The 144179-nt window shown below is 45.3% G+C and overlaps 2 protein-coding genes and 1 pseudogene across 3 annotated transcripts; all 3 read left to right on the top strand.

Annotated features, from left to right (window-relative positions):
• Window positions 1–64500: 64500 nt before the first annotated feature.
• Window positions 64501–111903, top strand: Gm38538 (predicted gene, 38538). Its single transcript, NM_001374072.1, has 4 exons — window positions 64501–64947; window positions 81841–81967; window positions 82168–82228; window positions 111325–111903. The coding sequence occupies exons 1-4, from the start codon at window positions 64822–64824 to the stop codon at window positions 111476–111478; spliced, it is 468 nt and encodes a 155-aa protein (NP_001361001.1). The 5' UTR covers window positions 64501–64821; the 3' UTR covers window positions 111479–111903.
• LOC115488024 lies at window positions 83753–85240 on the top strand (annotated as a pseudogene).
• Window positions 111904–112552: 649 nt separating the features above from the next.
• Gm9295 (predicted gene 9295) lies at window positions 112553–143793 on the top strand. Of its 2 annotated transcripts, none has more exons than XM_011243951.3 (3): window positions 112553–113220; window positions 139075–139473; window positions 142612–143793. In XM_011243951.3, the coding sequence occupies exons 2-3, from the start codon at window positions 139099–139101 to the stop codon at window positions 142735–142737; spliced, it is 501 nt and encodes a 166-aa protein (XP_011242253.1). In that variant the 5' UTR covers window positions 112553–113220; window positions 139075–139098; the 3' UTR covers window positions 142738–143793. The 2 variants fall into 2 exon arrangements, with proteins under 2 accessions (XP_011242253.1, XP_011242254.1); XM_011243952.3 differs by lacking the exon at window positions 112553–113220 and adding an exon at window positions 136183–136481.
• The last annotated feature ends 386 nt before the right edge of the window (window positions 143794–144179 follow it).

Below are 144179 nucleotides of genomic sequence, written 5' to 3'. Positions count from 1 at the left end.
GAGAGGCACCCTCCTCCCCAAGAGTTCCAACCTCAAGCTATAGGCGACTTCTAAGGTCTGGTGATAAAACAGGCCCCTGAGTTGGTCTCTGTAAACTTATTGCCCATTCATTATGAGGAGGGAGGCTACCTGCCAGTGTTAGGATCCCTATATAGAGAGGCCCAGGTAGCAACAGCCCACAAGAAACAGGGCCTGCCAGCTGCCACCTGAAAACACACACAGAGAAAGCTACCTTGGCCACAGCCCAGATTCTGGGCCAGCTGATCTACTACATTCCTGAGCGATAGGAATGTTGGGAAAGCAAACATGAGTTTATGGGTAACCTTGTGAGGAGGTCCACTGTCTGAAGGCACACCTGTGGGGACCTGTGAGGAATGTGACTGCTTCCTGAGAAGTCCTGGGCTGCTGACAGTCACTAAAAGCTCTTCAACAGTCACAGACAACATTTAAAACAAAAAGAAAACAGGCTGGAGAGATGGCTCAGTGATTCAGAGCACTGGCTGCTCTTGCAGACAACCCCATTTGGTTCCCAGCACACACACAGCATCTCACAACTGTCAGTTTCTCCAGTGACTTCCTCTTCTAGTTTTCAGAAGTACTGCACTCATGTGGCACACCTACATACATGGGTACCAATGCTTATACACATAAAATTAAACAACCCTTTAAAAAAAAAGCAGAAGCCAGGCATGGCGGCATATACCTTTAATCCCAGCACACAAAGATACAGCCTGATCGACAGCCTGTATCTACATAGTGAGTTCTAGGACAGCCAAAGTTACACAATAGACAGACCTGGTCTGCTTTGAGAAAGAAAGAGAGAGAGAAGGAGAGAAACAGAGAGGGAGAGGGAGAGGGAGAGGGAGAGGGAGAGGGAGAGGGAGAGGGAGAGGGAGAGGGAGAGGGAGAGGGAGAGGGAGAGGGAGAGGGAGAGGGAGAGAGGCCAGTTTGGAACCTAGGAGAGTCTAACCCACAGTTCACCTGCTTTAAAATGTCTCTGATTTGTATGGGATATCTTTTCTTACAGCAAAATACAGACCTAATACATCAATGTAAGTTAAACCTTCTCTTTAACAAGGGAGGGACTTAGAAGGGCCACGCTGTTCCTGCACTTCTACTCCATCTCAGACCCCATTGCCCCATTTTGGTCCTCAGCACCAGACCTTTAATGAGTCCCATGTAGAAGGGTCTGTAGCAGTGACATTACAGAAGACTATCGTATGGGACAATTGTTTCCTCTTTGTGTTTCCTTATGAGCTTTAAATAGACGGCCAGTCACAGTGAGACTCTCCCTGCCACCAAGACAGTGTTGTCCCCCTGTCTCCAGAAGACAGGCTGGTGAGTCACACAGAACCATGAAGACTGTTCCCTTGTCCAGTGTCTCCATGACTCCTCCTGTCCCCTGTAGCCTAGGGTTTCATCAGTACAAAGAGTGTGTTTTAATGAATAGACTCCCTACAGCAGTTCATCATTTAGTTTAAAATTGCTCCTGACCCTCCACACACACACCTTGTGAGCTTGGGCTGAGGCCACTTCTCCAGAAAGAGCATTGGCTGCCCTCCCATGTCTGTCTCCTCTGCTGGCCAGCGACTTGTCATGTCAAAGGGTAGAGGGAAACAGCATCTAAAGTTAGGAAGAAGAAATGCCTTTCGTGTCACCGAACTGCATTCTTTCTATATATTTGTTTTCAAAGCAACAAACCAAATGTTTTAAAACAGAAAACAGAATTGATGTGAAGCAATTTCATCACCTGTCTTCCACAGCGCAATTGGCGCCTCCATATTAAGTCCTGAGTGTCCTTCCTTCCTCCTTTTGGGGCCTCTGTTGGACACGGTTTTTTCTTTTGAGCTACTCACTTGCAGCTGAGAAAGAACCTTTCTTCCATAGTAACAATACCCAGAAGTGGGAAATCCAAGACAGCAACATGTCCTTATTGCCATTATCAGAAAAGATTCAGGACCCCTTCAACCGCACAAAGTGGCACAGACCTAGGAAATTCCCAGCTCCCGCTTTCCCCACAAAGCTAGCTCAGTGACATTTTCCAAGTGAGGAGGCAGGAGAGGAGGTGCTGTCAGTCTAGACTAAACTGATGAATAGGCTTTCTCAGCACACCCACGGCAGCATGTGTGGACACTGACATTTGGGGCTGCTTCTTGATTTTGCCCCAGAAGACACAAGCCCCACAGAGCCTCACCCAAGAGCCTGAGTACAACTAAGTATTAACTAACTCTCTTCCTTACTCACAGATACAGCTGAGTCATGGGCAGAACAGACATGCTCATGGGAATTCAGAAGGGAAAACTGTTAGCAATGAGATGGGTCCTATCCTTCCTGGGGGAGATGGTTACATTATTCAGGCAAGGCAACCTCTGAAGAACAAAATTGTCATGCTTATGCAGCAAGGAGAGACCTGGCCCTGACAGAATGAAAGAGGATGTTTTAAGTAAGAGAGAGACAGAGAAGATAATAAAGAGACCTGTAGATGGGTATGAACAGGAACACTAGTAGCAGATACATCTTCCAGCAACTGATACATCTTCCAGCAGCAGATAAATCTTCCAGCAACTGATACATCTTCCAGCTCAGATACATCTTCCAGCAACTGATACATCTTCCAGTAGAAGATACATCTTCCAGTAGAATATACATCTTCCAGCAGCAGATACATCTTCCAGCAGCCAGGGATTTCAGAAAGAGGTGAGGGCAAAGAACAAGAACCCGTGCCTATGGTTCCTGAGGTACAGGCATCCTTGGGGCTTTTGAGGCTGACTCTCAGAAACCTTGTGTCACCAACCCAGGTGGAGATGGAAGTTGTTGGGTAGAAATTTAGAAGTCCTCATTTGCAATAGTAGTGTCTGCCTTCCCACCATCCCTCAGAAGCCCAAGAAAGTCCTTCAGGCTCCAGCTTAGCAAGGCTTAAGCAATTGCTACTAATATGAAGAGGTTTATTTTTAAAGCAAAATCTCACTTGTAGCTACAAAACTCAATCATATTTGGGCTGGCATGTAGTGAAGTTGGTCAAGGGCTTGCCTAACTTTCATGACACTCTGGGTCGGGTACTCAGTGCTACATAAAACTAGGCATGGTTGCACAAATCTATAGTCCCAGAACTCAGAGGTGGAGGCAGGAGGATCATAAATTTAAGGTCATCGTCATCCTCTGAACAGCAAGCATGAAGTTTGGGTCCACTTTGGGCTATATACACCCAATCCTGGAAACAAACAAACAAACAAAGAAATGACACTTGTAAAAATTCAAATAAGCCAGGCAGTAGTGGTGCACACCTTGAATCCCAGAACTGGGAGGCAGAGGCAGGTGGATTTCTGAGTTGGAGGCCAGCCTGGTCTTCAGAGTGAGTTCCAGGATAGCCAGAGCTATACAGAGAATCCCTGTCTCAACCCCCCACTCCAAAAAAATTCTCCAGATGGTTCCAACCCCCTCAGGAGCCTCCCATTCCTTTTTAATAATCATACTCTCTCTCTCTCTCTCTCTCTCTCTCTCTCTCTCTCTCTCTCTCTCTCAATCTTCCTCTCTTTAATTTTGGGATATTTTTTTCACTCCATAGAATTCCCTAGGGACTCTTTATGGCTAAGCTGCATTCCACAGCACCAGTGCATGGCAGCAGAATTACCAAGTCACTATTGAAAGATATCTGGACAGAGCTTAAGGCCATTACACACAATCATTGTGAATACTTACAAAAAGGTGTATCTGTGAACATGAGTTTCCAAGTCTCTGTGAGCATGATGGTTGGACCTCACAGCAATTGTATGCTCAGCTCAATTGTTTGTTTTAAAATTTTATTCATTTACTTCTTTCATATGTGGAGTGTGTGAATGTGGAGGTCAGAAGACAAATTGAAGGAGTCAGTTTTGCTACATTGATCCTGGGTTTTAGCCTTAGGTTATCAAGCACCATTACCCACTTAGCCATCTTACCAGCCTGTGTGCTGTTGGACATTGGGCTATACAAAGACAGTCTGGTCTCCAGTCAAGATGAGGTGTAACCCCGGGACCCAGTGGTGATAATTCACCTACATTTAATGGAAGTTCTCTCATGTCTCCTGGAACTCTGGCTCCTTTCAAAGTTACCGCCCCCACAGCCCCCACAAAAGAAGCATGGCTTTAGTCACATAGGCAATGCCCCAAGCTTCTGACCTTCAGGTTAAACTCCTCCCTAGTTACCTAGCAACAGTAAAGATAACAGCATACCATAAGAGGTGCTATTTGGCCCCTCTCCATTCTCTTGCTCTCTTGCTCTTACTCCCCTTATACTTACTCTCCACTCTCCTCTCCTCTCATCTTTTTCTCTCCTCGCCCCTCCTCACCTCTCCTCTCCTCTCCTCTCCTCTCCTCTCCTCTCCTCTCCTCTCTCTCACCTCTTACTCACTCCCTCTTACTCTAAACTTTCTTCTCTCTCTTCTTTTCCCCATTCTTTCCTCTTGGCCATGGCTGGTCTCTCTCTCTTTCTACCTTTTCTAATTCTCTCTGAATTTTGATAATAAAGCTATAAAACCATAGAATGTCTCTGTTCATCTAGGCCTGCTGCGCTTACTCTAGACTGCGTGGGAACCTCTGTTCCTCAGCCCTCACTCCCATTACCCCAGTACTACAGGGTGTAGTCCTGTGGCCCCAGGTCAGGGGCTTTCCCTTTTCCACCACCACCACCACCACCACCCCTTCGAGTGAGGTCAGTGGCTTAGATGCCCACCCGGTTCCGAGTGGAAAGCATCTGGCAGCCCTCCTGCGTCTGTCTGCCCAGAGCATAGGAGGAACTCTGGCCGGACGTGGGCTATCCTCCCTTCCCCCTCCTTGTCCACCTTTAGTACCAGCAGTGTGCTATGTTTTGTTTCTTACAAAACAGCTGAACTGTTTTCTAGGAAGGTGAATTAGGAGACCTGAACAGATAGCGAACCTATACAGAGACATAAAAGGGGGATTTATTAGAGTGTTTTTCCAGGGTGTGGTCTAGTTAGTCCAAAAATGGCTGTCTACTGCTCCAGGAATCCAGTAGTTTTTCAGTTCATGAAGATGAGCATCTCGGCTGGTCTTCAGTAGACACTGGAATCCCGAAGACATAGAAAGCCAGTGAAGGAATGAGCTTGCCAGTGAGAGCAAGGGTAAGCAGGCAAAGAGCAAAAGCTTCCCTTTTCCATGTTCTTTCTATAGGCTGCCATCGGAAGGCATAGCCAGATTAAAGGTGGACCTTCCCATCTCAAAGGATCTAGATTACAGGTTGGTCTTCCCACCTCAGAAAACCTGGATTATAAGTGGGAATTCCCACTTCAAAAGAAAAAAAGTTCTCATAGATGTTCCCAGCAGCTTGGGTTTTACTTCACTCCAGATGAATTTAAGTTGACAACCAAAAGTTGCCAGTATAGGTGGCTGGGACATTTTACATCCCCACCCATAATTTATGTAAAATTCAGTCACTGTGAACCTTTGTCAGTGTTTGGTGTGTCACTGTTTTTATTTTAACCATTTTGACAGATAAGTAATGATAGTTCACTATGGGGTTTATTTGATTAAAAACAAAGAGAAGGGGCTAGAGAGATGGCTCAGTGCTTAACAGCATTTGATGCTCTTCCAGAGGACGGGAGTTCAGTTCCCAACACCCCCATCAGGCAGCTCCCAACCAAGTGTAAGGCCAGCTCCAGGAAACCAATCCCCTCTTTACCTTCCATGGGCACTGCACTCAATTGCGTGCATCTACACACACACACACACACACACACACACACACACACACACACACACACACACACACACACACACAAATCTTTACTTAATTAAATATCGAGGAAAATTTAAATGAAACATTCACTGATGTAAAATGTCCAGGGAATCAGTTTTTATGCATTCATGCTAGAGGTGTACAGTGCATGTGTGTCTGCTGCCTGTGGAGGTCAAAAGAGAGCATAAACCCCATCCCCCTCATCTGGAACTGGAGTTGCCATGGTTGTGAGCATGTGCTGGGAATGAAACCTGGGTTCTCTGCAAGAAAAACAAGGACTTTCATTGATCCATCTCTCTGGTCCTGGAGAGCTTGTTGGTTTTTCTTTTCTCTTCTTTTCTTTTCTTTTCTTTTCTTTTCTTTTCTTTTCTTTTCTTTTCTTTTCTTTTCTTTTCTTTTCTTTTCTTTTCTTTTCTTTTCTTTTTTTTCTTTTCTTTTCTTTTTTGTTTGTTTGTTTGTTTGTTTGAGACAAGGTTTCTCTGTGTAGCCCTCACTATTCTGGAACTCACTTTGTAGACCAGGCTGGCCTTGATCTCAGAAATCTGCCTGCCTCTGCCTCCCAAGTGCTGGGATTAAAGGCGTGTGCCACCACTGCCTGGCAAGCTTGTTGGTTTTTTGTAAGTTTGTCTGGATTTTTTGTTGTAGTTTTTTTGCTTTTTTTTTAAAGCATTATTTATGTATTTATTGTGTATAGTAAGTACACTGTAGCTGTCTTCAGACACACCAGGATAGGGAATTAGATTCCATTACAGATGGTTGTGAGCCACCATGTAGTTGCTGGGAATTGAACTCAGGTTTCTGGAAGATCAGTCAGTGCTCTTAACAGCTGAACCATCTCTCCAGCCATTTTGCTTTTTGTTGTTGTTGTTGTTGTGTGTTTGGTTAGTTGGTTGGGTTTCTGTTTTTCAGACATCGTTTCTCTGTGTAGCCCTGGTTGTCTTGAAACTTACTCTGTAGACCAGGCTGGCCTTGAACTCAGAGATCTGTCTGCCTCTTCCCCATAGTCCAAGTACTGGGATTAAAGGTGAGAGGCAGCCACCACCATCACCACAGCCTGGCTGAAAAAGCTTGTCTTCTATCCACATGCTCAGGTACTTTTGAAAGAAAGATGAAATTTAAAGACCGGTAAGTCATATAAAGTACTCAGAAATTGCTGGTTGCTTGTGAGCCTAGAGGCTGCCTGGGGCTGAGAAAAAAACAAACAAACCCGGGTATGCCCCGCAGTTAAAACTTTCCTGGGAACAGCTTGACCATAAGATAAAGAGGAATGTGAGGACATAACAGGGCTATCTAAACTGAGTCAACAACTCACAGAACTCTGACACCCTGCACGTACATGTAATTTTTCTGTTAATGTTTGAATAAGCCAATAGTGTGTTGCTATGCTGAATTCCACACCCCTAAGCCCCTTACCCCATAAAAACCCCTAGCTTTCGAGCCTCGTGGCCAACATCCGTTATCTCCTGTGTGGGATGCATGTCGGTCCGGAGCTCCGTAATTAAACATCCTCATGTATTTACATCAAGATGGTCCTTCGTGATTTCTTGGGCACATGCCGAATAGGGAATTGGGTGGGGGTTTCCCCACTAGGTGATATCACTTTCTTTAGTTTTCTTAGTTTATTTAGTTTTCTTTAGGTTTTTTTTTTTTTCAGGTTAGACTCAACTTTCTTTCTTTAGGGCCCAGTCCCATGAGGTGACAGTTGTAAAGCCCTGCCACTTCAAGACATTTCTCATTTGATCGTGATAAAACTAAACCATCTCTGTTCATCTGCTCCCTACCTCCTCGAATTATTGCTGATCTCCCTGAAGACAGCTTTAGCTTTAAGATGTGACGGAGGCATCTAGTTGCCTTGAGGTGGCACCCTCAGACATCCACATGGTCATGAGTGGATCTATGGAGGATAACCTTTGCTCTAGTATTAACTGAACACGGTTCTTCATGGTCCCCAAATGTCAATAAAAGCAACATTCAATTCACTGAACTACTTTGCTTCCTATTGCTGCGTTAAACACTATAATCAGAAGCAACTTGGGGAGGAATGATTTCGTTTCACTTGGCAGCTCACAGTCTATTATGAAGGAAAAGAAGGCAGAAACTCAAATAGGGCAGGGACCAAACGGCAGGAACTGAAGCAGAGAGCATGGCGGAGGGATGCTTATGGTCTTGCTTCTCACAATGTGTCCTGCTTTCTTTCTTTTTTTTTTAAAGAGGCATTTCTTTTAAGCATATCGACGTTATTTTTTATTTATCTATTTTTTACTTGTCTGCAAAACATGCACATGCTATGTCCAAAGTGGCCACCAGAGGGCTCCAGATCCCCTGAAACTGGAACAACAAATGTTCGAGAGACACCATGTGAATTCTGGAAGTTGAAACCAGGTCCTCTAGAAGAGCAGCCAGTGTTAACCACTGAGCCATCTCTCCATCTCCTCAGATAGCATTTTTTATACAAGACAGGCCCACTAATCACAGTGGCTGGGCTTTCCCACACATCAACCATTAATCAATACAATGTCTCATAGACTTGCCTAAAGGCCATCTGATAGAGGCATTTTCTCAATTCAAGTTCTTGCTTCTCAGATGACTCTAACTCATGTTAAGCTGACAAAAAACACTAACTAGCACACCCCCATATCAAACAGCTAAGAGAATCCATCTTGTTTTACAGGTGAGCAAGCTGGAACCCCTACAGGGTGTTGCAACTCACCCAGCAACTCACCACAGACTAAATATCGATGGATGTCAGAATCCCAGAATACGTGTCTGTGTTACAGCTGACATATTCTATCTGTCCAGTTATCTGTCCAGTCTATCTGGCCACCCTTTCTAAAGTCCATTATCACAAGTTTCTTCCAGGCTACAAGGACTCTCTCTGATCACTGATTTGAGTATCCAGACTGAATCTGTCTCTGTCAAACAAGGAAAAACCTTTGACTGTTCCCTGTGCCTGAGGGTGCAATAAACTCTGTAAGCTGAGTCAGATCCACCTAGTGGGAAACTAAATAGCTCTCCCTGGCTCCTGTTTGGACCTGGGGCTCGGGCACAGGAATGCAAAGACAGGCCAACCCCCATGTCCCTTCTCAGGTGCCCTACCTGGCTGTTTCCTTCCCTCTAACTCAGGAGCACTGCTCCCCACTCCCTTACTTCTCTAATCCTCCTTCCCTAGCGAACACAGTCAACATAGATTTTCACACTAAGACACATGACTCCCAGTCCTGATATGAGCTAAGATCAGTTAAGTAGAATGTTGAAGAATATTCATGAGACCTGGCAAGATGGCTTTAGTGGGCAAAGGAGCTTATTACCGAGCTTAATTGATCCTGTGGACAAATGTGGTGGAAGGAGAGAACTGACTCTAGCAAGTTGTCCTCTGACCATGCACACCACCCATGTATACAAACACATAAACAAAATGAGAGAGAGAGAGAGAGAGAGAGAGAGAGAGAGAGAGAGAGAGAGAGAGAGAGAGAGAGAGAACACCGTGGGCAGCTTCCAGCTTGCAAGGTTCTGGTCCAATCCACGTCTGCCGTGGGCAGCTTCCAGCTTGCAAGGTTCTGGTCCAATCCACGTCTGCTGGGAATGTTTAAATCATCTGGGTGATTCTAGTTTGGCTTCAAGGATGAAAATCAACTTCACAATCTGAATGAAAAATTAAATAGTAGAGAGGGCATAACTACTCCTAATGCATGGGGAAGGTTTTTATTGTAGCTATAAGGAAGAAAGCAGACAGAGGAAAGGCCAGACTGAACTTGCCAGCAGACTAAACCATGAGAGAAGAGAGGGAGGGAGGGAAAGAGACAGAGAGAGACACAGAGAGAGAGAGAGACAGAGACAGAGACAAAGACAGAGAGACTATCACTGACCAAGAGAGGTGGCCAGGGCCAAGAGAACAGCATAACCCAAATGGCTGAGTTATACAGGGATCAGGCTTGGTGAAGGGAATCTCAAGTCTAACTCCCAGGAAAGAGAAGTTTAGGGTAGGGGATGGGATGAGAAGTGTTAGGAGGAGCCATAGGTACTAAGGAATGCTGGGAGAGCTGGGAGGAGCCATAGGTACTGAGGAATGCTGGGAGAGCTGGGAGGAGCCACAGGTACTGAGAGATGCTGGGAGAGCTGGAAGGAGCCACAGGCACTGAACAACACTCCTCCCGGGTTTCCTAGAGACCCTAAGTCTGTTCTTGCACTCATATGTGCCCCCTGAGCATGGGGGCCTGGACTCTGGAAGGAAGATTCTGCTGTCAAGGGAGGAAGCAGAGCTAGTGACAAGCTTTCTTCTGGCCCTATCAAGCAGAAGTTTCTGTATCTGTAACTGCCTGCCCCTAACTCTTCCTTTAAACAAAAACCCTTCTATTTTTAGAAACTGAAATCCCAAAACTATGGTCCCAGCCACTTTGTACAGAGCCAAGGTCCTGACCCTGGCCATGAACTGGGATTTTACTGTGAAAAGGATGCAAGAATACTCCCTGGGGTGGCAGACATCAGCAGAAAGATCTAACTACCCCTCTCTACCATCAGAGAATGTTCAGAAGCCGGTGCTGGGCAGTAGGGTCCTGAGAGAAAACCACACCTGATGCAAACTGCAAGAGGTTTTATTATCAGCTAGCTGAGAATGAAGTCCCTCTGCCGTGCAGGGCAGGGGAGTTCAACTCTGAGTGGTGACAGTAGGGTGCTTTTAACAGCTAGCTGAGGAATTGGAAGGTTTGGGAGAGTAGGGAGGAGTTGGGAGAAGAGTTCTTCTTTTCCTGGTGCCCTTGATGAAATTTACAAGGCAGGAGTGGGGAGTGAGTTTTTTTCTGAATTTTTATCTCCGTGTCCTCGGCACAGGAAGGCAGGCACCTCTGGTTGTAAAGTATAAAAACAAAAAAGGCTTTTTACTGGCTATAGAGAACAAAGATCTTCTTTATGGCTGTATTTTTAGAGGTCAGGGAAAACAAGTTTGGGGAACTTCCAGGGGCTTTACCTTCCAGGGAGAAATGCTCTAAGTCAGGGTCCCACAAGAGGACAAATGCCACTGTACACAGTTGACACATGGTTCTGGTTGCATAGTGCCTCACCTAGTCTGGGACCCTCTGGAGATCTGGGAGTCACCCAGATCTCACAAATAAACTCCCTTACTACTCCCATTAGTCAAATTAGGATGCTGCTTCCCTGGAAAAAAGAGCTCATTGGCTGTGAAATCAGAGGAAGCAGCAAAAAACAAAGCAAAGCAAAACACTTTTCCTTCATGGGACCAGCCAGTCTGAAGAGCATGCTCAGATCTAGGGAGGGTTCTGGGTGTTCTTCAAGCTATCTCCTGGCCTGTAGGCTTGTCAGTCTTCAGTAGCCAGAGAGGCAGCAATGTCCCTGAGGTTGGGTCTCCTGGAATGCAACTCCTTGGGCCTGGCTCCAGGCCACAGCATCATAGTACTGGAATATAGGATTCCTACACCTCTCCTGAGGCAATTCCTTTGAGACCTGAAGCTTGAGAGCCCTGGTCTTAGCCTTCAGTGCAAGCCTGGAACAGCCCTTGAGATGGCAGGGCTCTCCTAATGGAAAGAGACTGAAGTCTCCCAACATAAAAACCTTCATTTTCCAATGAGAAAACTGAAGCTGGGGAGCCAAGTGGTTTATTCAAGAGCCATTGATTCGTAAGGTTGGGAATGGAGACCATAGGATTCTAGAAGACAGGAGCATTGTTCTGAGAAGAGGGAGCCCACAGTAATCACTCTAGATTGCACCCCACTAGAAAAGCACAGAGTTCATTGTGTAGATAGGGCAGGTTGGAGATGCAAACTCTTTTGTAGCTATTAGACTGGAAAGCAGGAAGAAACTGTGACTGTCATGGCAAGACCAAGGTCGTTCTAAAGACACACTTGTGCCCTCCCTTCAGCTTTCTGAGGACTGTGACATGGACCCCAAGAAACTGGAATTTTCACCAGGAATTTCAAGCTGACATAGGGAAAGTGCTGGGACCCTTACACTAGCCAGAGCAGGAGTCTGTCTCCAGTGCTGACAGCCTGCAGGACAGATATGGGGAAGGGTTGTGTGCTGAGAAGAGACAAGGATGGGTTGACCACGGGCTGAATCTTGACCACAATTGCCAAACCTAAACATGTCTGTAGTCATGAGCAGAGAGAGATGGATCCTGGTGCTCAGCCTGCTTTCTCCATTTTATTCAGCCCAGGATCCCAACCTACAGAGGGGTGCTACCAACACTTAGGTTGAGTCTTTCCTTTTATATGGTGCTACCTAGAAATTCCCCTGCAGATGTGTCCACAGGTTTATCATCTAGATAATTCTAGATTCCATCAAGCTGACAATCATTATCCACTGTCTCAGAGCCATCAGTGAGTATGTGGTGATCCTCATTAGTAGGAGCACTGGATGTGGAGTCAAGGAACCTTGTTCTTGCAATGGCCTTGCTGGTAGTCACACTTGTGGGAAACAGCCAGACTCTGCTGTCCTTCTTGCTTAGCCCTGGGTTCCAGCACCATATGAAATGGGTTTGGAGGTACATGCCTGTGATGATACTACTTGCAGTGCAGTTTGTTATTGTTTGTTTTTCAAGACAAGGTTTCTCTATGTAGCGCTGGCTATCCTGGAACTCACTCTGTAGACCAGGCTGGCCTCCAAATCAGAGATTCAGCTGCCTCTGCCTCCTGAGTGTTGGGATTAAAGTCCTGCACCATCACTGCCCAGCTCAAGATTATCTTTATATCAGGCCAGCCTGGGATGCATAAGACTCTGTCTCAAAAGACAACAAACAAACACAAAAGCCCCAGCGTCTTCCATAACAGTAGTTAGTTTAAGATGACTGTACCATTCATCAGTGTCTTCTTCACATCCTGGGGCTATTGTAAAAAAAAAAAAGAAGAAGAAAAATAATGTTAACAGTTAGGGAGACTCACATGGTAATGTATCATCTTAGCATTCTAGACACTAAGGACCGAGATGAATGTGCTGAAGGGGTTGATTCCATGTGAGGCCAGGTGCAGGCTGGTTTTGTGTTGTCAACTTGGCTAGGGTTATCACAAAGAAAGGAGCTTCATCTGTGAAAGTGCCTTGCCGCATACCCTCTTGGGTCTCTATGTCTGAGTGGAACGGGTCTCTGGGGCAGGTGGGCAAAGCGTCAGAGGGAATGACAGACAGACCAACACAAGAGATTGTGTAGAATCTGAATGTATTGTGTCAGGTCGAGCATCAAACTTTTTATACCAAAGAAATAACAAGAAAATAGGAAAAATACAATCCACCACATTACAGTGACGCAATACAAAAGGAATGTATACATCAAAAGAAGGTGGTGATCAGGCTGATGCCACAAAAGAAGGAAGCCATGTGCAAACTAGTCTATTGTAAAACCCACCACCAGGGGTTCTGCACTAGCAGACCTTATCATGAATATTGCAATACCCCAACATCCTATTTCCTGGGTCTACAGAAGAATATACCAACTTGCTTTTAATATGCAATGTAGCCTGTACTGAAGACTTCTATCTCAGTGAGATACTCAGGCTCTTTCTGCAGACCAGCTGAGCCATTGGCTCTGTCTATTGTAATGCTTAATTAGTATCTGAATAGGTAACTTCCTTTCTGCATTCCTGCAGGGTTTCAAGCTCAGATTTCAAGCTTGCAGGCTTCTGGGACCTTGGAACAATGTGGAGGCTTAATTATAACAGAATTTAATCTTAAAAGACATTTATAATAAAACATTAAAAGAGACCTCATAAATCCATACACCAGACTAACGCGGGAATAGAGTATGAGTATATGGTTGAATGAGAACACAAAAGCTCCAGGAGGTGAGCTTCCTTGAAACTCTATGCCTCGTGAGTGGATTTTAGGCTTCACAGTCTGTCAAGCTGACTCAACCAGAGTGTGTGTCAGTGCCTCAATGAGAATCACCTTTGGCACATTTTCTCAGTTGATGATCAAGTGGGGAGGGTCCATTGTGGGAGGTGCCATCCCTTGTCTGGTGGTCTTGGGTTCTATAATAAAGGAAGCTGAGCAAGCCATGGAAGCAAGCCAGTAAGTACCATCCCTCCATGGCCTCTGCATCAACTCCTGCTTCCTGACGTGCTTGAGTTCTAGTCCTGACTTCCTTGGAGATGAACAGCAATGTGGAAATGTAAGCTGAATAAACCCTTTCCTCCCCAACTTGCTTCTTGGTCATGATGTTTTTGTGCAGGAATAGAAACTTTAACTAATACAAGTCTGGAGGCTGAACTTTGCCCAAGTCTCTCTTTTACTTGTGTTTAGCCATTTTCCTGTGTCTTCCTTCTTCTATCTGTATTTGCTTCTGTGTCCAAATTGCCTTTCCTATGAAACAAATGGAGCAATAATCCTTGTAGGCTGAAATGATGGCAAGGTGGACAGAGTGCTTGCTGTGTGAGCTTGAGGTCTGGGATCCTTTTCCCAGTACCAGCATAAGAAGCCAGAAGTGGCTCTGTGAGCCCAGCACTGTGGTGGGTGGAGACAGGAGGATCACTGGGAGCACTGGCCACCTGTCTATCACCAACTTTAGTGAGATAACCCCCACCTCATACATTAAAAAAGTAATTTTTAGAAGTACTTGATCGTAATGGCTTTTAAACCAAACTGAAAATGAAAAAGAAGTAAGGCAATATTTCATCTCAGAAAGACACAATGCTATTAGGACAGACACACTGTGTTCACTTCAGCCAAGATCTTATTTCTAAATAAGGCCACACACTGAGGCACTGGGGTGTGGGAAGCCACATACGCCATTACAAGGTGGCGCTGGCTACCACCCACAAGTTTGGGTAAACAACCAATGTGCGCATGTGCAGTAGAGTTTTTTGCCGAGTCACTGCCTGGCCTGAGGCATGCAAATGAGGTACTGAAAGCAAAACCAATCGGGTGTAGACACACCTTTCCTAGGCCTATATAAGCAGCGCCAGTTCTAGGGCTCGGGGTCTTTTCGCCTCTGCAATCAAGCTCTCCCAATAAACGTGTGCAGAAGGATCCTGTTGTAGTGTCTTTCTTGCTGGTGAGTTGGGCACTCACAAGTGGTGCCGAAACCTGGGATGAGACATGTTGAGGCATGAGCGAAGACCCCCTGTTACAGGGAGGATTCAGAACTACATAACAGGGAGGAGAAGTGTTCCCTCAATAAAGGCTGTTGAGAAGGAATTGACTTCGTGGATTCAGAACTCTTCAGCTGGGGAAAGGAAGTACCGGTAAGTAAAAAGAAATTAATGTAAGTCTCTGAGAGGTATGCTTTCCTACGGAATAGATCCGGTAATTGTTGCTGGGATTGTGCTGCTTGTTTTCTTTCTTGTCCTGATATTGTGTTATTGTCTTAATTTTCATTGCCCTGGAAACGAGTGTATCTGCTGGGAATAGCTTGGCAGATACATAAGATCATAAAGTGAGTGTAGATAAACTTGTGAGTCGATCTTGGGACTAAGAATTACACGTAGATAAGTGAGTGTCTTAAGGACACTTTAGTCCAGGCTGATCATGGGTACTGGCCAGTCTACGCCTTTAGTAGGGCCGGTGCAAGCCTTACTTAACGAACGAGGTCTAAAGATTTCTGAAAGTACAGTGAGAGGGTTCTTAAAAGAGATAGACAGACTTGCTCCTTGGTTTGCCCCTACTGGGTGGCTGACGATACCTAGTTGGGAAAAGTTAGGGAGAGATATAGCGAGAGAGGAAGCTGAAGGGAAAGTGAAAGCAGAAACAAGACCGCTATGGAAGTTGTTTAAGGCTTGTATCCAGGACAAGAAATGTGAACCAGCTGTTAAGGAAGGGCAGCGACTTTTGCAGGAGCACTAGGAAACCATGTCAGAAACAGAGAGAAATGAAAAGGAAGGAGCGCGCAGAAAAATGAGTAAAGGAAGAGATATAAAAAGAGAAAAGGAAAAGAAACCAAAATATAGAGATTCAAAAGATAATATAAAGAATGAAGATCAAAAAATTAAGTCGATTTACCCTCCTCTCAAGGACTTTGAGTTATTAGAATTATCTAGCTCAGAGGACTCAGAATTATCAGCAGGGGAGGAGGAAGATTTGGAGGAGGCTGCTGCAGAGTATGAGGTGGAAAGTTATGGTCCAATAGGGAAGAGTCTCAGTGCTCCCCGACCACCTCTGCCTTATACAGAAAAGAAAACAAGTGGCAATGGCCATTCTCTTTGCACTCCTAGAGGGTTGCTTAAAATATGTCAGGCTTTTCCTGTTTTTCAGGATCAAGCTCAACAGCAATATTATGAGCCAATATCGCAGAAACAAGTGAAAGATTTAGCAGAGTCAGTAAGGACCTACGGAGTCAATGCCTCTTTTACTCAGTCCCAAATTGATAGACTGGCTCACCATGTCATGACTCCTTCTGATTGGATAGTGTGGTAAAGGCATGTCTTATGATGGGACAGTATCTAGACTGGAAGTCTATATGGCATGATCTGTGTTTGAGTCAGGCCTGTGCTAATGCTACTGCAGGGCAACCAGCATGGAGCTTTGAAATGCTTACAGGTCAGGGTATATGGACAAACAATCAATTAGGATACCCAGTGCAGGTCTGTGATCAAATCAATCAGGCAGCAGTGAAAGCTTGGAAAGCATTGCCTAATCGAGGAGAGGTATCTGGTAATTTGACAAAAATTATTCGGGGAGTTAATGAGCCATTCTCTGAATTCGTGGCTCGAATGATGGAAGCAGCCAAACGCATATTTGGTGATTCTGAGGCCACAATGCCGCTAATTGAACAAATAGTTTATGAGCAATATACCAAAGAATGCAGAAATGCTATCGCACCTTGGAAAGGGAAAGGATTACAGGCATGGATGAAGGCCTGTAGAGAAATAAGAGGACCCCTTTTCAAATGCAGGGCTGGCTGCCGTAGTTTTGATGGCGCAAACAAAAAAAATAACTTGCTTTAATTGTGGATAAACAGGTCATATTGAAAAGCAGTGTTTAAAGGGTAAAAAGAGTAGGCTTGAGAATAAATATTATCTTTATAATATTAATAATAAATAATAAATATTTAATATTATTTATAATATAATATAGTATTTAATAATAAAATATTTAATAAATATTAAAATAAAAATAAAAATATTTAATAATAAAAATAAATAAATAATATAAATAAATAATAATAAATAATAATATTATCTCTATAATAATAAATATTATCTCTGATTCTGTTTATGTGGTTAATGCTGTATTAGCATTAGAGACTGCTGGAAATTTTAAGCAGTCTAGTCCAGTATCTGAAATTTTGATTAAAAATCAGGATTGTATTTTGATGCATGAGCATCCCTTTTATATTCAACATATTAGAGCATATACATCATTACCTGGACCTATGGTTAAGGACCTGGACCTATGGAAATGCAATTGCTGATTCAGCCACCAGAGATATGGTTTTGCTATCACAAAGTTCTATAGAAGGTTCTAAGAACTTTCATCAACTTTATCATCTCCCTGCTTCTACATTGTGACAGAAGTTTAAGCTCACATGAACGGAAGCTGGAGATATTGTCTTACAGTGTGGTAAATGTGTAGAATTTATTAATGCACCTTCCGTGGGCATTAATCCTCGCAGATTGCGACCCCCTAGATATTTGGCAGATGGATGTCACGCATATCCCAGCTTTTGGTAAATTACAATATGTACATGTGTCCATCGATACCAGTTCTGGTGTCCTACATGCCTCTCCCTTGACAGGGTAGGCAGTTCATGTCATATCCCACTGCTTAGAGGCTTGGGCTGCATGGGGCAAGCCCCTGCTGCTAAAGACAGATAATGGCCTTGCATATACCTATTCTAAATTTAGTCAATTTTGCAAACAAATGCAAGTGAAACATATTACTGGGTTGCCCTATAATCCACAGGGCCAAGGCATCATTGAAAGAGCCCATCGTACTTTGAAACAATATTTGCAAAAACAAAAAGGGGGAATAGAGGCTATCACGCCAAAGATGGCTCTATCCCTTACAATATTTACTCTTAATTTTTTAAAATTGGATGATGCTGGAAGATCACCAGCTGAAAGGCACGGACAATGGCCTCAACCGCCCAATGAAATGGTCAAATGGAAAAATGTCCTTGATAATAAATGGTATGGCCCAGATTCCATATTAATCAGATCCAGGGGAGCTATTTGTGTTTTTCCACAGGGTGAAGAAAATCCACTTTGGGTTCCGACATGACTGACAAGAACCGTGAAAGATCAAGATGAATCCCAAGATGATCCTGTTATTCTTACTCCTGATGATTGAGACAGGGATAAGTATACCTTTGTGGGCCGTAGAGAGATCATGGCCGGTACCCTTACTGGTACATTCCAATTCCTCTACCTTGCCTTTTCTTTTTGCAACTGAATGTTTTTTGGATGTGCCTTGTGCACGACAAACTCAAGAGCCACGGGTGTATAATAGTACGAGTTTTCATTTAAATTATACACTATGCTTTGTGCATAATGTGGATAAACCTTTTACACCCTGTATGTTTTTAAAGAAAAAAAGATTATCTCTAATTGGGCAGATCCCATTAGCCAAAATAAAGTGAGCTCTGGAGTGTTACTTAATGCTTTAACGCAAGTTGCTCAAGGAGCACAATCAGGCTCAAGTGATGTTGGAAATAATATAACTTCATCTATAAACATCACCACTATTATGATAAAGGGAAATGTAACTATTCCCAAAAGATCACAATGGCCTGTTGGCAATGCTACTGCTATATGCAGTGTGCCCTGGTGTCATCTGGACCTTGCATTTCCAAAGTTTCTTTCACCTTGTCAATCAAAAATTTTTCCTCGGAAAGAAATAGCAAAGGGTTTTGCTTTGTAACCTCCATTGGATTTTGCCGTATGAATGATAAAGTAGCTGCTACAGGAAAAGAAAATATTTGGCCATATTACCAATGGATTTTAAGTAATGAGGCAGGTGCTAGTACCAGTTTGTCAGCCTTTGCATTGCTGACTGGAAACTTTCATGAGATATTGAATGTTTCTACCACACTTTCCAATACCTCTGCTCATTTAGATAATGTGACATCTAATAGAGTTATCAGAAATATGACTACTTCTCCAGTAGAAGTTTGTGTTAATCCTCCATTTTTCTTTATATTGGCTGAATTTCAAAATAATACAGAATGGTTAGATTGTACAAATGTCACTTGTTTTTTGATGCAATGCTGGAATGGAACCAAATTCTTAGTCTTAGTGGTACATCTACCAACCTTTGTCCCTGTGCCTGTTGAGGCAGATCCAGAGAAGTTCCCGATAATGAGTCTTATTCAGCAAAAGAGAGGTTTTGGAATCACAGCTGCCATTGTTACTGCCATCGTGGTGTCTGCAGCGTCAGCGGTTACCGCAGGAATTGCTATGGCCAATCAAGTTAATACTGCTGACACTATAAGTCAGATAGCAGAAAAAACGTCTGAGGCATTGCTTACCCTGCAAAGGGTGGATACTCATATTGCCTCAGGGTTAATGTCAGTGAATCAAAGAGTGGATATTTTACAACATAACATGAAACAGATGATGGATGTCATACAAATGAGTTGTGTGGCATCAACTCTGCATGTGTGCATTACTCCCATTAGGTATATTAATAATTCTTTTATTAAAAGTACAGATTTATCGGATTATTTGAAGGGGAACTGGTCGCAAGAGCTGGAAAGTTTGCAGATGAAGCTACAGATACATATCCTGAACCTTAATGGAACCAGAGTAGAACCAGTGACCCTTGGAGACTTTACCTCTTGGCTTACCTCTGCATTTTCTTACTTTAAGGAATAGGTGGGAGTGATTTTGTTTGGTGCTGCCATATGCTATGGACTGGTATTCATGCTTTGGTTGGTTTACAAATTCAGAACCCAACAAAAACGTGACAAGGTGATTATAACTCAGGCACTTCTAGCCATTGAAAATGGCACATCCCCTGATGTTTGGTTATCTATGCTCAAGAATTAGTCGGCATCTGAGTTCTCTGCTCTTCCACCCCATGGACTTATGGATCCATTGCATTGGGATGAGAGAGACTCAGTGATCCTTAATCAGCCCTTGCACATCGCTGAGGTTTCCTCATTGCACGCGGTAGGGTGATCATGATTTCCCCACTAATTCATCCCCTTAAAACTTGGCTGACCTCTTTTATAGAGTTCGCCCTAGGTCATTTAGCAGTTGCTGTCACACAGTGTCGCAGTATCCAAAGACGGGCAACTTTCCTTGTGCACAGACTAACCAGAGACACGGGGCCTGGTGGCGATAGGGTAACCCTATGACGGGTAAGGCTGTGACACTAGAAGAACGACCTAAAACAGGATCCACAGCAGATGGACATAATTGCACAGGCCTAGTCCAGCATCATTTTATTAAAATTAAAAGGGGGAGATGTGGGAAGCCACATACGCCATTACAAGGTGGTGCTGGCTAGCACCCATAAGTTTGGGTAACCAACCAGTGTGCGCATGTGCAGTAGAGTTTTTTGCCGAGTCACTGCCTGGCCCGAGGCACGCAAATGAGGTACTGAAAGCATAACCAATCAGGTGTAGACACGCCTCTCCTAGGCCTATATAAGCAGCGCCAGTTCTGGGGCTTGGGGTCTTTTTGCCTCTGCAAACAAGCTCTCCCAATAAACGTGTGCAGAAGGATCCTGTTGTGGTGTCTTTCTTGCTGGCGAGTCAGTCACTCACACTGGGGCCAACTTCTTCATAGCTCTTCTCTGGGGAATACAGGATGTTAAATGATTTCCGGGTGTAAGCACAGAGTGCATGCAGGTTGCCCGGGATTACAGTGACAAGCCTAGATTCTAAGTTTCAGCTCTGTATTGTTTGAACAAGCTGCTGACAAGGAGAACCGGGACCTGTACTCACTGGTTGTTGGTCACTGTCTTCTGAGTTGAAGGTTTCCTAGAGTTTGGGCAGGAGGCACAGGTGGCAGGCATAAGATGGCAAGGGTTTGCCATCCCTGAATTGTGTGATTTCTCAGTTCCTCTTCACAAGGCCAAGGGTGTATAAGAAGTACTTTGTAACTTTCTCTTTCTTTCTTTTCTCTCTCTCTTTCTTTCTTTCTTTCTTTCTTTCTTTCTTTCTTTCTTTCTTTCTTTCTTTCTTTCTTTCTTTCTTTCTTTCTTCCTTCCTTCCTTCCTTCCTTCCTTCCTTCCTTCCTTCCTTTCTTCCTTCCTTTCGCGCTGTCGGCCTGTTTATCTATCTCTCTATGTATCTGTCTATCTATCTATCTATCTATCTATCTATCTATCTATCTATCTATCTATCATCTATCTATCTATCTATCTATCTATCTATCTATCTATCTATCTATCTATATGTGTCTATCTATCCAACTATCTATCTATCTATCTATCTATCTATCTATCTATCTATCTATCTATCTATCTATCTATAGAGAGACAGGGTCTATGTAGCCCAGTCTGGCCACTATACCCTGTAGATGCAGTGCTGAGGATAGAGGTCAGGGCCTCAGCTATGCTTAGCATTCACTCCATTGAGCTACATCCTGACTCCATTTCAATAATTGATTTTATTTCTTTCTGAGACAGGTTCCCTCTATAGAACCTTGACTAGTCTGGAACTTACTATGTAGGCCAGGCTGGCCTGGAACTCACAGAGATCTACCTGTCTCTGATTCTCAAGTGCTGAGATTAAAAGCACGTGCCAGGATACATGGCCCAAGAATTGAATTTAAAACATGTGAATGTTTCTATTACTATAAAATGAGCCGGGCACTGGTGGTGCATGCCTTTAATAACAGCACTTGGGAGGCAGAGGCAGCCAGATTTGTGAGTTCAAAGCCAGCCTGGACTTCACCGTGAGCTCCAGGACAGCCAGGGCTACACAGAGAAGCCTGTCTTGGGAAGAGAAACCTGTCTCAGAAAAAAAATTATCAAATGAGCATCCTTTCCCTACCTCTGAGTTTTCAAGGCCATTTAAAAATTTGTTTTATTACTATTTGTGTGTGTGTTTGTTTTCTTTGTGCATGCATGTGCACATGTGTGTATGCATGTAATATGGTACATTAAAGTAAGAGGACAACTTTCAGGAGTAGGTTCTCACCTTCTACCATGTGAGTTCTGACTTGGAACTCGGGGTGTGAGGTCTGTGCAGCAAGTATCTTTATCTCTGGGCAGTCTCTACAGGGCTATTTATTTTCTTAAGGCAAAACATTGAAACATTAAGCAGGGAGAGGAGACCCAGCCTCAGAGTTCTGGTGTGACAACCATGAGAAGCAGCAGTACATGTTATCCAAGCTCAATCAGTGAATGGTTCCAGCTCAGGACCATTCTCTACCTCACATAATAGGTCCCACATAACAGCTCAGTAAGCCCCATTAAGTACCGAGTAGCTTTCTATTCCAGTGTTTCAAACTCCTTCCATAATTCTTCCCAAAACACGGGGCCACCTCTTAACACTACCCTACTTCTGGTACCAATTTCAGTTTCTATCTTAGTTACTTTTCTGATAGTGTGATAAAACACTAACCAAAAACAATGTGAGGACAGAGTGTTTATTCAGCTTACAGTTTATGGGCCATCTGGAAGTGAAGTCAGGTCACCAACCCAAGGCAGGAACCTGAGGGTTTGTGGACTGCTTCCTGGCTTGCTCCCCCTGGGTTGTTCAGTTTGCTTTTTTATATCCTCCAGCATCACATCAATTGAAATCAAGCAAATGCTCAATGATCTTGCTTATAGGCAGTCTGATAGAGGCATTTTTTCTGTTGAAGTTCCCTCTTCTCAAGAAGACTCTAGCTTGTGTCAAGTACACAAAAAACAAACACTGCAGACAGGGATTCTGTCACACATCTTGCAATAATAAATAAATAAATATCTTGGATCTTGGAAGGAAATATTGAGAGCAATGCAGACAATGGAGACCTGGCTTTTGGGTTTCAGAGGGATATTTAAGAATCCCTTGAAGATTCTATCAGGGTAGTTCGTATGATATATTTGATTTATGAATCTGTGGGTCTTGTCAATTGGATTGGAAAATTTTGGTGTGATTAATAAGAAACCAGTACCACTAAACTGAAACCTTTGCTTTACTGGGAAAATAGAGAACTGATCAAAAGTAGCTGGAATGATAAATTAGTGGTGATTAAGAGGAGATCATCATTGTTGAGGCGAGGTTTGGGAGTGTTTCCTTAGAGTATGCACACTAAAGCTGTTGTTCAGAGGGAGCCAAGCCCATAGGCCATGCTGGTAGCCAAACTCGGTAATGTGTCAGATTATCTCACATCTAACTGTTTTTGAAGACACAGTGGGGTCATGGAGAACAGCTGAAGCTTGGCACTCTGAGAGGCCAGCAGAGGTCATCAGTGAAAGTGCAGCCTCAGGTTTGGTGGGAACCCAAGACTGACAGAACCATGAAGGGAGGCTGAGGCTTGGCTCCATATGTCAGGGTCATGGTCCCTGAAGAGAGATCAGGAGGCTATGTGAATGTGCAGCTTTTGTAGCCCCCAGCAGATGGAGATGTCAGGATGGTGAGGCCACTGCCCGTGAGAGCAGAGGCTGTAGAGTGGAGCTGGCCTGAGCCTATAAGTTGAGTTGAATTTTGTGTGTTAGAAATGTCAGAACCCAACGGGCATGGTGGTGCATGCCTTTAATCCCAGCACTCAGGAGGCAGAGGCAGTTGGATTTCTGAGTTCTCTGCCAGCCTGGTCTACATAGTGAGTTCCGGGACAGCCAGGGCTATAGAGAAACCCTGTGTCGAAAATCCAAAAAAACAAAAAAACAAACAAACAAAAAAAAAAAAAAGAAAAAAGAAAAAAGAAAAGAAAAAAAGAAATGTGAGAACCCAAGAAGTGGAGTAGCATAGGATTTCTGGAGCCCAGAAGATCATGAGTGCCAAGCCCTGGGGACTGAGTTATTTGCATGTTTGGAGTTTAGCTTTACGTTTTTCAGACTGTGACTATGCCCTGGGTCTTCCCTAATGAAGTGAGAAAAAATTATTTTTTTTTTTATTTCACAGGAGTACACAATTTAAAGACTTTGAACTTTTAAAAAGTTGTATTTTTAAAGAGACTTGGGACTAAAAGTCTTGAAAAAGTTAAAGATGTTTGGACTTTAAAAGTTATTCATGCTGTAATATTGACATTAATATATGAACTATTGAGGATAAACAAGGAAGGAAGAGTTCTGGCTTAATAGTAGTGTTGGTGTATCAAGTTGACAGGGGCCAAATGTTCTGATTGACATAAGCTAGAGTTATCTGGGAAGCAGCACCTCAGTTGAGATGATGCGCCCATCAGATTAACTGTGGCAAGACTGTAGGGCATTTTCTTGATTGGTGAATGATTGGAAGGTCCCACAGTCCCATCCCTAGACAGAGGGTCCTGGGTTGTATAAGAAGGCAAACTACCACCAAAGGGAGAAAGCCAGTAAGCATCATTTCTCCGTGGTCTCCACTTCATTTCTTCCCCCAAGTTCCTGCCTTGAGTTCTTGTCTTGAGTCCTCTCTACCTGTTCTTCAACATTAACTTTCACTTCAAAAGTACACTCTCATCTGAGTCATCTGAATGTTGTCAGCATAGGAGAATCCCTTGTAGGGACAAAAATGAAGTGTTCCTTGCTGTGAGCACTCTGGAGTGTCAAATTGGGAACCAGGGAGGGCCATGACCGCTTGTGGGAAGAAGACAGTGCCGTAGTTACTTTGCTATTGCCAAGGTAATACGCTGACTAGATGAGTAAATGTACATTTACAGTTAAAATAAATGTCTAACAACAGGCAGAGATGGATGAAAAGGTGGATGGATGACCAGTACAGCAAGTCCAGTTACTCGAGGGTCTCAAGGGGAGCTTTTCCTAAGAACCAAATGGGGGGAGAGAGAGACAGACAGCAAGTGCAAGGAACGACACGTAAACAGTCCGAGAAGCATCAAGGTGGCGCTGTATTCAGAAAGGCTCAAGGCTTAAATGCACAAGCAAAAGGGGAAGTACTTTTCAGCAGGAGGGGTGGGGCAGTGGAAATGCACAAGCAAAAGGGGAAGTACAAGTACTTCTCAGCAGGAGGGGTGGGGCAGTGGAAATTATTCTTTTGGCAGCTACACGGGGAAGCAGGAACTTGGTGGTATCAGGGTGTGGTCAGGACATCTTAGGACTTAGGGCTGAAACATTCTGTGGTTGTTCTCAGAATGGTGCGTCAGTGGCCTGCTTTTGACCCCCTTTTCTTCTCGGGGAGAGAGGCCCACTTAAGAGATCAGGACAATAGCGTTGTCTTAATAGCTCCCAATGTCTCCCTCATTTTAATATTTTTATAAAGGCATATTGCATAATAAATTTGTAGCCACGTTTTTAACGACCCCCTAAACATCTGTTTGCTCACCGGGTGATTCTCTAAAACCATGAAGGACACAAGGACAAGTTATCTATGAGACTTGAATTAACGGTCCCAGTCTGTTGGGTATAACCTGGGCTAGCCAAAGGATTTAGGAACGAAGCAAGCCCCGTGGGTAGAGGTAGAGGTCTGATCCCTAGCGTGCAATGTTAGGGGCCATGTACAGGATTGACTCTCAGGCCCACAGATTTTTACTCAGAGTAACCCTGACCTGCTCCCGTGCTGTTTTTCCTGGGGGAAGGACCCTAGGGCACTCAACCTTCATGCAATCAGACATGCCTCTCAGAGACTGTCTAACAGCTTCCAGACTAATCTCTATGCAGTGTTTAGCCTACAACTCTCACGGGCGACGGCTTCAAGTTCCAATTTTTCGATGTGTCTAGCCTGGGATGACTGTTTAGTTTCCAATGTGTCGAGAATGTATATTACCATGTCGGAAGCACAGACTACAGCAATCTATAAATGATTCGTGGCATGAGACTGATGGCTGAATTTAGGGGGAGGGGAATGATCTCACTTAAACATTTTATGGAAATTGAGTCTCTCTCCCTGAGAATAGGGTGATGAAGCGGTATCCACGTCTGACTCTTCTCCAGTAACCTGCTTGCTATCGCCAACGTCCAGCCGATGGTAATGAACTGAAACAGATGTGCTTGAAAGAGATGAATCAATTTGAGATTTAACAAATCGGGTCAATTTCTGAAATGCCCAAGGACCAAAGGAAATCAATAATAGGAGTCCCAATAGGGACCCCAAAAGCGAGGACAACAAGGTCGAAAGCCAGGGGGAGGTTGAAAACCAATTTTGGTACCATGACTCTTGTTGTTCTCTCTCTCTTTCTTTTTTCTAAGCTGGCAGTAACCTTGGCAATGCTATCTTTAACTAATCCAGTTTTATCAACATATACGCAGCATTCTTTCTTAAGTGCAGCGCATAAGCCTCCTTGTTGTAGAAAGAGCAAATCTAATCCCCTTCTATTTTGAAGGGCGACTTCTGAAAGGAAGACCAAGGAATCAGTAAGATCATCTAGGCCCCTTTTTATATTCTCTATATCTTGGCTAATAGCCTCATTGAGCAGATGGTAATTGCACACATTCTGTTGAGATGACACAAGGGCCAAGATTCTGGTCTCGGTCCCAGCAGCACCCGGGCCAAGAAGGACCTCAAGGGTCACTGCTGAGATAGGCTCTCTTTTGTGGTGGGATGGCAAGAGGCACCTCGATCCCAAAACTTCAGTAAGTCATCTGACTCATGAATACTAAAATTTGGAAAAAGCTGAACCGAGACACAATAATCTCTATTATTTATAAAATCTTGTATAATAATGTACTGTGTAAGGTCTGTGGAACATGCCAAAAAGGTATCATTTGGGGCAAGAAGATAAGAATACCTATTTTTATTTACTCTAAATGTATTATTGCAAATCTTAGCAAGGGCCATGGCAGAAGCATGCCTGGGCCCAACACACAACTCCCTACCCCAGAGAGTTCTTTCAAGGTAAGCTGAACTGACTGGAAGGGAAGCTGGTTGGCATCTGAAAGCAGGGTAAAATTTCCAAATATGGCTATGCCCTCATAAAGGGTGGGGAAGCAGAAAAGCACATCCAACAATCTTCAAATTCTGATGCATTATCTCTTTGTGTCTTATCCAACAAGGCTAAAACAGAAGCATTCAATATAGACCACAGTAAATGAGTGGAAGAGGGGGGGCCCCCCCGCTCACCTTCGTCCAGGCCCATCGAGACCTCGGTTCATCCAGGAATGCATGCTGGGCCACAGGCGGGCCTCTCCTCCTGTGCTGGTGATAGCAGAGTGTTCTTGATCAGACCCGCCGCCTCAGGCCGCAGAAGCCCTGAAGGCCCAGCCTTGGCCTTCAGGTGGCTGCCATTCTTCCCACCACACCACACTTGCCGCCACTTTCGAAACGTCCTTGAAGGCCTGGCTGGGGCTTCTCCATGGGCCCGGCCCTGGAGAGCAGGGCGCCGGTGGAGTCGGGGAGGGCGCCGCCATGCAGTCGCATCTTCGGCAGTGCAAGAGTCGCTGCGGAATGGCTACATGGCCTAGCTGGTGGCTGCCTCGAGGGCGAGGGCTCCTGGTGTCCACAGGGTAGGGACCCTTGGGCTCATCCTGCACGGACGAGGCCGTGAGGGGCCTGGGGCGAAGAAGGCCACACTCCCAAGCTCGCTGTGCTCTCTGCCAGAACCCTGCACAATCTCCCGTGGGGGCTAGGGGTTTGTCTGCAGTTGTCATCAGGGGAGACAGGCCCCGCAGGGGGGGCCCTCTGTCCGTTTCCCTGGACCGCAGGTAGTGGGTGGCCATTGATATCAGTCTTAGATCAGCAATCTTGTGCCCATTGGCAGCCTCTCTTGCACTTAGGGCAAAGACCTGGCGGGGGGAGGGGTGGTGGTGAGAGACTTTTGTTGGGTAGCAGGCATGGTTGAGACTAGGGTGCTCTGTCTTTGTGTAGGGCATCCTCTAGCAAAATGTCCAGGTTGGTTGCATCTATAGCAAGTTTTTTCTTCTTTATTTAGTTGTAAGGCAGCCCCAATAGCCAGGTTGATAGACTTAGAAACTTGTTGGGAAAACACATCTACCTCATTACAAAGCTTGATCATACCATTTATATCTAAACTTTTGGTTTTACCTCTCAGGGCAGCCCTACATGCTGAATTGGCATTTTCAAGAGCAAGTTGTCAGACTAACAGACCCTCAGTTTCCTCAGGTCCCAAAATTCTCTCAGCTGCTTCCTGCAATCTGGCAACGAACTGCGCATAGGTCTCTTGGGGCCCTTGTATAATCTTGGTTAGGGGCATAGTTAGTGCCCCTGCAGCAGGGACAGCGTGCCAAGCTCCCAGGGCTGCCTGTGCCATCTGGGCGAGGACACCAGGGGAGAGCCCTAATTGTTTTTTGTCTGCAGCGAAATTGCCTTTACCACAGATTTTATCAGCAGTCCAGGAGACTGTCTTACTAGTAGGATTCTTTCTATTTTTTTGCAGCCAAATTTTCTCCTCTGTCCACAAACTCTGACTTCCAAGTTAAATATTGGCCTCTAGTGAGGACAGACTGAACAACTTTATTCCATTCATTGGGTATCAAGTAGCCTTCTCCTGCTAAACCTTCTAATATGGACACTGTGAATGGGGCATTAACCCTATAATTTTTGACTGCTGAATGAAGATCTTTTACATGTCTCAGTTTTAGCTTTTTGTAGACTGGTTGGCTGTTGGTGTCTAACCCTTCATCGGGGGACATGCCACCCTCATTGGAATCAGAGTTTGCTTGACCCTCCTCATCATCACTCTCTGGTTCCCCCTGATCTTTTTCGGAGAAGACAGTGGGGGGGGGTTCTCATGACCTGGAGCAGCCTGATGGGCTCGAGATCAGGTGAGAACAGGGAAGGTCAATTTTTCATTCCCTTGTTTCTGAGAGGGACCCTTGCAGCCAGTTTGACGGGATTTTGAGATAGGACCTTGAAGGTTCCCCATGAGGGCTCTTTGTAGACTCTGAGTCTCTAGACTGAGGTCTTATAGCTTCTTTTGAAGCCCTAGAACATCTTTAAGATTGGTGATCTGAGTCTGAAGTTCTCTTTTAGTTTGAAGTAATCGCTGAACGGACGAAGGGGCCAGCGATACAGGCTGAGGATTAGGCTGAGGATTGGGGGAAAGGAGGGCAAATAAGGAGGAGTGTGGAAATTGAAGGGCTCGATGGTAAGATAGGCACCGGGCCTGGGACCATAGTGAGCTTGTTCATATTTAAAGGCTTCCTCATCTAATTTTGCCTCCGAGGCAGGATTGAGGGGTTCATCTGACAACTCCTTATACAAAATGGGGTAAATCCTTTTTGGTCAACCAGGGGGTCGAGCAGTAGCCCCTTTTCTAGAATCTAATGTAATTTGGGGAGAAAGAGGGGAAGGCAGGGAGTCCTTAGGGACCGGGGCATCGATAATCAATGACGGCCAAGACTGACGATTTGCCGGCAGCTCAGTTTTGCTTTTGCGAGACTGATCGGTGATCGGGAGTTTTCTAAAAAATCTTCAGTAAGGGCTAGGAGGTGAGCGCTCTCTCCACCCTTTTCTGCCTGCTCAAGGAGGTCTCTGATGATTCCTCAATAACTAAAAAATGGCTCAGGAACACTTTCTCCTTGTTTTATCAAAGCATTGATATCTTTGCCTACTTTATTCCAAGTTAAAGGGTGTATTTCAGGACCATTCAATATCAGCCATGGACATCTCTCGTCCACAAAACAAAAAATTTTTATTAAATCCTTTTTCTTAACTCTTATCCCTCTCTCCTAAAGAGACCCCTTCATCTCTTGAATAAACACTGTCTCTTAGGACAGAACATTCCCCATGATGAATGGGACAACAATTTTATGCCCAGGCTTACCTCTCAACATCTGCGACACTCAAGCGAAGTGGCAGGGAACCGTCTCACTGTCTACAAGGTACCTCTTGAATCCATTGTCTGGAGGGTGGTCATACCTCGTGCCCCACATTGGGCGCCACTTGACCCATCCAACAGGTCCAGTTATTCGAGGGTCTCGAGGGGACCTTCTCCTAAGAACCAAATGGGGGGAGAGAGAGACAGACACCAAGTGCGAGGAACAACATGCAAACAGTCTGAGAAGCATCAAGGTGTTGCTGTATTCAGAAAGACTCAAGGCTTAAATGCACAAGCAAAAGGGGAAGTACAAGTACTTCTCAGCAGGAGGGGTGGGGCAGTGAAAATGCACAAGCAAAAGGGGAAGTACAAGTACTTCTCAGCAGGAGGGGTGGGGCAGTGGAAATTTTTCTTTTGGCAGCTACAAGGGGAAGCAGGAACTTGGTGGTATCAGGGTGTGGCCAGGACATCTGGCGCTGACCTAGGGGTGGAACGTTCTGTGGTTGTTCTCAGAACGGTGCGTAGGTGGCCTGCTTTTGACCCCCTTTTCTTCTCGGGGGGAGAGGCTTAATTCAGAGATCAAGACAATAGAGTTGTCTTAATAGCTCCCAACATATGGAGAGATGGCTGGAGATATTAACGGAGAGGTGACTGGGATGATCAGTGCTCAAAGGCAGCTGTCCACGTTCTTTCATCTAATGAGGTGGTTCTCAAACTGTGGGTTATGACGCCCAATAAGATATCCTGCCTATCAGATACTTGCATCAAGATTAATAATATAAGCTGGGTTTGGTGACACACACCTTTAATCCCAGCACTCGGGAGGCAGAGGCAGGCAATTTCTGAGTTCCAGGCCAGCCTGGTCTACAGAGTTAGTTCCAGGACAGCCAGGGCTATACAAAAAAACCCTGTCTCGAAAAACCAACAACAACAAAAAAAGATTCATAACATAGCAAAATAACAGTTATGTAGCAGCAAAAATGTAATTCGATGGTGGGGGTCACCACAATGTGAGGAGCTGCATCAAAGGGTCTCAGCATTGAGAACCACAGCTCTAAGATGAAGTTGCTACTGCTGTATAACACTATTTACACCACCGGTTTACTGCCTGCAGATGCATAGTAAAATCATGGACTTTGAGTCACAAGCACGAGGATGTAAAGTGTCTCAGAGTAAGCAGAGGCCCTTGGTGAGCCCCATGCTTGGCTCTCAGGAGCTTAGTGACAGTAGTCTGGAGAACAGGCCATTTGCTAGAGGAACAAGGGCCTGTCTGCCACAGCACACCAAGGGAACAGCAAGCTGTTGTCATTACATGCCCTTTACCTGGATGTTTTCTCTTACTTCACAGGAATCCTGATCCATGCTACAGAAAAGGAAATTAAAATCCAAGCACTTTTTGTCTCTTTGTGGTATCAGGAAAGGAACACATGGCCTCATGTGCACTATGCAAGTACACTACCCTCGAGCTATAACCTTGTGCTCATTTTTATTTATCTTGAGACAAACAAGACAAATATGGCTCACTATGTTGCCTAGACAGGCCTTGAAATTGCAATCCTACTGCATCAGCCTCCTGTGTAGTTTGGCATAACAAGCATACCCTAGACTGGGGAAATGCCAGAATGTGAAGTGTTTTGCTCCAGAGCACAGGTATATGTGGTGGACAGGGATTCCTAGGATCTTTGGTTAATTTTAGATTTTATCCTTTCGCTGGGCTCTCCTACTCTGCAGAGATGAAAGCAGACAGGCCCCAGAATTTGTGCAGTGTCTCATCAATACCAATAGATTCTCCAGGCTTCATCTTTTTCTTTTTGCTTAAGACAGTCACACTCTGCAGCCAGGCTAGGCTGTGTGGACTTCCTCATGTAGCCTAGGCTGGCCTTGAACTTGTGACAATGTTTCTGCTTCAGGTTCCCAAGTGTTGAGTCTGCAGGTGCAAGTCACTGGGCCTGGCAGCCATGTCACTGCTGGCTATTAAAGGGCCTTAGTTACCTTTCTATTATTGTGCTTATTACCATGACCAAGACAACTTATAGAGGGTTGGAAGCTATGCTGGTAGAGTGAAAGATGGCAACAGGCCACTGAGGCAGCTGCTGGAAGATCACGTCTTGATTTTGCAAGTAAGAGGCAGAAAAGAAACACTGGGAATGGCAGGAGTCTTCTGAAGCTTAAAGCCCACCCCCATAACACACCTCATCCAACAAATCCACACCTCCTAACCCTTCCCAAGCAGTTCCATCAACTGGAGCCCCAGTTTTTAAATATATGAGACTCTAGGAGCCATTCTCCTTCAATCCACCATACTAGGATTGACTGAAGATATATCTTCAAATAGAGGTGATTCAAGGAGTCCCTTTCTCATCAGTACTGGTTCACTGAGATATTTGTGCCTAGGCTTCCTGACTACTGAATAGTTTGAAAATCACACTGGTTTGCCTAACAACAAATCCCCAACAAACTGCATTTCTCAAGAGGGATCCAGGGACATTAACAAAAACTGAGTCCAAGGCTGGCTTATTTGCTTTTTAAGATTAGATTTAGCCACAACAGACTGGGTAAAATGCACTGAGTAATCTTGTTGCCCCTGGACCACTTAGCAATTGGGCCAGTAATTTCTGAGAACAGAACTCTCCTTACAATGGCTGTATAGCTCCCAGGATCCAGACACCAGTGAGACAGTCCCTTCCCCCAGGGATTTTACAGTCTGGTGGAGACAGACAAGGGACCAAGGAAACATAAGGAAGCAAGCAATGAAAGATTCTATACTAGGCTGGGTGAGCTTCAGAGGGCATGGACCATGGTGAGAATGAGGGAGCAAAAGTCAGGGAGGCTGGAAGAGCAAGCAAGATTCAATAGGGAAGATGCTTGTGCCATATAGAGAACACTGATTATAGTTCTTTGGTCCTTGGATGAGATATGGAAGACTGAGGGAGTCAATGGGCATCCCCAGAACTTCAGGGCACTCTCTAGGAAATTCCTGGGATCCTGGCTCAGCCTCCATCCAGGTCACTTTTGCTGGTTACTGCCCTGCTCCCTCCATCTCCCATCCTACTGATAACAGTTTGTCCTTTAGAATGTGTCACCTCAGCTCTAAGGGGCAGAGATATGGACATTCCATAGCTCTGTTGCCTTGGATGAACACAGTGCCTGGAAGGCAATGGTGTCACCGTGCTCTGTAGTGTTGTGAACAAATGTGTAAGTAAGTGAAAGAATGAGCAAGTGGGTCAGAGAATGGAAGGTGCAGTAAGCCGTGCACAGATGCTTGTGTTATTGTCCTGATGGTTTTAGGGAGATGAGATGACACATGGTCCTGGTTAGGACACCATGACTAAAAGCAACTTGGGGAGGAAAGGGTTTGTTTGGCTTACACTTGCACATGTAGTTAGTTCATCATCAGAGGAAGTCAGGACAGGAACTCAAACCGAGCTGGACCTTGGAGGCAGGGCCTGATGCAGCAGCCATTAAAGAATGCTGCTTTCATCCTTGCTACTCATGGCTTGCACAGCCTGCTTTCTTATAGATCCCAAGACCACCAGCTCCAGGAAAGCTACTACTCACAATGGGCTGGGACCTTCTCTATCAATCATTAATTAAGAAACTGCCTTACAGATGGAGGCATTTTCTCAATGGAGGTATGACCCTGTCCCCGAGGTGACTCTACCTTGTGTCAAGTTGACATAAGGTAACCAGCATATACATGACCTTAGGGAGCAGAGAATGAGTTCCAATTGCTGAGAACAGGAGGATGAAATTGGGTGTTGGTGGTGATCTTGAAAGATCCTGGCAGAATGTAAAAGGACACAGAAGCCCTGAAATTGGCAAGATAGACGTCAGTGTTAGCAGAACTAGCTTCACTGATTTAGAAAAATAGAGGTGCACAATGCTCTGGCCACTCCTTGAACCTGTGTGTCTGCCAATGTTCTGACCAGGTGTGTGCCCATTGCTGCACCTTTATTAGACTGTTTCCTTGTACCCCTCCCATACCATTTCTTGAGAATAGACATTGTTTAGATCTGGAAATCCCCTAATCTCCCCCTTCTCCTTTCCCCCCTGAGGGCCTATAAAAACTGGGAACTCTTTCCCCTTGAGGTCGACTCCTCTACCCCTGCGTGGGATATGAGTCATCCCCAGAGCTCTGGCTTTCCCCGAATAAAGCCTCATGTGGTTTGCAACAAGCTCGGTCTGTCGTGAGTTCTTGGGTGTCCGCTATTGTCCTGAGGCCTGAGCAAGGGGCTCCTCTTAGAGTCTTCGATCTTAGTGTTGTTGGTGTTGTTGGTGTCCTTGTTGGTGGTGGTAGAGGCAGTCAGGACAACATGCTCTTGAGAACAGCATGTAACCTCAATTCTGGGCTTCTTCTGTATCAGATAAGGTACCGTGCTTTCCATGAAACCCTGAAACAGGGTCTGATCACAAGGTCAGTGAGGAAAGCCGGCATCCAACTTGTGCTCTTGGCCTCTGGGCTCTCCCAGCCAATACACAATCGAGTGGAGTGTGGAACGGGTGTCCAGGGAACCCTCAACTGGAAGCCTGATTAAGATACATAGGGTGAAGGTATCAGAGGCCCAGGGAACAGTCTGGAGTTTATTCTATCTCCTCTCATTCCATCTGCCTTAGGTGTCTTTATTAATCCTGGGGACTGAGTGGAGAGCTATCCCCCAAAAGAGTGGAGACTATCCTGAGAGCATGATGCTCCAACAGTGTGCTAGCCTGGGGAAACACATTGTGTCATTTTATTTTTTTTTGGTTTTTTGGAGACAGGGTTTCTCTGTATAGTCCTGGCTGTCCTACAACTCACTTTGTAGACCAGGCTGACCTCAAACTAAGAAATCAGCCTGCCTCTGCCTCTGCCTCCCAAGTGCTGGGATTAAAGGCCTGTGCCACAACTGCCCAGCTTAACACATTGTGTCTTACCCAGTGAGCTAGCCTGGGGAAACACATTGTGTCTGTCTTTCTTCCCTGACAGAACAAGCAGGCTGCCTATGACTGCTTCCCTGCCAGACAACATCTGTGAGTAAAGGATGCTGAGAATTCTGATGTCACCTCTGTAATGCTCGGTCAGGACAGCCCCTGCTCTCAGGAGCCTGTGGGAATCTCTGGGGCATGTTTTCAGATCTTAAAAGATTCTATGCACACACACTGTTGAAGGTGAATTGCCAAGGGAAGTCACAGACTGAGACATCATTTTTTCCTGTTAAATGACTGATGGGTGCCCTTTAAAAGAGAACGAAACAGACATGTTTTGATGGGGAAAACACATGAAGAATTCAGCTAGTTTTTTTTTCTCAAACAGCGATCAGCCCATCTAAATTAGGCCAATGAGGGGAAACACACCCAAAGCTCCCAGTTGACCTTCCCCATGAGGATCTTGTGTCCTGGTCCTGGGCCCAGAGTGGGGGTGGGAGGTAAAGAGCCTGGCCCTGGTGGCAAAGGGAAACAGCTTTCCCAGGGCTGTTTAGAAAAGATGCTGTGTCTACAGTCTGCTGTGCTTCTAGACAAATCACTTTCTGTAGCAGTATAATAGATAATCCTGAGTCTCCTTATGGAACATTTACTATATGTACAACACAGTTCTGTGTGTTGTACAACCAAGTTTCCTAGCCTCTCAAAGGAAGAACCAGGGATCAGAAAGAGTTAGAGACTTGCCAGGGTCACATAGAGGATGTTTCTGTGGGGACAACCAGGCAGCAAGATGCAGTGTCTATTTAGAGCAGCAGGTCTCAACCTGTGGGTCATAACCCATTTGGCAAACCTCTATCTCCAAAAATATTCACACTACAATTTGCAACAGTAGAAAAAATTAGTTATGAAATAGCAACAAATATAGTTGGAGGTCACAACCATATAAAGAACTATATTTAAGGGATGAACTATATTTAAGGATGGCAGCATTAGGAAAGTTGAGAGCCACTGCTCTAGACTGTACCTGATGGATAAAAATTTACTTAGATTTTATTTATTTTTTGTGGATGGGTGTCTTGCTTGCATGTATGGCTTTGCTCCACTCAAGTGTCTGCTGACCACTGGGGTCAGAAGAAGGCATAGGATCCCCTGAACCTGGAGTTACAGATGGTTGTGAGGGGCCATGCAGGTGCTAGAAATTGAACCCAGGTTCTCTGAAAGAACAGCTAGTGTTCCTGACAGCTGTGCCTTCTTTCCAGCCCTTCACTTAAAGATTCTAATGTAGGAGGTGGATGATACTGTTATTGGAGGAGACAATCAGTAAACATGAGCTGATCTGGATAGTGGCATGTCCTAAACATCTGCCTCCAGGTCTTATCTGATTCACTCAGGCTTCGAGCCCTCTGTGTGCAATGGTTGGGTGGAGAAGCAGAGGATGCAGCCAAGGTTTCTATGGGCCTCCAGCACATCCTGAGTTATGAAAACTGTCTGAATGTATAGTGATGGTAAATGTGTCCCTCCTGTACACACAGCCAACAGGAACCCATCAGCTTTGAACCACAGCACTCCATGCCAAGCACAGACTAATGGCTGTCAACCTTGTTTTCATCAACTTGTGCTGGGTTTCCATGGGGTTTCCAGGAAATGTGGCTGGTTTGTGTCAACCTCTTTGAATGGGAGAAATCCCATGTTGACAAAGGGGAAGCCACAACATATCACAGTGAAGGAGCAGGAAGCAGCTCTCTGATTTCTGGCCCCAAGTGTAAGTTATCCAGGGAAGCCCTGGGCCTGAAGCTCTCTCCTTGATTCCTTAACAGGAAGGAAATGATATCCACATGGAGGAGGGGTTTCTTGTAAATGACTTGCTCTGGGTGGGCATTCTTGACCGCTTTACCTCCTCTCCTTGTTGGGAGTGTTTCCCTCTCTCCTTACCCTAACTAGGGAAGTCCTATAGAAAGTCCTTAACACCCACTGGGGGTCCACCCAAAGAGACAGCAGTAGGCTGCCCTGCATGCCCATGTGTGGTGATGGCATCAAAGCCAGAGCTCAGAACAATCAGTGCCACACTTCCTTGTGGGGAGCGGGTGTGGCGGCAGTCCCAAAGGCGCCAGGGACTGCAGCTAAGTCGTATGACTTGCACCTGACTTCCTCATATAAGCCACAAACATCTTGAGAGCTGCACAGGTGTACCAGGATACAGGTGAATCCAATTTGATGGAGATATGCCCCTGCTGCCCTGATTAGCTGAAGCTGCGTGCCTGGTGAGGTGGCGTGGCCTGCTGTGCGTGGATGGGAACTGAGAGTATATAAGAGTGAGAGGCCCGGGTTAGAGGGAGGATTATTATTCGAGAGAGGATTGTTATTATTGGGAGATATAAACAAGGGAGAGATATAAAAACGGGAGATATAGAGAAAGAAGAAATAGGACTGAATAAACGTGTGCAGAAGGATCCTGTAGCAGCGTCGTTCTTCCTGGCCAGTTGAGCGCGCGCGAGAAGTGGTGCCGAAACCCGGGACAAGAAACATCTTCAGGCACGAGCAAAGACCCCCTGCTACAGGGAGGATTCAGAACTGCATCACGGGGAAGGAGTGGTTAATAAAAGTTCCTGTAAAACAGACTGTTGAGAAGGATTCAACTGCGTGAATTCAGAACTCTTCAGCTGGGGAACGGTACTGATGAAGAGAAAGAAGAAAGATGAAGACTGAATAAGCTGCTGTTAGAAGGACTGGTGGTCGTGTCGTTCTTGCTGGTTGAGAGCAGGCGCGACAATTGGTGGCCCGTACGGGGAACCGACTCCCCCACCGAGTTCAGAACTTTCAGCAGTCAGTGGTTGCCAGCAGGGTAAGTTCACGGTGAGTGAAACTTGCGACCCCAGGAGTTTGGGAAGGACCTCGGATAAAATAGAGGTGAGCATAAAGTTGCCAGGAAGTAGGCACAAAGTAACCCAGGAGTTTGGGAAGGACCTCGGATAAAATAGAGGTGAGCATAAAGTTGCCAGGAAGCAGGCACAAGGTAACGAAAGGTTCCTGGCTTTGGGACAAGTTAAGGTTCCTGGTTTGGGGACAAGTTAAGGAACTATGATAACCTCAGTGTAGTGATCAAGAGATCCTCGCTGTGTAGTTATGCTTTTTTCTCCCATTGACCCTTTGTGGGTAGGTCTGATAGTTTTGGTCTTGTTTGTTCTGATATATGGACTCTGTTACTGTTTGAAACTGTGTGTAGAGGCAGTCAAGACAGGTCAGAAAATCCTTACAGAGCAACAAGAAAGTATGTCGGAAGAGGAGAAGGGCTTAAAAAGAAAAAGGAAAAAGAAAGGAGACACAGTGTTATCAGGTGGACAGAAAGGACAAAAGAGCCGAGGTGGAGGAGGAAGGCGAATTAGCTTTTGCGCCGCCTCCCTATGCCTCCTCAGCAGCCACCTGTAGGTGGACCTTCTGTCTGGAGATTTGGAGAGGATCGACCAGATCAGGTGTTGATGTGGGCGAGAGGGTCTGTTTGTGTGTTTCCACAGGACCAGGCGGAACCTCTTTGGGTGCCGGAGAGATTGGTGAGACGCTGCAAGAATGAGGCTCGTGATCCAGTTGCCGCTGTGGATGTGGTGGATGATCCCACAAGCACAAAGGATGGAGCCGAGATGAGAGATCCTTTCGGTGTTCCAGAAGCCGATACCAGCTCGACATGACATTCAAATTTTTCTACGCCTTTTTGATCCCTGAATTCCCCTTAAAGAGATAGCCCCTCTGGCTATCTATCCCTTGCTTCAGAGAAGATGAGCGGGGATGAGAGCCCTGGGATGTATGCTTGTTATAGTGCGTGTGCGTTGTGTGTTTGGCACATGTGTTAGGTGCAGAGTGTGCGGCCCGCACTTTTGCCATGGTAGCGTAGGCTTTTGCTGCAGTGGAGGCGGGACAATCTCCTCAGATTCGGTTTGCCGCTCTAAAAGAAATTATGCTGCGATATGCCGTGGGGTGCGAGGCTAAGCACTGCACAGAGGATAGCTTGCTGTTGGCATCCTGTGGAAGGCATGTCTGATTGCATGAAGGTTCAGTGTCCTAGTTCCCTTCCCCCAGGAAAAACGACACGGGAGCTGGCCAAGACCTCTCTGGGTGATGAGCCTAAGGGATGGTTTTGTGTAGGGCCCCTATGCTTGCACACTGGGGATCAGACCTCTACCTTCACCCATGAGGCTTGCTTGCAGCAATTAAGATCTTGCCATAGATTAATCAACATCCTGGCCTTTTGATGCACCTGCCGCAAGCAAAACACAATCTCCCCAGGAGTGGCTTGGCATAATAGAGAGGTAGTCAGTGATAAGACTCCCTGGGCATGTCACCAACCTAAGACAGGGATCAAACCAATGCTGTTTGTCTCCCAAGGACGGGTAAGGGACATGGCTGCGGGGGGCTATCTACAGACATTCTCTCTGCCAAAAAAGAAAAAAGGGGGAATTGTGGGGAGCGGGTGTGGCGGCAGTCCCAAAGGCGCCAGGGACTGCATCTAAGTCGTATGACTTGCACCTGACTTCCTCATATAAGCCACAAACATCTTGAGAGCTGCACAGGTGTACCAGGATACAGGTGAATCCAATTTGATGGAGATATGCCCCTGCTGCCCTGATTAGCTGAAGCTGCGTGCCTGGTGAGGTGGCGTGGCCTGCTGTGCGTGGATGGGAACTGAGAGTATATAAGAGTGAGAGGCCCGGGTTAGAGGGAGGATTATTATTCGAGAGAGGATTGTTATTATTGGGAGATATAAACAAGGGAGAGATATAAAAACGGGAGATATAGAGAAAGAAGAAATAGGACTGAATAAACGTGTGCAGAAGGATCCTGTAGCAGCGTCGTTCTTCCTGGCCAGTTGAGCGCGCGCAAGACTTCCTATTATTCTGCCTCTTCATGCCCCCATGACTTTGTGCAACTCCTAGGTCTTGCCTCAGGAAGCCAGGCATGTGGTACCCTCTCTGTGACTCCCCTGTCAGCACTCCTAGTGGGCAGGTAGGCATGAAAGCCAATCAACACATGTTTCTGTAATTAAGTCCCTTAGAATAGGACTTTGATCTCTCAGAACAGAAAGAGCCCTGACTAATACAGAGGGATTTTAGACAGTATGTGGAATGCTGAGCAGTGTGAAGTGGTAGGAAGAGGAGACCCCTGGGAGGTGTTGGAGCCTAAAGGGACATCCTCATATGTGTTCTGTCACCCAGAGCATCTCCTAGTTGCTCCTATGAGTGTGTTCTTGTGTTGTGTCCCTGTTCCAAATGTGGTCCTTTCTAAGAACACACTCTAATCCTCAGTTGTTAACTGCTGATCATGTGTAAGACATTGTGTGAAGTCCTTATCCAAATAAGGTGCTTACAGCAATACAGAGGCAAAACCTCTATTGTTAGAAAAATCAGACTGGTTGAACCAGCTTCAGGAGTTCCAGAAGTCTGAACAGAGATATAAATGTCCCTTTGGGTGACTCTGAGAGCCCAGCTGTGAGGCTGGAGGTGACAGAAAGGACAGGTTGGGTGGTCTGGTGCCTCACCAAGCTCAGGAAAAGCCAGGAGAGACCCACTAAGGAAGACAGGTGTGTGTGTGTATCTGCAATTTGATTGGCGACTCTGTGAGCAACAGTGTCATTACAGGAGAGGCTCATGACAAACATTGAGGATAATGGGCAGGTAGCTTTGTCACATGACCCTTGAGCATCAGGTATGGAGGCATTTCTTACCTTGGGCTAAATTGGGGTAAAGTGTCTAGGCAGAGCTTGAGAACTGAAGGATGAGGTCAAGCCCAGCTTTGCTCTGCGACAATGAGTGTGACACTTTGCCTTTCTGAACTTCAGAGGGCATATTAGTGCCTGCCCCCATTTTGTCTACCTACTGGTAAACCAGATAAAATCTTGTCACTCATTGTATACCATTTGCATATCGGTTACTAAGGTAGCAATAAAAAGGTACAAAATGTGTAAGCACATTTTTACAAAAACCTGAAAATATAAGTAATGGCAATTTGTGGACTGGAATGTGGGGACCATTCCGTTTTCTGGGATGACTACAAAGACAGACGGAGTTGGGGGTCTAAGTGATGGAAATAAACTTGCAGGTCTAAGTTAGATCCCGGCCCGAGAATAGGATGAGAGTTTGGACATGCTTTCCCTCCTGCATGCTGCTGCTGTCCCAAGGCAAAGCTGTCACTCAGGAAGCATGGCATGTAAAACTTCATCTGTTCCATGAAAAGTCAATTATCTCTTCCCAGACATTGCCTTCCCTGGGTGATAGATGGGAGCTATTAGCGTGCCCTTTGCAAAGCCTTGCCATGTTTTAATTCTGTCTTTCTGGCTGGACTGTCCCTGGCCCAGACCCCTCTTGAAACCCAAGTCTGGGATCTGCCAACTCTGTGGAAACTTCCCAAACTCACTTAGACCCCCAAAGTCTCTCCTGTGGGCTGTGGAGGGACCTCAGTGCCCTTAGCTCTTGTTACTCTCCTATATGGCTTTTGTTAAATCATCTGTGATCAGAGCAGTTTATACAAAGAACTTTAACAGCAGGAGATGAAACAAATACCTCCCTGATGTGGTTAGAGCCCTGTGTTGGCTCCTTTTTTGCAGAGCAACCTTGGACATCTTCACCTTGTGTCCATGACAATGGAGCAAGCTTGTTGCTGAGACCTATTTGAGATCACACTCTATTTCAGTCATCTCAGGCAGGCAGCTGTGAATAGTCTTAGTGGGACTGACTGACCGTCCAGCTTCCACAGAGAAACCTTTAATGCTGAAGCTAGGAAGAGGGGGTTTGGTGGGGGTGGCCAGGCTGCAAGGCCAGGCCTACTCCTGGCTTTTTCTCTGGGAGAAGTAACATTTTGGTATCACTATCCTTCTTGTTAGTTATCAAGATGGTAAGGACTCTGAAGGGCTATTTCCAAGAGCAGGTAGGCTTCTGGCATGTTCCTACCATGGCCAGACCAAATAGTGCTGTCTCTTCTCCCATCTGATTTAGGCAGCTTGTTTTTATTCCCTTGCCAAGGAAGGTGCACTGTGCACTGTGCAGCCAGCTTAGTTTGAAACCTAAAAAGACATATTCCTTTAGCTTAGTTTACACAACCTCCATATGGACCCTGATCCTTACAGTCTGGCTTATATAGAACATTCACAGAAGGACAACCAGACAGCAGGGAAGCTCCTGTGCTTACAGATGGGCGAGCACCACTTTGAAGTGATGTTAGCTCACAGAGCCAGCTGACTCTTGTGTGTAATGTGTGCATGGAGAGCCTACCTCACAGATAGTTAACATGGTGAAGTATGACAGAATACAGGCCACACCTCCTTTCTGTAGTGGTTTGAAGTAGAAATATCCCCTAGAGCAGTGCTTCTCAACCATCCTGGTGCTGTGACCCTTTAATACAGTTCCTCATGTTGTGGGGACCCCCAACCATAAAAGTATTTCACTGCTAATTCATAACTGTAATTTTGCTACTGTAGTGAATCATAATGTAAATATCTTATATATGACCCATATGACAAGGTCATTTGACTCCCCCCAAGGTGTCGCCACCCTGGTTGAGAACCACTGCCCTAAAGGCTCAGGGATTTGAACAGCAAATCTCCAGTTGGGGGTGCTGTCAGAATAAGTTCAGGAGGTATAGCTTTGCTGGAGCAAGCATAGCATAGGGGTGGGCTTTCAGAGTTTATAAATGCTTCCCACTTCCACTTTTGCTCTTGTCCTCTTTCTGAATGGAGTTGAAGATGTGATCTTTCAACTTCCTCTTCCTCCATTTGTACCTGTCACTTGCTGCTGTGCCTTCCTGCCATGAGAGACCCGTATCCCGCTGTAGCTATGAGCTAAAACTAACCCTGTCTTCATGAGTTGTTTTTGGTGAGGGGTTTTGTTATAGCAACAGAAAAGCAATGAACCCACTTTCCCTTTCTATCATCCCACGGGATCTGCCTTCTAAGGAATTGATGGGGAAAACACACAGAACATAGATTTTTGCTTCTATGAGGCTTAGCGTGCCAGCTTAGTCTTATTATCTTGGGAATTCCTCCTTCTTACTCTATGGCTAGATATGCAATGATAGGCCTTGGTTTCTCTCTGGAGAAACATAAGCAGCATCTACTCCCTCCTCCTAAGGCCCCAATGACAAACCAACATATGTTTCTACTGAGGATCATCCAGCAGAACCAATGAATTTGTTGAGGTTACGTCCTGGTTAGTTTTTTCTCAACTTGACACAAGCTGGAGTCAAACAGAAAGAACCACAATTGAGAAAATGCCTCCATCAGATTTACTATATGCAAATCTGCAGGGTTTTCTTGACTGATAATTGAGAGAGGAGAACCCAGCCCACCATGGATTGTGTTCCCCTAAGCACATGCTCTTGAACAGCCTTAGAAAAGAGGTTGAGCAATCCATGGGAGCAAGCCAGTGAGCAGCATACTTCCATGGCTTCTTTTTCAGTTCCTGCTTCCAGGTCCCTGTTTTTAGCTCAGCCCCGACCTCCTGTCATGATTGACTACAAGCTGTAAGATGAAATAAACCCTTTCCACCCCAAGTCACTTCTGTTAACGGCCCTGTATCCTACCAATAGAAAACAAACTAAGGAAACTATTTCCTTACAGTGTGGGGGTGAAGAGTTACAAGCAGGTCCACGGGTGACCCCTAAGAAGGCACACTGGAAACTCTTCACACAGCACATCTGATACATCCCATCTAACTACATCCCCTCCACAGCCATTGTGCTTTAGAAATCCGTAAGCCCCAGACTAAGTACAATTAGGGCAGAATTGAATTAAATGCCTGCAAGGAGAAGCTGGAGTCTCACCTAAGGATCCAGGGACTCTTTTTCTGAGGGAAGGTCAGCATTCCACAGGTTGCTTCTGATGATCTCTTGAGAGAATGCATGGTTGATGAGGGAGAATGCATGATAAAGATGATGTCTGTTTTGGTCAGAGGGCTGTGTTCTACAACAATGTTCACCTGCTAAAGGCCCTCTGGCCAGCATTCCATTACCACTTTTCCTGCTATTCAGCTCAGTCCTTGGGATCCAGCCCTCTGGGTTAGGGTCAGAGATCAGCTCCATTCACAGTAGCAGCAACAGGTGTAGGACTGAAGGACCCAGGTCTATCTTCTGAAGGTTCCTTTCTACTTCTCATGCCAACTGTTCTTCATCTTTGAGTCCAGCACTTTGGTAAGCCTGAAGACAGAGGTTTGGACACCAGTGTTTTAGCACCAAAAAATTTTCTCATCCAGTAATCCCATCTTTTTTTCTTTCTGAGAACTTGTGTTTCAGACATGGAAAACTTAGCATTACTCTATACAAGAACTTATCCTTGTAAGCAGATGCTTATCATGAAGGAATAATCATCAGGCTGCATAGTATAATTATTTTATATATGCTAAACTCTATTCAAAGGATAACTATGAAATTATAAGATTGAAAGCAATCCCATCTACCAAGTACTTTTGAAAGCAAAATAAATTTGAATGGTAGCAAACCCCATAGACATGAACACCATAGACCACACTAAAGCATCAGTAGAGAGCCTAAGGTAACAGGTTTCATGTAAAATAGATCCCTAATGACTAGGGAGTATTTACCAGGGGAGTCCTGGTATGTAATGTAGATACAAACTGTATTCTATATTTGTTTGTTTATAATAATAGGATCTCAATATAACTATGGCTGACCTCCAACTTGCTGCAAGGAGGGAAATGGCCTTGAACTTTGATCTTGCCTCCACCCTCCAAGGGCTGTCATAACAAGCCTGTACCATCCCACACCCACATTGTGCAGTGCTGGGACTTGAAGCCAGGACTGAGTGAGCACTCTACCAACTGAGCCCTAACTCCAGTCTGTCAGACATGCATTTGCTCGCTGAACAGATCTTGAAAGAGTTAAGAGCCTGGATACCAAGTGCTCCCTCCACCATGAGCTTTACTGTTCTGACCAAACTTCCTTTTACATCCACAGCTGCTCCAGCTCCTGAGACACAGGCTCTGTGGTAAGCAGAGCTATACTAACTGACATGCTATAAAACTCCAAAGAATTAGGAAAAGCCCACAGTCTGCCTTTCTCCTCGCTGCCAAAGAATGTGCTTCATGTTTTATTGCCTAGGAAGATAAAATCAAACACTGAGTCTGATCTGGAGGTTGTTCTGCTAAATTGAAGCCCTCCTACCTGATGTGTGCTTGGATGGCATAGGGCCCCTTCTTAGCCTCTTAAATTTTGGATCACTGGAGCAGCGGCTATGACTTTTCACAAGTTAGTGCTGGTGGTGTGGGGTGGGGGTGGAGGTGGGGTTGCATAACTCAGTCCTTCCACCCTTCTGTTTTCAACACCTCCTGATGTTTGTATCCTTCCAGGATGATAGAGCTTGAGAACCAGAGCTGCATGCAATCACTTGCTCTGTGATCTCATCCTCTTCTCTGCATCTCCAAATTCTGTCAGTGCCAAGAAGCCTCCTCACATGTTGCCAGTCTGGAAGGTTCTTCCTGGAGCCAGGGAGATAAATCAATAATCAATGAGAGATGACTCAGCAATTAAGATCTGCTGCCCCTTAAGAACATCTGGGTCCAGTTCCCAGCATTCCCAACTGGGGATCACAACCAGGGGATCACACTCTAGCTTCTGGCTTCTATGGGAAAGTGCACTCATGAAAGTACCTGAGGGCGGACACACACACACACACACACACACACACACACACACACACAAACACACACATAATCAAAAATTTAAAAATAATCAAAGTGCATAGTGGCATAAAATTTCATTCCAGCACTTTGGGAGGCAGAAGCAGGCAGAGTTCTGTAAGTTTGAGGCCAGCCTAGTCTATATAGTGAGTTCCAGGATAGGACCTTCTATTGCAGGTCATTGGTATTTCCTGACATGCCTCAGTTCTAAAAGGGAGAGGACCCAGACTGAAACCCTACATTATGTCCTAAACTAAGCACACTTATTTAGCTTTGTAAGTAGCACAGTGGCGATTATAATAGATGCACTAAAAAGGCTTTGTGAGAATAAACCGTGCAGAGTCATTGCTAGGTACAAAAGTGATGCTTGGACCAGTAACATGGCTCAGTAGGTACCAGTGCCCACAGGCAAGTCTGACATCTTGAGTTCAATCCCTGGAACCCAGAGTAGAAGGAGAAAACTTACTCTTGAAAATGGTACTCAGATGGGGCTGGAGAGATGGCTCAGCGGTTAAGAGCAGAGACTACTCTTCCAGAGGTCCTGAGATCACTTCCTAGCAACCACATGGTGGCTCACAACCATCTGTAATGGGATCTGATGCACCCTTCTGGTGTGTCTGAAGACAGCAACAGTGTACACATAAATAATAAATAGATAAAACTGTAAAAATAAAAAATTTTTTGAAAAAAGAAAAGAAAATGATCCCCTGACTTTTGCATGCCTAGTGCGGTACATGTGTGATACAAACAGATTAATAATGATAAAAGTGATAAAATAATAATTTTTAAAGTATTAAATAAAATAAAACTATTAGAAACGCGGTCCTTCATGAACATGTTGAGTGGATGAATGAAGAAATGAATGAAAGAATGACTGAATCTCAGTTTTCAAGGATTTGTATATAGAAGTGAGCTTACCATTTCACCAAAGTTGTTAGGTGCATTCCCAGTTCGAGTCCCAACCTGCTTCTTCCTAAACTGATTAATCTCAACTAAAGACTGACAGGATTTTGTCACAAATTCAGTCAAGCTTCTTACCCAAACACCCCTTCTGGTTTTCAAATCTCACAAGCTTTACTATGTCTAGTCCGTGGGGAGCTGTTTTCATCATGGGGAAGTTAACTATTTCTCTTATTTCCAATGTCACCCATAGGCCATGGAGCCCAGGAAATCTGCAGGTTGATCTTGACAATTATGAAGGACAAGGGGACCCTTCCTCCCCATAGTGCCATGTCACACAGTCTGCATGGCCTTCTGCCCTGCTTCACTGAAGCCTACTGTGAGTTTACACCTGCCATGTAGGTCTGTGTTCAAGAGACTTCTATTCCAAATCATGCAATATTGGAAGAATGCTCAAAACCCCCCTCCTTGGGCTAAGGAACAGCTCAATGGCAGAGTGCTTGTCTGGCAAGCTTAAGACCCTGGGTTTGACTCCACAGGACAACAATAGCAACAGTCAAACCTAACCAACTCAATAAAAATAAACCCTCTTCCCCTTTCCTATAGAAGCCTGTTTGTGGAATGCTGAACAACACACAGGGCCCACCTATCCCTTACAAGATTTTTGGGTCTTAGATGGACAGGGTCCTCCAGTAGAGAAAGACTGTGAATAAAGGCATTTTCTATGATTCAAAGGGAGACCTTTCTGTACTCTCACCACACACACACACACACACACACACACACACACACACACACACACACACACACACACACAAACACCACTATAAATGTATCCATTCAAAGGATGCAATTAAATCAAGTGCTGGGTTTTAGGGACATAAAGCTGAAAGGATTATATACCTGATCTGCTGCAAACTCATCTAGTGACAAAGACAGACCTGTGAGTGGAAAGTGTTATGTGTCACTTACTTCTACATCACTGTGACGAAATGAAAGAATCAATTTAGGAGGAAAGAGTTAGTTTTTGACTCATGGTTTCTGTCCATGGTTGCTTGGCCCTGTAGCTTTGGGCATCTAGCAACTTAGTGCATCATGGTAGCAGCATGTAGCAGGTTTACCATGGCAGAGAAGTAGGGAGGGGAAGGGGAGCAAGGTCCCAACAGTGCTTCAAAGGCATTCTCCCAATGACCTAACTTTCTTCCTCAGGCCACACCTAGAGGAGCAATTCTTCAAAACTTGGGTCTTTGGCAGACATTTCACATCTAAACAACCACATGCTATAACAGAACGAGGTACCATGGGAAATATTGAAGATATGCTCAACATGGCAAGGGAAGGAGTGCTCTTGAATTTTAAAGCTTGCAAGCTGAGTTTTGGACTGTGGGAATGAATTCATCAGTTAGACTGAAGTGGAAGTTAGCCCTAGTGGATGAAAGGTTGGTTGGTTTCTGTTAAGCACAGAAGACCATGTGGTAATCTGGGTTCAAGGCATTCGTTTTGGATTTTGTTTTCTCGAGACAGAGTCTCACTATGTAGCCCTGGCTGACCTGCAACTCACTATGGAGATCAGGCTGGCCTCAAACTCACAGAGATCTACCTGTCACTGCCTCTCAAGTGCTGGGATTCAAGAAATGTACCACTATGCCTGGATTTCAAAATGTTCTTTCATTTCCAATCAGGGAGATACTTTGAAAATGCAAACCTTCTTGAAGTGGTTTGGTGACTTTCCATGAGCAGACAACAGGAGTTTGATCCTGTGACCTAAATCATGGGAAGATAGAACAACCAATTCCTGCAAGTTGCCCTCTGACCTCATGCTAGGGCAAATGCACACTCCCTTATATGTATGCTCCAGCACCACCCCTCCCAAACACTAATTGTGTAATGATAAATAAAGCAGGAACTGGGGATGGAGAGATGGCTCAGTGGTTAAAGCACTGACTGCTCTTCTAGGGGTCCTGAGTTCAATTTCCAGCAACCACATGGTGGCTTGAAACCATCTGTAATGGGGTCCGATGCCCTCTTCTAGTGTGTCTGAAGACAGCTACAGTGTACTCATATACATACAATAGACACACCTTTAAAAAGAAATAAAGCAGGAACTGAATGAGGAAATAACTGAGTCAATAGACTATGGTTCAATCTCTGGGTTCAAGCAAGGTTGGAGGAGAAGTGAGGCAGCACAGTCAGGCATTCTGGGCCATGAAGGATCTCTTAGAGCATATTGAAGAATTTAGGGTTTATTCGTAGACTGTAGGGAGACCCTGGAAGATATTGAGCCACTTAAAACTACATTTGCTTTTTAGAAGGATCACTATGGGAAAGAGTCTGGCACCCAGTAAAGAGGGTGATTGGAAAGTTGATTAACCCAGAGATGGGAAGATTTATTATAAAATAACACTTGCAGATGAGGAGAGACCTAAATGGATAAGGGCACAGTGGGAAATGAGGGCTCAGGACCACAGTGCCCGTGGATAATAAACTGAAATATCCAATCCAATGGCACGTAGATTTGTTGCCAACTGATTGTCATTAGTTGAAGAGGAAGAGCCCAGGAAGTGGTGCTGAAGCTTCTGCTTAGATAACTAGAGGGAGAAGAACAAAGACAGTGAACAGTGGGCAAGAGAATCGTCCACTCCCTGTGGGTTGGCAGCCACTGGGACCTCCGTGAAAGTGAGCATGTTTTACTGCCCCAAATAGTTCATCTGACAAGGGACCTGTTGAAGTCAGGGCTACCATTACTGTGATGAAACAGCATGACCAAAGCATCTTGGGGGAGAAAAGGGCTTATTTGGCTTAGGCTTCCACCTCACAGTTCATCATCAAAGGAAGTCAGAACAGGAACTTGAGCAGGGCAGAAACCTGGAGGCAGGAGCTGATGCAGAGGTCATGAAGGAGTGAGTGCTAGTTATTGGTTTGTTCCTCCTGGCTTGCTCAACCTGCTTTCTTATAGAACCCAGGACCTCCAGCCCAGAGATGATAGCACCCACAATTAGCTGGGCCCTCCCCCACCTAATTATGAAATTGCCTTAATTTCTTCATTAAGTAAATGCCTTACAGCTGGATCTTATGGAAGCATTTTTCTAAATCTAGATTTCTCCTCTCAGATGACTCTAGCTTGTGTTAAGTTGACATAAAACTAGCCAGGACAGGATCTGTAGGATCAGATTTCAGACAAGGGAGAAGCCTGCTTATATGGGCTATGTGTCCCCTGAGACATGAAGGATGGAGGTTACTCCTGGCTTGCCATCAGTGCTCCTGGTTCACAGTAGTGAGCAGCATCTTCCAGGGATGCTGCTTGTTCCTAAAAGCTCCAGGCTGGATCACTGTGTCATCTTTTTTGGAACAAGGGACAAGGACCACATTGATCAGCTGGCAACCCTGCTGTCAAATCCCTTGGTCTTGGCCTTGCTGGGCTCCCATCTCCAGCTAATTACTGAGAGGGACCCAGAGAGCCTGCCTAACCAGACATTTCTACAGGTCTGGCCCATGCAGGGGCCTTCTTTGCTACACTCAGGGGTTCTACCCAGGGGAGGGTTCAGGGCATGGCCCTGGGGAGGCTGGTAGCCCCTAGGAAACTTTGACCAGGACAGGAGCTAGCTGCTTCTGCGTTCACTTCTTGGCACTAGTAAGTGGGACTCACCAAAATGCAATGCAGAGTCAGCCAGTGAGATCAGCATTGGCTGTGAAGCCAAACTGAGTGGGAGAGGTCAGGAGAGAGAGGAGAGGAGTACTGGAACAAACAGAACCAGAATGTAACCCTGTTTTTTAAGCACTAACAGAAAAGGGAAAGTTTGGGGGCAAAGTGCCTGGCTCCCCACTGCTGTCTGGGGGATTATGCCCAACCCTCATGCTGCTAGAGTTAGTTTTCCAAGCAAATCAAAAAGACTCAGGAAAACAATCTATAAGCTTTTTGCAAAGAAAGCCCCCCACAGGGCATCAGACTCTAGGAATTCCACTGCACTGAGAAAACAGTCTGTAGGGACTAGGTTGCCTCTGTGATTTGGGCATTGCTTCCACTTACAGGTAGCTCAGAATCCTACAAGCAAATCCCTCTGCCTCAAACACATACCAGGAGAGCAAAGGAGTGATCCAAGCATGGATATTATCCACTTTCAGCTCCACTGGGAACGCTTTTGGTCTTAAAAATATCTCTCATTATATTTGTGTGAGCATACACTAATGTGGAAATCAGAGGGCACTCTGCAGGACTTGGTTCTCTCTTCTACCACGTTGGTTCTGAGAGCTGAACTTAGGTCACCAGGCTTTGTGGTAAGTGTTTTTCCCTACCCTTTGGCCATGTTTATTTTCGAGTCATTATTTTGTAGACGGATCCTCAGAGGTTTGCTGGATTGTGGGCTCTGGAATGGGCTCACTGCTCACTTACCTCCAAAAATGACCCCATGCCTGCCTACACTCATAAAGAAATTCCCAACACTCTGGCTTTGAGCTTCTCCACCTAACTGCCACATAAAGCTTCTGAATTTTGTTTGATGGAAAATCCTGGAAATCCTATTAAGCATACAAGCTACCTGAGCTCCTCTCCTGAAGACTAATTTTAAAGGTCTAAATAAGGCCTCCCAGCATCTAGATTTGGAAAATGATGTCAGGGCAAGTGAACTTATTGGGCAAGCATGACTTGAGTTCAAAGCCTAGCACACATGTGGAGAGGAATTTTAATTCAGCAGCATGGCAGCTCTGGCACGGGATCACATCCAAAGACATGATCATGGCTTGGACCATGGTCATTGCAACCATAGCCCCAGTAGGTGAGAAAAGATGCTGAGGACTGTACCTATGGCAACCCAGGAGTGGAGAGGCCTAGGCTGGCCATGAGAAAAGACACAGCATTCTGAAGAGGTGGAGAGGGGAGGTTTTGCTGGAGTATTCTGTGTGTTGGAGTTTATAGCCCATCCTTGGATAATACTTCTGAAATAACGTGGGGCTGCTGTTGATGGAATGAATCCTGAAGTGAGCACCCACATGGCAGTTTACAACTGTCTGTAACTCTAGCTCGAGGAGATCAGACAGTGTAACACAGACATTCATGCAGGTGAAATACTATTGCACTAGAATGAAAACGAATATTTTCTTTAAAAAAAAAAAAGAAAGAAAACTATTGTGGAAAAAAGAAGAAAAAAGATAGAAGTGAGCTCTCAACTCCTGGTAATGGGGGGGGGTTCTTAGCAATAGGAAGTAACTAATATGACTGCTGTCCTTATGAAAGGAGAAATGTGGAATGCTTGCCCAGTTCCAACTAGGCTGTCCTCTCATTCTGTGGTCTAACAATTCCCATGCTCCCTTACCAGACCTTCCCTTATATTTGTTCTATCTTCATCTACTTATCCAGCTAATCTTATCTTCTAGTATCTGTCTCTATTAACTACAGATCTCCTGTATGACAATCAATCTCTGTGATAACATCTTCTATGATCTAGACCTGTCATCTATTTCGTCTGCATTTTGGTTTTGTTTTAGTTTTAGTTTTTCAAGACAAGCTTTCTCTGAATAGCCCTACCTACACTAGCACTCAGTATTTAGATCAGGCTGGCTTTGAACTCACAAACATCCTATTGATCTGGCCCCTGAGTACTGTGGTTAAAGAATCAGGCTATCATGCTCGGCTACTTTATTTATCTATTGTCTTTGTTATCTACCTAGTTCTGTCTTCTCTTTTCTTACCTCTTCATCTGCCGGTCATGTACCTTATTATTCCCTATCATCTATAGATAGTATCATATCTGTCATCCATCTCTCTTCTATTGTCTTTTACCTATCACCTGAATAATTATTTTCTATCATCTTCTCTATCTATCTATCTATCTATCTATCTATCTATCTATCTATCTATCTATCTATCTATAATTTATCTATCAATCTATCTATCTGGTAAACTGTCTTCTATTATTCACCACTATCATCTATAATCTATATTTGTCAACCATTATCTACTTTCCTATTTTGTGGTATTGGGGATGAAACCAGGGTTTCCTGGGTAAATGTATTTATTTATTCATCTATCTCTTTTCATATATGAACTTGGCACAAGCTGGAAGAGTGAACCATAATTTTTAAGAAATGCCTCCACAAAAATGACCTGTAGGTAAGACTGTAGGGCATTTTCTTAATTAGTGACTATTAGGGTTAGGCCCTACCCATTTGGGCACCTCTGGGCAGGTGGTCCTGGAATGTATAAGCAGGCCGAGCAACTCATGAGGAACAAGCCAGTAAGTAGCCCTTCTCACTGGCCTCTGCTTCAGTACCTGCCCTGAGTTCCTGCCCCTACTTCCTGTAATAAGGAACAGTTACAGGTGGAAGCAAAAGATGGAATTAACCCTTTCCTTTCCTTCCCAATTTGCTTTTGTTCTTTGGTTTGTTCGGGGTTGTTTTGTTTGGTTTTGGAGACAGAGACCAGTTTCTCCATGTAGGCCCAGCAGCCCCAGAACTCCCTCTGTAAACAAAGCTGACCTCAAACTCAGAAATCTGCCTGCCTCTGCCTTCCATGTGCTGGATGAAAGGTGTGTACCATCACCGGCTTTGGTCATGGTGTTTTGTCTCAGCAACAGGAACCCTAACTAAGACACAGGGTTTGTTGCATGCTAAATAGTCTACTGTTTCCACTGAGCTTTAATTTGAATTTTCAGTCATTCCTAAATTTTTTTAGGTTATAACCCAACCCATTTGATTTATGATTTTGATTGTGATAATATTTGTAGATGGCTATACACACATATTCATATCTGTGTATATGTATATCTCCAGATATGTATTCTCTAGCTATCCAAATCATATACCTTATATAACCCATAGGCAAGTTTGTAGGGCATTTTCTTAATTAGTGAGTAATTAATTAGTGATTAATTAATTAGTCAGTGATTAACATGCAGTTGACTGTGCCAGCTATTTTTCAGCAAAGCTTTTAGGAAGTCCCATATTGGTCTTGGAGGAGACACATGATGAGAATTAAGAATCCAATGAAAAGTTAGTGCTTGGTCAGGAGGGACTCTTCCAGAGCTCTGATAGGCTCTTAAAACCCAGCATCCAACAAAAGCTTCTAATTCTTGCATTCTGCTGCCTGTAGCTCATCACAATACCACCTCCATCGCTTGCTTGTTTAGCAGCAGGCAGCAAGGTCAGCATTGCGAGGAGCCCCCTTTATCTGGAGCCCACTGTGGCTCCTACCTTTACTTCCTTGATGTGTGCTGCTAAAGCACACCCATGTATAATTTGATAATGAACCCTGTCATTTTGTACAAATAACATAAGGTAATTAATTTAACAGGTGGATGTAATCTGACTTTCTATCACTAATAAGTGCTTTACCATGTGTTTTGGCTCTACCCTTAACCCATGAAATTATTTCTCAAGCAGCCAAAGGAATATTAGTGTGTGTGTGTGTGTGTGTGTGTGTGTGTGTGTGTGTGTGTGTGTGTGGTGAGTGAGTGTAGTGTGTGGTGTATGCATGTGTGTGAGTTTCTGGAGTACTGTTAACATTGGATTGTTGGATATCCCCTTTCATTGCTCCCCTGCCTTCTTGTCTTGTTAAGCTTAGACAGGGTCTCTTGCTCAACCTGACGCTCACCAATTGGCTACAGTGCTGAGCAGTGTGTCCCTGGGATTCTCCTGCCTCTGTCTATCAATAACGGGATGAAAAGCTACCACACCTGTTTTGTACCCGAGTGTTAGGGGTCCCCATGCTGGAGCAGTGACCACTTTACCTGCTGAGCCATCTTCCCAGAGTCAAGTCTTCTTTGTTTTTAAAGTGAAAGGACAGTTATGTTAGTTGCAGACATGAAAAACCACACTCTAGAAGGTTCTAGGTCCCTGTGCAGTCAGTGCCTGCCAATGTCTGCAGCACCAGCTTTTGTGAGAGACCATCCCGTGAGAAATCGAGCCCTTTACAATCTCCCTAGGCGAAATGGCCTTTGCTAGGAGCTGGTTATCATCCCCTCCTCCCTATTCCCTTCCTGGCACCTGAGGCTGTAAAAGCTGAATTATAGTCCCCTCTTCCCTATCTCTTCCTGAACTCCCATGCCATCCAAGGCCAGGAGTTACGCCTGAGTCCAGCCTGACACCCAAGGCTGTCAAGGAGGATCTATGTTTCGAAGATAAGATGCAGAGTGCCCGCTGCCTGGTGCCTGACGTCGCCCCCCATGTCAGCAGATGCCCGCTTCTTTGTTCTTTGTAAAATTCCCGCTCGACCCCTCCCCTACTCCCTGAGATGTATGCTTTAAAAAGAAGGCACCTCAGCATAATAAATGAGACCTGGACAAATTTGCTTGGTCTCCTGCTTTCTTTCCCTTCCTCTCATCTCCTTCCACGTTTGTGGTCGCAACCACGAATAACTGAATATGGCAGGATGGGATAGGCTTTCTTTTCCTTTGCAGGCAGGGCTCTAACCCATGTAAGGCCTTCTTTCTCACAGCTAACAAGTTCCCACCTCAGGGCCTTGGCTCTCTACATTCCTTTGGAGGACTCTCCCAAGCCCCTTAGGCTCAGCTGTTTCTTCTCTTCATCTCAGACTTAGCTCAAAGTTTGCTTCCTCTAGGAAGCCTTTTCTGACTGCCACTGTTGATGTCCTGCCCCTGCCCCAGTTATTATTATGCCACCTCATTTTATTTCTCTCAATAGGACTCACAGGAGGACTGTAGATGTAGCTCAGTGATAGAGTTCTTCTCCAGCATGCACAAAACTCTGAGTTGTAACTCTGCCCACCCCTGTCCCCACCCTGACCCCAGAACAAAATAAACTGTGCATAGAGTGTATTCCCACACATGAGAGGTAGAGGCAGGAGGCTCAGGAGTTCAAGGTTATCCTTAGCTATGTATCAATTTAGAGGAAAACCTGGGAGACACATGAGCCTAAACACACACATACACACAACTTCAAAATGACACATTCATATGATAGAGACCCAAACCTCTGATTTTTCTTAGATTAAATCCCAATAGTACAATAGAGTTCGCATGCTTTGAAATTGTAGCCTTCTGACAAGATGAGAAAACAAAGTCCTTGTTTTTGGTGTATCCCTGTGTAAGCTAGAAAAACATCTCTCAAAGGTTAAGTGCAAACGAGTTAGCTCAAGGACTCCCTAAGTCTTGGTAGGAGTGAGTTCTGCATTTCTACCAGGCTCCCAGGCAGCTGCTGCTCTCCAGACCACAGTTGGCACACCACAGATTGAGGCAGGAGTTTTTTTATACATATGGAACTGTGTTCATGGCTGTCATCTTGAGCCTTAGGCTTCCAACATGGAGGAGGAGGAGGCTTGAAAGTTACTGTGTCTGATTGGGAGCAGTGTGGGGAAATGCAAGGTGGTCCAATCACCACCCTCCCAACCAGTATGTTCATTCCTCTGTAAATATGTTTCCCAGACTACTTGAACAGCTTGCCTAACCTATCATGGGTGAAGACCCCATTCTGTCTTGGCAGATGGCAGACCAATGGCTTTCTCAGTAAGGATTTCATGTCGCCTCTCATTCTGCCTTCCAAAAGCTAAGTGGTGCCATGCAATTAGTTTTCTAGTAATGGTTATGGAGTCCATAGAAAGACCCAGTCTGAAAAAGACAAATGAAATTTATGGAGGTCCTACTCTGTGTCTGCCCCATTTTAGAGCTTCCCAGAAGCTGAGTGCAAGAGGTGAGCATCAAGCAGCAGATTCTGGAGCTGGTGAGCTGGCTCAGTGGTTAAGAGTGAAAACTGCTCTTCGAAAGGTCCTGAGTTCAAATCCCAGCAACCACATGGTGGCTCACAACCTTCTGGAGTGTCTGAAGACAACTACAGTGTACTTACATATAATAAATAAATAAATAAATAAGTATTAAGAAGCAGATGCTTTGGCGATAAGTGCAAATCGTTCTATAATGGAAGCTTCTAGAACAGATTGGGGTTGAGATGTATTGTAAGTTCAGTGAAATGAGTGCTCTCACCTTGTCTGACTTAATTTTTGGCCTAAAACCAATCACTTCACATATCAGTGAGATTGGAGACAGGCAGAGAAATGGGTTGTAGGCGTCTCACTGTGCACCAAGATCTATTAGTATTATTCTTATTAATAATAGTTCTTTTTTCTACATTCCAGTCATTATCCTCCTCCTGGTCTAACCTCCGACAGTTTCTCATCCCTTTTCTCTTCCCAGTCTCCAAGATGATGTCAATCCCCGCTACCCCCATGCATCAAGACCTTAGTGCTGTGCTCTGCTCTGTTTCTTTTCTGCTGCCTTACAGATTCTCTGTCTAATGCTTCAAGGAAGGAGCGTAGCCAAGACCACCAATTTTGCCCAGACAGGCTGAGAAAGAATTGAAAAGAGCTGGACCCTCAGGCTCAGGTTTGGGGTTGATTCTGAAAGATGACCAAGACACTTCCCAAGCAGTCAAGAAAAAGAAAGTGTTCCAGGCCAAGGATTTTGTGCGAAGGTATGAAGGTGTGTGATGATGAGGAAGCTCACAACAATATTCCAGGGTCAGAAGCTAGCTAGCCTGTCCTACAGGAAGCCAATGAGGAGCAGAGCTGCTCTCAGTGGGGAAACACAGAGGGGCAATGTGAGCTGTGGGGAAGGGCAGCTTGAAGTCTCAAGGATGTAGCTGACACTCTCTGCTGAGCAGGTCTAGTGTACTGCAGATGCTGTAGTGTGGGGTTCTTGGGTGAGTACTGCAACTTCTCAACTCTCTACAGGTGAATGAATGGTGTGGTCAAGAAAGTTTCTCAGACTGGGCATGGTGGCACACGCCTTTAATCCCAGCACTCAGGAGGCAGAGGCAGGTGGATTTCTGTGTTCGAGGCCAGCCTGGTCTACAAAGTGAGTTCCAGGACAGCCAGGGTTATACACAAAAACCCTGTCTCAAAAAAAAAAATGAAAGTAAGAAAGAAAGAAAGAAAGAAAGAAAGAAAGAAAGAAAGAAAGGAAGAAAGAAAGAAGGAAAGAAAAAAAGAAAGACAGGAAGGAAGGAAGGAAGGAAGGAAGGAAGGAAGGAAGGAAGGAAGGAAGAAAGAAAGAAAGAAAGAAAAAGTAAGTTTCTCAGGGGAAGAGAGGTAAAGCCGGGTCACCTCTGAGGAGACAGTGACGGGTTGGAGTGTGAGTAATGGTATGGAGTTGTGGTTCTAGATTCTCCCTGGCCTCGACATTTTGGGGTGTGCTTGATCATCCCTGGGGTGTCCACTGCATACATGCACAATTTCACCAACAGGGGCAAGGAAACAGCTGCTCAAGTTCAGTCCCAAGGGCCTGGAGAACATTGACTCATGAAGTGTTTTCCTGGCTGATGAGAAAAATCACTCAGCTATGGTCATCTGTTCCTGTTAGAAGGCTATGCAGCATATTATATACTATGCGCATGTTATGAAATGCATAATAAAAAAAAGTTTCCCAGGCATTCATGTCTGAGTCCCACAGAACCTGTCAAAGTTATTCTTAGTGGAAGGCCTCTACAAAGGCAGGCAGGGTTGGGAAGTGCTTAGAGGTCAGAGGGTAGCTGGGAGAAGGGTTGGGGAAAGGGCTAGAGTAGAATCAAGAGCTTCACTTTTATTTCATAGACAATAGGAAAACACTGGAGAAATGCCTGCCCCATCTAAAGGAGAGGGAGAGAAACCTATGAATGCATCCACACGCTGAAGAGGGATATTTTGTTTGTTTGTTTGTTTGTTTTGTTTTCTAGAAATAGGATCTCACTATGTCTGGCTTCTAATCGGCTCTGCTGCCCAGAATTTGTAGCTTCAAATTCCTAAGCTTCCCACTCAGCCTCACTAGTGCTGGGATCACAGGCATGCACCACCACACCCAGCTATGAAGAGAGTGCCGTGATCTAAGAAAAAAATAAAGTATGCAAGCACTCTTTAAAAGCTTTAGCAAATGCTATCTGCATATGGAGTGCTAATTAAACTCTTATTTTTTTGGTTTGTTTTGTTTTCCCATGAAAACAAACCCTGCCCTCCGCTGGCACTTGTTTGTATTATTCTAAGTGCTTGAAAACAACAAATGGCATTCCCTTAATTGCTGAAACACAAATAATATTTTTAACACTAGTTGCGTTTGCTTGCATTTCAGCATATCAGGGCTTTAATCCTATACGTATTTAATTCCAGGAGCATGAATCAGAGTTGGGAGGGCCACTGCTCTGCCTGTTGGCAGGAAAGATAGATTTGTATTCAAAGTGGACTGGTAAATACTGAAAGGCTAGTCTCTGAAAATAGATGTGTGTGTATTGTGTCCCACTCGACCGGCAAGAAAGACGCAACAAACCGGAATCTTCTGCGGCAAAGGCTTTATTGCTTACTTCTTCAGGAGCAAGAGAGAAAATGGCAAAACCCCGTCACTTTTAAGGAGAATTATCCTCCGCCTAGGACCTGTTGCTCCCTGATTGGCTGCAGCCCATTGGCCGAGTTGTCGTCAAGGGGGAGGCAGAGCACATGGAGTGGAAAACTACCTTGGCACATGCGCAGATTATTTGTTTACCACTTAGAACACAGGATGTCAGCGCCATCTTGTAATGGCAAATGTGAGGGCGGCTCCCCACATGTGTGTATATCCATAAATACACTTATTTTATGTTTGCTGACTTACAGACTGGACAGCACACAGCCTGCAAAGCATTCAGAGATATCTGCTACACTATAGTGAAGCCCATGTAGCTAATTGATTTTCATACATGCTTCCATTGATTTTTGCCAAGTGCTTACATCAATACCCAGTCCGCAGTTTAACCATGCCTGGACAAAATAAGACATAGAAGAAATGCTTATTATCCAGCTCAGTCAGCAAAGAAGTAGCTGCTGTCATTGACAGATGAGTCTCTTTCTGACATCAATGTCAGTTGACATTTGTTTATGTTAATGAGCAAGCAAGGCTGGTAAAGATGTCTGGTGTAACTTCATCTGCCCATGACACCTGTGGCCTCCTTGCTATAACAGAGAGGATTGGCAGCGTTTTTGCCAGAAACATCTTTGCTACTCACAATGCGGTGGCTCAGATGTGCCTGCCTGTGAATATAATCCTCAACAAAGTCACAACACTCCCCTGCCTTGTTTGGCTTAGACAATCAGTTAAGCAAAAAGTCCAGTCATGATCAGCGGCTACCCATTTCTCTGGTGTAAATACACCTACGAAGCAATTTCAAGCTGCCAGAGTACTGGGAAGAGATGCACAGTGATATACCACCATGTAGTATTTCTACCACATACACAAGTTCCCAAACCCAGCTTTCCTGACTGTGTGGCAGAGCTCACCTGACTAGCCCCCACAGACTCCAGTTTAAGGCTCCTTTATCTAGGAATGTCTACTTTATTTCCGCACGGAGAGTCTACAGATTTATTAAAATGTCAAAATGAACAGTCTTTGTGTGCTGTTCTGTAAAATAAGCTGAGGATAGATCTGCTTGTCATTCATTTTCTAAAGTCAGTCATAAAGGTGACCCAGAATACACACATTTTCAAATGTTGAGGCCTAAACTGGGCATGGTGGCACTTACTTTTAATCCCAGAACTCAGGAATGTAGAGGCAGGCCAGTCTCTGTGAGTTTGAAGCCTGCCTGGTCTACAAGAAAATTCCAGGCTATCCAGGCTACAAAGTAGAACCTGTCTCAAAAAATGAGAACAAACACAAGTGTCTGGGCCCAAGGATGAGCTTCCTAAGGTATTTTCTTTCTTTGCAGAAACAAACACAAAACATGGATAATGGGATTGTGAACACTAGAGCAGAGACTTGTGGTGTAGACATGAGCACATCTAGGGCATACCTCAGTGGAAGAACACCTTTTAATGGGGGGATGATTCAGAGGTTGAGAGCAGGTTCAACGCCCAGCACAGAAGTTTACAATCATCTGTCATTCCAGTTCCAGGGAGTGTGATGCCCTCTCTGGTCTCTGAGAGCACTGCATGCATGTGGTGCACAGACATACATGAAAGCAAAACAGCCACATACAATAATGACAAGAACTTTAAAATGTGTGTGTATGTCCGCATGTATATGTGTGCACTTGTGCATGTGTGTGTGCATGTGTATGTGTGCACTTGTACATGTGTGTGCATGCCTGTGAGTGTGGTTTAAAGATAGGGGTAGGGTGGAAATAGATGACTTGGCAGTTAAAAGTCCTTTTGCTCCTCCTAGCACTCACATGGTGGCTTACAACTATCTGGCCAGGCAGTGGTGGCACATGCCACCACTGGGACACTTGGGAGGCAGGGGCAGGTGCATTTCTGAGATGGAGGCCAGCCTGGTCTACAGAGTGAGTTCCAGGACAGCCAGGGCTATACAGAGAAACCCTGTCTCAGAAAAAAAAAAAAACCCAACTATCTGTAACCCCAGTTCAAGGAAATCTGACACCCTCTCTGGTCTTTGGGCAAACCAGCAAAAAATTGACCCCCAGATCTAAGTTTCCATCTGTGTTATAACTGTGTGCTGCCAAATCTTTCTCTGCCTCTGTCCCCAAAGCACAAACCGTGAGGTGAGTGACACATACATGTGGCTTCTCTCACCTTGGGGTGTAAATGGCTTGCTTTCACAGCATTATCTGGGGGTAAGTACTCTATGAGGTAGAGGAGAAAGTCCCAGTGACATTTCCCTGTTCACATCACGGGTACTTGTGGGTGTCCCTATTTTATTGCATTGTTTACCACAAAGTTCCTTTAAGGCTCAGATCTGTTCATTCCAAGAGTAATCATTTACAAGTTAACTGAAAGCAAACTGCAAATGTCTGAGTTAAACCAGCCAAACCTCCAGAAAATTCCGGAGCTGAGAACATTACCTTTTCCCTTGGCTGGATAGTGAGAAATCTCAGGTTCTTGGGAATTACTAGAGGCAGAACATTCCTCTGGAACATGGGGTGTTAGCCAATCTTACTGGGCACCAGGCATGAGCTTTTCTATCCTTCTTCCTTTGGTTTCCTTAGCTGAATTGAGTAAAGGATGAAGCTTATGTTGGCTCACAGGATTAGAGATTTCTGTCTTTTGGTCTTGCTGGTTTGGGGACTGTAGGTGAGGTAAGACATCGTGGTGGAAGAATGCAGGGGAGGGGAGATGCTCACAGCATGACAGAGGGGAATCAGAGAGAGGATAGAAGTCAGACTTCCAGTATTCTCTTCCCTGAAAGGATCTAGTAACACTTGCCAAACAAAGGCCTGTCTGCTAGCTTCCATTACGTCCCAGAAGCACTGTTGAGAGGATGCTGATGATGTCATCAGAGGTCTACAAGTCTTTATCCAGACCTTTTTAGCTCTTCAAAGTCTCAAAAAGAATCCACTTGTCTGAGAGAGGGTCTCACTGTGCAGCCCAGGTTAGCCACAGCCTAAGAGAGATCTGCCTGTTTCTTTCTTCAGAGTGCTGGGATTAAAGGTATGGCCACCACACCTGGCAAAGGTCTATATTTTAAAAATAACTCTCAGTGGTAAAACTGATCTGAAGTGCTGGGCATGGTGGCACATGCCTTTAATCCCAGCACTCGAGAGGCAGGGGCAGGCAGATTTCTGAATTTGAGGCCAGCCTGGTCTACAAAGTGAGTTTCTGGACAGCCAGGGCTACACAGAGAAACCCTGTGTCAAAGAAAAAACAAAAACAAAAACAAAACAAAATAAAACTGATCTGAAATGAACTTGTATGAATTTATGCATAGTTCTTGCTTATCCCAACTTCTGGGATAACAAACCCTTTCTCTCTCTGCTACTGCTCTTATGTGGTTTGTCCCCTAATGGTCCTCTTATTGGAGCCTAGGCCTTGGTGTCATGGTGGGGCTCAGGTGGGGACTAGGAGGAGTTAGGGCACTGAGGGTACTATCCTTGGAAGCAATTAAGGGAGTTTTCTTGGGAACCTCCAATAGTTCTCATTAAAGCGAGTTCTAAAGTAGGGAGTTCATGTCTGTTTTTCTGGCTTCCAGCCTGTGAACAATCTTACAAGTAAATAATGTCAACATTATGCTTCCACCTACGTGAAGCTACATGGAAGGGGCTGCTTGATCTTAGACTGTACACCTCTATCCTAGTTTGTTTTCTGTGCTGTGATAAAACACTGATTAAAATGAACTAGAGGAAGGAAAAGGTTTAACTGGGCTACAGGTTATAGACCATCATTCAGGAAAGCCAAGGCAGGAACTGGAGGCAGGAGCTGAAGCAGAGACCTTGGAGGAATGGTGCTTACTGGCTTGCCTTCCTTGATCTACTTAGCCTCTTTCTTACACAGGCCAAGCTCACTTGCCTAGGAATTGTGCCACCCACAGTGGACTGGGCCATCTACATCAATTAATTATCATGAAAATGTCATACAGACATGTCTGAATCCCAATCTGATGGAAACAATTCCTTGACTGAGATTCTCCTTCCAGTTATATCTAGGTTTGTGTCCAGTTGACAAAACTAACCAGGGCAGCTTCAAAAACCACTAGCTAACTTCCTCCCCTCTCCCCTCCCCTTGCTGTTCTTATTTTCTCCCGGTGTAGAGATGAACCCACAGGCTCTATATACTTCAGATAAGCACTAACAATGCACCATTTGGACAAGATCCTAGCCAACCTCCTCTTCTTCAAAAATTTCAACCTCAGGTATATTATAGCAACAGAAACAGACCAGTACACACAAGGGAAAAATAATAGGACTATAGTCTTTTATATGAAAAATGTAGGCTCAAATATATATGGATTCATAATTTCTCAGACTTTAAAAGTAACATAGTTTTACATGGTATGTATTTTGAACCAGCCCCTAGTGAGGTCTAAAACAATACTGTGTGATCAAAGGCATTTATATTTTACAGCAAAACATAAATGTTTGTATGGTATGGGATAAGTGAAATTGTATATTGCCTTAATTCAGTTTTAGGACAATTTTATTCTTGAGAATTATTATATATTTTTTGAGTCAGGGTTTCATGTGTATGTCCGTGTGTGTGGTGTGTGTGTCTGTGTCTGTGTGTGTGTCTGTGTGTGTGTCTGTGTGTCTGTGTGTGTGTGTCTGTGTCTCTGTGTGTGTGTGTTTGTGTGTCTGTGTGTCTATGTGTCTGTGTGTGTGTGTGTTAGACACATTGATTAGTTTGACTGGTACTATATTATGTCAAGGAAAAACACTACTTTCTTTTAACTTCCCAAGGCATCACAGAGACCATGTCTCCAAAAGTAAACCCTTGAAAAGTCACAGGGAATAGTCTTCAATTTCAGAGAAGAACAAAAGAACTTATAGGTGGGAAGAGAGGCAGAGGGATCAGAAAATTGCCTTGTGAAGGAGAGCCTGTATTATAACACAATACCCTCAAGTTATACATGCTGAGATAGGTGTGTCCCTGAGACACTAAATGGAAGGATGTTCACAACGGTGGAAAGTGGCAGAGAGTTGCAGAGTTTTGGGATTGCAGTTTATTGCCTTGCGCAGGAATAAAAGCTACCAACTGGCACAGCTATTTTTGAAGGCTGAACTTATTCACAGGCAGTGCTGGTAAAATACCAGACGCCATATATAATGTCTGACCTCAGCTGCTACCTCATACAGTATATTTGTACATGGGAGCCTTAAGAAGATGGAGTGGTCTACTGTCCTATGGCAGCAGGAGACCACTTTTATTTCCCATGTTGGGCTTATAATGTCCCTCACATTCCCTTTTTTTCAGACCCACAAAAGGTTTTTGTAAAGTTTCTCTAGGCTGTATTGTTGGCAGCAGCAGTAACCATGCCTCTTGCCTCAGGGAGTTAGATTGTGTGATTTTTGACTAGTGTCTTCAGAAACTCTGGGTTTTTAAAATACAGCTGAGAATTTCTGAATGAGATATAGATGAAAATGTCCTAATTCAGATGATTTATTGGCCCAATTGTGTCTGTGATCAGTCAGCTGTGGGTTGGAGTACTCTCTGAGAACCATCTGTACCTCTGGTTCTCTTGGGTATCCCCCACTTCCCACAGCACATCACTGCATTCTATGATTTTCTCAGGGTGAAGCCTGGCCTAGTACCCTAAAACTGTCTTCAGGTAACTGGGAGTGTCCCTAATTGTACAAGCTTAGGGAACAGGATGCTTAATAGGGGTTGGAGTATTCTTCCAAGTCGAAGGTCATGGGTTTGAATTCCCATTCGGCTTGTACCATGGTCAACTCCCTATGCAAAACACCTGCCTTTACCCTTTACCCCTGGCTTCTTAAGGCTATGAGAAGGAGCACAGACAGAACATGGTCCCTATCATTGCATCCCCAACTAACTGTTCCTACATCTTGTCCTGCTAAAGTGCCCTGGAGGATTTCACTGTCCTGTAGGGGGCGAGCTACCCACACTGTCTCACTGGCCCTTTCCTGAGGTTCTGGTGGGGAATTCAGGGGTTCTGAGGCTAACGGTGGGATTGGGGAGCAAAAGGGTGGGCTCCCTTCCAGCCGGGAAGCAGTATCCTCGGTTCTACTCCACGCCCTCTGGGCAATGTTGCTAGAGGTCATGGCGGGTGCGGGGTGGGAGCCGGGCATCGCAGCTCAGGAGGGGGCGCGCCCTCGAACCCCAGTACGTCCGGAAGGCAGAAGCAACGCAGCAGCCCACAGCCACTGACAGGCCCTGAGCGCTCATAGCCCTCCTGGCTGAGGCCTTTGCTTCCTGGCCGCGCGGTAGCGGCGGGCGACCCGATTGGTGGTCAGGTCTGCGCCCCGCCCTGCCGGGCGGTCCTCCGCGCCCTCCCCAGCCGGGCCCTCCCCTTTCCGCGGGAGGCGTCCCGGACAGTGGCTTGGTGGCGCGCAGTTCCCCTTGACTGTGTGCGCCCGCGTCTGGGCTCTTTTGCAGAGGACTCGGTAGCTGCAGCTCCCGGAGCACAGCGGATAGAGCTGCGGGCTGCGTGCGCCCCTGCTGCCACCGGGCCTGCCGCGGTGGCTCCCGCGCCCTGTGGCGACTTCCGCTCCCGCGCTTCTTTTTGTTCAAGTCCCCGAGCGGCGGCGGGGTCGGAGCCCGCGCCTTGGGCGACTGAGGCGGCCGCAGTCCGCGCCCAGGCGCCGTGGCGATGCCGGACCCGATCTCCGTGTCGGAATTCGTGGCCGAGACCCTTGAGGACTACATGGCGCCCACGGCCTCTAGCTTCACCACACGCACGGCCCAGTGCCTGAACACCGAGGCGGCCATCGAGGAGGTGAGCGGTAGCTTAGCCGGCGCCGGGCGGGAGGCTAGAGCCGCGTGGGATCGCGCTGCGCCCTGGGCACCCGGTAGGCTTCCGCGCCTGGTGCCGGATACCCAGTGCCCTCCACCTGCGCCCACACCCGGGAAAAGTTTCTGGTACCCCAAAGCCGGACGCAGCCGGACCAGCAGTGCCCGACACAGAAGCCCTTTGTTCCCTGCTCTAGAGAGAGGCTGCTTGGCCACCTTGGGCCTTTTTTGGGAACGCTCCTGTCTGTTCCCATTTCCCTCGCAGGGTTTCAGGTTCTTTGCTCCCATCCTCGGAGAGGTCAACTTCGGCTGCAGAGTCTGTGGCGGCTTGGAGCCGGGGACCCCTGCGAGCTCTGCTCCCCGGAGTGATGGCTCTCCCTGCGTGGACCTCTCCAACTTGTTCCGGACATAGCCCGGCGGGGGCAGCTGTGGCTTCTGAGCCAACATGTAGAGCAGATCCAGGGACCCCAAGCTGCTTAGGCATGGGTGCCCATCCCATCTTGGGAGGCCTGGCAGTTCCCACTACGTGCCACAGAGCAGCGCTGTAGAGGGATGTGGAGAATGGTCTTTTTGGGGTCCATAAGGTCTTTGGTGGCCTCTTCTGGGCTACCTGTGTGGTGCCTGTTGACAGTATGATCAGTTCCTGTGCCCTTAGCCTGGAAAGGGCCTGCATAGTCATTGTATTGAGTGGCTAAGCAGAGAGCTCTCCAGATCCTGGGGAACAGGGACTGAGAGAAGGAAGCAGTTTGGGTTGAAAATTGAAGCAGGCTTGGAAGAGGCTGTGTGAGTCCAGAGACCACGCTGTCCACAGCTTAGGAAAGCCTCACTTACATCATTTTCTTTACCTCCCCAACAGAATTTAGAGTTTCGTGTTTTCGGCTCTGTAGGCTTTGTTAGTCCATCTGGACTCACAAAAGGTAGCTGGAGAATGAGACACACATGTGTAGCAGTAGTGAACCGATGATTACATTTCCTTTGCTCAGAATTTTAACATCAAGGTACATATTTTAAAATACTTGTGTCAGAGGCTGGTGTTCAGAGAGCTTTTAAATTAAGCTATGTCATTATATCCTTTCCCCTTGCTTGAACAAAGCATTCGCTTTTAGGCTTTGCCTGGGCGGGGGGGTGGGGTGGGGGACTAGACTATTATTCTTTCTTGTAAAATATTTGTCTTTGTAGACCTACACAGTCAGGACTAGACTCAATGAAAAATACTAGGTTCAGCATCCTGCTCTTGGAAGTGAGCTAGGGTATCCGTTCTTCTCCTTCATCCTCGTCTCCTTTCTTTCCTCTCACCCCTCTTCCCAAAGATCTGCTTGTAAATCTTTTGTAGTGAGTTCAGTGAGAGCAGATTGCTTTAGTCCACTTTTCTCAGCCTGGCCTTTAGGTGCCACTGATGTCTTTAATGAGGCAGGTGGGGGATGAGGGGGATGAGAGCCCCTCCCCCATGAGGGCCCTTGAAAAGTACTAGGAAGATAGTCACAGTGTTTTGAAAATACATCATTAATGCTTATGAAAATGATTACATCCAAAAAGGTAGGATTCCCTCTGTGGAAAGGACACTTGTGTCTGATGTCCTTAAAAGACAGCCCATGTTTATAAAGTTAGGATGCTTCTCTCATTGTATTGAATCAGTTAGGTATCAGTAATACTGGCAGATGTTGGAAAGCCCGGCAAATAGGAGTTGCAATTAAAGTTGGCATGGCCTCTCTCTGATTAATTTTAGTTTATTTTGGATGAACCCAAAGCTGCTTTTCCATGCAGTGCAGGAGATTACCCAAGAGCTCAGTTGCTGAGTTGATCAAAGAGAGACTGGATTTGGTCATTCTGTCAAATTGCAGGCTGGATTCACTCAGCCTCCAAAGCAGAAAATGGATTTGAGTTGGAAACAGGGAAAACCTGAACTCTTTGCAGGCTTATCTCATTTTAAGTGAGGCCAGCATCCACTCTAAGCTAATAGTGTGTATAAACTGATTTGAAGGGTGAAAGGACTCAGTGTGGATTACTTAAAATAATGCTTTCTTTCTCCTCCTACATTATTTAATGTTTACTTCCAAAACAAAAAGTTGTTCTTTGTCTAGTGTAATAACACACCATGTTTACAATACTTAGACTTTAAGCAAATGTCTTTTTATGGTCAGATGAGACATTAGGGTAGGTTCTGTGACATACAAAAAGTTATGCATTTCATAGAAATACAACTAAAAAAATAAGTCCCTGGCCTTCTACTTAAATGAGTTATGGAATTAGTAAACTTATCTGATTAACTTTGGCAAACCTGATTGCTTCCAATGGAGAATATGTCTAGCTGTTGTCATTTTCTGACTGAAATAGGCTTTCTTTCTTTTTTTTTTTTAAGATTTATTTATTTTTATTATATGTAAGTACACTGTAGTTGTCTTCAGACACTCCAGAAGAGGGAGTCAGATCTCATTAAGGATGGTTGTGAGCCACCATGTGGTTGCTGGGATTTGAACTTCAGACCTTCAGAAGAGCAGTTGGGTGCTCTTACCCACTGAGCCATCTCACCAGCCCCTGAAATAGGCTTTCTTGACTTGCACACCTGTAGCTAGAATGTCAGTAGTTAGCCAGTGCCTGACTTGTATTACAGGTATCAATCTGTTGTGTTTAATCTCTATCCCTGCTGTGCAGATAAGGAATTTGAGGCTAGGAGATTAGTTCAGGTTATAGACACAGCAAGTGGAGTTTAAACTTGGCTGGATGCTGCTTTCTCAAACTGCATGGCGTTATCTAATGCTTAGTTATGGTGCTTTCTCAAAACTGCCCATAGCTAGATCAGCCACCTCCAAGTCAGGCTCCATCACTTTCCAGTTGTATGAATTGGGATGAGATCCTCCCTGCTCATATATACCTTTACCGTTTTCAGTCCAGTTCACAGTCTAGATAATCATGTCTATTTCTGAAGGTTCTGGTACAGTACCCAGTAGACTTAGTAAATGGTAGCTGCTTTACCAGATTTCACTGTAGTTACTGTATAGACCCTGGAATGAGAATGGAGGAGGGGAGAAGAAAATGGATGAATGGATGAAGGTGTGCATATAAATGGAAATTGTTGTCCCTCCCCCTAGGTGTGCCTGTGTGTGGATGGGTGTGTGTGTGTGTGTGTGTGTGCCTGTGAGAGTGTGTGTGTGTTGGCTCCTATGCTGACCGAGGCCAGAGGCTGAACTTGCAATGCTTTCCTGAATCAGTTCCCCACAGCCTGTCTCTGCTTCCCCTGAATCCTGGGGATCCCCATGCAGGTTCACAAGCTTGTGCAGCAAGCACCTGACCCCCTAAGCTGCCTTCCCAGCCCCCATATATTCTCTCTAAGGAGCTTATTGTCTTGGTAACAGGTGAGAGTGTAGGTGGTTTGAAACTTTTCACTTCCTGATGAATTTCTCTGGGTGACTTACTTTGCCCAGTTTGCAAAGTGCAGAGCGCAACTGGTGTCAGCTTTGTGCTTTGGAAATAAGGGAGAAAATTAGTAGTTGTGGCATAAATCTGAAAACTGAGCGGGGCCACCCCCCACCCTCTTCCCAGCTTTGATTTTTGTACCTTAGTTTTTTTAAGCCTCTGGTTACTTCAAAATACTCTGGAAATAGAGAAACATTGTGTGCATTCTTGGGACACTCCTTTTGTTTGTTGGGGCTTCTTCATAGCTCCATTCATTCCTACCCTGCCTATTTGGCATTGATGTAGTTTTAAAAATAAATTTGATATTGACTCTTAAGTATTAAAATTTAACTTTTTCCTTCCATGGCCATGAGTCTCTTATTCTGTTGTCCTTGGTTATCTTGGAAATCGCTTTGCTGTTCTAACTGCCAAAGGAGAATGAGCATCTAGACTGTACAGACTCCCAGGGGGATGCTGTTCATTGGCCCAGGCTCTGCCCAGCAGTTCCAGTGGGAACTGGCCTTGCATTTGATTCTGAGTTGTAGTCCTTTGTGACGACTTGTTTGTAAACCAGCTCCTTCAGCATCCCAGGCTAACAGATTTTGAATCTATGGTCAGAAGGATGCCCCCTTTTTCTCAGTGTATCCTTAGAAGGGAGTAGGTTAACAGGTGATCATTTTATGCTGCTCTGAAATCTGAATTGGTGTCTCTGGAACGTCTTGAATCAGTTAGGGTGGAATTGGTTTCCCTCCAGCTGAATTCAATTTCTCTTTTATGATTAGTAGTGCAGTTACTATACCACTCCTTGTGCATCCCAGCTCTTGCTGTGGTTCATTTGGGACCTGCTGCTGTGTGTTAGGTGAAGGGATTAGACATGTCTTCTCTTTGAAAGAATCTGTGGTTCCGTGGGGAGAAACCGATTCTCCAGGCAGATCAGTGATGTGAGGTCATGTCTGCGAGAGCATCTATGGTGATGATGTAGAGAACAGGAAGACTGGGACCACTTACATGTGATCAGAGCATCTATGGTGATGATATAGAGAACAGGAAGACTGGGACTGCTTACATGTGATCAGGGATGTGGATGAAAGGGCCTTGAATGGAAGCCTGGTGTAAGAGGCTCCAAGGTGGTTTAATCCAGTCTTCCATATCTGTGTCCCTACCTTAGGGAAATATTTATCCACTCTTGGGCTGATGATCAACTAGGCCTTTGGTGGAATTTTCCTATCCATCCAGACTGCAGAAGGCTCCTTAGGCCAAAAATTTACAGAGGCCTTTCATGGTGAGGAACTGCACTTTTGGCTTTTGGTCAGCATTGTAGCCCAAGAATGAAGTCAGCTCTTTGCTAACATTACTCTGTCTCAGATGCTTGGTGGCCACATTGGTTGGTGGCCACTCTGTTGCATGATGTAGATTCAGGACTTTGTTCTCCATACTTGTAGGAAGTCTTGTTGATGAGCACAGTTTTAGGCCCTTGCAACTGCAAAATGCTTCACCTGACAGCACCAGTCAGTGTGGTGTGCAACTTGCAGAGCCTCAGGTTCCATGGCACAGCTGTGGAAATAGAGGGTGCATTTTAATAGCACTCTCAAGAGCAGTGTGTGCACCAGGGTTTGAAAGTACTGTTGTAGGCTGCCCTGAGTCCTGGCTGTGTTCAGAGTTGCCTGGTGGGGGAGGGGGTGTCTGTGGACTGGAAGAACCTGGTTCTGTCTCCTGAATTCTGATTTCATAAGATTTGGGTGAGGCCTGGAGCTTTTATATTTGTAAAAGGCTCCTCCCTAGTTGATCATCACTGATAGACAGGTGATTATGTCATGTTGTGTGCCAGGTAGTGATGAATCAAGGTTATGCATAACTTGGGGATAGGATGTGGTTTTGGAGGGGAGGAAACTGAAGTCAAGACAGGCCTCTCTGCAGAGGTGACCTTTGAGCAGTCTGGAATGTAGAGGCTGCCTGCTTGCAAAGACCTGGGCATAGAGGAGTCCTGGAAAAGGGCTGAGATGTGAGCATCAGGGCAGACAGAAGGCCTGTGATCAGAGGTGAGGGAGAGCAGAGGGGCCTGTGTGGAGGGGTGGCTTAGGTCCAGATAGCACTGGGCTTTACCTTGGGGAAAGAATTTGCACTTTGGCTGTGGAGTGGTGCGAAGCTGTTAGAGGGTTTGGGGCTCAGACTCCCATGGTCTGATTTCCTCTTTAGGATTTACTTTTTATTGATTTGTATCTGTGTGTGACACTCAGAATGCAGATGTCCTTAGAGCTTATGCAGCCGGAGTTGTAGGCAGCTGTGAATTGCTTGGTTGTGGGTGCTGGGTATGAAACTTGGTACCTCAAGGAGAGCTGCAAGTTCTCTTACAATAAGCCATTTCTCCAGCCACTGCTTCACAGTTTAAAGACATTTCGGTGCTTGTTCCTAGTCCCAGGAGAGAGGTGGGGAGACCAGCAAGGGAGTAGGGGTTCATTTGGATGCTGCGGTGGTGGCAGTGCAGAAGTGTCCTTTGAACTGGGTGTCATTCCCTGGTACTTGAAGCATGGGTCTCCTATCATCCCCAAGGTAAAAGTGGCACTGTCCAGCATGCCTTAGTGGTAGAGACCAGGTCTACACTGCAGATTGGCTGGCTGGAGGACTTGTATTGAAAGCAGTCTTTTTTGTTTTTGTTTTTTGTTTGTTTGTTTGTTTTTGGTTTTGGGTTTTTTTTGGGGGGTGGGTTTTTTTTGGAGATGGGGTTTCTCTGTATAGCCCTGCGTGTCCTGGAACTCACTTAGTAGACCAGTCTGGCCTCGAACCCAGGAATCCACCTGCCTCTGCCTCCTGAGTGCTGGTATTAAAGACATGTACCACCACACCTGGCTATAATTAGCATTTTTATGAGCTTTAATTCTATGTTAATAAAATGTGCTTTTGCCAGTTGGTTGCCTAATACCAAATGGTCAGCACCGAAGCCAGACATATAAATAATATTATACAGATTGTGCAGTCTGTGTTTATATGTTTAGGGAATATACATATATGTATAAAATAACAAAGGAAACTAGAGGTTATGAATTTGAAAGAGAGGAAGTGGGGATATGTGGGTTGGTTTGGAGAATAGAAACGATGAGATTATATTACAATTTCAAAAAATAAAGAAAAGTAATTGTAAAGTAAGAAAGCATTAAATGGGCTCATTTAAGATTATTTCTTTTTGAGAGAGGTCATATTGGCACCATGGAGTCATATGACTCTGGGTTTCAGCAGTTGACAAAACAGGAGTTCTGACCACTCTGGTTGGTTCTTCAATGTCCTTTCATTGTACAGAGGTGGGTTTCCTTAGTGCAAGCTGGTGTCCATTGAGACTCTGCAGGCCAGCTTCCATTGTTGTCAACTTAGAGGAGCCAAGACTGACAACTCCAGAGATATCAAGTGCTAACCCCTGGGGAGACAGGTAGCATTAGAGGCCCTTTTTTAGAGGCTTTTCTTTTCTTGTTTTACTTTTTAGTCAGGGCTTCAGGGTTGCGTTGAACTCTATGTACCAAATATAACTTTGGATTTCAGATCCTCCTATGTCTGCCTCCACCTTCGAAGGCTGCAATTACAGCATGTGTTATCATGTTTGTTTTATGTGGTGCCAGGGATCAAACCCTGGGCCTCTTGAATGTCAGGCAAACATTCTACCAACTGAGCTGCCTCTGTAGCCTCTAGAGGCGTTTACTGAGAGGCCTTCACTGCCACAGAGTGAGTTGTCTAATAATATACCTGGTCCTTTAGGGCTGTGGGTTCCAGAAAACCATCTGGGTTGTGTACATAAAGGCCTCATAGTGAACGGACTCAGGCTGGGTCTTCCAGGCCAGGAGATCTGTGTGTGGTGGCTGCTGCTTCTTAGAGGGGCACAAGCTAAACCATGGCAATTAAGGTAACAGTTAGGAACAGACCTTCCACCTAGGGTTGTCCTAATCATCAGGATATATTCTTCTCAGATCAAAAAAAAAAAAAGTCTCCAAAACTAATGCCACAGGAACATGGCAGAAGAGGGGCTAAAAAGAGCATCAGAGGACACATTTGGTAAAACACTTGTTTTCTGGATAAAATGCGACCATTGCACCCTGGGCAGTGCCATTCCATTTATATGCACAAGATCCAGCCTAACAGATATTGAGTAATATTCCATCAGGCAGCACTATGTGACCTTAGTAATGATGTTGATGGTGATGAAGAAGGAGAGGAGGAGGAAGAGAAGAAGAGGAGGAGGAGGAGGGGATGGAGGGGGAGGAGAAATGGGGAAACTAGGAGGAAAAAGGAGACACAATGGAGACATGAAGGTGGAAGTGTCAGAGAGGATGTACTAAAGGGAGGAATGAGAGATAAAAACAATCAAGATATACTTTGTGCACATATGAAATGGTCAAAGAATAAATTAATAACAAATAAATAATAAACCTTCCAGTCCAGCTCACCCCTGCTTCCTGACCATTGCCTTGCCTCTAACAACCCTAACACTAAGAACCCTAATCCTAACCGTAACCCTCTAATAGCCTAACCCTGAGTCTAACCCTGCTTACTGTGAGGGAAATGTGTTCATTATACCTTTTTAAGTGAGAAACCATTTCTTAATCTTGATCTTTTGAGATCATCAGATCCATCTATAATCTAGGCAATAGATTCTTTTGGCATCCTACATACATAAAAGACAATGAACAGGATTGTTCTTTCATTTTTTATACTTGTCCTATTTTTGTATGTTAGAAAAGGTGATTTGCTAGTTTGATTTTTAAAATTGGCATTGGAAAATACTTATTTCTTCAGAATTCTAGTACATAGTGAATATCAGCTGTAATATCCTGCAACATGAGATAACCCGTCCTTGATTTTTCTAAGTTCCCTTGGCCGAGAGCTTTTCTATATTAGGCATTAGAGAGACATTCTATTAAATTTCCTTTCTGTATCCACAGAGATATTCATTCTGATTTGAGATATGTTCATCTAGAGAACCTGTCCTAATACAACTGTGGCTTTTCTCTACTTGGCCACTGATGGCGATGTGCTGGCTAACAAGATGGCTCAACAGTGTTTCCCTTACATTTCTGTCTTTCCTCCCAGGGTTGGTTGGTACCTATCATCTGGGAAAGGGAGCTGCAGTCTCCCTGAGCCCAGCACTGAGCCACAAACAAAACTCTTGTTTCCTAAAATCCCTCTTTAATGTTCATTGCCTGGGCACCCTCCCACTCAGATTGATAACCCCACTGCACCTTGGGTAATGGGCTATGCATGCTCTTCCCCTGGATTTCAGGAAGAAGAAGGCAAGTGCTGTGAGGCAAGCTCAGGCAAGGTCTGAAGTCAGGTCCTGGTAATGCAGGATCATTGCTCACAGAAAACAGGAGCAGGCAGCTGACTAGCCTGAGCTGGAATGTGTTGGGAACTAAAAGGGGGCCCTGGGGAAGAAAGGAAAGGGGAGGAAGGCCCACGCACTGCCAGAGTTCCACCTATGCTCTGGATAGAGATGTGGGAGAGCTGCCATACACTCAACTCAGCCCCAGGTCGGCATCTAAGCCTTTGACCCACTCTTTGGGTGTGAACAAGGGGCAGCTCAACCTGGGAGCCCCGGGGCTACTTTCCTAAAGCCCTGGGGTTATGGGAGAGAGGGATGAGGGATGAGAGGTTCCCACACCGGTGAGAGTGAGCACAGTGGATCTGGACTGGAGCACATGAAGGCCTTCCATGGGGAGATTAGAAAGGGCTCATTAGGAGAAAGCCTATCCCATCCTCCAAGCTCAGTGGGCCTTGATGAGCAGAGACATTCTATGGCTTTTGAGCTTTATTATAGAAAGGCAGGGAGAAAGAGAGAAGGTAGAAGAGAGAGAGAGGCCCCCCCTAGAAGGCTAGAAGGGGGGAGGCTACATAGAAAGAGTAAGAGGGAGAGAGGAGAGGAGAGGAGAGGTCAAAGAGAAAGGAAAGAGGAGAGAGGAGTGCAAGAAGTGAGAGGTAAGAGATTGAAGGAGTGAGAGCAAGAGAGATAGGCAGGGCTGAACAGCCCTTTTTATGGTCTTTACTGTTGCTAGGTAACTGGGGATGAGTTTAGCCTGAAGGTCAGAAGCTTGGGACATTGCCTACATGACTCGTAGCCAGGCTTCTCTTCTGGTGGCTGGGGTTGGGGTGGGGGACAGTAACTTAGGCAGGAGCCTGAGTTCCAGAAACATGAGGGAATTGATGCCTTCCTTGTCACATAGGTGAATTATCACCCTCCCGGGTTCAGACCTCCACTCAACTGTAGACCAACCTGTCTGTGCATAGCCCAGTGCCTCACATGAATGTTGAGTTCTCCCCCAGGGCTGGGAGGGGTGAGAGTCCTCTTGGGGGACTGGCTCAAATGCTAATGTAGTGCAAACCACACCTGAGATCTGGAAAAGGTGTGGCCCTGGATTTGAAGCACACTTTAACCTTGAGGAAGGGTGAGACCCACTGGCCAATCAAGGTCTCCACAGGCAGACCTGCCAGTCAGACAAGGAGGTGGGATCGTCCGGGTGCCTTCCCCCAAGTTCACTGTGGCTGTGCAGGCTTGAATGGTTCTCTGTGTCCTGCTCTGAGCTCTGCTGTTGGGTCCTGTGAGAGGACCTCAGGGAAGCTCTGATTTCGAGGCATGGTGAGCACAGGGTTACTGCCCACAGAGGGTAGGGGCAGGGTGCTGAGCAGTGGAAGCTGGGGTGGTGAGTCCTCTCTCGGCCTGGATGGGAAGTATAGGCCATATGTGAGCACCTGTGAGGTCTCTCCTGTTGCTCCTCACTTGTTCCATCAGGGATTGACCTCTGATAACTTCCCTATCATTGCCCATATCGTTTGGACCTAGTTAGGCTGGCTTGTGAAAACAGGGGTGGTTTCTTTGAGTCTGTAGCATACATGTCCAAACCACTTTGTCTTTTAGTATACATTAAGAAGACAGGTAAAAATCTAATAGGTCTGATTTCATACATTATACTTCTTTTTGTTTTGTTAATTTTTTTTCTTTTGCAGTTTTTTCATATTTTTTAGCATCATATGTATAGTGAGTTGATTATTATTTGGCAAAGGGATTTAATAATTTCAGAATTTTTTGTGGTTTTATTGAAAAATGATAGACCTCTGAGCTGATATTCTTCTATTCCAATCGTTTCTAATTTTCGCCTTCACATATTTTGCAGAAGTCCCAGTTGTTTATTGCCATGAACCTTTTAGAATCCACATTTTTTAACTGAGATATCAATTTTTTTCTCTTCATCTTGAATCCCTGAGATTCTGTCTTCCTTTCCTGTTCTGCGGGTGAACCTTGCCTCTGTAGTTGTCAGTGTACAGGTAATCTCATGTCCTGCTCTTAGGGACTTAGCAACAGCTTATGTCATTTCCTGCCTCCATCCCCTGTGTCTGTTGTCAGGCGTGCTTTATATACATGGACCACCAGCTATAGCAGCTCTCTATTTTTGTTCCCTGTCTCTGTTCTCTGCACATGCACACTCTCTGTCATCTCTCCCCTCATGGCTCTCTTTCTCCTCCCTGTCTGTGTGTCTGTCTGCAGGTCCTCTTGTGTACTTCTATCCCTTCCCCAGGTTCTCTCTCCTCTCCCTTCCCCCCAAACAACCTCTTTTGCACTTTATCTGTTGCATGCTTTAATTTCTCAGACCTGCTGTGATGGCATAGCTTGGATTTCTTGGTTGCAATTGTTCCTGGCTGTTACTCTCTATGTTGCTATGCTGGTGTGTAGCCATCTCTGTTTGGGTGATTATTGACCTAGATACTGGCCTCTGGGTTTGTCTTTTTGGGTGGGAGTTTTGTTCCTTGGTCACTGTTTGATGCATGGATTTGAAGAGAGTGTTCACTGACAGTTTCCTATTTTACTGACCTGTTTGGTGGGTATGGTCAACAGGGGATGCTTTGTGATATTAAAAGCTGGGAGAAGAGACAGGCAGTAACAGAAGATCTTAATAATCCACAAGGAGACATAGTCAGGAGAGAGGTCATCAGCCCATGGTGTGTAATACAATGTTGGAACAACTGGGAAAATTGAATCTGGGTTAAGAAACCAATCATGAAGTTGATCTATGGAACCTTACCTTGTGTCCTTTCAGGCATGGAATGTGGTTGAACAGGGAGTATCTGCCCGAGTGGGGGCTGAGACACAGGGATGAGGCAGGAATGGATAGGCAGGTGGGAATTGTCTATGGTATCTATAGGAGGCTTGCCCAGGAGGAGAGGAAATTTCCACTGCTACTCTTTTCCAGTGTTAAGGGCAGCTGATATTAGGGTCTGCAGTAACAGATAGTGAGGTAGGTCTTTGGACAAAGTCTAGTCTACAGACAAGCATGGTTGTGGTTAACCAGGAGTTTCTGTCTATAATCAGGGCGTTAGGAACCGAGATGAGTTTGTAATCCCAAACAGTTTGCTTTTTGAGAATGTACATTTGTACATTCCAGCAAAAATCCCATGACAAAATCCCCTTATCAACAGCCAGTTAAGGTACATCAGCAGGGTCAGCTACATAGAGATAACTAAGACCTCCTATAGAAACAGCTTACCCATCATGGTTGTCAGATTTTTTTTTTTTTTGCCCCCCTTGCTTGGTTCCTGCACATTATGCCAGACATACACTTTTTAAAATATTACAATGTGATTTGTATGCAAACTCCCCACTCTTGTTGTAACTACAATAAATACTCAAAACCTCTAGACTTGATCTCTCAGTTTGTACCTAATGGGAGTTTGACTGCTGAGAGTCCTTGTTACTGAGCTCATAAAAAAGACCTCTGTGTGTTTGCTTTGCAATCGGCTCTGTGCAGGTCATTGCAGTTTCTGTGAGTTGGGCATAAAACCTTGATGCTTTGACTGGAACCCCAAGACCCTCAGGACTCCCATCAGAAGGGTGAAAGACTGTTGTTAGGATGCGTCATTATGTTCTTTGTGTCAGTGACCTGTCTTTCAGAACTGTGTCTTTGTACTTTGCTTTTTGATTTTTCTTGAGTACTTGTGGAGGGAGATGAACAAAGTGAATGTGGAACTCTAGGGAAGTAAAAATTCTGTAGAAGAGTTGCAAGGTGTGTTAACTTGACAGAGCTGGAGTTATCACAGAGAAAGGAGCTTCAGTTGAGGAAATGCCTCCATAGATCCAACTGTAAGGCATTTTCTCCATTAGTGATCAAGGGGGAAAGGCCCCGTGTGGGTGGGACCATCTCTGGGCTGGTAGTCTTGGTTCTATAGCAAGACTTGGTTCTGAGCAAGCCAGGGGAGGCAAGCCAGTAATGAACATCCCTCCATGGCCTCTGCATCAGCTCCTGCTTTCTAACCTGCTTGAGTTCCAGTCCTGACTTCCTTGGTGATGAGCAGCAGTATTGAAGTGTAAGTCAAATAAACCCTTTTCCTCCCCAACTTGCTTCTTGGTCATGGTGTTTGTTTAGGAATAGAAACCCTGACTAAGACACTAGGTAATCTCCTTCTTAGTGGCAGCAAGGTCAAAGTCTGGATCAGCCTGCTCCAAGGCTGAGGGAGGCTACAGAGCATGAGAGAGTGACCAAGCAAGAAAGCAAGGCAGGAAGTAGTGTTTGTCAAATGTTTTTGCTTTCATTTTCTAGCTTCAGTTTCTAGTCTGAGCTCCCAGTATGTTGGGCTGTGATCTGACAGAACCATGTAAAACAAACATTTATTACCTGAGATGCTTCTGCTCAGAGAAAACCATCACAGCAGCAGAGTTGCAAGGTAGAACAACAACAATAACAACAACAACAGCAACAACAGCAATTGTTTCAAAAGCTGATTTTGCTGCTGGACAGAATCTCTGGTCTCTTTTGAAGGAATATGGAAAATATCAGAAATTGAGATGGCAAAAGTCATAGAAAGCTGTACATGGAGCTTAATCGGTTCTTCCTGTAGGGTCTGGAACATTGGAGTGTTGACAGTAATGCAGCCACACGAAGTTGAGATCATACTATTTTAGTGGAAAATGGACTGAAAACTTTAGGAAGAGGTCATTTGTGTGATATTTTGGCCAAAAAAAAAATCTTTTGTACTTGGCTTATGCCCTGAGATATTGAATATTGAGTAAAAATTATTGCTTGATTTGTACATTTTTATTCTATTGATAAGTTTTTGTTCAATCTCCTTATTTCTTTACTCAATTTACATTCTAATCGGTACAACCACCCCATTCCACCTTCCACAGTCCCTCATCACTGACTCCCTTTTATCTACCCAGGGAGGGTGGGAACCACTTGATATCCTGCAACTATGGCATGTCAAGTCTCTGCAGGGTTAGACACATCCTTTCCCACTGAGGTCAGACAAAGCAGCCCAGTTACGGAAAAAATTTGCACAGACAGGAACAGCTTAAGGGACATGCCCTGCTCTGGATGTTGGAGACCCCATGAAGACTGAGCAGCATATCCACTACATATATGGTAGGGGCCTCCATCCCAGCCTGTGTGTGCTCGTTGGTTGGTGGCTCCATCTCTGAGAGTCTCCTAGGTTCCAGGTTAGTTGACTCTGTGGGTCTTCTCATGGACTTCCTATTCCTTCAGAGGCCGTCAATTCTTTCCCCAACTCTTTTAAAATACTCCCTGAGCCCTGTCCAATGTTAAGCTGTGGGTCTCTGCATATGTTTCAGTCAGATGCTAGATGGAGACGCTCAGAGGACAATGATGCTAAGCTACTATCTGCAAGTATAACAAATTATCCTCAGTAATGCCTGCCTTGGTGCTTGCCCAAGAGATGGGTTACCAGTTGGGCAGGGTATAGTTTGGCCATTCCCTCAGTCTCTGTTTCAACTTTGTGGCTGCCTTACTTGCAGACAGAACAAATTTTGGGAGGAAAGGTTTTTGGTTTTCTTGGTATACTGAACACTTCACTGGTGGTTCTGCCTGACTGCAAGATGTCACCTCTTCATGGTCCATAACTCAATGCTATATATCTAAGCTAAGATCACCTCCCTAGCTGCATTTGTGCCCTCCCATTCATAGTCTCAGGCACATTCTATAGATGCCCCTACCCTAACCCTGCTCCCTCCCAGCATCTTCTGATTTCATTTCATTTTCCTAGCTCTCTGGCCTTTCCTTGTCTCTTATCACACCTGTTCCTAACACTCCCCTTCTTCTTTCTTAACTACTGTCCCATCCAGTTCTCTCCCTTCATCTGCCTCTTCTGTCTCTTTCATACCCCGTTCTGAGTGAGATTCAACCAAGCTCATTTGTGCCTTGTCTTGATTAGTTTCTTTCGTTCTATGAAGTGCAGTGTGGATATTCTGTACTTATGGTTATTATTCACTTGTAAGTGTGTACGTACATGCATGTCGTTTTGGGCCTGAGTTACCTCATTCCAGATATTAGTTTCTAATTCTACCCATTTCTCTGCAAAATTCATGATGTCCTTTTTTTTTATACCTAAATAGCATCCCATTTTGTAAATGAAACATGGTTTTTGTGTCCACATTTCAGTTGAGGAACATCTGCATTCTTTCCTGTTTCTAACTGTTATGAATAAAGTGGCTATGAACTTAGTGGAGCAAATGCCCTTGTGGGTATATACCTATGAAGGTACCCTGAGTGTAGTACTTCCTCCTGCTTGCTATGTTTTAAATTAATGGAAGGAGTATTCACAGTGTTTCCTCATCCCAGGATGGAACCTTAAACAAAACCTGCTGCAAATGTGGTCCAAGGGAGGCAGGGTCCATTAATTTAGAAGCCAAACTTCACAGGATCATCCATATCGTGCCGCTTCTGGAAACTGAAAGATGGAAATAGCATGGTCATAGATTCTTTCTCTATGGTTTCAGTTTAGCACCACTCCAGCTATCTTTTGACAGAGTCAGGATCCCACAAAAGACTCTGTGAGAGTTCCTTGCATTTAAGTGGTGAGGTTGATGCTTGAGTTGCATTTTGTGACCACAGGTTGTGGAGAAAACTAACGCATTGAGAAATATGCCATGGAGAGATGCTTACAGGGAGATGAAGTACCCAAACTGAGAGATGTATGAGAAGTTACAGGAAGAGCACCATCTATGCCTTAAGCAATTGAAGTCCAATGTGTTTGAGACAAAGCTATAGGATTTGGTGTTTGCCCTGCTGTTTTTCTTGCCTTTGTCCAATCTTCTCTCCCTGTGTGCACATTCCTATTGATTGGAATGGGAAGGGGTATTCAGTGCCAGTTTATGTTGGAATGATATAACTTGCTGTTTGATTTTGCAACTTTGCTTTCTGAGGTGGTTGTCAAGATATTGTCTTGAGTGTCAGCAGAGACTTTAGACATTTGAACAGTGCAGGAGCCTTTCTAGATTCATCTTGGGGAAGGTGAAAGTGTATATACACTCAAAATTTTCCTTTTTCTTTCTTTCCTTTTTTTTTGTTTATCCTATAATTTAGATATTCATTATCACCCTGATCACTGTCCCTACTCTAGGTCCCTGCCCTCACAGACTCCCTCCTCACAATCTCCTCTGTTTCTTTTTTGAGTGGGGTTGTGGCCCCCTATGTACCCCGTGGGCACATAAGTTATAGTCTATTTTTTAGGATGGCATATGCTCATGACATCAATACTGCCTGAGGCTTCAGAGTCATTGGATTCTGGGTGTTGATGTTTCCCCAAACTCTTGTGTTTGTTTTGAAATTTTTAAATAAATAGGAGTGTTTTGGCTGTGTGCCTTTAAAATGAATATCATGTGTGTCACATCGTTAGTGTTGTTGGAACGTGGACTGAGAACTCCTGTTCATAAAACCATGGGTCACGTAAATGCTAGTAATTGACCACTGTTATCTGGAAGAACAGCAAGAGCTTTCCACGGCTGAGTTATAGCTCTCTCCTGCTTTATGTTGCTTTTTATGTTCAACACTTATATTACTAATATTTTCATCTGTCCATTGGTCCACTAAATGTGCCTTGATTGCCAGTAAAGTTTTACTAATGGTGCAGTTTAAACTGGTACACTTCCTGTTTCTGCTAGATGAGTACAGAAGTGCAGGGAATGTATACTTCTTTGTAGGAACTGTAATACACAACCGAGTTCTTCCTATCATTTTTGTCTCCCTGGTTGATTTTTGCAGTGGAGTAAGGGTCTTAATATGTAACTTTTGCTGTCCTGGAATGTGTTACATAGAACAGACAGGGATCCAGCTCAATGACGTATACCTGCCCGTGACTCTGGGATTAAAGACATGAACAAATACACCCTGCTTGTCCATGATTTTTCTAGTTAGTGATTCATCATACAATTTCTAGGATGTGTCCTCAGTACTGTTGATGTGTTTCGCTGTACATCTCAATCTCAATTGGAATTCCTCTCGAAAGACTTTACCCTATTTATTTTAAATTTTCATAAGCAACACAGGTGAACCTTCAACTCAATTTCCTTTAAAATGTTATGGTACTTACATTATGACGTCTATGTCCAGAAGTCAGTGGAGGAAGTACCAGAATTACATGAATATATGGTCAAGGAATCGTACATTTACTTTACAGTGATGTCAGTACCTTGCTTTGTGATGTACACATGTATGGGATATTTTAGGATGCAGTGACTTATGATGATGTGCATGTGAACTTCACTGGGGAAGAGTGGAATTTGCTGGATCCTTCCCAGAAGAGTCTCTACAAAGATGTGATGCTGGAGACCTACTGGAACCTCACTGTTATAGGTATGACTGAATTTTCTTTTGCTTTTCAAAATAGTGGGAAGACATGTCTCTTGATTAGTGATGGTGCTCTGTTATTACAATTGAGAACAAGGAATCCTGAGCTGAATAAATAGTGTCCAGTGATGTGAAAATTCACAGTACCTTGAATTTTGCCTTATTTCCAATACTATATCATTCATTTTCCTGGCACTGTCTTTTAGGCTACACTTGGGAAACCCATCATATTGAAGGACATTGTCAAAGTTCAAGAAGAAATGAAAGGTAATTTTAATGTGCAAGCTGATGCAATTATGCCTCTGAGGAAATATTACTATTTTATGGAAGCTCTAAAGAAAAGCAGAAGTGTAAAATGTCAATACTTCAAGTGTAACTATAATTACAATATTCTTTTTTTTAAGATTTATTTATTTATTATATGTAAGTACACTGTAGCTGTCCTCAGATACTCCAGAAGAGGGCATCAGATTTCGTTACGGATGGTTGTGAGCCACCATGTGGTTGCCGGATTTGAACTCAGGACCTTCGGAAGAGCAGTCTGCTCTCTTAACCACTCAGCCATCTCGCAAGCCCTAATTATAATATTCTTAAAAAAAGTTCTGCCTCGATGTAGTTATCTGATTTATCTATCAAAGAATTCCTCCTTAAAAAAAAAAAAACAAGGAAACATTGCCTTAAGAGATACCTTTATTCAATTTGTACCTCTATTAGACCTATACTGATCTGACAATGTTTATAGACTTACAAGACTTAGATATTGCACATCGAATAGTGATAAATATATATCCAAAACCTTCCAATAAGCAAATAATCTATGGGAAAGTTGGTGATACTCATATTCTTATACTGAAATTGATCATTTGTTTAGGGTACAGTTTATGAGAGTCAAGAGTGTTGTCATAGGAGAAACCTTAATTCATGTATTACACGTCTATGAGGAACAAAAGGTCAAACAGTGTGAATGCAATGTGGAAACCTTTCATCTGTTATTCTTCTTTTTATATGTATGTCATGTGTCACAATGGATAAAAGCCATGTGAGCATAGGAATATTGAAAGAAGCAATGTTCTGCTTTCTATCACAGAATAATGAGAAAATATATCAGATTCTGTCTTTGGTAGACATTCTGAATATGATAAAGTTTGCAATCAATTGGTTTTCTAATTTTACTGAGAACTTCCCCAAGCTCACACTGTAGAAAATCTTTATGGGTACTAGGAATTTGGAAATTCTTTTGTTTGTCCTGGTTCACAGTCAAATGTGGTATAATTCATGGTATAGGAAAAATTATGAAAGCAATTAGTTTTATAAAGCTCTGAGGTGTTCCATTTTCCTCATAGAGATGAAATACATCATATAAATATCCCATATAAAAAGGATGATATAAATGTCAGCCATGTAATAACAAACACAGACATCTCGAAAGATGCAAAACAACCCATAATGAGGGAGAACACCATGAACATATGAAGTGATAAAACCAGATGATCTGGTACATCTTTATCAGTAGACCAACTTGTAAACTTTATTCATCTTGATGAAATGATTGAACAGGGAAATTAATATAGTAAACATATCACATGTGCCAATTCTCATTGCAGGTATGTAAGTAATCATAGTGGAGAGAAACTCTATGAATGTAATGAACGTTCTAAAGCCTTTTCATGTCCCAGTCATCTCCAAAGTCATAAAAGAAGACAAATTGGAGAGAAAACACATGAACATAACCAATGTGGTAAAGCCTTTCCAACACCCAGTCATCTTCAATATCATGAAAGAACCCATACTGGAGAGAAACCCTATGAATGTCATCAATGTGGTAAAGCCTTTGCAATACCCAGTCATCTTCAATATCATGAAAGAACCCATACTGGAGAGAAATCTTATGAATGTCATCAATGTGGTAAAGCCTTTGCACAACTCAGTACTTTAAATCGTCATAAAAGAACACATACTGGAGAGAAACCCTATGAATGTAATCAATGTGGTAAAGCCTTTGCACGACGCAGTAGTTTAAAATGTCATAAGAGAACCCATACTGGAGAGAAATCCCATGAATGTAATCAATGTGGTAAAGGCTTTTCTCTACGCAGTAGTTTACAACGTCATAAAAGAACACATACTGGAGAGAAACCCTATGAATGTAATCAATGTGGTAAAGCCTTTGCTCTACGCAGTAGTTTCCAATGTCATAAAAGAATACATACTGGAGAGAAACCCTATGAATGTGATCAATGTGGTAAAGCCTTTGCACAACTCGGTCATCTCCAACGTCATAAAAGAACACATACTGGAGAGAAACCCTATGAATGTAATCAATGTGGGAAAGCATTTGCATGTCACAGTCATCTCCAATGTCATAAAAGAACACATACTGGAGAGAAACCCTATGAATGTAATCAATGTGGTAAAGCCTTTGCACAATTCAATAATCTCCAATGTCATAAAAGAACACATATTGGAGAGAAACCCTATGAATGTAATCAATGTGGTAAAGGCTTTGCTCTACGCAGTAGTCTCCAATGTCATAAAAGAACACATACTGGAGAGAAACCCTATGAATGTAATCAATGTGGTAAAGCCTTTGCACAACTCAGTAATCTCCAATGTCATAAAAGAACACATACTGGAGAGAAACCCTATGAATGTAATCAATGTGGTAAAGCCTTTGCAAATCACATTCATCTCCAATATCATAAAAGAACACATACTGGAGAGAAACCCTATGAATGTAATCAATGTGGTAAAGGCTTTGCTCTACGCAGTAGTCTCCAATGTCATAAAAGAACACATACTGGAGAGAAACCCTATGAATGTAATCAATGTGGTAAAGCCTTTGCACAACTCAGTAATCTCCAATGTCATAAAAGAACACATATTGGAGAGAAACCCTATGAATGTAATCAATGTGGGAAAGTATTTGCACATCACATTCATCTCCAATATCATAAAAGAACACATACTGGAGAGAAACCCTATGAATGTAATCAATGTGGTAAAGGCTTTGCACAACACAGTCATCTCCAATGTCATAAAAGAACACATACTGGAGAGAAACCCTAAGAATGTAATCATTGTGGGAAAGCATTTGCGCATCACACTCATCTCCAATATCATAAAAGAACACATACTGGAGAGAAACCCTATGAATTTAATCAACGTGGTAAAGCTTTTGCATGACCCAGTTATCTCCAATACCATAAGAGAACACATATTGGAGAGAGACCCTATGAATGTAATTGGTAAAGACTTTGCACGTCACAGTCATCTCCAATGTCATAAAAGAACACATACTCTCCTGGTATAGCTGTCTCTTGTGAGGCTGTACCAGTGCCTGGCAAATACATAAGTGGATGCCCACAGACATCTATTGGATAGAACACAGGGCCCTCAATGGAGGAGCCTGAGAAAGTACCCAAGGAGCTGAAGGGGTCTACAACCCTGTAGGCGGAACAACAATATAAACTAACCAGTACCCCCAGAGCTCATGTCTGTAGCTGCATATGTAGCAGAAAATGGCCTAGTCTGCCATCATTGGGAAGAGAGGCCCCTTGGTCTTGCAAACTGTATAAGTCCCAGTACAAGGGAACGCCAGGGCCCAGAAGTTGGAGTGGGTGGGTAGGGGAGCAGTGTGAGGGGAGTGTATAGGGGGACTTCAGGGATAGCTTTTTAAATGTAAATGAAGAAAATATCTAATAAAAAAATTGAAATGTAAAAAAAAAACACACACTGGAGAGAAACTCTATGAATGTAATCGATGTGGTAAAGACTTTGCAGGTCACAGTTGTCTCCAATATCATAAAAGAACCCATAATGGAAAGAAACCTTAGAAATATAATCAATGTGATAAAGTCTTTTCACAAAGTTATTGTCTCTATAATCATAAAAGAACCCATATTGGATAGAAACCGTATGAATGTAGTCAGTGTGCTAAAACCTGTGCATATCCCACTCGTCTGCAAAACGTTAAAGATTCCACACTGGAAAGAAACCTCATGAATGTAATCAATGTGGTAAAGACTTTTTACAACTCTATAGTCTCCATTATTTTTAAAGAACACATAGAAGACAGAAACCTTTGGAAAGTAATCAGTGTTGTAAAGCATTTGATGTCACAGTCATCTATGATGACATAAAAGATCACATACAAGTGAGAATCCACGTGAATGTTATGAATGTAGTAAAACCTTTGCATGTCAGAGTTCTTTAGGCATACACAAGACAAACCACACAGCAGAGAAACCCCAATTTAAATGTTTCCTTTTCTGAGAGTTGGTTTGGTCATGAGATCTGTTCCTAGCCATTGAAAGGCTGAGGGAGAAACCCTCTGAGTATATTTAATATGGCAAAGCCTTTGCACAATTTTGTAGTCATCTTTATCATGGAAGAATTTGAACTGGGTAGAAACATTGTGAACCTATTTAGTATGATGAAGCTTTTTCACTGAACGTCTTTATATATATATATTCTTCTTTTTATGAGACTATTCATACTGGAGACAGATGCTATGAATGTCAGCAGTGTGGTAAAGCTTTTAAGTTGTTGGGTCCACTGAGGTTCAACACAACTCACACACCAGGACAATGCAAAGGATAAGAATTTATTGGGCTGGGTGGTGGTGGTGCACTCCTTTAATCCTAGCACTCGGGAGGCAGATGCAGGCAGATTGCTGAGTTAGAGGCCCAACAAGTCTAGAGTGCGTTCCAGGACAGCCAGGGCTACACAGAGAAACCCTGTCTGGGGAAAAAAAAAAGAACTTATTGGAATTAAGTCACTACTGATCAGTGAGAGACACAAAAGCATACTCAGAAGTTTATCTTCAAAACCCACCGCCCACACCCAAACTGAGACAGAAAGTTGTATAGCTTTCAAACACAAAAACCTCAAAGTCCTGGGCCAACTTATAGCTACATTTTCTCCCAAATCAAAACTTGTTTTTATTGAATGAGTCAATAAATGGTGATTGCTAACTCCTTGTATTTGGATGTTGTTGTTGCAGCTGCGGGTGGTATTGGTGTTGGGCTGTGTGTGTGCTTTCCCTTCTTTTGTAGACAGTAAGAGATTATTTGCTACCTGTGTTTTCATGTGTATCCTTAACTTCCTCGGTTAGATTCTACCTCTATCTCTTTGTGTTGGTCAGTATGTTTAGAGAGAGGTTGTTTAAATTTGAGTTTATCGTAGACTATCTTAATTTTTTCCATTAACGGTATAGTCCTTTTTTTGCATATTAAAATCCAGGCATCTGTTGTTTCTGCGGCACATATGTACAAACCCTTCTGGCGTCTACAGACTCCAAGAAGACATCCGTGATCTTTTTTTGTCTTGTTTGGTTTGGATTTTTTTTTGTTTGTTTGTTTGTTTTTGAGACAGGGTTTTTCTCTGTATAGCTCTGGCTATCCTGGAACTCACTTCGTAGACCAGGCTGGCCTCGACCTCAGAAATCCGCCTGCCTCTGCCTCCCGAGTGCTGGGATTAAAGGCGTGCGCCATCAAGCCCAGCCTGAAGACATCTGTGATCTTAATAGATCTTCCTTTATGTTTTTCCTGGCATTTTACCTTTGCAGCTTTTAGTATTCTTTCCTTGAACTGTGTGTTTTGATTATTACACAGGGAAGAGACTTTATTTTATAGTCCCTTCTGTTTGGTGTTTTGATGATTGTTGTGTTTTCTTTATGTTAGGAAGTTTTTCTTCTAGGATTTGGTTGTCAATACGTTCTGAGACTTTGAGCAAGGATTCTCCTTCCTCTCTTCCTAAGTATTCTTATGTTTAGTCCTTTCACAGTGTCCTGGATTTCCATGATATTTTATATCAGGAAGATTTAGACTTACCGTTTTTGTCTGATTTACCCATTCCTTCTATTGCTTATTCAATGATTGAGATTTTTCTTCCGTATCTCTGTTCTCTGGGTGAACTTTGCCTCTGTAGTTCCTTTTTGCAGTCCTAAATTTTTATTTCCACTATTTCCTAAGATTTAGTTTTCTTTTTTGCTTCTATTTCCACTTTTATGTATTGAATAGTTTTGTTTACTTCACCCGTTGGTGTGTTCTTTCTTCGCTTTATTTATAGGAATTTTGGCTTCCTCTACTTTTTGGTTTGTGTGTTCCTGGCCTTCTTTGTGGAATTTATTGATTTCCTCCAATTTTGTTCTGTTTTCCTGGATTTCTCTAAGTGATTTGGTCATTTCCTCTTTAAGGAACTCTGTTATCTCCATACATTTGGGTTAGAGTGTTTTCTTGTAATTTAGCTTTGTTGGAATATTTAAGACCTTCTTTGACAATATAAATGAGCTCAGAGTCATTAGCCAGAGAGTGATAAATGCTGGTCCTTATTACATTATCGAGTATCAACGTCATGGAATGGAATGGCGCTATATAAGCTAAGCATTCAGCTTAGATTTAACCCGATGTTTGATTAATCCCAAGGCTGTCCTTTCCCCTTACACTGGACGGGTAGCCAAGTGAGGCACTTTTTGAAAGAGTTACTTTTTGTGAGACACCTGTTTTTATCACTAAACTTGGGGTCACCATTTAAAAAAAAAAAAGACCTGATGTTGACAGGGTGAGCGATTTTGTAATTTTCCAGCATGTATTTATTCATGTCTTGTGAATGAAGACAGACCAGATTGATAGATATGTAAATTGGGGACTTTAGCTTGATTCAAGCAATATTGAATTTCTGACTTTGGAAATATGTCCAATGCACTTTCAGGCTTTAGTCAGCTCAGATGATTGTGACACAGGCCATTGGCTGTAGTTATGTGTCATGTTACAGATCACAGCAACTTATATTGCCCACAGGAGCCAGGTCAAAGAGTATTGTATTAATGCCATTGTTTTCTGCCAGATAACTTCTCTCTCTCTCTCTCTCTCTCTCTCTCTCTCTCTCTCTCTCTCTCTCTCTCTCTCTCTCTCTCTCTCTCTCTCTCTGTGTATATATATATAATTATGTTTCGTTTTTCCTTTTTTAATTAATTAATTTATGTACATCCTGTTCCTGTCCCATTGTGGATAGAGAGACAAGGCAGTCCTCTGGTACATATGTGCCTGGGGCAATGAGCCAGTCCCTGGATGCTCCTTGGTTTTTGCTTGGAGGTCTGAAGTGTCCAGGTTAGCTCAAAGTTTTATTCTTATCGGGTTGCCATCTTCTTCACCCCCTTAAGTCAGTACAGTTTCCTGCCCTTATGTAACATTTCAACCTACAACAATATATCGATATATCGATCTACATATTTCTATATCTATCTATTCATCTATATATCTATGTATCTTTAATCTATACATCTATATATCTATATATCACCTATTAATCTATATATCTACATATCTATATGTATATATCTATACACCTATATATCTATACATCTATCCATATATCAATAAATATATAATCTCTATATATTATCTATAAATCTGTATGTCTATAAATCTATATATAAAAATCTATATATCTAAAATATATATATATACACATATATGTATATTTTAAAATCTATCCATCCATCTATGTATCTATAAGTCTATCCATATGTTTAGCTTGATGTAGCTTTTTTCTTTTTCTGCCAGATAACATATACATATATATACATGTATATGTATATATATATATTCAATTATGTTTCAATTTTTCTTTTTTTAAGTATTTTTTTTATTTATTTAAGTACATCCTCTTCCTGTCCCATTGTGGACAGAGAGACAAGGCAGTCCTCTGCTGCACATGTGCCTGGGGCAATGAGCCAGCCCCTGGATGCTCCTTGGTTTTTGGCTGGGAGGTCTGAAGTGTCCAGATTAGCTCACAGTTTTGTTCTTCCTATCAGGTTGCCATCCTCTTCACCCCCTGAAGTCAGTACACTGACCTGTCCTTATGTAACATTTCAACCTACAGCAATATATCAGTATATTGACCTACATATTTCTATATCTATCTATCTATTCTTCTATATATCTATATATTATCTATATATCTTCAATCTATACATATATATCTATATATCACCTATAAATCTATATATCTACATATCTATACATATATATTTATATATCTATACACCTATACATCTATATATGTCTATATATCAATAAATCTAGATAGATATATACATCTATCTATATATATTATGTATAAATCTATATAAAAATCTATATATCTATAAATATATGTGTGTGTGTATATACATATATATATATATATATATATATATATAAAATTCTATCCATCTGTCTATCTATAAGTCTATATGTTTCACTTGATGTAGCCTTGTCTAAAAGGACTGTTATGTTCTAGGTTTTAGACGTTCAGGCTGAGAGGAAACAGTATGAGTAACATTTGATCTAATACCAGATCCTCGACTCTGGACCCATATTTTACGATAGTTTTGAGGATTATGATTACATCATTCCTACCTCCTGTGATCATCAGTAAACACATCTAATGCCTGCAGCTGGCAAGAAGAAAGGTTGATGGCATTTCAGTTCCCGGCCTTGGTGTCTTTGGAAGAGACCATGAAGGAGAGGGAAGAAGAAGCAGGAAAAAGGTCCCATGGGTGGATGGATTGGGAGAGCATGGCCAGGAGGGCTATCCTGAGAGTATGAGCAGCCTGGGCAGAATATGGCAAGTGAGCTGGGCGTGGTGTCACTCGCCTTCAATCCCAGCACTTGGGAGGCAGAGGCAGGCAGATTTCTGAGTTCTAGGCCAGCTTGGTCTACAAAGTGAGTTCCAGGACAGCCAGGGCTATACAGAGAAACCCTGTCTCGAAAAAAAAAAAAAAAAAAAGAATATGTCAAGTGATATCTCACAGTTCTTTGTAAAGAAGTAGAGAAATTAGCATAGGGGAATGGTATCTGCCCCATGATGGTGCTTTAATGCTTATAATAATTATTATTAGTTCTTATTTTATTTTTTCACATTATCATTTACTACATTATTATATTATTTAATATTATTTCTTTTTATTATTTCATATTATTTATTATTTTATTATTTGATAGCATTGTTTCTTATTATTTCTTATTAGTTTATTATAATTTCTTTTTCTCTTCTTCGTATTATTATTATTTCATACCTCTATAATTTATGTGGTGTTAAGAAATCCACAAGTAATATTTACCACAACAAGTTGGATGCAAAAACAGCTTGTGCCCAATGACTTTTTGAAATGCAATTGAAAGTAAGATGTGGTTTTTATACACTTGTAACCTCAGAAACCAACAGACAAAGCAGAAATATGGCCAACAGTTATTTCCTTGGGATACAGGAAGAAAGTCCTCTGGGGTCTCTGCTAATAAGGTCACACACACACATACCCCCACACAAACATGCACACACACACACTACATACATACATTAACACATATACACACACCACACACATAAACATACATGCACCACACATACACCAAACACACACACATAACCATGACCCCACAAAAACACGCACACGCACATATACCACATAGTTACATTCACACCCATACACACACACATACACCACAGATACACATGCACACACACCATGTACAGTAACACACACACACCACAATAGCCTCACACAGTCACATACATACCACATGCATACATTCACACATACACACATACACCACACATACACCACAGCACATGCACACACATACCATATACATACATTCACACGCATACATACAAACACACCACACACACCTCCCTTTTTGATTCTGCTTCATTTTGCGTAACAATGATTTCTAGTTCCTTCTGTTTCTGTGCAAGTATCATGATTTCACTTTTCTTCTTGACTGCATGAAATCATGTCATGTGTACACTCTGTGATCAATTTGGTTAACAAGAATGAATGCATAAAGCAGGGCCTGGGCTGAGGAATTTGCATTGTGGGTGTTCCACATAGCCAAGAGTGACAAGGCATGTCCCAGAGGCTCTTCTCCCTCCGTGAGCCCCTTGGAGCATGGCTCTTGACCAAGGTTGTGGGGAAGGCAGGATGAAGAAATCAGTAGCTGACATTGTTTGTATACCTAATTGCCTGGTGATTTCTGCTGCAACCACCAGGTTGTGTGTCTGATGACCTTCCACAGGTTCCACCATCTGCCTGCACTTTGACCCCATGAGTGTGAAATCAGAACTCCTGGAACCTATTAAATCTGGGGGCTTTGAAACACTTTGAGAAAATATGGACAAGGTGGAGCACGGGGTATCTGAGGTCAGTGAAGCTGGTCTGTATACATTGTAGAGGACATGGATCTGTGAACCCAGAACATGCAGCTCAAAGCATGAATGCTGTGTAGGCTGTAGACCGAATGAGGACAATGATTGTCCATGCTACAGATGCCCCATTCTGGTGGAGGGTGTTGACCAGATGGGTCCAGGGAATGTCTCTGTGCCTGTCTCTCAATGTTTCTATGAATCTAAAACTGCCCTAAAATAAAGTCAGTTAAAAATACATATGGGACCCAAGGAGATGAATACATATTGCAGCCCAATAGGAGAAACAGCAATATGAACCAACCAGTACCCCCAGAGCTCCCTGGGACTAAACCACCAACCAAAAAGAAACCCATGGCTCCAGCTGCATATGTAGCAGAGGATGGCCTAGTCAGTCATCAATGGGAGGAGAGGCCCTTGGTCCTGTGATGGTGCTATGCCCTAGTATAGGGGAATGCCTGGGCCAGGAAGCAGGAGTGTGTGGGTTGGGGAGCATAGGAAGGGGGGAAGTGATAGGTGATTTTCAAAGGGGAAACAGGAAAGGGGATAATATTTGAAATGTAAATAATGAAAATATCTAATAAAAATATACATATGGGGACTGGTGGGGTGGCTCCATGCATGAGAGTTCTTACTGTTCTTTGAGCAGACCCTAGTTAGTTCCTCCCATGTTGAGAGGCTCACAATCACTGGTAACTCCAGCTCTGGGGGATCGGGTGCCCTCATCTGGCCTCCATGGGCACCTGCACTAACATGCATATTCCCACACTAATGAGCACATATCTGTTAGGGAAGTGCATGGCTTTTCTAGTCCAGATCTTGGATTTTTGGTCTGAGTCTAAATTCAGGGGTAGTCCTTTGTAAAGCACTGAGTATTGAGTGCCTGCTTTGTTTATAGCTCCTGGTTAGGCACTGATGCAAGGTAATGAATGAAGTGATGCCCTCTTGACTTCATGGTGTCCAGTCAACCTGGCTGGGTGGGAGGAGGGCAGACACAGTCCCCACCCCTACCCCCAGTCTGCAGAGCAAGGGGAGTCCTAGGTCCTCCTGCTCTTTAGAACAGACTCTGGGGCAAACCAGTGCTTGGTTCAGGAAGAACATTGCAAGTATGATCATTGCTGTGAATGGAGAGACTCTGCACCGTAAGGGGAAACTGAGACAGTGCTGTAGCCTAGGCAGAGAAGTTGTGCTCCGGTGACAGGACTTTCCCGACCCATTCTGACTGCCACTTAGCTCTTGAGTCAATTACTAGCCTCCCTGTGAGCCCCATTTTCCCTCTCAAGAAAATGGAGGTAAGAAAATGGGCCTCCCTCCTTGGTGTCCTGAGGATCTCAGGGGACAATGACAGCTTTGAGTGAGGTGCAAGACTATTTAGGAACAGTCCCATAATATTGTTCACTGGGAAGAGGCCTCCAGTCCCCATGTGGGGAGCAGACAGGGAGGAAAGAGATGGCCTTCAGAGCTGGCTCTACAGGGGGGCTAAGTTATATTCATGATGCTGACTGTGTGTATCTTTGCCCAGAGTGGTGAGGGCTGGTGTGCTGTCTGAGATGGGATATATTTTTACTCCATGTGTACATTTTCTATGTGCCATGGGAAGCATGTCTGGACAATATGGGCTTTGAAGAAAAGGCCTGGCTCAGGTCAGCCCCAATAAGGTCCAGAGCAGGACCTTGGGTGCTCCTTTGAGCCTTCCCAAGCCCAGCCAGGATGCTCCATCAAGTATCCTAATGACTAGAAGGGAAAAATGTCCAGGAACCACACACAGCTGCATCTGAATAGCCCAGTCACCAGTTGAGTTATAATTAATATTCTGAGTCCAGAGAGCCATGGCCATGACCATCACCCACACTGGCTTTGTGACAATGTTATTCCAGCTGAGGGTGACCAGTATCTCACCAGGCTTCTGTTAATGGGGATCATAGGAATTACACACACACACACAGAGAACATGCATACACAAATGCACATAGTATACACGTGCATACTCACGTAAACACACGATCAGCTTTACTTGGGTACTTGTGGTAAGTGAAGGGATGTTGTGAGCTCACCCAGGTACCAGTGCCCTATGTGACCTGTGGTCTTCTTTTCCACAAGCATGGTCTAGCAGCTTGTCCAGCCTGTGCATCATCCCCCAGTGGTTCTGATCCCTGCTCTGCCTTGGCCTCCACTTGGCCCTAGATAAGTCACCCCAAGGCCAATAGGCCTGCAGAGCATTAGAGCTATGGATGAAAGGAGTGCCATTTACAGAGACTGGGTACAGTCTCTTCAGTGATCTCAGAGGACAGTTCAGGAAACTGAGGCTGAGAGGTAAGAAGAACCCTGTAAGTACCAGGATGAACCAGGCCTACTTAACCATGAGGCCAGCATCACCACCATTGTTTCAGAGACTGTGCATGTGTCATGGTTCTTTCTAATCCCAATGGCTGCTCCCTCAAGAGGTCTGCAAGATGCAGAGGAAAATGTCAAGCAGTACTTCTGTCCCTGGCTCTGGTAAATGCAACTAATTCCCTAGAGACTTAGACCAGCAGTTCCCAGCAGACCTGGGAGTGGCTGGGTCTCCCTCACCCCTACCCCAAGCCCAAGCTGCTACAGCATTCATAGAGGGAATTTCATGGCACAGGGTGTCCTCAGGACTTCCTGTGGGTGGAGTTCCTTTCTGGCCTTCACCTTCTGGAGGGAGAGGATATCTCCTGCTGCCTTTTTCTTCACTCCCCCACATAGACACTCTCTCCAGGTTGTCAGTGAGTCTGAAGGAGATACCCAGAAAGAGGCCCTTGTCTTCGGAGGAAAGAGGATCTTTGGGTCTCCTCAATCAAAAATAGACACGATGGAATATCGTGTGCAGTGCTGGGGCTAAAGAGAGCAGTTCCTGAGTCTATATGACTGAATGTCACCTGCATACATGCCTCCAGGCCCCAGGGTCCTCGACTCCAGATGCCATCCATGCACAAGTGTATGGCAGGGTCCAGTCAAGCCTGGAAACTACTGTCTGGAAGCTAGAGCAGACAAAGAGGTCAGAGGAGTACAAGTTCTAGTCTATAGTGACTCTTCTTATCCTGAGGACCTTGGATGCTTTGGTGTACACCCAGTGACTCCTCTGTAGACAAACACACCTCGGCACTGAATGAGGAGAGTCTGGGTCAGATAGTTCTTAATCTTATGTCAGAACTTTGCTATGGGGTCAGAAGTCAGAGGATGATCAGTAGAAAGATCCCTCTGATGATTGGCACCTCCTCCATTCCCACCCACCTGCCTGTGGATGAAAGCGTGTACAAGTCTAGGGCACAGCCTTGCTGCTAGCTGTCTACCTTGGCAGGCAGTATGGCTGTGCTCAGCATGTATTAAGAATATGCTCTGTCCCTAGTGAGCTTGAGGGCTCTGGCTTCTAATGGCCAAGAAAAGCAAAGTAAAGCCTGGGCCTTGAATTCATTATAATATTGGGAAAAGTAAAGCTGGAGAGAGGTTAGGCTTCGGAGGTTGTGTGTAGAGGCTTCCCATTTTGACAAAGTATTCCAGGAGGTAAGAGATGTGAGCAGGGAGAGAGCCTGAAGAAGGTGTGGGAGCAAAAGGCCCAGTGGCAGCCATAGGGCTGGAGACAGGAGCCGTGGAGATATTCGTGGCCAGAGAGGATGGGAAGATGGGTCATTCTGATGGGGTTGCAATGAGTCACAGCCTATAGGTCAGAGCTCAGCATGTACTGAGTGACAACTCAGTGGTTGTAGGTAATGACCTGTTCCCTCCCTCCCTAATTTCCCCACATGTTCCTGCTCTCTCTGTGTCATAGTGACTCACCTCTGAGCCCACTGAGGCTTCCTCTGAGCATCCATCTTTCCTGTCCACCAGTCAGCATCTTCTCCATCTGCCCAAGGTTAGGGTCATTCGCTCAGCACATCTTCAGGCCAAGTCCATGCGTACTTGGTAAAGGTGGCTGGATGAATGAATGAGCAAAGGACTCATATTCCTGTGTGTAAGAATAGCGAGCTCCCAGAGGGGATATCTTCCGGAGTCCTATGTGGTACTCTAAGGAGTCCTCCTTCTAACAGCTTTTCCTCCTGGGCTCTCACTGAAGCCAGGAGGGATGGGAGCCTCTGAGTAGTCAGTGAGGTAACACATCTCTGTGTTGGGGGAGGGGTGTTGGGGTGTGTGTGTGTGTGTCTGTAAACTTTGCAACATGTATGGAATGAAGTGTGAGCCACTCCCTGAGGGCCCCTAACCCTCACAATCCTATTCCCAAGCAGTAGGCATGGACTTCCCAGGATACCTGCTGCCATGAGAGAAGGGGCCTTCCTCCTCCTGAAACCCCACCCCTGTGTCTAGCAAGCCCTTGGTGCTTGGGCCCCTGTAGTAGACCTGCCCCTCAGCTACAGGAGCCTCTGCGGTCCCTGCCCTGATGTTTCCCTGGCTACATCTTTCCTTCCCTCCCCTCATTTCCTCTTTGAAGTACAGGAGTTAGGAAGTCACTGGCCTTACCCAGGGATGCTTCCAGATCACAGTGACCCCAGGCTCTTTACCAGCACAGAACATGTTTTTTAATGCCACTGCACTCGGTGTGACCTGTAAGAGAAGCTTTTCAGGTCAGTGGCTTCCCTCCTCACAGGGTGCTGTACTCAGATGTAGCTCATTGAGGAAGCCTGTGGTCTTTCACAGTAAAAGTCCTCCAATGTCCCCACGGAGCATTTGCCTGGTGGTTCAGTTTCTCTGTCTCCTCATAGCTTCTGTTTCCCTTTCTTTCATAGAAATAGGCTGTAAACTCCACACACAGGGACCTTCACTCTTGGTTTACAGCTAAGGAGACAGGACTCAGAGAAATCAAGGTAGCAAGAACATATGGCTAGAAGGGAAGGCTGTAGGCAGGGATTGACCCAGGGACCACCAAATCTGCTTGTCCCATTAAAGCCTTACACAGTGAATTGCAGTTCCTTTTGGAGAAGGACACACATAGGCTCAGTCAGGAACAATGAGAGATATTCTACCCTGTTCTATGCTAGGCCTGGCTCAGCCACCTTGCGTTACTGCTGGACCCTCCCAGGAGTGTTGGGTGCTGGCCACTGGCCAGGGCAGCCTGAGACATTGACCATGCAGAACCAGTCTTAGAGGCCCCGTGCCAATCCCCTGTCCACTGGGGAAAGGCCATTGCTGGCTTCTTGGCCTGCAGCATCAGAACACAGTTGACATGAATTGTCATCCCAGCCAATCAGGAGCCCATGTGTGAGTCATTCCATAGTTAGCTCAGGGACCCCAAAGAACCTGCTGCATCAAGCCTGGGACAACGTGCCAACCTGAGCCTGAGTGCTGAGCAGCAAGGCAGAGAAGCCTATTCTGACTCCATCCCACCAGGACTGACTGCACAAGACATCCATCTGTAGAGGGACTGGGGGACGAATTGGAGGCCTCTGCCCTCTCCTGCTTGCAGCAATGTCTTACATATCCTTCAAAACATCACTTAAGGCGTGCTGTGCTCCAGTAATTTCAGCAGACTGAGGAGTGTCTTGAGTTCAAGGCTGGCCTGGGCCTTACAGAATGACTCTATCATAGCCAGATGGTGGTGAGGTTCTCCTTTAATCCCAGTATTCATGAGGCAGAGGTAGATGGATCTGTGTGAGTTCCTAGCCAGCCTGGTCTCAGAGGGAGTTTCAGGACAGCCAGGGCTACAAAGAGAAACCTTGTTTAAAAAAAAAAGACTCTTTCACATGAAAACGGGAGGGGGAGGGAGAGGCGGGAGGATAGGCTGGAGTTGGCTATGACTGTTGGTAGAATGCTTGCCTAATCACCGTAGTCTAAATCTATCTTTAGGTGCGCCACAAAATGCATGCTGTGGTGCATGGTTCTAACCCCAGCCCTTGGGAAATCGAGGCAGGAGGATCAGGAGTTCAAGGTCATCGTCCTTTACATAATGAGTTCAGTGTCCAGCCTGGGATACATGAGACCCTGTCTCAAAACCACAGGGTGTGGACTCAGCCTACAGGAAGAAGACTGTTTGTAAAACACAGGTGTCTGTTCTCTGGCTCAGCCTTGAGCTTCTACTGTGCAGTTGAGCATAGATTGTATCCTGAGATGTTTGACTTGCTAATTCCCTAAGGTTTCCATAAAGCTGGACATTAGGTGAGGAACGTGAGGGCCTGGATTTGCCCTGCCTTTCATGTCTTTCCAGCTATCCCCATTGCGAGTTCCTAGTCTGCTTGGGTTGGTCATCTTGGTTGTGCTCCATGTTAGCTGGCCGACCTCTGTCCCTGTGGGGATACTATCACTTCCTCATTGGGCAGCTGTTGTGTGCTGCAGGGCAGTGAGTTCTCCTTAGCTCTGGCCCTGGCACTCACCCACACATTGCTTTTTGCTTTCCCCCTCCACCGCAGGGAACTGGCTGCCCAGATGTCCTGCTGGTCCCATACAGAAGCAGGGGCCTGTAAAAGGTCTGGTCTGGTGATGAGCATCTTTGATGATAATGACCTCTTGGGAAGAACAAGAAGCCTTATTTGGGACCCCATAGCTGGCTTGCTGTCCAAAAGGAGGGACAACAGCATTTGGCAAGTGAACAGCCCTTAGTCTGACACATTCCTGAGTGTGTATTCTAGTGTCACTATTGTGCCAGAATGGAGCTTTCTAGAAGACTAATTCACCCACATCCCTCACATTCCTTCCTGAGTCCCTAACCCTGGAGGTCACAAAGTGTTTGAGCCTCCAGGATAGGAAGAGGCTCTTGGGCCTCTGAAATGTCATGTAGCCCTAATTCACAGTTATCAAACAGTGTGTGTACCCTGCCCTGTTTGAGGGCACTGTGGGGGGCTCACGGTGGTAAACTATTAAATACAGAAATGCAGGAAGCCACAGTCTGAGAAGTGGAGTGCTCCCTGTATGTAAAACTGCCACATATGTCCTTGTTGGCTGTGACCCTGACACTGTGGGATAGAGACAACAGGAACCAATTCTAGGGTAGTTCTGGCCAGCTATTCTAGACAAAATGGTAAATAGTACTCTCTGTGTTAATTGAGAGGCCTGACTCAAAAATAGGGGCAAGACTCTGAGGCCTGTAGACCTGGCTCTGCGCTTACAAACAACTAATACTGTGAATTCAGTTCACAGCACCCACATCTGGCTCTGAGAGCCACCAGTAACTTCAGTTCCAGAGCCCTGACTTCTTCCCTCCTCTCTAAGCATAGATAAACACAGACGTACATGTGAATAGAAATTTAAAAATCTTTTTTAAAACGAAAAAGATAGCTGGGTAGTGGCAGCACACAATTTCAATCACAGCATTTATGAAGCAGAGGCAGGTGGGTCTCTGTGAATTTGAGGCCAGCCTTGTTTACAGAGTGAGTTCCAGGATAGCCAGGGCTATACAGAGAAACTCTGTCTTGAGAAAAGTGCAGAGTAAAGAAAAGCAAAAAGAAGGAAAAAACATTCTCATGTTGACTTCTATATCCTGCATGGGAAAGCAGGCCTGTGTGTATGTGCATAAGGGTGCATGTGTGTGTGCATGAGAGTACATGTGTGTGTGTGCATGAGAGTGTGTGTGATGGTTTGTATATGCTCGGCCAAGGGATTGGCAATATTAGAAGGTATGGCACATTTGGAGTAAGTATGGCCTTGTAGGAGTAGGCATGTCACTGTGGGTGTGGGCTTTAAGTCCCTCATCCTAGCTGCCTGGAAGTCAGTATTCTGCTAGCAGCTTTCAGGTGAAGACGTAGAACTCTCAGTTCCTCCTGTGCAATGCATGCCTGCATGATGCCCTGTTCCCTCCTTGATGATAATGGACTAAACCTCTGAACCTGTAAGCCAGCCCCAATGAAATGCTGTCCTTTGTAAGAGTTGCCATGTTCATGGTGTCTGTTCATAGCTGTAAAACTCTAAATAATATAGTGTGCAACATACACACACACATACCTGCACACACACACACACACACACACACACACACACACACGAGAAGAGAAGAGAAGAGAAGAGAAGAGAAGAGAAGAGAAGAGAAGAGAAGAGAAGAGAAGAGAAGAGAAGAGAAGAGAAGAGAAGAGAAGAGTTCAGTGTCTGATCTGAGGAAGTGCTCTGAACAAAGCAGAACCAGAGTCTGAAGGTAGATGAGAATTGATGATAATCCTAGAGGCCTCTTCCAAGAGAAAGCACATATACTCAAGGACTGACCCTCTCTGAAACAGACAGCAAGAAGGGCAGAGAGGTGGAGGATCTGCAGGTGCAGAGACCCTGGGGCTGAAACAGACTTACCAGGGTCCAAAGAGGGGAAAAGCACAGTAACGATGTCCCAAAAGTGTAAGTCTTAACAGAAGGTCAGAAATGCCATTCAGGATGTTGGGGAGAGTGAACATGGAGTATGAGAAATCCTCCCCCAAGGAGTGATGGGATGTTTGTGTCTGAACAGGCTGCAGGGTGTGAGTAGGAGCTTCCTGGGTGACTGGAGTGGGTGTGACCTAGATGAGCCTAGCTTAGTGAGGAGAGTCACCCACATGGCTCCCATCCTGTTATAGTAGCAGTTTTTATTTAGAAAAAGTACTTGGGGATTTCCTTTTCTTTTCTCCACCTTCCCTGGTTCCCCAACTCTTGTGGGGCCTCTAGTGCTTGGGAAAGAGCAGAGGGAGAGAGGTCTGTCAGTGTAGGGTGGGGCTTTACAAGCAGCTTGCCAGCTTCCTCTTTTTCTCCTTTTACATCGCACTTTTACCTTGTTGCTTAAGGTTTATGCATATGGATTGGTTTGTGTGATGGGCAAGTGATCCAGTGAATGTAGGTCAGGGGACACAACCTCTGGAATTCAGTTCTCTCCTCCTACCACATGAGTTCTCAAGCTTAAACTCCAGTCATCAGGCTTGGTGGCTTGTGCCTTTACCCAAGGAGTCATTTCAATGGCTCTGCTGCCTTTTTTTTTAAACAGTCATTGAGGCTCTGGGGAGCTCAGAATGTGCGCTCCTGGAATGTGGCTTGGGAGTCAGGATGGTTTTGCAGTGACTAGTACCATGACATGGGATCTATGGTTCAGATGGCAGGCTGAGGTTGCAGTAACACTCTAGTCTCCCTCCCATAGATCTCACTGGGTGGCTGGTTGTTGTTCCACTCAGAAGAGGAGGGTACCTCTCTCACTGTAGTCTTCTGCCTCCCTGGCTGGACTCAGGCTTCTGGTACCTTATAGCTGGCTTCTCCAGAGAGGTCCAAGGTAGCCCTGCAGGATAGGTCTGTGGACCTGAGGAGGACTGTGGGATGGCAACACATTATCTCTCACTCCCAGTATCAGTGAGTAACGTGATCACCGGATGCCACAGGATGCTAACTGCTGTGAATAGGATCCCTGTGTGGTGGCATCAGCTACAGAGTCCTTGGTACTGCCCAGCGCTGTCCAAGAAATAGGATGACATTCATATATAATATGAGATTTTCCCACAACCACATGGAAAGAGGAAAGAGAAACGGGGTGAACAATGTCCACAGCCTGTTGGATTTAACCCATTGTATTCCAAGCGGGCCCAATAACTGTGTATTTTACCCTAAGGACTTACTTAGTTTGGACTAGTGGTTCTCAAACTTCTAATGCTGTGACCCTTTAATACAGTTCCTCATGTCATGGTCACCCCAACCAAAATATTATTTTTTTGCTACTTCATAACTGTAAGTTTTGTTATCGTTTTAATCGTAATATAGATATGTGCTTTCTGATAGTTTTCGGCAACCCCTATGAAGAGTCCTGCAATTCCCAAGGAGTTGGGACCCACCCATTGAGAAGCTCTGGTTTAGACCTACTATGCTTTCTTGCCTAGTTTAGAAATTGAAAGGGGTGTGTGCTGAGGGCTAGGGAATCTGCCATCCTGCGCCCTCTAGTGTCCGTGCAGACTCAGTGCAGCTTGTGTGGCTCCAGGTGCATCTCCTGTAGCTGATGGCCATTCTGCCTAGGGCTGCACTGAAGTGGAGGCTAAGGCTGTTTGAGTTTCACCTACAGCAGGATGGAGGAGGACGAGGGGGAGGACGAGGATGAGGACAAGGAAGACGAGGATGAGGATGAGGAGGACAAGGAACAATATTCTGCCGGTCACTGTAAGGAAGAGCACAGTTGAGGCTGATTTCCCCCTGCCACCTTCTGTTCCACCTGACATGGAACAGGCTCTCCATCAGCCAGGACTTCATTGCGATTTGGTACCCACGTCTCCCACCATCTTCCCTTCAGGATCTATGTCTAGCAGTCCTTGAGGTTTGGCAGAATGACTGATGAGATTGCTGCGTGGTGGGATGAACTGTACTATGCGTGTTCCTAGCCAGCACTGAGCTGTGGTTAATGGGACATTGGAGCTCCCAAGGGCCTTTCCCAGTGACAACACAACTGTGCTGTTAGCAAAGCTTTTTACTCGCAGTACCAAGCCCTGGTTAAATATTTTCCCAGAGTTTCCCAGCAATGTGTTTGCTCTTTCCTTAATTTACAATTCAGTGTGTTAAGGACAATACGAGCATAACAGACCCTGGGAGAAGAGGTAGGAGCTGTTAGCCCCCTCCCCCAATTCCCATTACTGTGAAATCACATGTCCTTGATGCCCCAAGGCTGTTGTCTGTCAGATCTAATCCCTGCTAGAATGTGAAGTGCTTTAAACAAGTGGGAGGTGACTGTGTGTTCCAGGGACCTTCATTCCTCCCCCCTAAAAAGATGAAAGTAGGGCTGTCTTATCAATGAAGCCTGGGTTAGTTTCATAGCCAGGGCTAGGTAGGTATTTCTTCAGGGGAGCACACAGTGATTTTTCTGTAACTGTATAAGCATTCCTTTTTTTGGTCAGGTTTTTTTCCCCCAGACAGCTAAAACATCACTAAAGCTGCCTCGGTTACTTAATGAATGACAGCTGTAACGGGGTGTGTACCACTGAGCCTGTCACACATCTTTGCTGCTGTCTCAGTGCCTCCAGGAGAGCTAAAATGAAGTCCCTCATATTAAATATTTTATCCAGGTCTCTGTTAGGCATCTACGGGGGCAAGTGCCAGGAAGCATCTATGAGGCCGCCAGCATTTGTGGGCTCCACTTACCAGGTTCATGAAAGTGAGCATTAAGAGAACACGGCTTTGACAGCCACTTTATTGGCCAGCAGCTTCTTTGGGTACCAGTTAAACTCACCTTGGAATATCATTGCCTCTCAGGATGTTAACAGGGAAGGGGCCCAGGATAGATCAAAACCCAAAGGACAGAGCCCAGCTCTAACCTGGGTCTTTTCATTCTTGATGGGACTCATTCTGCTAACTCCTAGCTGAGCCACGTGAGACCGCTTACCACTCCCTGGAGGCTCTGTCATCCTCCACCATCCCCTCTGGGCCTACAGGTTTGACTCTAAATTCCATCTATTGGCCAGAGCACCTAGTTCTCCTGCCTAGGAATGTGCCATTGTAGTGCAGGGCACTCAAAGTAGGGACCTCAATCCAGCATGACTCAAGCATCTATACTTCAAGAACCCAAGAGACTGAAAAACACTGGAGCAGGTCCTGACTGCCTGCTCAAGTATGGGCTTCTCTGGTGATCCTCTCTCACAGGTGATGGGGTGTATCTGTCAAGAAGGAGGCTAAGGTGGGGGTGGGGGGCTTTCTGCTGCTGGGAGCCTGCTTTCTTGTCCTCCCTGGTGGTTCTTTGGCTAGCTTGCTCTATGACTGTTGGTCCTCTGTCCCAAGCCTCTGTACTGAATCCTTGTCCCCTTTGGAGTGGATGGGGGGGGGGTCGGGTCACTGTCACTGACTGCACTGGCTGAGAGTTCCTATGGCTCAGGGCCAGCTGCTGGATATTCAAGAGTCTCAGCAGCACTTAGCATTGTAACGGTGTGTTTTCCCATCTGGGTGTAGTGGAACATGGCAGGGCAGGAGGACTATGCTCCATGGAGTCCCTCCAGGACTGAGGCTTCTTTAGATAGAGTCCTTCTTTACTGGAGTTTCAGAAAAGGGTCAATCCTACCCTCTCTTCCTCCTTATCTCATACTACTTATGCCATTGGTCCCAGGTGCTTAAGATGGCCAGACACATTCCCATTGTCACCACCCTTTCTTTGAATGACATTGCATGCAGGAGCAGATCTTCAAGCCATTACTCCTCAGTACCAGGTCCTGAGGCTCAGACCCTTCCTTTTCCCTTTTCTACATCCCATGATTCCTCAACGCCTCAGGGATAGCCCTGAAACATGGATTGAAGGCTCCTGGGTGGTCTCCATCCTCCTGATGCTTACGCCTTGTTCTTTGCACAAAGATCTAGAGGGTCTGCGGCACAATCCCATAGCTGGGTATCCTGGAGTCATGTCCTGGCTGACTTAGGAGAGGTTCAGCAGCTCTCTGATGGTCAGTGCTCTGGTTAGCAAGATGTAACTGATAGGTGACATTTCTAAGTGAACTTCAGGCCAGAGACACATTGTAAGTTTCCCTGTGTGAATGGTTCAGTGGTGAGGGCCTTGGAGCTACATGGCTTCACCAGTTCTAGGTCTTTTCTCTCCAATACTAGTATTTGAACAGGGGACCCCACACCTCCCATCTTGGTCCAACCTGGCTTCTCTACCTTTTAACTGCTAACACCCCAAACTCTGCCCTCTTTTCTGGGATCTCCTGCTCACCTTGTTTCACAGCTTTGTCTCCTGCCTGAGGGTCTCCCGAGGGCCTGCCTCTGACAGTAACATCCTAGTAGCCACCTCCTGGGCTCAACTCATTGTCCCTTCCTCTAGGTACTCCAGTTCCCTTCTCCCTCCCCTGCCCTCCTTTTCCCTCTCCCTTCCTTCCTTCCTTCTTTCCTTTTTCCCTTTCTCCCTTCTTCCTTCCTTCTTCATTACTTCCTTCCTCCCTTCCTTCCCCACCAATATTCCTGGATTATCCCAGACATCTCTTTTTGCACCTCTTGTCCTGCTCCACTAAGGGATTCTTTGGACCAAACATCACCAGGTGTACCACCCTCCCACTGTTGGCCACCCTATTCTTACCTACACTTCCGTGTTACCAGGGTGGCTTCAATCTTACATTTGTTTTGTTAATTGAGTTTCCAAAATGAATTACCTACAATAAAACTAGGGCATTTCTATCCCTTCCCAAAGAGTCATGATATGCTCCTACTCTGTTTTGGGGTGTGGATTAGAGCCCTGGGGAGTAGGCTCCATGGAGAGCAGCTAGCTCTTCATCTGTATGCTTATCCTAGGCCTGTGGTGACCCCTCAGCCACCAGCAGTCACATTTGTCCTCTTAGGACAGATTCTGTGGATGCAGAAGTTGGTATTGAGGGCTTCTCTTCAGAGATGGATGTAGCTAGCTTCTTGTGGTACTTCCGGCCAGCACTGGCCACCCTGTCAAGCTTAATGTCCAGTGAGCAAGGGAGAGGTTGGCTGACTCGTGGTTGAAGCCCAGGCTGTAGGTGATAAGGAAAGAGGACACTAAACCTTGGTAGAAGCAAGGCTGTGAGATAGGAAGTGTGTGTAGCAAAAAAAGCAAGGATCTGGCAGTAAGCCATGACTGAGGGACTTAAGAGTGCCTGGGCCCCTCTATGCAGGCCCTCCAGGACTGCAGTTCTGCATTTCATTTGGTTTTTGTTTTTGAGACAGAGTCCTCTCTCTGTAAACCAGTTTGGCATGGAGCTCAAAGTTATCTGGCTGCCTCTGCCTTCTGACTGCTGGGATTAGAACTGTGTGCCAGCGCCAAGGCTCTGTGTTTCTTGTTCCTGAAGCCCCTCCCAGACAGGGCTTAGCCAACATTGTTCTATCAACTCGGAGGTTCTTAGACATGCCACCAGTCAAGAGATAGAGGCTGGGCCACTGTGATTTGGGTATGCTTCTTCTTTGAGTAGAAAATAAAATCTAAGGGGACTGGGATCCTGCAGAGAGGGCTCTTGCTGTTCTTGCAGAGGAGCCCAGTTCAGTCCTGTTCCCTACACCCACATGGTGGCTCACAACTTCTGTAACTCCAGTTCCAGGGATCTGACATACTATTCAGGTCTCAGCAGGTACCAGGCAACCTCACAATGTATTATATAACAAGAAAAACATTTGTAACAAACTATATAAGAAAATATTCTTAAAGCTTTGAAAGAGAAAAAAGGAAAAGAACACATGGACAAATTTTGACATTTTAAAACCGCAAATGACCTTTAATCCCAGCACTGGGGATGCAGAGTCAGGGGGATTTCTGAGTTCGAGGACAGCCTGGTCTACAAAGTGAGTTCCAGAACATCCTGGGCTACACAGAGAAACCCTGGCTCGAAAAAACAACAACAACAACAAAAACAACAACAAACAACAAAAAACCCTGCAAATGAGCCAGGCATTGTGGCTCACACCTGTGACTGCTGGACAGGGGAGGCAGGAAGGTAAGGGTGCAGGTTGTCCTCAGCTACATAGTAAGTTTGAAGCCAGCCTGAGCTACATGCGACCCTGTCTCAGAAAACAAATAAACAAATAAAATTACAAAGGAAAACATGACAAAAGGTCCTACAAGGTACCTGTCCATCCAGCCAATTCCCCACTTCAGTCAACTTTACCTTTCCAGTAAGTTCTTCCACAGGAGGCCTCCACTCACAAACCCATGTGACCAGTTCTCACAGATGGCAGCAATGGCCACATGCCCTTGTGCATAATCTTCTTCCATTTGTTGATCTCTGTCTCTCTGTCTCTGTCTCTCTCTGTCTCTGTCTGTCTCTCTTTCTTTTTGTGTATGTGTGTGTCGTTGTGTCTGTGTGTCTGTGTGTATGTCTATGAGAGAGAGACAGCATTTCTCTGTGTAGTCCTGGCTATTCTAGAACTTGCTCTGTAGCCCAGGGTAGCCTTCCTTGAACTCCTATCTGTCTGCACTGTCACTGAGTGCTGGGGTTAAAGGCATGCACCACTACTGGCCTTCCTGTTCTCTCTTTTAATATAACTTTTGTAGATATGGTCTCATGTAGCTCAGGCTGGCCATGAACTTGCTATATAGTCATAGATGACCTTGAACTCCTGATAATCCTGCCTCCACCCTCCGGTTCTGGAATTACAGCTGTGTGGCACCTGGCTACCTGAGTTGATGATTATTTCTTTTTTTAAATTAGGTATTTATTTCATTTACATTTCCAATGCTATCCCAAAAGTCCCCCACACGCTCCCCCGCCCACTCCCCCACCCACCCACTCCCACTTCTTGGCCATGGCGGTCCCCTGTACTGGGGCATATAAAGTTTGCACGAACAATGGGCCTCTCTTTCCACTGATGGCCGACTAGGCCATCTTTTGATACATATGCAGCTAGAGTCAAGAGCTCCGGGGTACTGGTTAGTTCATAATGTTGTTCCACCTAGGGGGTTGCAGATCCCTTTAGCTCCTTGGGTACTTTCTCTAGCTCCACTATTGGGGGCCCTGTGAGACATCCAATAGCTGACTGTGAGCATCCACTTCTTTGTTTGCTAGGCCCCGGCATAGTCTCACAAGAGACAGCTATATCTGGGTCCTTTCAGCAAAATCTTGCTAGTGTATGCAAAGGTGTCACCGTTTGGAAGCTAATTATGGGATGGGTCCCCGGATATGGCAGTTTCTAGATGGTCCATCCTTTCTTCTCAGCTCCAAACTTTGTCTCTGTAACTCCTTCCATAGGTGTTTTGTTCCCAATTCTATGAAGGGGCAAAGTGTCCATACTTTGGTCTTCGTTCTTCTTGAGTTTCATGTGTTTTGCAAATCGTATCTTGTATCTTGGGTATTCTAAGTTTCTGGGCTAATATCCACTTATCAGTGAGTACATATTGTGTGAGTTCTTTTCTGATTGGGTTACCTCAATCAGGATGATGCCCTCCAGGTCCATCCATTTGCCTAGGAATTTCATAAAGTCACTCTTTTTAATAGGTGAGTAATATTCCATTGTGTAAATGAACCACATTTTCTGTATCCATTCCTCTGTTGAGGGGCATCTGGGTTCTTTCCAGCTTCTGGCTATTATAAATAAGGATGCTATGAACATAGTGGAGCATGTGTCCTTCTTACCGGTTGGAACCTCTTCTGGATATATGCCCAGGAGAGGTATTGCTGGATCCTCCAGTAGTACTATGTCCAATTTCATGAGGAACAGCCAGACTGATTTCCAGAGTGGTTGTACAAGCTTGCAATCCTACCAACAATGGAGGAGTGTTCCTCTTTCTCCACATCCTCGCCAGCATCTGCTGTCACCTGAATTTTTGATCTTAGCCGTTCTGACTGGAGTGAGGTGGAATCTCAGGGTTGTTTTGATTTGCATATCCCTGATGATTAAGGATGTTGAACATTTTTTCAGTGCTTCTCACCATTCGGTATTTCTCAGGTGAGAATTCTTTGTTTAGCTGTGAACCCCATTTTTTAATGGGGTTATTTGATTTTCTGGAGTCCACCTTCTTGAGTTTTTTATATATATTGGATATTAGTCCCCTATCTGATTTAGAATAGGTAAAGATCCTTTCCCAATCTGTTAGTGGCCTTTTTGTCTTATTGACGTTGTCTTTTGCCTTGCAAAAGCTTTGCAATTTTATGTGGTCCCATTTGTCGATTCTCGATCTTACAGCACAAGCCATTGCTGTTCTATTCAGGAATTTTTCCCCTGTACCCATATCTTCGAGGCTTTTCTTTACTTTCTCCTCTATAAGTTTCAGTGTCTCTGGTTTTATGTGGAGTTCCTTAATCCACTTAGATTTGACCTTAGTACAAGGAGATAGGAATGGATCAATTCGCATTCTTCTACATGATAACTGCCAGTTGTGCCAGCACCATTTGTTGAAAATGCTGTCTTTTTTCCACTGGATGGATTTTGCTCCCTTGTCAAAGATCAAGTGACCATAGGTGTGTGGGTTCATTTCTGGGTCTTCAATTCTATTCCATTGGTCTACTTGTCTGTCTCTATACCAGTACCATGCAGTTTTTTTCACAATTGCTCTGTAGTAAAGCTTTAGGTCAGGCATGGTGATTCCACCGGAGGTTTTTATATCCTTGAGCAGAGTTTTTCCTGTCCTAGGTTATTTGTTATTCCAGATGAATTTGCAGATTGCCCTGTCTAGTTTTTTGAAAAATTGAGTTGGAATTTTGATGGGGATTGCATTGAATCTGTAGATTTCTTTTGGCAAGATAGCCATTTTTACTATATTGATCCTGCCAATCCATGAGCATGGGAGATCTTTCCATCATTGGAGACCTTCTTAATTTCTTTCTTTAGAGACTTGAAGTTCTTATCATACAGATTTTTTACTTCCTTAGTTATAGTCACGTGAAGGTATTTTATATTATTTGTGACTATTGAGAAGGGTGTTGTTTCCATAATTTCTTTCTCAGCCTGTTTACCCTTTGTGTACAGGAAGACCATTGACTTGTTTGAGTTAATTTTATATCTAGCTACTTCATTGAAGCTGTTTATCAGGCTTAGGAGTTCTCTGGTAGACATTTGAGTTGGTTGTTTATACAGGGGAGGACGTGTTTAGATAAGTAAATGTGTGCTTTGCAAGGCAATATCAAGCTGCCATATGTCTGTGTTGGACAAGGAACTTTAAATATCTCCTAGTCATCTAGAGAAGTAAATAAAATATGTACATAGAACGCTAACAGCCTGGGAAAGATGTGAAGAAGACAGGGGAGGTAGCAGATAATACTGAGTGCATGTCTCATCTTCCTTAACAGGACCTAGCACCTAGTGCTTAGAATTCATAAGCCTCTGAGCAGTTCAGAGTGGTTTCCTTTGGGACTTGGGTAGAGGAGACTCACCCACACTAGTTCTTCTACACATTTCAAAAATAACTGAGCTATGCAGGTGTGTTACTGTGAAAGAAAGAAACCAAAATTGAGGAAGCGAAGTGAACGAGTATTAACGTCCAGTGGCCAATCACTGCAGGATCTCACACTTGGGCCTTGTGGGAGACTGCAGTGGGGTGTGCTGGCCAATGGAGCACAGTCCTGAATTTCCATTGGGGCTGTTTCAGCTGTTAACATTCACATCGACATTCACCAACTGATTGATGCCAATTCTAGATCTCCCTGACAGAACAATATCTCATAAGCATAATAAAGAGTGGGGACTCCCATAAGGTCCCCAGCTTTCTCTTCTAGGGTTAAAACAGCATGGCATGTGCTGGTAACTTGTCCCAGTATTATATGGAGGGGGACAGGGAGGTCTTGGGGGTTCTAGAAGCTCCCTATCAACATGCTTCAAAGCTTTAATACCTGGGTCCCCATGAAACCCTACTTACCCAGATTAACCCAGAAATCTGGGTAAGAATGGGGTTTTTGAATGTCATTTATAAAATTAGGGTTGCTGATAAATTAAGTTGAACTTTGAAGGGACAAAGCCATGTTCCTGTTCTCCAGTTTCATCCCTGAGTCCACTCAGGATGGGTGTCAACCTAGTTCTAAATCTACCCTAGCTGTGTTAGCTAGAATGTGAACCGTTAGCTAGAATGTGAACCACTAGCATCAACCTACACAGGCAAGATTTATTTACTATGCAGCATCAGCAAATGTATCTGTGACAAGGAAACAAACAAACACACCGGTTCCCCCACGAGAAAAAGAACTAGCTGTTCAAAGCGAAGAGTCAGGATTGGGTCCATGAGACCCCTGTGTCCCAAGCTGATGAGCTGAGCGGGTTTGTCTTGATCCTGCCTCTTGTGTAACCCTTACAGGACATGTAACAAAGTTTCATTCCACCGATTTAGGCTTGCCTCTCCCTGTCCCCTTATACCACGATTGTGCATGATTGCTCCAAGTAGACTGTATTTAGCCATAAAAAGATATTCTTTCTGTCTTTCCTAGAGTGTTCTGGGTTTTGCCATGTTATATAGAACCATTTTGTACCTCCTGAGGAGAGCCATCCTGGAAATACTAAAAGACAGAGCTTGCACTACCATAGTCTTGAGTTCTTCTGGCCCAGAAGATCTCAAACCTTGTTATCATAAACCCTTTGATGAAGGAATGACGCTTTTGCAGGGAGTCACCTAAGACGCTCCTGCATATCAGATATTACATTAGGATTCATAACCATAGCAAAATTACACTTATGAAGTAGCAATGAAAATGACTTTATAGCTGGGGGTTCACCACAACATGAGGAACTGTATTAAGGAGTTGCAGCTTTAGGAAGGCTGAGAACCACTGCTGTAATGGATGGCACTGGACATACAGAGGATATTGCTTAGCCAGCATGGTGGTAGGGTGTGATAGGAAGCCAGACTTGGGGTTTCAGGTATCCACCGCTCACCTTGTGTCTTGGCCTTGCAGGTTTAGTCTCCACTGCCAGCTGCCATGGACAAGCAGAACAGCAAGCTGCGTCCTGAGGTGCTGCAGGACCTGCGGAAACACAGGGAGTTCACCCACCATGAGCTTCAGGAGTGGTACAAGGGCTTCCTCAATGACTGTCCCACTGGCCACCTGACCGTGGACAATTTCAAGATCTAGCCCAACTTCTTCCCCTACAGAGATGCCTCCAAGTTCGCCGAACATGTCTTCCACATGTTTGACACCAACAGTGTCAGCACCATCGACTTCCGAGTGTTCATCATTGCTCTGAGCATGACCTCCCTGGGCAAGCTGGAACAGAAGCTGAAGTGGGCCTTAGCATGTCCGACCTAGACAGCAATGGCTACATCAGCTGCAGTGAAATGCTGGAGATAGTGCAGGTACCTGCACTTGACAGGGCCTGGTGCATGGGGAGTGCAGGCATCCAGGACCCCCATCCCCGGCCCCATACACCAGGTCATTCCTCTGCCCACTTGCTACCTGGTGTACTAAAGGACTGTATGTCTTTGCAGAGAGTAACGATAAAAGCCAAGCATCTATTGATTGCTTGCTGGACATCTGGCCCCAGCTGAGCTCATCCATCAGGGTTATTCACACAATTCTATAAAATGGGTATTTTTTTTTAACCTCTAATGAGAACTGAGGCTCAGATAGGTGATTAAGAATTGTCAAAGCAAGAACTGGGAAAATGGCTCAGTGTTGAAGAACACTTGATGCCCAGCATGAGGACCTGAGTTCTGATCCCAACACCCATGGAAAAGTCAGGAGTGGTTGAGCTTGCACGAAACCCTAGAACTAGGGGACAAGTGAGTCCCAGAAGCTTGCTGAGCAGGCAGCCTAGCTAAAATGATAAGCCCCGGCTGTGTTCAGTGATAGAGAAAAGGGAACCTTGTGAACACCTGTATTCCTGTTTGGCCTTTGCATGGGTGGGTGTTCATTTGCACACACATGTATAGCATACACACACATTAGCTGTCTGTAGGGCTTCCTATAGAAATCAGAAGGACACAGTAAAGGATGAGTCAGCAGTCAGTTCTTCAGAGGAGCGATGCTTATGTGCACCCTGCATCCTTCCTGCTCCATGCTCTAAACCATCTCTGTATTTGGTCCAGTGGGCTGACTCTGTGGTTAAAGGTGCTTGCTACCAAGCCTGGCAGCCTGGGTTCGATCCCTAAGACCCACATGGTAGGAAAAGAGAACCAGCTTCCACAAGTTGTCCTCTGAATTCCATGTGAGATCATCTCCCTCAAATAAATAATTACATACTTCCATAAAATAAGTAAAGTAGTTATATACAGTGCCTAATACAATATCTATAGATGTTAATAATAATTTGTATTGTTTGGGAAATAAGAAGAAACTGTGTACCTCCAGTTTCATTTTCTAGACCATTTCCCACCTTTAGTTTGTTGAATCTGCCGATTCAGGACCCATGGGTTGGCAGGGCTCAATGTATTTCCCTTTTGACCTTCCCTCCAGGATTTTCCAGCTCCCCACCAAAGATTGTCCTTTCAGACAGATGCTTTGCCACACAACCTCCCCTCTACTCCCAACCAAGGAGCCCTCCATTCTTCCATGCCCCAGCTGTATCCTGTGCTCTTGAACGTCACTTAAACTTTCCTGACTCCCTTTTCCCAGCACCATGTCTGTGAGACTTGTTGTGATGAGAGAAGGGTCCTGACTCTGCCCTGTCCATACTCCTTGGTTAGCTGAGCAAGGACCATAACTCACCCTCTGTCCTCCAGAGCATCCTCACAGATGCCCCTTTGCAGGCCATCTACAAGATGGTGTCCTCCCTGATGAAGATGCCCGAGGACGGGTCCATGCCCGAGAAGCGAACAGACAAGATCTTCAGGCAGATGGACACAAACAATGAAGGTAGGAAACATGGTAGGAGTGAGCAGGTGGGGTGGGAGGAGGGAATTGGGAGGGGTTGGGGGTGGGGAGAGGGGAGTAGATGAGCCTGTGAAACTATTGATGGCACAGAGGTGTTTGGGATACACTCTCTTCTCTATGCAGGACTGCCCTTTTCCAGCCCACTCGATTCAGCTCTGATTGAGGGAGGGAGACTAGAATTCAGGGTCAGGTACACCTAGCCTGCATCCTGCACCCTTCCTAGTGCTCTATAACCATGGGCATGTCAGTTGACCCTCTGAGCTGTAGGCTTCATCCGTGTTGTCTGAGTTAGGGTTTCCATTGCTCTGATGACACACCATGACCACAAGCAACTTGGGGAGGAAAGGGTTTATTCACTCACAGTTTCCACATAACAGTTCATCATCAAAAGCAGTGAGGGCGGGACTCAAACAGGGCAGGAACCTGAAGACAGGAGCTGATACAGAGACCATGAAAGGGTTGCTACTTAGTGGCTTGCTCCCCATGGATTGCTCAGCCTTATTTCTTATAGAACTCAGGATCACTAGCCCAGGGTTGTACCACCTACAATGGGCTGGGCTCTGCTCCATCAATCACTAGTTAAGAAAATACCCTCTGGTCAGACATGGTGGCACATGTCTTTAATCGGAGCTCATAGGAGACAGGAGGCTCTCTGTGAGCTAAAGGCTAACCTGGTCTAAAAGGTGAGTTCTATGACAGCCAGGGTTGTTACACAGAGAAACCGTTTCAATAAACAAAACAAAACCAAGAGGGTAAAGGAGGGAGAGAGGGAGGGAGGTCGACAAACACACAAACAGAGAGCGAGCGAGAGGGAGAGGGAGAGGGAGAGGAGAGAGAGAGAGAGAGAGAGAGAGAGAGAGAGAGAGAGAGAGAACGCCCTACTAGTTTTCCTGCAGACATTTTATACAGACATTTTCGCAACTGAGGCTCCCTCTTTCCTGATAACTATAACTTGTATCAAACTGACATAAAATTAGCTAGCACACATGTTGACAGAAACAGTAGTCTTACTATTTCCACAAGTATATATGCAGAGGGGAGGAAGGTCACACTGGTGGCTGAGAGGTGAGACACTGAATCAAGGAGCTTTGAGTTTTGGGATTCTGAGAGGCCGTCCAGGCCATCATCCTGGGATGTGAGGCACCCCGGATACTCATGGGGCTCATCAAACATAGAAGCCACTGAGCCTCATTGTACCTACGACTCTGAGGTCCTACCACAGCTGGAAAGCGGCAGGTCTCAGGAGGAGGTGAGGTGGTGAGAGGTCCTGCTGTGCCTTGGCTGAGTTTCTCACAGGACCTCAGCAAGGGTGAGTAGCTGCATGATGAGTTGATTCTGCCAGTCTGTGGCTTTGTAGAGCCAAGACTGGTTGGGTTTTGTTTCAACAAGAAATGCAGCATTAAGGCATAAAAGACTCCCCTGGTTGTACTGAGATTGAATGTAAGATAATGCATTGGAGAGAGCAGTGAACAGCCTCCAGTGCTCTGTGCAGGTGAGCTGAGGACCCGGCTCAGCGGGACTCAAGGCTCCCGTGGAATTGTAGACAGCAAAAGCTTTCCAGACATCAAGAAAATGCTTTTCACAACATGTCCGCACACAAAGCAATTCAGCCTCTTGCCTGGTGATGCCTTTCAGTCATTTTCTAAAGTGTTCTTTACTCTCTTGTGTACTCTGACACAGAGGCTTGTGTTCCAACAGACCAAACTGAGGCTTGCCCACTTCCCAGGACTGTCTTTCTTCTCCGTAAAATGGGGATAAGCCCACTTGCGTGGATATGAGTCTAAAGTAGCACTATGTTGGTGGCACACTTAACATGGAGGGCCATTGTTTCTGATTGTCAAAGCCAGGAACTTCAACAGTTTCAGAATGGAGACTCCGTCCCCACTGTGCACTTGTCCAATTGTTTGTGTCTCACGATGGAGGCCATTGAGCGCATACTCTGCCCTGTAAGCCAGAGGCCACTTGCTAGCACTCAAAAGGGGAGAAGTCTGGGCTGTCAGAGACACTGGTACAGAATAGGACAAGAATAGGACACCAAAGGTGGATAGCTCGCAACACCTGAAGCTGACATGATTCTACACTAGGGGGCGCTGTGATAGTTTTAACTGTCAACTTGACTCAGTTTAGAATAACCTCAGAAGTCTTTTTTTTTTTAATTTTTATTTTTATGTTTTATTTTAGATTTAGTATTTATTTTCTACATGAGCGTTTATCTGAATGTATGTTTGTGTGATATGTTAGAGGCCAGGAAAGGGCACTGGGTCGCCCTGGAACTGGAGTTACAAATGATAGGGAACATGGATGATGGGGACATTATCCAGGACCCTCTGCAAAAGCAGCAACTGCTCTTAACTGCTGATCCGTCTCATCAGCCATAAAGGAGAGTCATTTTTGCTTGTTGGTTTGTTTTTTAGAGACAAGGTTTCTCTGTGTAGCCCTGGCTGTCCTGGAACTTTCTGTTTAGACCATGTTGGCTTCAAACCCAGAGATCCACCAGTCTGCCTCTTGAGTACTGGGATTAAAGATGTGTGCCACCACTGCTCAGCTCAGAAGAATCTTAATGAAGAATTATCTAAATCAGTGGTTCTCAACCTATGGGTTCCAACCCCTTTGGGGGAATCAAATGAACTTTTCCCTGAGGTGCCATAAGACCAACAGAAAACACAAATATTCATATTCAGATTCATAACAATAGTGTAATTACGGTTATAAGTAGCAGTGAAAATAATCTTATGGTTGAGGGTCACTACAACACAAGTAACTGCATTAAAGGGTCACAGTATTAGGAAGGCTGAGAACCATCCATCTAGATCATGGCAGTCTATGAGCATGCCTCTTGGGGGTTGTGCTGTTGGTTAATTGATGTGGGAAACCCCATTACCATTCTCTAGACAGGGGGCCTGAACAGTGTAATAAAAGCAATAGAAGAGTATCAGTAAAAAAAAAAGTGCAGAGTATCATTATGAGCCAGGTGCTCATACCTCTATTCTCTCTGCCCTATGAGGTTTTAAAGCCTTGACTTCCTGAAGTGATGAATTGTAACCTAGAACTAAACCAAAGAAAACTTCCTCCATTACGTTGATTTAAGCTAGGGAATTTTTATCACAGCAACAGAAATGTAATTTGAACTGCAGCCATAATTTGTCATGTCTCCCCAGATGCCCCAGATCGTGGTGGCTCTCCAGGCCTCTAGGTGGGGCTATCAGCTTACTTCAGGCCCCAGAGTTCATTACCAAAACTAACCTCATGACTAGTGCTCAATCCCCACTACCTACACCTTGAAAGGAGAGCTCTGCCCAAGGTTAGGGGTATTCGCTCAACACATCTTCAGGCCAAGCCCATGCATACTTGGTAAAGGTGGCTGGATGAATGAATGAGCAAAGCACTCGTTTTCCTGTGTGTAAGAATAGCGAGCTCCCAGGGGGGATATCTTCTGGACTCCTATGTGTCCTCTGAGGAGTCCTCCTCCTAACAGCTCTTTCTCATGGGCTATCACTGGAGCCAGGAGGGGTGGGAGCCTCTGTAGTCAGTGAGGTAACACATCTCTGTGTTGGGGTGGGGTGTTCGGGTGTGTGTGTTTGTAAACTTTACAATGTGTATGGTATGAAGTGTGAGCCACTGCCTGAGGGTCCCTAACCCTCACACTCTAATTCCCAAGCAGTAGGCATGGACTTCCCAGGATACCTGCTGCCATGACAGAAGGGGCCTTCCTCCTCCTGAAACCTCACCCATGTGTCTAGCAAGCCCTTGGTGCTTGGGCCCCTGTACTAGATCTGCCCCTCAGAAACAGGAGCCTCTGCGGTCCCTGCCCTGATGTTTGTCTGGCTACATCCTTCTTCCCTTCCCTCATTTCCTCTTTGAAGTACAGGAGTTAGCATGTCACTGGCCCTAACCAGGGATGCTTCCAGATCACAGTGACCCCAGGCTCTTTATCAGCACAGAACATGTTTTTTAACGCCACTGCACTCGGTGTGACCTGTAAGAGAAGCTTTTCAGGTAGGTGGCTTCCCTCCTCAGAGGGTGCAGTACTCAGATGGAGCTAATTGAGGAAGCCTGTGGTCTTTCACAGTAAAAGTCCTCCAATGTCCCCACCGAGCATTTGCCTGGTGGTTCAGTTTATCTGTCTCCTCATAGCTTCTGTTTCCCTTCCTTTCATAGAAATAGGCTGTAAACTCCACACACAGGGACCTTCACTCTTGGTTTACAGCTAAGGAGACAGGACTCAAAGAAATCAAGGTAGCAAGAACATATGGCTAGAAGGGAAGGCTGTAGGCAGGGATTGACCCAGGGACAACCAAATCTGCATGTCCCATTGCAGCCTTACATAGTAAACTGCAGCTCCTTTTAGAGAGGGACACACATATGCTCAGTCAGGAGCAATGAGAGATATTCTACCCTGCTCTATGCTAGGCCTGGCTCAGCCCCCTTGAGTTACTGCTGGACCCTCCCAGGAGTGTTGGGTGCTGGCCACTGGCCAGGGCAGCCTGAGTGATTGACCATGCAGAACCAGGCCTAGAGGCCCTATGCCATTCCCTGGCTATTGGGGAAAGGCCATTGCTGGCTTCTTGGCGTGCAGCATCAGAACAGAGTTGATATGACCTGTCATCCTAGCCAATCAGGAGCTCATGTGTGAGTCATTCCATAGCTGGCTCAAGGACCCCAAAGAACCTGCTGCATCAAGCCTGGGACCAAAGTGCCAACCTGAGCCTGAGTGCTGAGCAGCAAGGCAGAGAAGCCTATTCTGACTCCATCCCACCAGGACTGACTGCACAAGACGTCCATCTGTAGAGGGACTGGGGGAACGAATTGGAGGCCTCTGCCCTCTCCTGCTTGCAGCAATGTCTTTCATATCCTTCAAAAGAGCACTTAAGGTGTGCTGTGCTCCAGTAATTTCAACAGACTGAGGAGTGTCTTGATTTCAAGGCTGGCCTGGGAAGTATAGAATGACTCTATCATAGCGAGATGGTAGTGAGGCTCTCCTTTAATCCCAATACTCATGAGGCAGTGGTAGATGGATCTGTGTGAGTTCCAAGCCAGCCTGGTCTTCAGATGGAGTTTCAGGACAGCCAGGGCTACACAGAGAAAAGACTCTGTCACATGAAAATGGGAGGGGGAGGGAGAGGAGGGAGGATAGGCTGGAGTTGGCTACGACTGTTGGTAGAATGCTTGCCTAAGATTCACTGAAGTCTAAAGTCTATCCCTATGTGCACCACAAAATGCCTGCGGTGGTGCATGGCTCTAACCCTAGCCCTTGGGAAATCGAGGCAGGAGGATCAGGAGTTAAAGGTCATTGTCCTTTACATAATGAGTTCAGTGTCCAGCCTGGGATACTTGAGACCCTGTCTCAATACCACAGGGTGTGGACTCAGCCCACAGGAAGAAGACTGTTTGTATAACACAGGTGTCTGTTCCTCCGGCTCAGCCTTGAGCTTCTACTGTGTAGTCGAGCATTGATTGTGTCCTGATATTTTGACTTGCTAATTCCCTAAGGTTTCCATAAAACTGGACATTAGGTGAGGAATGTGAGGGCCTGGATCTGCCCTGCCTTTTATGTCTTTCCAGCTATCCCCATCGCCATTTCCTAGTCTGTTTGGGTTGGTCATCTTGGTTGTACTCCATATTAGCTGGCCGACCGACCTCTGTCCCTGTGGGGATACTATCACTTCCTCATTGGGCAGCTATTGTGTGCTGCAGGGCAGTGAGTTCTCCTTAGCCCTGGCCCTGGCTCACAACCACACATTGCTTTTTGCTTTCCCCTCCTCCACCGCAGGGAACTAGCTGCCCAGACATCCTGCTGGTCCCATACAGAAGCAGAGGCCTGTAAAAGGTCTGGTCTGGTGATGAGCATCTTTGATGATAATGACCTCTTGGGAAGGAACAAGAAGCCTTACTTGGGACCCCATAACTAGATTGCTGTCCAAAAGGAGGGACATCAGCATCTGGCAAGTGGACAGCCCCTAGTGTGACACATTCCTGAGTGTGTATTCTACTGTCACTATTGTGCCAGAATGGAGCTTTCTAGAAGACACCCACATCCCTCACATTCCTTCCTGAGTCCCTAACCCTGGAGGTCACAAAGTGTTTGAGCCTTCAGGATAGAAAGAGTTTCTTGGGCCTCCTGCTGAGCCCCTGAAATGTCATGTAGCCCTGACTCACAGTTATAAACAGTGTGTGTACCCTGCCCTGTTTGGGGGCACTGTGGGGGTTCACGGTGGCAAAGTATTAAATGCAGAAATGCAGTAAGCCGCAGTCTGAGAGGTGGAGTGCTCCCTGTATGTAAGCATAAGGACCTGGGTTCAGATCCCCAGCACTCGTGTTAAGTGCCACATATGTCCTTGTTCGCTGTGACCCTGACACTGTGGGATAGAGACAACAGGAACCAATTCTAGGGTAGTTCTGGCCAGCTAGTCTGGACAAAATGGTAAATAGTACTCTCTGGGTTAATTGAGAGGCCCTGACTCAAAAACAGGGGCAAGACTCTGAGGCCTGTAGACCTGGCTCTGTGCTTACAAACAACTACTACTGTTTCAGAGGACCTGAATTCAGTTCACAGCACTCACATCTGGCTCTGTGAGCCACCAATAACTACAGTTCCAAAGCCCTGACTTCTTCCCGCCTCTCTAAGCATACATACACACAGACATACATGTGAATAGAAATTTGAAATTCGGGCTGGTGAGATGGCTCAGTGGGTAAGAGCACCCCACTGCTCTTCCGAAGGTCCAGAGTTCAAATCCCAGCAACCACATGGTGGCTCACAACCATCCCGTAACGATATCTGATGCCCTCTTCTGGAGTGTCTGAAGACAGCTACAGTGTACTTACATATAATAAATAAATAAATCTTTAAAAAAAAAGAAATTTGAAATTCTTTTTTTAAAACAAAAAATATAGCTGGGCAGTGGCAGCACACGACTTCAATCACAGCATTCGTGAAGCAGATAGAGGTGAATCTCTGTGAGTTTGAGGCCAGCCTGGTCTACAGAGTGTATTCCCAGGATAGCCAGGTCTATACAGAGAGACCCTGTCTTGGGAAAAGTGCAGAATAAAGAAAAGCAAAAAGAAGGAAAAAACATTCTCATGTCGACCTCTATATCCTGCATGGGAAAGCATGCCTGTGTGTATGTGTATAAGGGTGCATGTGTGTGAGCATGAGAGTGCATGAGTGTGTGCATGAGGGTGCATGTGTGTGTGCATGAGGGTGCATGTGTGTGTGCATGAGGGTGCATGTGTTTATGTGTGCATGAGGGTTCATGTGTGTATGTGTATAAGGATGCATGTGTGCGTGCATGAGGGTGTGTGTGATGGTTTCTATATGCTTGGCCAGTGATTGGCACTATTAAAAGGTGTGGTACTTTTGGAGTAACTGTGGCCTTGTAGGAATAGGCATGTCACTGTGGGTGTGGGCTTTAAAACCCTCATCCTAGCTGCCTGGAAGTCAGTATTCTGCTAGCAGCTTTCAGATGAAGACGTAGAACTCTCAGTTCCTGCTGCACCATGCCTGCCTGGATGATGCCATGTTCCCTCCTTGACGATAATGGACTGAACCTCTGAACCTGTAAGCCAGCCCCAATGAAATGCTGTCCTTTGTAAGAGTTGCCATGGTTGGTCATGGTATCTGTTCACAGCAGTAAAACTCTAATATAGTGTGTAACACACACACACACACACACACACACACACACACACAGGAAAAGGGAGTTCAGTGTCTGATCTGAGGAAGTGCTCTGAACAAAGCAGGACCAGAGTGTGAAGGTAGATGAAAATTGATGCTAATCCTAGAGGCCTCTTCCAAGAGAAAGCATATATACCCAAGGACTGACCCTCTCTGAAACAGACAGCAAGAAGGGCAGAGAGGTGGAGGATCTGCAGATGCAGAGACCCTGGGGATGAAACAGACTTACCAGGGCCCAAAGGGGGGAAAACCTAAGTAATGATGTCCCAAAAGTGTAAGTCTTAACAGAAGGTCAGAAATGCCATTCCGGATGTTGGGGAGAGTGACCATGGATTCTGGGAAATCCACCCCCAAGGAGTCGTGGGATGTTTGTGTCTGAACAGGCTGCAGGGTGTGAGTAGGAGCTTCCTGGGTGACTGGAGTGAGTGTGACCCAGATGAGCCTAGCTTAGTGTAGAGAGTCACCCACATGGCTCCCTTCCTGTTATAGTAGCAGTTTCTGTTAAGAAAAAAGTTCTTGGGGATTTCCTGTTCTTTTCTTCACCTTCTCTGGATCCACAACAGTTGTGGGGCCTCTTGGGCTTGGAAAAGAGCAGAGGGAGAGAGGTCTGGCATTGCAGGTTGTGGATTTCCGTGCAGCCTTACCAGCTGACCCTCTTTCTCCTTTGACATTGCACTTTTACCTTGTTGCTTAAGTTTTATACATATGGATTAGTTTGTGTTTGATGGGCAAGTGTTCCAGCTAATGTAGGTCAGAGGACACAGCCTCTTGGATTCAGTTCTCTCCTCCTACCACGTGAGTTCTCAGGCTTAAACCCAAGTCATCAGACTTAGTGCCTGGTGTCTTTTCCCAGGGAGTTATTTCAATGGCTCTGATGCCTTTTTTTATTATTATTAAAAAAAAAAACAGGAAAAAAACCCAAAAAACAAACAAAAAAACCAAACCAAAACAAACAAACAAAAAAAAAAAACCAGTCATTGATGCTCTGTGGACTTGGGAGTTTGAGCTCTTGTCGTATTGCTTGGGAGTCTGGAAAGATTTGCAGTGACAGTGCCTTGACATGGGACTGTGGCTCAGATGGCAGGCTGAGGTTGCCTGCTGGTACCCAGTAATACCCTATCCTCCCTCCCATAGATCTCACTGGGTAGCTGTGTGTTGTCCCACTCAGAAGAGGAGGGTACATCTCTCACTGTAACCTTTGGCCTCCCTTGCTGGGGTCAGGCTGGCTTGTTCAGAGAGGTTCAGAGTAGCCCTGCCTCCTATGTCTGTGGACCTGAGGAGGACTGTGGGATGGGAACACATTATCTCTCTCTCATGGTATCCGTGAGTAAAGTGATCGATCACTGGATGCCATAGGATGCTAATTGCTGTGAATAGGATCCCTGTGTGATGGCATCAGCTGCCGCAGACCCTCTGGGCACCTTTGTCTGCTTGGAACGGGTCTCTCTTCGTGGGTGGGCAAAGCGTCAGATGAATGACAAACAGATGCACACAGGAGAGGTCATGTGGAATCTGAATGTAATGTCAAATCGAGCATCAGACTTTTTATGCAGAAGACAATAAGGAAGTTGGGTGACACACCAGCAAGGTACAAAGAGGTTACTGGATTCTTACATAAAACAGAGGAATGCAAACACAGAAGGTCTAACTGTTCAAGTCTTTCTCTCAGCTTTTGCATAGAATCCCTGACTATCCTGGTGTGATCTGCACAAAAACAGCATTCTTCTCTTAGGGCTGCGCACAGTCCTCCTTCCTTTAGGAAGACCAGATCAAGGCCCCTTTTGTTTTGTAGTACTACTTCTGATAGTGAGGACAAAGATTTTTCTAACGCATCAATAGATTTTTCTAACATCTCTAGGTCTTCATTAACAGCATCTCTTAAGGATTGGATCCCTTGTCTTCCTTCGATTAAAGCCGATACTCCTGTTCCCACTCCTACTGCCATCCCAATGCCTAAAAATGTGGCAAAGGTTAATTAACAGGTTCTCTCTTAAATCTTGTATCAGCATATGTTTCTTCTAGACTAGATGCAGAATGATAATACACATGAGGTAACAGTTGGATCATAACACAGAAATCGTGGGAAGATTCAAAAACCTTGGTTGATACACAGGGGGTAAGCCCTGAGTTACAGGCCCACCAGCCAACCAGAAACGGCACAAGGTTTAGTTTCTGTTTTGGATACAGACTGAATTCGGCCACACAAATGTTTGTGGGTAGGAGGGGGGTGTACCTATACAGAGACCTGGGTTTCTTGCCGATACCTCGGTCAGGGTCAGTATCTGCCCTGTCCCCCATGAGCAGGAGGTATGGCTGCTAGTTTTATTGAAATCTCCATTAAAGGCAATTCCTTCATAATAAGGGGGGCCTGGGGACAAACATAGCCAACAGTCCTCTGTAGCATCTGGATTTGTTCTATTGAGGTCATAGAAGGCTCCTCTCACTAAGTTAAACATTCGCTGTCCCATCGAAGGGTTTGTCGGTGTTTTGTAAGGTATCAGTGGGAGTGAGAGTGTCAGTATAAGAGGGGCCCATGGGATGGGTGGGCATTTGAGCTGGGGGTTTGGATTTGGCTGGGGGGCCCTGTTCCAGAAGGACCTTGTTGGGCCTTATGGGTGCCACTGCCGGGTCTCCCACTGTCATTCTGATCTTAAAAATGAACCCAGGGTCTCTTGATGGAGTGTATACTCGCCAACCCCACCTATTTCCGTTAAGCCAACTCTGATGATCTTGTCTCCCTTTCTCGGTGAATTTTATAATTAGGGGGTTGCAGTATTTACATTTGCATGGTCCTGGGGGGCTGTTTTTAAGAGCATGCCCATTCTTTGGATACTTAGATGGGTCCCTTTCTTCTTGGTTTGACCCATCATAGTCACTACCCCGTTTTACCGTGATTAGGTCCCAGGCAGAGGAAGGGTTCCAATAGGCATGTCCTGTTGTTTCACATCCCCATTTACCACAAAAAAAAACCTTGATGTCCCTCCACACTCCTGTCAAAGCCTTCTTCTCTGACCCTGACCAGGGCAAACATAGAATTCTGAGGCTCTAAGATTAGCTCGGTAGAAATGCCCCGAATACCCATACGTGCTCCCATCCCACTCGGGACACACCGTTCTTCAGGGGGTGGGTCATTAAGATCTGTATGATTGGGGAGGTCCCAGGTAAGAGATCCTGCCACTAACTTACAGATGTCAGGTGTGAGATCAGGCCACCAAGTCCAAGGGGGATGCACTGCGGTGGTCGCCCACACAATGTTTCCCTCTTCACCAAGCACCTGCCAAGTCTGCTGAATTGGAGTGTGAGTGTTAAAGTCTGGCGGGGTTGCCCCTGCACAGCAGGCACAGCTTAAGAGGATTAGTAGTCCTTTCCAGGGTCCACTCATCTGGATCAGCCTTGGGGGAACCTTCTTGATGTGGGATGCATGAACCTAGGCCGGGATTCCTTCTACTTTAACGGCAGTGGGTGTTGTCAGCAGTACCAGGTAGGGTCCTTTCCACCGTGGCTCGAGGTTCCCCGCTCGATGTCTCCTCACCAGGACAGCCTCTCCCACTTCAAACTGGCACCTGAGTATCACCAGCAACATAGGTTTCTTTTAATTGTTCCTAGACTTCTTTCCTCATCGTTTCAAGAGCCTTGAGACGGACTAAAAGGCAAGTAGAAGGGACAAAGGAAATGTCTGGGCAAGTCTTACTTTCTACAGTCATATAGATGGGTGGTGGTGCCCCATATAATACTTCAAAAGGTGTTAGACCTAGGGTTCAGGGGTGTTCTGGACCTGGAATAAAGCACAAGGGAGAAGGGCTGTCCAATCATTCCCGCCAGATTCTAATGCTAATTTGCTCAAGGTCTCTTTTAGAGTTCTATTTATCCTTTCTACCTATCTTGAACTTTGGGGTCTGTAAGCACAATGTAATTTCCAACTTGTCCCCAGTTGTCTGGCCAATCCCTGGCTTACCTGAGAGACGAAGGCAGGCCCATTGTCTGACCCGATTACCTTGGGTACTCCGAAGCGAGGAAGAATTTCTTCAAGTATCTTCTTGGCTACTACGGTAGCTGTTTCTTACTTGGTGGGGAATGCTTCAACCCACCCTGAAAAGGTATCTATAAAGACTAACAGATATTTATTTCCATATCGGGCTGGCTTTACCTCTGTAAAGTCTACTTCCCGGTAGGTCCCCGGTCTATCTCCTCTTAGGCCTACTGGATCCGGCATTGGTGAGTGTGCAGGCTCGACAGTTTCTCACTAAGCCCTCTGCAGCCTGTTGTAGTCCAGGGATGTGATAAGGGGACCTACTGACCAGCTTTAGCATCTTTTTAGCTCCTAAGTGAGTCAGGCGGTGAATGTAGGCTAAATATTTTAGCCCCTCTTCTTCTGTGAGAACTCTTTTCTCAGTCCTCCCTTCAACCATCTGGAGCCGTTTTTGATCACCAAAGTCATTGGCCCCTGGGCCGCCTCCTTAGCCAGTTGGTCTGCCATCTGGTTTCCTCTCTCTATTGGTCCAGTTCCTTTTTGATGTCCTGGGCAGTGGATGATCGCCACCTTGAGAGGCAGGTGGACAGCCTCTAGCAGGCTGAGAATCTCTTCTCTGTTTTTAATGTCTCTCGCTGCAGAGGTTAACAGGCCACGCTGTCTGTAGATTGCCCCATGGACATGAGCCGTGGCAAAAGCATATCGGCTATCCATGTAGATGTTGATAGCCTTGCCCTCTGCCAGTCTCAAAGCTTGTGTTAGAGGGATAAGTTCAGCTTTTTGGGCTGACATTCCTTCAGGAAAACTGCTGGACCGTGTAACAGATTTTCCATCCACTACCGCTGCTCCTGCCCTTTGCTTACCTTCTACCATGAAGCTAGTCCCGTTGGCGAACCAGGTTGCTGCTCCCTGCCACGGCTGATCTGTGAGGTCTGGTCGAGTTCCAATTTCTTCCGCCAATATTTCTTCACAGTTGTGCACTGGAGTCTCATCAATTTTGGGTAATAAAGTGATGGGATTGAGGATGGTAGGAGGCAAAAGTCACTCTCTCAGTGAGGAGCAAGCTCTGGTAGTGAGTCATTCGAGCATTGGTCATCCAGCGGTCTGGCAGCTTCCTGATAATGCTCTCAAGGGAGTGCAGAACCACCACAGTGATATTTTGGCCCATGATTAATTTATCAGTATCCTTTACCATCACCACTGTAGCTGCTATTGCATGCAGGCAAGAAGGCCATCCGCTAGCCACAGAGTCCAGTTTCTTTGATAGATAAGCAACGGGACGCTTCCAGGGTCCCAGAGTCTGAGTGAGTACTCCTTGGGCTAGTCCGTTCCTCTCATTAATGTATAGGGTGAACGGCTTATTTAAATCTGGCATTGCTAGGGCCGGGGCCTGAAGCAAAGCCTTTTTCAGAGTTTCAAAAGCTGACTGATGGTCTTGGGTCCAAGTAAATTCCCCTTTTACTTTCGTTAGGGGGTACAAAGTGGCTGCGAGGGTGGCAAATCCTGGTACCCACAGTCTGCAGAATCCTGCTGTTCCCAGGAACTCTCTTACCTGACAGGGAGTGGTTGGAGTCAGAATCTGCACCACTGTTTGTTTTCTGGCATCAGTCAGCCATCGATGTCCATCTTTCAGGATGTATCCAAGATAGTTCACCTGGGTCCTGCATAACTGCACCTTCTTAGCTGAGGCTCATTATCCCAACTCACCTAACTCGACAAGGAGATTCCGAGTTCCCAGTTCGCACTCTTTGTGTGTCCCTGCAGCTAGCAAAAGGTCATCAATATATTGTACCAGAGTCACTTGTGGATTATTAACTCGAAAAGAGGCCAAGTCCTGGTGTAAGGCTTCATCAAAAAGGGTGGGTGAATTTTTGAACCCTTGAGGCAGCCTCATCCAGGTGGGCTGTCCTGTCCTTCCGCTCTCTGGATCTCTCCACTCAAAGGTGAACAGTGGCTGGCTATTGGAATGCAATCTTAGACAGAAGAATGCATCTTTAAGATCTAAAACAGTGTACCACGTTCGCTCAGGCGTCAATGTGCTAAGCAGGCTATAAGGGTTGGGCACCGTGGGGTGGATGTCTTGTACTCATTTGTTTACTTCTCTAAGGTCTTGGACTGGGCGGTAGTCGTTTGTTCCTGACTTCTTTACTGAGAGCAGAGGAGTATTCCAAGGGGATTTGCAGGGAACTAGGATTCCCTGCTGAAGTAATCTGGTGATATGAGGACGTATATCCTCTCGTGCTTCTTTGCTCATAGGGTACTGCAGAACACCAATGGGAGTGGCTCCTGACTTGGGCTCGATCACAACTGGGGGAACTTGTCTTGCTACACCCATTCCTCCCGTCTTGGCCCATGCCTGAGGAAATTGATCAAGCCAGTCCTGTAGCCCCTCAGGGGGGGTTGACTCATTTTGATATATCCGGTATTCTTCTCCCAATGCAGAGACAGTGCTAAAGTCTGAGGCTGTTCTATTCTCCACGATACTATCGGCCCTGGAGGGGCAAAGATTATTTGTGCCTTTAATTTGGTTAATAAGTCTCTTCCTAGCAGGGGCATAGTGCACTCTGGAATGACCAGGAATGAGTGAGTCACCTGATTCCATCCTAGGTCTACTGTCTCGGTCATAGTCCATGGGCATGACTTTTGTCCTTTGGCCCCAATTACTAAGGTTCTCTCATTTTTTTCTTAATTTGCCTAACGGGGTCTGAAGCACTGAAAATTCTTCACCTGTATCAACCAGAAAATTATAGGGGACCCCTCCACTTCTAGGGTTACCCTAGGCTCGGGGAGGGGGGCCGAGCTTCATCTCCCCTAGTCTTCACCTTCTCCAAGAGACAATACTTGTGTCCCTTGCTTCTTTTTAGGACACTTACTGGCCCAGTGGCCTTTCTCCTTGCAGTATGCACACTCATCTATTTCTAGGCACGGTTGGTCTCTTCTGGGTCTCCTTGGCCCCTGCCCTTTTTCATCTCTCAGATCCCCTGTCTGTCTAGTCCTACCCCTTTCTCTATCTACCACTGTGGCCAGAATTCGAGTCAGAGCCTTCTCCTGCCTCCTTTCTCTCTTTTCTTCATCTTCTCTCCTCTCTTTCTTTTCTCTTTCTAACTTTTCCTCCTCTGTTTCTCTCTTGTGATACACCTTCTCAGCCTCTCTAGCCACGTCCCTTATAGTATAATCTTGCAATCCTTCAATCCGCTGCAGCTTCCTTCTAATATCAGGAGCTGACTGCCCTATGTAGGCCATAATCACTGAAGCCCACTGTCCCTCTGATGTAGGGTCAATACCTCTTATAAGCCTCCATGAGTCTCTCTAAAAAAACTGAGGGAGGCTCAGTTAGCCCCTGGATAACTTATCTTACCTTAGCCAAATTTGTGGGCCTATGAGCGGCCCCTCTGAGACCCTCAACTAGTGCCCGTCGGTAATTGGACAGCCGTTCCCTACCTTGTGCTGTGTTATAATCCCACTGAGGATGAGTCAAAGGAAATCCTTCATCTATCTCGACTGGGGTCTGGACCGGCCGACCGGTCCCATCTCGGACGTTCTTCCGTGCCTCGAGGAGAATTCTTTCTCTCTCCTTGGTGGTGAACAGGGTTTGTAGGAGCTGTTGGCAATCATCCCAGGTGGGCTGGAGTGAGTACATCAGAGAATTTATCAACCCTTTAAGCCCTGTAGGATTTTCTGAGAAAGGGGGGTGGTTTACTTTCCAGTTATAGAGATCAGAGAAAGAAAAGGGCCAGTATTGCAGAAGCTGTAGATCGTTCTGTCTGGCAGGGGGAGCTCCAACAGCCCTAAGGGGAAGTGCCACTGTAGAATCGGCTGGCCCCTCGCTGTGGGCTCTCTGCCGGCTTCTTGTTCCTGCTGAGGGACCTCCCTCCCCGATCCCTAGAACTGAAGGTGGAGCCATGAGAGCTGAGGGTTGGGGTACAGGTTGGAGAACCGGGGGATAAGGTGGTGGTAGAGAGTCAGACCATTCAGGGGGCCATTCAGGGGGCGGAGTAGAATTTTTGCTGGCTTCTCCAGGTAGTAGTTTTGATTTCTCCTTCTCAGCATTCTCTCGGACCATCAAAACCTTGGTACCTGGACATAGGGGTGGAAGAAATGGACGAACCCATGCAGGGCGGAAATTGCGCTAAATCTTCCCACACTGTGATGTACGGTTGCTGGTCTGGGTGCGATCCTGGTCCTTCCTGAAAAACAATAGCCTTTACGGCCCTAATGGTAGGGAGATCAAATGTTCCTTTAGGAGGCCAAGCCACCCCAAAAGTGGGCCATTCCGAGGTACAGTAAGTCTGCCAAGGTTTCTTTTTAACTCTTACTGATAGATTTCGTCCTCTCGCCCTAACGTCCGTCCAATGGTCCTCAGTCAAATATAACAGGGTTGAGACAGTCTGTCCCATGACAAAAACCAGAAACAGAGACAAAATGAAGACAGAGACAAGGGACACCAGAACGTCCAAGCACACTCATCCCTGCCTGGACCTATACAACCAGCCAAACGCTACCTCTGATGGGGTGGGATTCCTCATCCACTCCCGCTCTGGCAGAAAGAGCACCTGATCTCCCTCACTCTGCCAGAGGACAGCCGACCCGGCTGTCCCTGACCCTGGGCACTTCCTCCAGGGTCACCCTTGGAATTTCTTCCCAGGGTTGCAGCTTCTTGACTCAGGATCTCTACTTCCACAACCACTGGACCCACAAACATCTTAGCAGCAGCTGCCAGAATACTAAAACTGGAAAACTGAGATACAGATTCAGTGGCACCGCACTCAGACACACCAAATTCACACAGACATACATCCAAGGGGTATTCATGGGGTTCTGGGCGCTCCCAAATCCCGGAAGAGCCCCCAAATGTAAGACCCCCCGATATGGGGACTGCCATTGTAGTCCAGGGATAGGGCACACCCACGAACACGAAAGAATCCTTGTTGCAATACACACGAGGCTTTATTGGCAGAGCTCTGGGCCAACACGTACCTCACACAGGAGCCAGGGGAGTCGTCTCCGAGTCTCCAGAGCTAGGGGTTTTTATGAAAGAAAAAGGCATAGGGGTGCGAGGAATTTCAACAAAGGTATGGGATTGGCTCATTCAAACATTATCAGTTAGATTACATGTCAGCCAAAGGGAATCAGGACCTTGTTCCTGTGGGCAGGGGGCTTATCTTTGTTCACATAGCAACCAGTTGATGTATTACTTTACCCAAGCGCCTAGGGGCAGTAGACAGGAGGGGAGGTTCCGGCCAGATGGTGTCAACTCAGACAAGATACCCTTGCCTGCGTCCTTGCATTCTTTTTCATCTTTACAATCAAGAGCCCTACCCTGGCATCTGGGCTCCTAGACAACTCTTTTACATGAATCACAAGTTACAAAATCTCATTTTCCTTTACTAGCTGAGGCATGTGAGACGGCTTACCACTCACTGGAGGCTCTATCATCTTCCAACATACCCTCTGGGCCTTCAGTTTTTACTCTAAATTCCATCTTCTTGGCCAGAGCACCTAGTTCTCCTGCCTAGGAATGTGCATTTGTAGCACAGGCCACTCGAGAGTAGTGACTACAATCCAGCATGACTCAAGCATCTATACTTCAAGAACCCAAGAGACTGGAAAACACTGGAGCAGGTCCTGACTGCCTGCTCAAGTATGGGCTTCTCTGGTGATGCACTCTCCCAGGTGACTGGGTGTATCTGTCAAGAAAGAGGCTAATGTCGGGGTAGGGGGCTTTCTGATGCTGGGAGCCTGCTTTCTTGTCCTTCTTGGAGGGTTATTTGGCTAGCTTGCTCTATGACTGTTGGTCCTCTGTCCCAAGCGTCTGTACTGAATCCTTGTCCCCTTTGGCGGGGAATAGGGGTCACTGTCACTGACTGCACTGGCTGAGAGTTCCTATGGCTCAGGGCTAGCTGCTGGATATTCAAGAGTCTCAGCAGAACTTAGCATTGTAAAGGTGTGTTTTCCCATCTGGGTGTAGTGGAACATGGCAGGGTGGGAGTCCTCCAGACTAAGGCTTCTTTACATAGAGCCCTTCTTTACTGGAGTTTCCGAAAAGGGTCAATCCTACCCTCTCTTCCTCCTTATCTTGATTATGCCATTGGTCCCAGTAGCTTAAGATGGCCAGACACATTCCTATTGTCACCACCCTTTCTTTGAATTACATTGCATGCAGGAGCAGATCTTCAAGCCATTGCTCCTCAGAACCAGGTCCCGAGGCTCAGACCCTTCCTTTTCCCTTTTCTACATCCCATGAACACACAGCACCTCAGGGGTAGCCCTGAAACATGGATTGAAGGTTCCCATGTGGTCTCCATCCTCCTGATGCTTACGCCTTGTTCTTTGCATCCACAGAGGGTCACTTGGGATTTGTTTGGATGTGAGCTATGTCAAAGTTCTTCCTGCCTCCAAATTAGTATTAGTACATCCTGGGAACAAGGCCATCTGTGTGTGTGTGTGTGTGTGTGTGTGTGTGTGTGTGTGTGTGTGTGTGTGTGTTTGTGTGTGTGTGTGTGTGTGTGTGAGAGAGAGAGAGAGAGAGAGAGAGAGAGAGAGAGAGAGAGAGAGAGAGTATACTATAACCACAACAGCAAGAATGTCCAAAACCAATGGAAAGCATGAATTCTAAGTAGCAGCTTGATACCAGGGAGGAGGCAAAGGCTGGGCAGAGGCACAGCCCTGTGTTCTGAAGCTCCCACCTCTGAAATATTTGATAAGGAGCAGATCTTCAAGCCATTGGGAAGGGAGTGGGAAATAAGGGAAACGATGCCTCTCCTCCAACAGCTCCAAGGCTGTCTGCACTGCAGCCTCCTCCTGGTAGATATCTGCAGAGCAGGTACAAGGAGTTTGGCATTCTAGTAGCATCTGTTAGATGATAAATCACAGACACAGCAGTGATGTGTGTTCAGTGAGGTGAGTGGATGCTGCGTGCATGACCTGGAAAACAAGGGTCTGTGGCAAGACTGTGGGGTGCAGGGCTGTTGATCATAAAGAGGAGCCACAAGCACAGGTCTAGCTATGGTGGCAATGCAGCTGTTTCCACATTGCCCTCTCTGGGACTGTCATACCAGCACAATCCCAAAGCTGGGTATCCTTGAGTCAGATCCTGGCTCACATAGGAGAGGTTCTGCAGCTCTCTGATGGTCAGTTTTCTGGTTAGCAAGATGTATCTGATGGGTGACATTTCTAACTGGACCTCAGGCCAGAGACACGTTGTAAGTCTCCCTGTGTGAATAGTTCAATGGTGAGGGCCTTGGAGCTACATGGCTTCATTGGGTCTTGGTTTTTTTCTCTCCAATACTAGTATTTGAGCAGGGGACCCCACACCAACCATCTTGGTCCAACCTGGCTTCTCTACCTTTTACCCGCTACCACCCCAAACTCTGCCCTCTTTTCTGGGGTCCCCTGCTCACCTTGTTTCACAGTTTTGTCTCCTGTCTGAGGGCCTCAAGAGTGCCTGCCTCTGATTGTAACATCCTAGTAGCCACCTCCTGGGCTCAACTCATTGTCCCTTCCTCAAGGTACTCCAGTTCCCTTCTCCCTCCCCTCCCCTCCTTTTCCCTCTCCCTCATTTCTTCCTTCCTTCCCTCCTTCTTTTCTTCCTTCCTCCTCCCCTCTTTCCTCCCTTCCTTTTCCATCGATATTCCTGGATTGTCCCCAGAGCCAAGGCTCTGTCTCTATTTCTTGTTCCTGAAGCCACCTCAGGCAGGCCTTAACTTATAGTGTTCTATCAACTCAGAGGTTGTTAGACATGCCACCACCAATTCTTAGAGTATGATTTGGGGATCCTTCTTCTTTGAGTAGAAAATAAAACCTAAGGAGAATGGGATCCTGGAGAGAGGGCTCTTGCTGTTCTTGCAGAGGACCCCCGTTCAGTCCTGTTCCCTACACCCACATGGTGGCTCACAACTTCTGTAACTCCAGTTCCAGGGATCTGACATACTACTCAGGCCTCTACAGGTACCAGGGAACCTCAGAATGTATTATATAACAAGGAAAACATTTGTAACCTACTATATAAATAAATATTCTTAAAGCTTTGAAAGAGAAAAAAGGAAAAGAACACATGGACACATTTCGACATCTTAAAACTGCAAATGACGTTTAATCACAGCACTAGGGAGGCAGAGTCAGGGGGATTTCTGGGTTTGAGACCAGCCTGGTCTACAAAGTGAGTTTCAGGACAGCCAGGGCTATACAGAGAAACCCTGTCTCGAAAAACAAAACAACAAAAAAACAAAACAAAACAAAACCTGCAAAAGAGCCAGGCTTTGTGACTCACACCTGTGACTGCTAGACAGGGGAGGCAGGAAGGCAAGGGTGCAGGTTGTCCTCAGCTACGTAGTAAGTTTGAAGCCAGGATGAGTTACTGTGGGGAGCAGATGTGGCAGCAGTCCCAAGATGGCACCCGGGACTGCAGCCAAGTCTTATGACTTGTACCTGACTTCCTCATACGCCTGAAAATAAGCCATAACCATCGTGAGAACTGTGCATATACACCATGATGCAAGATCGGACCATATGATGAGTGATGATTCTGGCCAATGGACTGCTGTTACATGGACTGGGCTGATGGGGCATGGTTGAGGGGTTATATAAGGGATTTCGATTGGGGGCAGAGAGATACACAAGAGACTATTCCTGGAGAGAGATTCATGCATGCATGTTGAAAGGTTCCTGAATAAACTGCTTTGAGAAGAAAGTAGTGTAGTCGCTACTTTTTGCTGGTCGGAATCGGAGGCGACAAACGGTAGCTCGTACTGGGACGTTCAGAACTCATCACAGTCAGGGCAGCTAGCTGGTAAGGTTCCTGGGTAAGTGGGACAATTTAAGTTCTAGGATTGAGACTATAAGGTTCCTGGGTAAGTGGGACAATTTAAGTTCTTGGATTGAGACTATAAGGTTCCTGGTTTTGGGACAAGTTAAGGTCCCCGGTTTTGGGACAAGTTGCACCAAGCAACCTCAGGTCAAACAGTTCGCCAAGCCCTTAAGGACTTTCTGAAAGTGAAAGGAATAGGGCTGAAAAAGGAGGCCCTGGAGAACTTTTTAAAAGTAGTGGATCAGGTCGCTCCTTGGTTCTCCGTATCAGGACTTCTTACAGGGCTCAGGTGGGAGAAGTTAGGGAAGAACTTGAAGTTTGCAGAAGAACAGGGAGTTCTTGCTAAAGGGGTGCTGCCAGTGTGGAAGCTAATACAGGATTGTATCGAGGATAAGAAAAGATGTGGAGCAGACCTCCAAAAGGGCAATGAGGCACTGAATCAGGTGAGAGAGGAGCGATCCCAAAAGTCAGAGGCAGAAGGAAATTCTAGTGATGGGGATATGTCTGAGGACAATCTGGAGAGCATAGCTGACAGTCTAGAGAAAGTAAAAATGAAGGTAGAACCTTCAGGGCCAGGGCCACCATGGCCACCTCCGTAAGCCCCTGACAGAGGATCCCGGCGTAGTCTGCATTCAGAATCCTGGAGGGAACTGGGAACCCAGTGCTTTCCTGTATTTCAGGATGCACAGGGAGGTCATTATCATGAGCTGCTTGATTGGAGGATTATTCAAAGATTAGCTGAAGGGGTTCGTACTTATGGTGTCAGCGCTGCTTTTGTAAGAGTGCAATTAGAGAACCTGCACAGTTACTGCATGACTCCAAGCAATTGGCAGAATCTGGCTCATGCCTGATTGTCACCAGGCCAATATTTAAACACGAAGGCATTTTTCATTGTGTTTGCTGCCGAGCAAGCATCAATAAATGCTTGCAATGGCCAGCCAGCCCGGGATCAAGATATGCTGCTGGTACAAGGGAGATTTGTAGCAGCTCAAACTAATTATCCCATCCAAGTGTATGTCTTGACTGGTTGTTGGAAGGGCCCTGACCTAGTGTTGGTTTGGGAGAAAGGGTCTGTTTGTGTGTTTCCCCAGGATCACCAACAACTGCTGTGGATCCCAGAGCAGCTGACCAGAGCAATTCAGGGCAAGCAGAGCGATGAGGACGTGGATATTCCTGTGGCTGGGAATGCTCCCGCTAGTGAGAACTGAAGAGCTACATTGGGGAATTATGTCTGTGTTCCCGAAAACCATGCCGTTGATGCATTCAGCACAAGTGTTTCCTCAATTCTTTACATCTAATGCTTCGCTACAATTACCTTTTTTATCATGGGATGGAGAGGTAGATCCAGTGCGGGAATCTATGCTGCTTTAGCTAAAGGGATTGTTGTGTTTTCAGATGATTCAAAATATTTCACAGATGAGTGATTGTGTTCAGCTGTATCTACTAAAGCTAATACTACCTGGATTGGAGGGGTGTGGACTGCCAGTATATCCAAGGGCAATAGCACTATACCCTACTAACCTAGATGGGCACCTTTTTTATAGGAGGGTTTGTGATTCCCTTCCACCTTGGACCGGCTGTCAATCTAGAAAAGTACCTTGGGCAGTGTAGAATTATTTTTCATTTTTTCCGAATAGGTACAGTCCATAATAGTTCCTTTTCAAGGTATAATTGGACATATCAAAATCCAGCTCAAGTAGGAGCTTGTAATCCTTTTAATGTATGGTTGTTAGGTTGGGTGAATGGTAGTTGCACTGATCTTCCCTCCTTAAGCATGGTGGCGGGAGGGGCCTGGGGCAATTCAAGTTTTTATTGGAATGGTTCTAATGTGTTTAAAACTTCTGTATTTAAATTTGCTGGAGGGAGGAATGCTTCTTTTCAGGCTACTCCTGTTTGTATGTGGCCTCCTTTTGTGTTTAATATTTATAATGGTAGTTATGAGAATAATGTTGTTAATTGTAGTAGTGATATTTGTTATGATAGTATGTGCTGGAATGCATCTGAATATCATTTAGCTGTTGTGACTAGGATGCCTCACTTTGTAACTTGGCCTGTTCAGGCTCCTTCTGCTATGATTTTGTTTGGACCTAAGAGGGATTTTTGGCGTTGCTGCAGACATTGTCATTGCTGTAGCAATCTCTGCCACCACAGCCACCGGTGAGGCCATATCACTTACAAACTGCCACAGCTGTGAATAATTTAACCGTTGGTGCTGCAGAAGCTTTGGATTGCTGACCGCTGTCTCCTGCTTGAAAGAGTGAGCCAGAATTGATGGACTTGCCCTGTGTCTGATATTAATCAGCATCCTGGCCTTCTGGTGCACCTGCCGCATGCAGAGTCGTCAGTGCAGAGAACAAGCCTTGATGATACAGGCTTTTGCGGCAGCGAAAACAGGACAATCTCCTCATGTGTGGCTTGGCATGCTAGAGAAGTAGTCAATGACGGGTAAGACTCCCTGGGCATGTCACCAACCTAAGACAGGGATCAAACCAATGCTTTTTGTCTCCTGATGGTGGGTAAGGGGCATTGCCGCAGGGTGCAACGTAAGACAGACATTCTCTCTGCCAATAAGTAAAGAAGAGGGAGATGTGTGGAGTGGGTGTGACAGCAGTCCCAAGATGGCACCCGAGATGGCAGCCAAGTCTTATGACTTGCACCTGACTTCCTCATACACCTGAAAATAAGCCACGACCATCGTGAGAACTGCGCATGTGCACCATGATGCAAGATCAGACCATATGACGAGTAATGATTCTGGACAAAGGACTGCTGTTACGTGGACTGGGCTGATGGTGCGTGGTTGAGGGGTTATATAAGGGATTGCGATTGGGGGTGGAGAGATACACAAGAGACTATTCCTGGAGAGAGAGAGAGTCATGCATGCTTGTTGAAAGGTTCCTGAATAAACTGATTTGAGAAGAACATAGTGTCATCACTCCTTTCTAGCTACATGAGACCTAATCTCAGAAAACAAACTAACAAATAAAATTACAAAGGAAAACACGACAAAAAGTCCTACAAGGTACCTCTCCATTCAGCCAATTCCCCACTTCAACTTTTCCTTTCCAGTAAGTTCTTCCACAGGAGGCCTCCACTCACAAACCCATTGGACTTCTTCTCACAGATGGCATCAATCACCACATGCCCTTGTACATAATCTTCTTTCATTTGTAGATCTCTCTCTGTTTCTTGGCTTCTCTCTCTCTCTCTCTCTCTCTCTCTCTCTCTCTCTCTCTCTCTCTCTCTCTCTCTCTCTCTCTCACCCCCCTGTGGGTATGTTGGTGTGTATGTCTTTGAGAGAGAGACAGTGTTTCTCTGTGTAGTCCTGGCTATCCTAGAACTTGCTCTGTAGCCCAGGGTAGCCTTCCTTGAACTCCTATCTGTCTTCACTGTCACTGAATGCTGGGGTTAAAGGCATGCACCACTACTGGCCTTCCTGTTCTCTCTCTTTTAATATAACTTTGTTAGACAAGGTCTCATGTAGCTCAGGCTGGCCATGAACTTTCTATATAGTAATAGATGACCTTGAACTCCTGATAATCCTGCCTCTACCCTCCAGTTCTGGAATTACAGATGTGTGGCACCTGGCTACCTAAGTTGGTGATAATTTCTGATCAAGATACTGTGGACATTTGAATTGGTTGTTTGTACAGGGGAGGACATGTTTAGATAAGTAAATGTGTGCTTTGAAAGGCAATATCAAGCTGCCATATGTCTGTGTTGGACAAGGAACTTTAAATATCTCCTAGTCCTGTAGATAAGTAAATAAAATATGTACATTGAACGCTAACATCCTGGGAAAGAGGTGAAGAAGACAGGGGCGGTAGCAGGTAACATTGAGTGCATGTCTCATCTTCCTTAACAGGAACTAGCACCTAGTGCTTAGAATTCATAAGCCTCTGAGCAGTTCAGAGTGGTTTCCTTTGGGACTTGGGTAGAGGAGACTCACCCACACTAGTTCTTCTACACATTTCAAAAATAACTGAGCTATGCAGGTGTGTTACTGTGAAAGAAAGAAATCAAAATTGAGGTAGGCAAGTGAACGAGTTTAATGTCCAGTGGCCAATCACTGCAGGATCTCACACTTGGACCTTGTAGGAGACTGAAGTGTGGTGTGCTGGTCAATGAAGCACAGTCCTGAATTTCCATGGGGGCTGTTTCAGCAGTTCACATCCACATCGACATTCACCAACTGATTGATGCTAATTCTAGATCTCCCTGGCAGAACAATATCTCATAGCCATACTAAAGAGTGGGGACTCACATAAGGTCCCCAGCTGTCTCTTCTAGGGTTAAAACAGCATGGCATATGCCGGTAACTTTTCCCAGTTTTGTATGGAGGGGGACAAGGAGGTCTAAAAACCCCTGTCAACATACTTAAAAGCTTTAATACCTGGGTCCCCATGAAACCCTACTTACCCAGATCAACCCAGAAATCTGGGTAAGAATGGGGTTTTTAAATGTCATTCATTAAATTAGGGTTGCTGACAAAAAAGTTGAACTTTGAAGGGCCAAAGCCATGTTCCTGTTCTCTAGTTTCTTCCCTGAGTCCACTCAGGATGGGTATCAACCTAGTTCTAAATTTGCCCTAGCTGTGTTAGCTAAGAATGTGAACCACTAACATCCCCCTATGCAGGCATGATTTATTTACTATGCAGCATCAGAAGATGTATCTGTGACAAGAAAACAAACAAACACACCGGGTCCCCCCCACGAGAAAAAGAACTAGTTGTTCAAAGCTGATGAGCTGAGGGGTTTGTCTCAATCCTGACTCTTGTGTAACCCTTACAGGACATTTGACAAAGCTTCCTTCCACTGATTTAGTCTTGCCTTTCCCTGTCCCTTTTACCACGAATCTGCATGCATGCTCCTAGTAGACTGTATTTAGCCATAAAAAGATATCTTTTCTGTCTTTCCTAGAGTGTTCTGGGTTTTGCCATGCTATATAGAACCATTTTGTACCTCCTGAGGAGAGCCATCCTGGAAATGCTAAAAGTCAGAGCTTGCATTATCATGGTCTAGAGTTCTTCTGGCCCAGAAGATCTCAACCTGTGTTATCATAACCCCTTTGAGGATCGAATGACCCTTTCACAGGGAGTCACCTAAGACCTTCCTGCATATCAGATATTACATTAGGATTCATAACCATAGCAAAATTACAGTTATGAAGTAGCAACGAAAATGACTTTATAGCTGGGAGTTCACCACAACATGAGGAACTGTATTAAGGGGTTGCAGCTTTAGGAAGGCTGAGAACCACTGCTGTAATGGGAGTCACTAGACATACAGAGGATATTGCTTAGCCAGCATGGTGGTAGGGTGTGATAGGAAGCCAGACTTGGGGTTTCAGGTATTGACAGCTCACCTTGTATCTTGGCCTTGCAGGTTTAGTCTCCACTGCCAGCTGCCATGGACAAGCAGAACAGCAAGCTGCGTCCTGAGGTGCTGCAGGACCTGCAGAATCACAAGGAGTTCACCGACCATGAGCTTCAGGAGTGGTACATAGGCTTCCTCAATGACTGTCCCACTGGCCACCTGACCGTGGACAATTTCAAGATCCAGCACAACTTCTTCCCCTACAGAGATGCCTCCAAGCTCACTGAACATGTCTTCCATACCTTTTACACCAACAGTGACAGCACTATCAACTCCCGAGTGTTCATCATTGCTGTGAGCATGACCTCTTGGGGCAAGCTCGAGCAGAAGGTCAAGTGGGCCTTCAGCATGTCTGACCTAGACAGCAATGGCTACATCAGCTGCAGTGAAATGCTGGAGATAGTGCAGGTACCTGCACTTGACAGGGCCTGGAGCATGGGGAGCGCAGGGATCCAGGGCCCCCATCCCCGGCCCCATACACCAGGCCATTCCTCTGCCCACTTGCTACCTGGTGTACTAAAGGACTGCCTGTCTTTGCAGAGAGTAACGATAAAAGAAATTACCCTCTGGTCAGGCATAGTGGCACATGTCTTTAATGGGAGCTCATAGGAGACAGGAGGCTCTCTGTGAGTTCAAGGCTAACCTGGTTAAAAAAGGGAGTTCTAGGACAGCCAGGGCTGTTACACAGAGAAACCCTGTTTCAATAAACAAAACAAAACAAAACAAAACAAAACAAAACAAAAGGGAGGAAAGGAGGGAGAGAGGGAGGGAGGGAGAGAGACAGAGACACACACACAGAGAGAGAGAGAGAGGGAGAGAGAGAGAGAGAGAGAATGAGAGAGAAAGAGTGAGAGAGAAGAATGCCCTACAGGTTTTCCTGCAGACATTTTATACAGACATTTTCGCAACTGAAGCTCACTCTTCTCATAACTATAACTTGTATTAAGCTGACATAAAATTAGCTAGCACACATGTTGACAGAAAGAGTCATTTTACTATTTCCACAAGTATATATGTGGAGGGGAGGAAGTTCACACTGATGGCTGAAAGGTGAGACACTGAATCAAGAGGTGTTGAGTCTTGAGATTCTGAGAGGCCATCAAGGCCATCATCCTGGGATGTGAGGCATCCCGGATACTCATGGGGCTCATCAACCATAAAAACCACTGAGCCTCATCTTACCTAGGACTCTGAGGTCCTACCACAGCTGCAAAATTGCAGGTCTCAGGAGCAGGTGAGGTGGTGAGAGGTCCTGCTGTGCCTTGGCTGAGTTTCTCACAGGACCTCAGCAAGGATGAGGTAGCTGCATGGTGAGTTGGTTCTGCCAGTCTGTAGCTTTGTAGAGCCAAGACTGGTTGGGTTTTGTTCCAACAGGAAATGCAGCATTAAGGCATGAAATACTCCCCCGGTCGCACTGAGATTGAATGTAAGCTAATGTACAGGAAAGAGCAATGAACAGCCTCCAATGCTCTGTGCAGGTGAGCTGAGGACCAGGCTCAGAGGGTCTCAAGGCTTCCATGGAAGAGCAAAAGCTTTCCAGACATCAAGGAAATGCTTTTCAAAACCTGTCCGCACATAAAGAAATGCAGCCTCTTTCCTGGTGCTGCCTTTCAGCCATTTTCTAAAGTGTTCTTTACTCTCTTGTGTACTCTGACACAGAGGCTTGTGTTCCAACAGACCAAACTGAGGATGCCCACTTCCCAAGCCTGTCTTTCTTCTCCGTGAAATGGGGATAAGCCCACTTGCGTGGGTATGAGTCTAAAGTAGCACTATGTTGGTGGCACACTTAACATGGAGGGCCATTTTTTCTGATTGTCAAAGCCAGGACCTTCACCAGTTTCAGAATGGAGACTGTGTCCCCACTGTGCACTTGTCCAATTGTATGTGTCTCACAATGGAGGCCATTGAGCGCATACTCTGCCCTCTAAGTCAGGGGCCACTTGCTAGCACTCAAGAGAGGAGAAGTCTGGGCTGTCAGAGAAACTGGTACAGAAAACCACAAGAATAGGACAGCAAAGGTGGATAGCTCTCAACACCTGAAGCTCACATGATTCTACACTAGGGGGCGCTGTGATAGTTTTAACTGTCAACTTGACTCAGTTTAGAATCACCTCAGAAGTCTTTTTTTTTTTATTTTTTATTGTAGATTTAGTATTTATTTTCTACATGAGCGTTTAGCTGAATGTATGTTTGTGTGATATGTTAGAGGCCAGGAAAGGGCACTGGGTCGCCCTGGAACTGGAGTTACAAATGATTGGGAACCACCCTATGGATGCTGGGGACTTTATCCAGGACCCTCTGCAAAAGCAGCAACTGCTCTTAACTGCTGAACCATCTCATCAGCCATAAAGGAGAGTCATTTTTGCTTGTTGGTTTGTTTTTTAGAGACAAGGTTTCTCTGTGTAGCCCTGGCTGTCCTGGAACTTTCTGTTTAGACCATGTTGGCTTCAAACCCAGAGATCCACCAGTCTGCCTCCTGAGTACTGGGATTAAAGATGTGTGCCACCACTGCTCAGCTCAGAAGAATCTTAATGAAGAATTATCTAAATCAGTGGTTCTCAACCTATGGGTTCCAACCCCTTTGGGGGATCAAATGAACTTTTCCCAGAGGTGCCATAAGACCAACAGAAAACACAAGTATTCATATTCAGATTCATAACAATAGTGTAATTACAGTTATGAAGTAGCAGTGAAAATAATCTTATGGTTGAGGGTCACTACAACACAAGGAACTGCATTAAAGGGTCACAGCATTAGAAAGGCTGAGAACCATCCATCTAGATCATGGCAGGCTATGAGCATGCCTGTTGGGGGTTGTGTTGATGGTTAATTGATGTGGGAAACCCCATTACCATTCTCTAGACAGGGGGCCTGAACAGTGTAATAAAGGCAATAGAAGAGTATCAGAAAAAAAAAGTGCAGAGTATCATTATGAGCCAGGTGCTCATACCTCTATTCTCTCTGCCCTATGAGGTTTTAAAGCCTTGACTTCCTGAAGTGATGAATTGTAACCTAGAAGTAAACCAAAGAAAACTTCCTCCTTTAAGTTGCTTTTAGTCAGGGGATTTTTATCACAGTAACAGAAATGTAATTTGACCTGCAGCCATAATTTGTCTTGTCTCCCCAGATGCCCCAGATCGTGGTGGCTCTCCAGTCCTCTAGGTGGGGCTATCAGCTTACTTCAGGCCCCAGAGTTCATTACCAAACCTATCCTCATGACTAGTGCTCAATCCCCACTACCTACACCTTGAAAGGAGAACCAGCTCTTACAAGTTGTCCTCTGACCACTTGTGTGCCTCAAAATGGCATATGTCCCAATATATGTGTGTTGTGTATGTGTGTGTGTGTATGTGTGTCTCTGTGTGTGTGTGTGAGAGAGAGAGAGAGGGAGAGAGAGAGAGAGAAAAAGAGAGAGAGAGAGAGAGGGAGAGGGAGAGGGAGAGAGAGAGAGAGAGAGAAGAGACTGGACATTGTCCATTTTCCAGAGGGTTCCAGACTTTAACCAGAGAACTGGCTAATCCTAAGTCTCCCTCTTCCATTCCTCAGGCAAAATGTCCCTGGAAGAATTCAACAAAGGTGCCAAGAGGAATCCATCCATTGTCCGGTTGCTGCAGTGAGATCCCAGCAGTGCTAGCCAGTTCTGAGTGGAATGGGCTTTACACAGTTGTGTGAAACACAGGCTTGACCTGCCATCTTCAGCTTTGCTTGCAAAAGTGGACTTCTCCGTGATTTCTCCTGCTCTCTCAGGACCTGGGTCCAGGCAGCACATCACACTCACCTGGTCTGGCTGGATGCAGCTCCCTCCTCTATTTGATCCCATAGATGTCCCTCCTCCTTCAGTCCAGGCTGGCTCCTTCTAATGGTTCAAGTGTTCTCAGCTGTATGCCTCTTTCCCTGCCCACAGAGGGCCTGGAAGCCCTTAAGGACACCAGACAGGACTTTTCAGTATCTTACCAAGACCAGCTGATTTATTCTATGTTCCCAGGTGACTTTGTGAGGATGAAGAAGATAGACAGTATATAGGCAAACCCTTCCTATTCATGGCTCCACCTCCCTTGTTCATTTACTCTGACCAAAGCTGCTTTAATATATATACCGTGGTATCCTTACTTTTAATATATAAGTTTTGTATAAAGTGAGGTCTAGCCCCTCTTTTTATTTTATTTTATTTTTTAATTTTTATTGGTTTCTTTTCCGCTCAAGTACACTTTAGAAATAACATTTAGACACAGGCACGTGCACGCACACACACACACATTTACATGCTCACACGTGCACATATACAGACACACAGACACAGACACACAGCCGCACTGCTTCTCTCATGAAGGGCTTTCCCTTGCTTCCTTTAGTTGCTTTATATAAAATGCAAAGCTTTCAGGGGGCTCGGGGAAGGGGACTGGTTCCCTGACATCCTTGAGCAAAGATGCATAGCACTTGAGAAACAGGTCATCCAGTTTCAAGTTCTTTAGCCCCTCTTTTTAAAGCTTCTGACTGCCTTTAAAGCATGGTCCCCTGTGGCCTGTGATTCTCCCCACCCCCAAGTCTGACTGTTGTGTGGTATTTATGTATTCATTTGCCTAATTACACAGGAGATACATGCATGCCCAATGCTGTGTACATCTGCCCTCCATCCTGCAAATACAGGTGTTCCTGTGTGCTCCATCCTTCCTTTCTATTGGTCTGGCATATTAAAATGATCAAATAAACCAAGGTCTGTGAGTTTCCTGTGTTGCCACAAGCACCCTGTTCATGGTTCACTCTCCCGTGAGTGTGGGGATGAAGCAGATAAGTGGTAGACATGGGGAAAGACCTTGAATGTCTGGAACAGCCGAGAATTTAGTCAGAGTAGTCCATGCCAGCCTTTCCCCACTCAGTGGGCTCCACACACAGCAAGGCCATTGGCCCTTCTGCTTAAAGCCACAGAACCTGTAGACTGAGACCCAGACCGTCTGATGATGTTCAGGAAGCACCCACTGAGCATCTGTCCTTGGTGAGCACTGGAAACTCTGAGATTGGCCAGACATCGTCTTTGCTCCCACCTCACTTCAAGGAGAAAGGTGCTGTTGGCTAGAAGGTGTTTTAGATATTGGACAGAAACAGTCCCTCAGGGC

This window comes from Mus musculus, chromosome 12 (assembly GCF_000001635.26).
Source record: "Mus musculus strain C57BL/6J chromosome 12, GRCm38.p6 C57BL/6J".
In the NCBI taxonomy this organism is placed as follows: domain Eukaryota; kingdom Metazoa; phylum Chordata; class Mammalia; order Rodentia; family Muridae; genus Mus; species Mus musculus.
This window is presented reverse-complemented; position numbering and strand designations above follow the sequence as displayed.

Excerpts from the sequence above, each read along its gene's own strand:
- Gm38538 (NM_001374072.1), top strand. The coding sequence starts at position 64,822 with ATGCCGGACCCGATCTCCGTGTCGGAATTCGTGGCCGAGACCCTTGAG. Across the intron at positions 81,968-82,167 it reads CTGGAACCTCACTGTTATAG|GCTACACTTGGGAAACCCAT; the intron begins GTATGACTGAAT and ends ACTGTCTTTTAG. Across the intron at positions 82,229-111,324 it reads AGTTCAAGAAGAAATGAAAG|GTTTAGTCTCCACTGCCAGC; the intron begins GTAATTTTAATG and ends TTGGCCTTGCAG.
- Gm9295 (XM_011243951.3), top strand. The coding sequence starts at position 139,099 with ATGGACAAGCAGAACAGCAAGCTGCGTCCTGAGGTGCTGCAGGACCTG. Across the intron at positions 139,474-142,611 it reads AAATGCTGGAGATAGTGCAG|GCAAAATGTCCCTGGAAGAA; the intron begins GTACCTGCACTT and ends TCCATTCCTCAG.